The sequence below is a fragment of the Acinonyx jubatus genome, chromosome B2 (genome assembly GCF_027475565.1).
Source record: "Acinonyx jubatus isolate Ajub_Pintada_27869175 chromosome B2, VMU_Ajub_asm_v1.0, whole genome shotgun sequence".
NCBI lineage: Eukaryota > Metazoa > Chordata > Mammalia > Carnivora > Felidae > Acinonyx > Acinonyx jubatus.
Genome location: NC_069385.1, coordinates 107,990,683 through 108,113,244, shown reverse-complemented (window position 1 = coordinate 108,113,244; position 122,562 = coordinate 107,990,683). Strand labels below are relative to the sequence as shown.

At 52.9% G+C, this 122,562-nt stretch overlaps 8 protein-coding genes and 1 non-coding gene across 27 annotated transcripts; 4 read left to right on the top strand and 5 right to left on the bottom strand.

Annotated features, from left to right (window-relative positions):
• The first annotated feature begins 6,876 nt into the window (after positions 1–6,876).
• On the top strand, positions 6,877–9,176 carry MYMX (myomixer, myoblast fusion factor). Its single transcript, XM_027057652.2, has 2 exons — positions 6,877–7,793; positions 8,291–9,176. The coding sequence occupies exon 2, from the start codon at positions 8,305–8,307 to the stop codon at positions 8,557–8,559; it is 255 nt and encodes an 84-aa protein (XP_026913453.1). The 5' UTR covers positions 6,877–7,793; positions 8,291–8,304; the 3' UTR covers positions 8,560–9,176.
• Positions 9,177–12,914: 3,738 nt separating this feature from the next.
• On the top strand, positions 12,915–23,222 carry SLC29A1 (solute carrier family 29 member 1 (Augustine blood group)). 8 transcript variants are annotated; one of them, XM_053222742.1, is made up of 14 exons: positions 12,915–13,052; positions 15,457–15,566; positions 16,768–16,847; positions 18,836–18,917; positions 19,035–19,237; positions 19,350–19,489; positions 19,794–19,928; positions 20,023–20,120; positions 20,271–20,349; positions 20,797–20,894; positions 21,116–21,224; positions 21,472–21,557; positions 21,931–22,130; positions 22,490–23,222. In XM_053222742.1, the coding sequence occupies exons 3-14, from the start codon at positions 16,819–16,821 to the stop codon at positions 22,599–22,601; spliced, it is 1,371 nt and encodes a 456-aa protein (XP_053078717.1). In that variant the 5' UTR covers positions 12,915–13,052; positions 15,457–15,566; positions 16,768–16,818; the 3' UTR covers positions 22,602–23,222. The 8 variants fall into 8 exon arrangements, with proteins under 8 accessions (XP_053078717.1, XP_026913449.1, XP_026913447.1 ...); XM_027057648.2 differs by lacking the exon at positions 12,915–13,052 and adding an exon at positions 13,176–13,311; XM_027057646.2 differs by lacking the exon at positions 12,915–13,052 and adding an exon at positions 13,176–13,311 and having other exon boundaries at positions 16,765–16,847.
• Positions 23,223–34,420: 11,198 nt separating this feature from the next.
• HSP90AB1 (heat shock protein 90 alpha family class B member 1) lies at positions 34,421–40,478 on the top strand. Of its 3 annotated transcripts, none has more exons than XM_015071187.3 (12): positions 34,421–34,579; positions 36,024–36,170; positions 36,607–36,813; positions 36,908–37,067; positions 37,208–37,341; positions 37,450–37,758; positions 38,185–38,350; positions 38,528–38,718; positions 38,827–38,974; positions 39,098–39,366; positions 39,649–39,982; positions 40,103–40,478. In XM_015071187.3, the coding sequence occupies exons 2-12, from the start codon at positions 36,024–36,026 to the stop codon at positions 40,210–40,212; spliced, it is 2,175 nt and encodes a 724-aa protein (XP_014926673.1). In that variant the 5' UTR covers positions 34,421–34,579; the 3' UTR covers positions 40,213–40,478. The 3 variants fall into 3 exon arrangements, with proteins under 3 accessions (XP_014926673.1, XP_053078713.1, XP_053078714.1); XM_053222738.1 differs by lacking the exon at positions 34,421–34,579 and adding an exon at positions 34,950–35,123; XM_053222739.1 differs by lacking the exon at positions 34,421–34,579 and adding an exon at positions 35,443–35,619.
• Positions 40,479–40,720: 242 nt separating this feature from the next.
• SLC35B2 (solute carrier family 35 member B2) lies at positions 40,721–44,217 on the bottom strand. Of its 3 annotated transcripts, XM_027057645.2 has the most exons (4): positions 44,075–44,217; positions 43,352–43,545; positions 43,002–43,156; positions 40,721–42,281 (listed from the first exon to the last, which is right to left on the bottom strand). In XM_027057645.2, the coding sequence occupies exons 1-4, from the start codon at positions 44,083–44,085 to the stop codon at positions 41,343–41,345; spliced, it is 1,299 nt and encodes a 432-aa protein (XP_026913446.1). In that variant the 5' UTR covers positions 44,086–44,217; the 3' UTR covers positions 40,721–41,342. The 3 variants fall into 3 exon arrangements, with proteins under 3 accessions (XP_026913446.1, XP_053078715.1, XP_014926676.3); XM_053222740.1 differs by lacking the exon at positions 43,352–43,545 and having other exon boundaries at positions 44,075–44,202; XM_015071190.3 differs by lacking the exons at positions 43,002–43,156; positions 44,075–44,217 and having other exon boundaries at positions 43,352–43,432.
• A 1,087-nt stretch (positions 44,218–45,304) lies between these two features.
• Positions 45,305–52,417, bottom strand: NFKBIE (NFKB inhibitor epsilon). The gene is made up of 6 exons (XM_015071123.3): positions 51,789–52,417; positions 49,255–49,357; positions 48,360–48,582; positions 47,205–47,293; positions 46,798–47,037; positions 45,305–45,912 (listed from the first exon to the last, which is right to left on the bottom strand). Exons 1-6 carry the CDS (start codon positions 52,157–52,159, stop codon positions 45,847–45,849), a joined length of 1,092 nt encoding a protein of 363 aa, XP_014926609.3. The 5' UTR covers positions 52,160–52,417; the 3' UTR covers positions 45,305–45,846.
• Positions 52,418–57,406: 4,989 nt separating this feature from the next.
• Positions 57,407–64,069, top strand: TMEM151B (transmembrane protein 151B). 2 transcript variants are annotated; one of them, XM_027057641.2, is made up of 3 exons: positions 57,407–57,949; positions 60,136–60,576; positions 61,763–64,069. In XM_027057641.2, exons 1-3 carry the CDS (start codon positions 57,827–57,829, stop codon positions 62,888–62,890), a joined length of 1,692 nt encoding a protein of 563 aa, XP_026913442.2. In that variant the 5' UTR covers positions 57,407–57,826; the 3' UTR covers positions 62,891–64,069. The 2 variants fall into 2 exon arrangements, with proteins under 2 accessions (XP_026913442.2, XP_026913441.2); XM_027057640.2 differs by lacking the exon at positions 57,407–57,949 and having other exon boundaries at positions 59,107–60,576.
• A 1,041-nt stretch (positions 64,070–65,110) lies between these two features.
• On the bottom strand, positions 65,111–84,746 carry TCTE1 (t-complex-associated-testis-expressed 1). 4 transcript variants are annotated; one of them, XM_027057644.2, is made up of 6 exons: positions 83,286–84,746; positions 73,565–73,937; positions 72,025–72,593; positions 68,959–69,147; positions 68,698–68,757; positions 65,111–66,789 (listed from the first exon to the last, which is right to left on the bottom strand). In XM_027057644.2, the coding sequence occupies exons 2-6, from the start codon at positions 73,848–73,850 to the stop codon at positions 66,580–66,582; spliced, it is 1,314 nt and encodes a 437-aa protein (XP_026913445.1). In that variant the 5' UTR covers positions 73,851–73,937; positions 83,286–84,746; the 3' UTR covers positions 65,111–66,579. The 4 variants fall into 4 exon arrangements, with proteins under 4 accessions (XP_026913445.1, XP_014926671.1, XP_014926672.1 ...); XM_015071185.3 differs by having other exon boundaries at positions 68,698–69,147; XM_015071186.3 differs by having other exon boundaries at positions 68,698–69,147; positions 83,291–84,746.
• A 139-nt stretch (positions 84,747–84,885) lies between these two features.
• On the bottom strand, positions 84,886–97,498 carry AARS2 (alanyl-tRNA synthetase 2, mitochondrial). 4 transcript variants are annotated; one of them, XM_015071122.3, is made up of 22 exons: positions 97,225–97,498; positions 95,771–95,962; positions 95,090–95,235; positions 94,711–94,878; positions 94,010–94,154; positions 91,850–91,995; positions 91,553–91,661; positions 91,173–91,211; positions 90,957–91,068; positions 90,326–90,459; positions 89,748–89,892; positions 89,291–89,463; positions 89,008–89,121; positions 88,778–88,918; positions 88,026–88,163; positions 87,838–87,947; positions 87,576–87,684; positions 87,163–87,285; positions 86,832–86,942; positions 86,174–86,257; positions 85,963–86,073; positions 84,886–85,592 (listed from the first exon to the last, which is right to left on the bottom strand). In XM_015071122.3, exons 1-22 carry the CDS (start codon positions 97,465–97,467, stop codon positions 85,428–85,430), a joined length of 2,958 nt encoding a protein of 985 aa, XP_014926608.2. In that variant the 5' UTR covers positions 97,468–97,498; the 3' UTR covers positions 84,886–85,427. The 4 variants fall into 4 exon arrangements, with proteins under 4 accessions (XP_014926608.2, XP_053078711.1, XP_053078709.1 ...); XM_053222736.1 differs by lacking the exon at positions 97,225–97,498 and adding an exon at positions 96,935–97,163; XM_053222734.1 differs by lacking the exon at positions 85,963–86,073.
• Positions 97,499–103,799: 6,301 nt separating this feature from the next.
• On the bottom strand, positions 103,800–103,903 carry LOC113598948 (U6 spliceosomal RNA). The gene has a single exon (XR_003419714.1). It is a non-coding gene; the product is annotated as a U6 spliceosomal RNA (small nuclear RNA).
• Positions 103,904–122,562: the final 18,659 nt, after the last annotated feature.

Below are 122,562 nucleotides of genomic sequence, written 5' to 3'. Positions count from 1 at the left end.
GAGAGAGAAGGAGACACAGAATGTGAAGCAGACTCCAGGCTCTGAGCTGTCAGCTCAGAGCCGGACGCGGGGCTCGAACTCACGAACTGTGAGATCATGACCTGAGCCGAAGTCGGATGCTCAACCGACTGAGCCACCCAGGCGCCCCTGCTCCTATATTTTTACATAGGTATGTATCTACAAAAATATATACTAATGCTCATATATTTAAAATTTTTACATAGGGGTACCTGGGTGGCTCAGTCAGTTTATTTTGGCTCAGGTGATGATCTCACGGTTCATGGGATCGAGCCCCACATCAGGTTCTGCACTGACATCGTGGAGCCTGCTTGGGATTGTGTGTGTCTGTCCCTCTCTCTCTGCCCCCTCCCCTGCTCTATTTCTCTCTCTCAAAATACATAAACATTTAAAATAAAATAAAATACAATTTTTACATAAATTATATAATTTGGCTCATAACATTTTTCCACTTGGCTTTATCTTATTCAACATCATGTTTTGACACTTATCCCTGTTGACACATGAGAGTTAGTGCACTCATTGTCTCTGTTGTATGGTATTCCATTTTATGATGAAGGTGATTTTTCTTTTCTTTTTTTAAAAAAAAACAAAGATTTCGGGCACCTGCGTGGCTCAGTTGGTTAAGCGTTGGACTTCAGCTCAGGTCATGATCTCAAGGTTCATGGGTTCGAGCCCCTCGTCAGGCTCTGCGTTGACAACTCAGAGCCTGGAGCCTGCTTTGGATTCTGTGTCTCCCTCTCCCTCTGCCCTCCCCGACTCGCGCTCTGTCTCTGTCTCTCTCTCTCTTTCTCAAAAATAAACATTTAACAAAAATTTTTTAATAAAAAATAAATAAAATGAAATGTGCCTATTAGCTCTCTCTTCATCTACTTCTCAGAGATGCAGAACGGTAACCCTTTCAGATACCGTTTGCAATTCCCCCTATGCTGGTGTAGATAAGTAACTTTTCACGCGTATGGGTCACTTGTGTCTCCTTTCCAGGAAATGATCTGCTCATGACCTGTGTTCATTCTCCTTGTTGTTATTGCTGTTTCCTTGTTGTTGGTGCTGTTTTCTTATTGATTATAGAAGTATTTTGTTTATGATGGATACCAAATCGTTTCCAGGTATGTGGGTTGCAAATGTCTTCTCCCAGTCTGGGAGGGACAGTCTTGTCATTTTGTTGTGAGTGTCTTGTGTTAATTGAAAGTTTTTGAATTATTATTGAAGCTGGGTGACTGATACGTGCGAGTTCATCATACTATTATCTCTACTTTTGTATAATTGTGAAGACAACACAAAAAGTTTATAAAAATCTATGACACAAATAAGCGTCTACTATCCCAAATTCCTAAAGATCAGCTCCTATATTATATAGTTGTACTTTCCACATTCAGATCTCTGATGCTACTGGGATATATTTCTGTAGTTGGTACACCAACAGGTCAACACTTCTGTTTCCCTCACGGAGGGCCAACTGTCCCAGCCCCATTTCCGACCCTGGGCTCCAACCCTGTCCCTTCTCCTCTGAGCAGAAACTCCCCCTCTGCCCCATATACTCTGGGGTCTGTTTCTAAATTCTCTATTCTGTTCCTTAGCCACTGTGTCTATGTTTGCATTTTGCCACACCGTTTTAATTGCCATATTATTAGATTGGCCAGAGTAGTATCTGTAGGGCCAGATTGGTATCCTTTCTTCTTTTTCTCCTTGGTCCTTTTTTCTTCCACATGCATTTAAGAAAATTTTTTTTAACTTTTATTCATTTTTGAGAGACTGAGACAGAGTGCAAGCGGGGGAGGAGCAGCGAGAGGGGGAGACACAGAATCCGAAGCAGAATCCAGGCTCCGAGCTGTCAGCACAAAGCCCGACGTGGGGCTCAAGCCCATAAACTGTGAGATCATGACCTGCGCTGAAGTCAGATGCTTCAGAGACTGAGCCCCCCAGGCGCCCCTTCCATATACATTTTTTGATCAGCTTACTCAATTCCAGAAAGGGAAGCAACCAACACTGTTGGGATCTTAATTGGAATCACACTAAATTTCCAGATTAATTAGGGGGAGAACTAACATTTGTGTAACCTGATACTCTCCTGACCATTGTTACCGGGCACGTTAATCCGTATGTTCAGGTCTTCTTTTTTTGGTCCCTCTGTAAAAATGGTGCTTGCTTTCACCGTTAGGGTCTCACTCAGTCTTTGTTAGATTTATGCCTGGGGTTTGTGGGTTTTGCTGCTGTCCCTCCACCCATCAAATATGCCAGGCATGTCCTTCCCTACCTCCTACTCCTGCCTCTTGGTGCCCACCCCTCCTTCCTGCTGCCCAGGGAGCAGCTGTCCTGTGCCAACAGCTGACTTCCCTGTGAGGCGTTACCAGAGGGGTGCAGCTCACACCCCCCACCTTAGGTCCTGTCAGCTGAGTCTGGGGAGAGTGACAGTTGTTTCAGCGGGGACAATGGGCCGCATTCTGTACAGGCTCCTCTCTGGGCCGCCTTCCCCCTGGCCACAGCAACTGTTCTTGCGGATAGGGTAGGGTCCCACCTGTCAGCTCTACTCTTTCCGGCAACGCTCAACTCCCTGACCCATTTCTCCATGCCTGATAAGCATGTCTAGTATGTGTCCTCCTGCCTGGCTGCCTGGTCATGAGCCTATCCTGGCCTGGAACTGGTGGGCAGAAGAATGGACGGTGGTCATGGGTCATGGGTCATGGGACTGTCCCCTCCCAAGTGCATAATCTCTTACCTCAGTGGTGCTGCAAGTACCCGAAACTTTCTCCCAGGCCTCAGATCCTCATAACGGCCCCACTCAGACAGTTGAGTGACTATTGTCACAAGCCAAGAGGAGCTGTGCTAGGTAACAGGGCTGAACTCCCAGTGCCAGGCTGGTGCTCTGCCCTTCCCCCCCACCAACCCCGACACTCCCCGCCCCTGACTGGCCTCCACACCCGCTCTTCAGCACCTGCACCCTCAGCACCCCTGCCCTTGATGAGGCGCCCCTGGCTTCTCTTCAGAACACCTGTTTGGGGGTGGGCACTGCCTTCAACTTCCCACGAATGGGGAGGCTCCAGGCCAGTGCTGATCCCCCAGAGGGGCAACAGGACAGTGAAAGATGACAGAGCCAAGGGCCGGGGCCCGAAGGAGACTTGAAAACTCCATCGATTTTTCAAGCTTTAACTGAGGCCCAGCACCCACTCTCAGTGGCTGGTCATGAACATCAGGGTGCCCCCTAGCAGACCTTCGAGAAGCAGCCAGCTGCCCTGGCCTTAGACATAGGGTGTACTGGGAGGTAAAACCCAAATGATGAAAGGAAGGAAACTCTTGTTTACCGGACCATGAGAGCCAGTTCTGGACCATGTTCTCCCATGTCTCCATCCTGTCAGAGGCAGGAGTGGTGACAATTCCCGTGTTAGAGAAGGGGGCCACCACACAGCACAGCTCCAGACGGTGTTATCCCCATCCCCACTTGTGCAGTACACAGTCCGCTCAGGCGTCCCCGGAGGCCCTGACAGAGGGTCCCAGAGCCAGCATGTAAATCCATTCTTCACCTCTCTGTGCAGGCCGTGGCAGAGGAGGTCATGTAGTGGAGTGCTGTGGACCCCTGCATGGGGACAAGCGGAAAGGGGTGGGAAGAACGGAAGGCCCCGCAGTCCCTGGTCTCCCAAGAACCCATTAGCTATATGGGGTGCCTGGCTGGCTCAGTCGGTGAAGCGTGAAACTCTTGATCTCGGGGTTGTGAGTTCAAGCCCCATGTTGGGTGTAGAGATTACTTAAAAAAAAAAAAAAACCTAACTATATTGCAACTCTCACCACCCCCCCCACCCCCGCCCGGTCTACCCAGATGCTTGTCTCACACTATCTGCTGACTCTCCGTGGATCTGTCCCGTGTCCTCGGCGGCAACTGACACAGGCCTGGCACACGGTCACTGGCACTTCGGTGTTTGTGGTTGACACGAATGGCCCCAATTACCCAAAAGCATTCTAGAGACCCCTGAGGCTCTGGGAAGAAGACCAGGGAGGAGGACTCCAGGGGTCACAAACTTCACAAGTTGGCCCTCAGATCCTGTTTTGTTTTTTTAATTGACTTTAAGGAACAGGAGGTTTGGCCAGTTTCCTCAAAGTTTCTGGCCTCTTCCCAACAGCAGAGGGTGGGGGGCAGAGGTGAGGGTGGTGCAGGCAGGATCCATTACACAAGGCTAAATCAGGAACTGGGAGGAATTGCTCTGTGGTAGCTCCGTTGCCAGAGAGGATGGTTATCTTTCCAGGAAAGGCTGAGGAAATCCTTAGCAGTGCCCCTCCTTTTCTGCCTTGGAGAAAATGTCTGGGGCAGGCTGGTGGGCATAGGGAAGGATTAATCCAGGTGAAGGTGGGAAGGAGGTGGACAGGGGAGTTAATCCCAGGGGGTTAGGGAGTAGAGAATAAACTAAGACTAGACCCAGGTCCTGGCAGCTGCTGCCCCTCCCCCACCTCCCTTTTCACCGCCCCCCCCCCCCCCACCTCTGAGGTTCCCCATTGTTACCAGAGACAACATCCTGTTTCCCTTACTTGCCTCACTGGTCTAGGTCCAAGAGTCCCTCACTATGCTGGGGGGGGGGGGTGCGGAGAAGGGAGCGGGGAGATAGGGGAAGGGACGAGGACAAGGATGAGGGATGGGACAGGGATGGGACAGGCATCTGACTCCAGGTCCAAGGTCCAAGGATCTCACAGCTGTAGCAACTGAGGTTGGAGGGGAAGTGTGACTTACTTGAGGTCATCAATTTCTGCTTATGTGGGTCAGTGCTTGGTTGGGACTCATGGTTCCCTCAAAATTGCATACTTCGAAGGTTCCCAGAGGGAACCATCAGGTCTGACTCCTTTCCCTTGGGTTCATGTGATTGGTTCGCCTCTCTGAAAGGCTCTCTCCAGCTTCCATGGCAAACAGGGTCTCACATCCTAAGAGTGTATGCAGATCAAAGGAGCTCTGGGGCTCAGCAGCACAGGCTCTGGACAAGCAGGTCTGAGTTTGGGACCCATCACAGAACCTTCACTGATTCATTCTTTACATTGAAAGTTTATTGCCAAGCACTGGGGACCACCAGCAGACAAAACAGATGTAAGTCCCTACGTTCTCTGGGGTGGGGGTGGGGGGCAGCAGATAATCAGTAAGATAAGGAAGTAAAATAAAATATATAGCAGGTCAGAAAATGATTTGCTGTGGAGACAAGCAAAACAGAGATTTGGATAGAGAGGGGACAGAGGAGATGGGATGAAAGGGGTGTAATTTTAAACAGGATGGATAGGTGCCATATGGGCAAAAACTTGAAAGAAGTGAGCTAGAGCCCCATGTGGATACCTGGAGAAAGAGCCTTGTGGGAAGGAGAAGAGTGGGTGCAAAGGGCCTGAGGCAGAACCATATCTGGCACAGTTAAGGAGCAGCAAGGAGGCCAGTGTGGCTGGAGCAGAATGAGAGAAACAAGGATAGAAGTTGAGTCAGGAAGTTAGGTGAGGTCAGACCACCCAAGGCTTTGTAGGTTGCAATTAAAGCCTTTGGCTTTAACTCTGAGATGGGAGCCACTGGACTGTTTGTGCAGAAAGAAGACAGGATCTGATTTATGGGGGTTTTTTTGTTTCGTTTCAAGCACAAATGTACTTAAAACAGCGCAAAGCCCATGCAGGGCTTGAACCCATGACTCTGAGATCAAGACCTAAGCTGAGATCAAGAGTTGGATGCTTAACCAGCTGGGCCACCCACGCACCCCTGAGCCATATTTCATAAAAATCTTCCTGGTCACTGTGTGGAAAAGAGAAGCAGGAACCACCAGTTAGGAGGCGACTGCAGTTAATTCAGGTGAGAAATGATGAATGCTCAGATAAGGGTAGTCATGGTGACATCAGTGAGAGGTGGTGAGATTCTGGATATTTTGAAAGTAGAGGTGCCAGAATTTACTAATATGGGTAGTGAACTGTGACGGGAAGAGAGAAGTCAAGAGAACGTCCAAGATTTCGGCCAGAGGAACTAGAAAGTTGCATTTGTCACTTACAGGGATGGGCAAGCCTGAAGGAGGGGCAGGTTTGGGGGGAGATCAGGCCATTTATCTGTGGTAGGACTCTGGCTAAGTGAACCACTCTGAACCTCGGTTTCTTCATCTGTGCAATGGTTATAATAGCTCTCCTGCAGAGTGTGTGGTGCCTAAATGGGGTGTCTCTTGATCAGACGGAGGCCCCCAAATGTGGAGTGATGATTGGGTGGAAGCCGGTGGTGCAGGCAGTGAAATAACTCACCTGAGGCAGAACGAAGAGGAGAGAAGTTTAGTGAACACACCGCAAGGGAGCATCTGGCTGGACAGCAGAAGAGGGGCTATCTACAACAAGGCAGTGGGAGGGGGCCGCTTTTAAGGAGGGAAGGTGAGGAGGTATGGTGACAAGGAGTTTTCCCTTTTTTGGTACCTGTGCCTAGTTGTTATGGGTCAGTTAGGGCCTATGGATATTTCAGGGTGGGTGGCCTGATAGACCTGTCTGTATTCAGCCAAGTGGTCGCTGTGGCCCTTTGTTTTGTTTTAAGTTTATTTATTTATTTGGGGCAGGGAGGGGTGCAGAGAGAGAAGGAGAGAATCTCAAGCAGGCTCTGCACGCTCAGTGTGGAGCCCCACGTGGGGCTCGAGCTCACCAACTATGAGACCATGACTTGACCAGGAGTTGGATGCTTGACCGACTGAGCCACCCAGGTGCCCCTCACTGTGGCCCTTTTCTGCATGCCATTGCTCAAGCCTGTTTGTCTAAAAGCAGCCTCCAGATAATGGCAGTAAGAAGTGAGTGAGGTCATGAGCTCACAGGATTGGCACATGTGTCGGCCCATGGCCCAAGGATGACACATGACCAGCACATCTCCTCAGGCAGCAACTGGAAGGAGAGGAAGACTGAACCATAAATCTGAACTCGAGCTCCTCTCCCTGCTTCCTCCAGGCAGAAGTGGGAGGGCCTTTCTGACATTGAGGTTTTCTTTCTTCAAGGCCTTCGGTGGTTTTAGAGATGGTGATGATGCTAATGGAGGCTGGTGATGGAATGACGATAACTGTTCCCAAAGCTGTGAAGTTTACAAAATGCTTTCATGGCCATTATCTCTTCTGGGTCCAGAAAGGCAAAACGTGTACCCATTTTGTGAAGTAGGAGGATGTGGTATTCAAAAACAAAACAAACCCAGGTTGTCTCTGTATTTCGCTAGCTCATGAAACTTCATTTCATCTTGGGCAAAAGTGAGTGAAGAGGGTCCTAAAGTGGGTGGGAGTGTCACCGAGCTGTGTCCAACTGTCAGATGGACTGTGACCTCACTCCTCTACCCCCGGTGCTTGCCCACGTCCTGCCGTCCTGTTCTCCCTGTTTCGGTCACTCCCTGCTATAGCATGCCTGGCGTGTCTGGGCTGCAGCCTTCCCACTTCTGAGGTTTGGGCAAATGGGTCTCTTACATCGTTCCATTCCAGGTACTCCCAGTTACTGAGACAACAGTGGAGGGGACTAGAGACCAGAAAAATCAATGCGCCGACAGTCACACCCTTAGAAAGCACAGTCTGGGTTCCAACTCTGAAGTCTACACCCAGCAGGAAAAATTCCTGCATGTGCTCCTTCTACTTCTTCCGAGCCAGCTGCCCCCTGCCCTCGACATACCAGGTGCCAGAACACAGCTGTCTCTTCGTTAATCCCCCCACCCAGGCAAGCGGTCCTAGGGTGGGGCTGAACTGGGTGGGGCCGCCGTGTAGGGTCCAGGGAGGCTGTGCCCCTGCAGGCAAATTCAGCCAGAGACTGATTCTGAGCAACAGTTCTGACTGGTGAGAGCTGCTGCCCGGTGGGGTTGGGGGGGATTGGGAAGGTAGGAAGTGTCAGGTCTGGGTGGATCAAGGGGCCTCAGAGGAAAATTTCCAATTGCCTAGGGAAGAACTCCTGCAGGGTTGAGACTGAGGATATGCTTGAGGAGGGGTGGAACTGACTGGGGTGTGTGTGTGTGTGTGTGTGTGTGTGTGTGTGTGTGTGTGTCTAGGGAACTAGAGGAGCCCCTGGAGACTGGGAAAGGCAAATTGCGGGTCCTAGCCTCAGTTTTGCTCTTGCCTTGGTTCAATGGCTCCATCTGCACTGTGGTAAGAACCTTCCTGCCCCAGCTACCTTGCCAAGAGAAAGGGCTTCTGGGAAGCAAAAATGGCCCAGGAATTGAAGTGGGGGGAGCATGAGGGTATACACTGGAGTGGGGGGACACCTGCCCACCCCAGTTTTTGCCAGGTGAGGAGGGAGCAGGAAAGGGGCAAGCTTAGAGTCTGGATTGCTTTCGCAGTCGCTGACCCAGCCATGCCCGCTCCACTGCTCCCACTGCTGCTTCGAACCCTGATGTCCCGCTTGCTGCTGCCTGCCACCCGCCTGGCCCGCCGGCACCTCCTGCCCCTCCTGCGCCGACTGGCCCGCCGCCTGGGCTCGCAGGATGTTCGAGAAGCTTTGCTGGGCTGTCTGTTGTTCATCCTCAGCCAGAGCCGCCCGCCCGACGCTGAGGAGGTCTCCAGAGTGGCTGGCCAGGAGAGGAGGGAGAGGCTAGCTCCCCCAAAATGAGGCTGCGATCCCTGGTATTGGCTGTGTCATCAAAAGCCATTCTTTTGGAGCAAGACAGTCCTGGCACCACCACTGAGCACAGCCTACCCACTGTGCAGAAGACGCGGTGGGGGACTGAGCACAAAGAGGGGTCTGACCAGGAATGCCTCCCCACTCCCAACAGGAATGACTGGAAGGATACCCAGCATCTAGCAGAAAACTGATCTTACGCAACCCTGCACTCCTCCTTCCAAGACACCTTTCCTAATCGCATCTGGGCTGGGAAGGGAAGGGAGGGGGATGAGGGGAGTGACTCTGCTCCCCCACCCCCATCCCGGACAAATGGGAACCTGAGTTCCAGTGAGGGACAGTCCTCACCCATGGATAACTGACAACTTATCTGAGAGGGGAGATTTTGAGTCTGTCCTTCAGACTCAGGATTTTCCTTCAAATAATAGAACCTTGATTTGGTCAGTCTTGCCCCAAAGCCCAGCACGCAGCAGTTGCTCAATAAATATCTGCTCATTTGAATTCGTGGGATACCATTGAAAATTGTGTCACCCATGCTCCTACACTGAAAAACAGCCTAACGTGGCCAGGGGGTGGGAGGGGGAAACCCACTCCGGGCTCCCTTTTGCTTCCTATTCCATTGTCCTGCAGTCCTCATCTCCTGGAGATCGTTTCTCTTGCGTAACTTCAGTATGTCACCCCGTGACCCAGCAGTCCTGGGTCCGATTTAGAGGTCTGGCCGGCCAGCTCAAGGTAAGAAGGAAAACTTCCTCGGGCCAGGTCCGAGACTGCTCACCTAGCGGCGTGGGAAGAGGGAGATTTGTTTGCTAAGGGGCCCTGCCGGCAGCCACCCAGGGGAGCAGAGCAAAAATGCTTCCCCTGAGGGGCACTGTGCCTTTTAAGAGATCTGGGCGGTTGGGGGTGGAGGTGACCATGGGCATTCACCTCATTATTTCCTCCTCCCCAAAGAGCAGCCCCTAAGGGGTCAGATCAGGGGTGTCCGATTCATTTGCTTTCAGCCTCCGGGTAATTTGCTTATTGTTCCCAAGCAACAGTCCTCCCTCCCACCTCCCTCCCTCCGCGAGTCTTAGGCTCTAGGTTGGGGGGGGGGGGGGCGGATAGTGAGGGATGCGGGCCCCTCTCAGGATCCCCATACGGTCCCCACACCACTCTGAAGTTCGGCCCCTGGGAAGAAGTGACGCCAGAGCTGTGCGCCCCCACTCCAGCCCCGCGGGACCTTCCGCCAGACCCCCGCCTCCCCACCCCTTTCGGCACCATCTGCTTCCTCTTGGCGCCCTCAAAATCAGAGCACGTGCTCGCCCCTCTCGGGAAGGCGACCTGGGGGAAGGGGGCTTCAGCCCGTGGTCCCCTAACCTCGTTCCCCTCTGGGGTCACGGGCACCTTTTCTCTCGCCTGCTCCCGGCCTTCCCTGCGGCCGGCCTCGTTCGCGCCGGAGTGGCGGAGTGGCGCGGCGCGAGGAGGGACGGAGCAGGCCGCGGAGTGCGGGGCGGTAAGCCGCCGGGGTAGCCCGTTGCAGCCCGTCTCCCGCCCGGCGCGGGCCGCGAGCTACGGCCACGGCCCCAGCCCCGAAGTAAGGAGGCCACGAGGCGGACCCGGGCCGGGGGGTTTCTGTCCTCCCCCCGCCCCCCCTCCGGCTCCCAACCGGCAGGACTGCGGGGAGCGGAGGCGGGCCTCCAGCGCAGTGGGGCGGGGTCTGCGCGGTTCCCACGCGCCGCGCCGCCAGGGCAGGGACAGGTGCTGGTGCGGCCCTAGTTGGGGGATATCAACCGTGTCGGAATCTGCGGTTTCCGGTACAGGGGAGCCTTTAATCAGACTTGGAAGGCCACCCTCCCCCCCCCACCCACGACTCTTTCTCCCCACCCCTGCCGCCCTAACCGTATACAGATTCCCCCAAGGTCAGAGACCTACCCAGAGCAAAGGGTAGGGGGAGAGGCCCGAGAAATTAGTCTGAGACGACCAAACCCAGACCTAGTGAACCTCAAATCTTAAACCCTGACCCTCGTTCCCATCCTGGAGTACACACACCCACTAGGAAGGCGAGGGAAGTGAGAGGGCTGGATTCTGTATCTTAAATGTTTGTTTGTTTAAGTTTTTATTTATTTTTTGTGGGGGGTAGGGGCAGAGAGAGAGGGGTACAGAGGATCTGAAGAGGGCTCCCCCCCGGACAGCAGAGAGCCAGTGGTAGGGCTCAAACCCACCAACCAGGAGATCATGACCTGAGCTGAAGGTAGACGCTTAACCCACTGAGCCACCCAGGAGCTCCTGTATTTTAAATGTTGATGTTTGGTTCATCATAGATTTTTTTGCATTAACTTTGATTTTTTTTAAAGACTACAGTAAAATATTATTTATCTTGATTACTGAATTTTTTTGGAGTCAAGTCCCTTAAAATTTGCAGTCAAATGCCTCATTGGCCTCTCTCTAGTCCCAACCCTGCCACAAGGGCAGGGACAGAGAGTCACAAACAACAACTGAGAACGCACAGTCATGAGACAGGTGCTGGTGACAAATAGCCAAGCCAAGCAAACACACTTCCAGCAAACACAGATGGACACAGGGCTGGGGAAAAGAGGGCTGTGTGTGAGATGGTGGGGCAGGCTTGGGGCCTGGAATGGGAGGATAGAGTCTGGAGCTACGGACAGTCTCAACTAGAGTGGAGTATAGGGTGGGGGTGGGGGTGCAGCTGACTCAGCCCTTCCTACCCTACTTCTGTGCCAGTGACCTGAGGGAACTCAGGGAGGGAGAAAGCCCTAAGCCTGGGCAGAAGGAGACAGGACTGACTGGGCCTGACCAGAAAAACTCCCAGTACTGACCGGTGTGAGTTGGGGCCCTGAGGATGTCCAGCAGAGGGCCCTGGCACCCAGCAACCATCTCTGGCCAGGGAAGTAGCTCCGAAGGGGCGTGGATGCTGGCTGGGGGCCCAGGCAGGGTGATTGCCAGATGGGCTTCTCTCCAGCAATAACAGCCCTGGCTGTTGCCATCTAGTGAGCAGGCCAGGCCTCAGCGGGGGTGGGGAGAGGAAACAGCCTTCCACTGTCTGGCCTGGGACCCTCACCACTTCCCTCCAGTTTCTTTCCACTTCCAGCCCCCTCTGCACACAACTGCAGCCACTGGCTACCAGCCTGGCCATGCCTGGAGGATCTGTCTGACCACTAAGGCCTGACACCCCCACAGGCCCAAAGATGGGAAATGAAGGTGGGAGAGAGACAGGGGCCAAGGAAGAGGGGAGAGGAGGGCTGAGAGAGGAAGAGCGAGAGACTGGACAAACACAGGATGGGAATGGGGGTGGGTAGACCCAGACATGAAGCTGCCCTCAAGCCGTGGGGCAGTGCCTAAAAAAATACCACCCTACCCATCTTCCTGCCCTCTGTTTGGTTAAGGCTGGGGGATGATGGTGTGTTATGTCTCTGTGAGGCACAGAGCCAGGAGGCTGAGAACATTCCTTCTGGAGTAGCTTGGGGACAGGTCACTGATCCTAAGTAGAAAAGCTACCCCTCCTCTCAGGGCCCAGTCTGTTCCCTGGCAAGAAGGTGACTCTACCTTATTCTTATGATGGTAATATGCTAATTGTTAATTAATGTCCAAAGCTTCTTCAGGGGATGAGTCTCTTGGGTAGTTGAGGAGGGTGGGGTATGCTGGACTGGATTTTCTGTCTTCACACCTCTGGAGCCTTCAGATTGTCCTCCAGCACTGAGGGCAGCTATAGGGGCCGTAGTCTCCTTCCCCCAAATTTACTGACCAGCAAAATGGGAGAGAATCATTCCGCCTCCCTTGGAGGTACAAGAAGGACTGACCACCCAGCATGCCCACCCCCTTCCTCCGCCTCTCAGTATGGGGCCATAGGATTCACGCAGGATGTAAGGCTATTCTGGGCTTTTTCTCTTACCATCTCCAACTGTTCCTCAGCGTTTCCAAAGTTCTGGATTTAGAAAAAGTGAACCTCGAGGGGCCTACAGACCTATGCCACTACCCTTTCCCCCGCAACCCCCACAGAGACACACATCCCCCTCCTTATCACCACACAGTGGTATAGTGTTTGTGTGTGGGTGTTCGGGTCTGTGTGTTAGAGGTGGGAAAACCCACCATTCAGGTCACTGATTATACTGATTATGCAGAGGGATCCCTCTGGCGTGGGGGTTGGGGGAGCAAAGGAAAGGAAGAAAGTGGCACTGAGAAGGGAAGAGGCCCGCGCAGAAAAGGAAAAAAGTGCAGTGTAGGAGAAAGTGGCGTGGGAGGGGTTCGGGGAGTTATACCGGAACATCTGGGATGGAGTATGGACGTGAAGGCGTCCGGACGGGTCTGAGCCGAAGGTTTGCTGCAAGGAGCGTCCGGACGCGGGTTCTGTAGGAGTTTCTGGAGCGGCAGCGCGGAGGAGACTAGGGGTACCCAGCGTGGGGCTGTATTCTCCGGCCCCGGGTGCTTCATAAAGGGGCAGGGTTTGGTGTAGCAGGGCCCACAGGTCCCATCTTCAGAAATAGCTCGAGGTATGGGCCATGCAGCCCCGGCTGGGCGCAGCTGGGCGAGAAAGGGGGTGGGGGGCGAGGCTCACGTCGCGAGCTGCTGGGGTGGGGGAGCTGGGGCGGGGCCGCGGCGGCGAGGGCGGAGGGGGGGCGGGCTGCGGCTGCGGACGTGGGCCGGGGCGGGCCCAGCGGAGGGCGGGTTTCAATGTGCTGCCGCGGGCGCGGGAAGCTACTGAGAGGGCGCGCGGATCTCGGCGCGGTAGGACTCCTTCCTAGCTAGCAGGTGCTTCTCGGGCCGGGGGCCCGGGATAGGGGGGAGCGGGGCACCGCCGGGGCGGGAGGCGTCTCTTCCCGCCGCCACGCGGGCAGGGAGGCTGGGCCTGGCAGCTGCGCGGCGCGCAGAGGGGACGCCGGGTGGGGGCCCCGCTTCCCCGGCGTGGAGCGTGCGGAGCCGCGCTGCACGTGGCGCGCAAGGGCCAGGGCGCGTGGGGACTCTGAGGAGATCGCGACCCGAGCGGAGCGTGGGCCGCCTGGTTCCTGGGCCTGAAACCGGCTGTCGCCGAACTGACCTCCGCAAGGGGCGGGCGAGTAGATGGATAATCTCGATCAGTCTAGTTGGTACAGGAGAGGAGCCGCGCCGGTAACTGTGTTGGGAGGGGTGGGGGTGGGAATGGGGATGAGGGCAGGGCGCGTGCCTTGGAGGTGAAGGAGCTGTCTCTTTAACCTCTGCCTTTTATTGGCCGAATTCATGTTCCTGGCCTCCTCTTCCTGGGCACGTCCTTATTTACTCCCTGAGAGGACCCTTCCTTATCTTAGAAAGGACTGGGACACACACCGCGGGTTTCCGTCCGCGGGGGGGCAGAGCAGCCTGGGTGAGGGCTGATCCCAGCCCTTCAGCCTTCTTGGGGCGGCCCCTTTGCCCACTCCTCGCGGTAACCTCCCACTTGTCCTTCTGCCTGTTGAGCTCTCGGTGCCAGGATGTGTGTGTAATTGGAGGGGGGTTGCCTTACACCTGAGGCTCCTGTCAGGCTGGAGATGCCGCCCGCACCTACCCCCCCCTCCCCTCATGTCCCAATTTAAAGGGCTAGCTGAGAAGCAGCCTTTATACCTACCTCCCGGCCCCAGAAGGAGGCTAGGATGAGCTGCACATTGACTTTGAATTCCAGCTCACCTGTTCATTAGCTCTGTGACCTTAGGCAAGTGACTCAACCGCTCTGAACCTCAGCCTCCCCCATCTGTTCAATGGAGAGAGATTAGTGCTAGCTTAGGGGTGGTTGTGAGGGCAGGTAGTGGCTGGCCCCATATGCAACTCCATGGGAGTAGAGAATATGATGCTACTGCAAGGATGTGTCTGGAAGCTGGGGTGTATGAGAGGCACTGGGGGTCTGGAGGGGGGCGGAGATAGGTATAAAAGGAGGGGACGTGCTCAGTTCTGTGACTGCTTTCAGAACTCCATCCTGGCAGGCCAGGGTGTGGCTGGAGGGACACCAGATGCTGAGCTGGTGTCAAATCCCTGGTTGCTGCTGGGCAAAGGCAGGCAAGAACAAAACACCTGGGCTGGCCAGCTGACTGTTACGATGTGGGCAGGATGGGAGCACAGCTGGGGGGGGGAGAGGACAGAAATGAATACTTCTCTGAGCCTAAGGCAGATTTTACTAAGAAAGGGGAGATACTCTATTCTCTCCACCCCACCTCCCAGTTCTTTACTGCCAGGAATCTTACCTGTGGGGGTGGGGAGGTGGAGCATGGGGGTGTGCTGAGGTGTGAAGCTGGGGGTTCCCCTCCTTGCTACCTAATAGAAAATCTGAGTCCTGAGCCTTCTCTCCCCACCCTCCAGGGTGGAGCCCTCTTGCCCCCATCCCTCTTGGAAACATGAACAGTGTTGTTCACCGCTCTGTCCCCAGTGCCTAGAACAGTGCCTGGAGAGCATGCAGAGGTCCTCAGTAAATATTTGTTGAGAAAATGAATAAAAGAAGACCTCTGCCTCCCATCTGGGAGGTGTGTGGGTCTGCTCCTCCTGTCCCTGTTCTACAACACAGGGGTGCGGGCGCTAAGGAAGGCCTTGGGAGAGTCTGGAGTTCACCCACGGAGGGGTTGAGAGCAGTAACAGGAGGGATAGAAAAGCTGGTTGAAGATTTCAGGGTCCCTGGAAGTAACTATTTGTCGGTATCTGTCTGTCTCAGGCTGGGAACTGGCTGTACCTGGGATTTCTCCCCCCCGCCCCCCCACCCCCAGCTCCCCTACTTAGACTGCTGGGTTTCTTATCTCCCAAGCTAGCTACAGGAGCAGTTTTTATCTCCTGGTTTTGTGTGTGTGTGAGAGGCTTCTCAGAATGGAGCCCAGGGTACCAGAACTCCCATGGCAAGGCCTGGGGGGTTCTCTCCCCATATGCCCTGTGCCACTTTCTTCATTCTGGACCCTTACCCAGGGGGCGCCCATGGACAAGGCCTGCCGCCAGAGCCTGAGCTAGGACCACTTCCCCGGGACTGCCCAGGCCCCCTCTGCTCTGACCCTTCTGCTGGCAAGTCTGGGCATCCGGTGAGTGCTCGCCCTAGCCCAGGCCCGGGTCCTCACCCCAAACAGCAGACCTGGCTCCAGAGCTGGGCCTGCACGTGGGGGACGTGCCAGCACATGCCTGCCTGGCTTTCCTTGCCATCCAAAGGGAAAGCTGTCTGATCTGGTGCCAGGGCGCCTGCCCTGCACGAGCGGGAAGCGGGAGGGGGATCGTGAGGGGGTGGGCTAGGAGCTTTGGGACAATGTGGTCAGTCGGGCCTGTGTCCCTGCTCCCCCAGTCTTCCTTTCAAGTTTGCTCTCTGAAAGGGGAAGAGGATAGGGACCTGGGAGTGAGTCAAAGAGGAACCGAGGGGGGATGGGGTAACCCTGGGGACAGGACTGGGCATCGGGGAGGGGCCAGGGTGGTTGTGGGAAGGGCTGTGTCCCCACATGCATGGTGAAGTATTTTCCTAGAAAACTGGCCAGGAACTAGGAAGCCCCTGGGCAGTGACTGGAAAGGAAGGATCAAGGGCTGCCAGCAGAGAGGCTGGAGTCTGGGGTGCCTCCAGCAGGGCGCAGGCCCTCCAGAGCCCACTCCTGCTGTGAGCGCAGGGGCTCCCCCAGAGGGTGTGAAGGTCAGACCTGCAGAGAGGGGCCTGGTGTGGGGGAGGCATCTCTGGCCTGGCTTCTGTCCTCTTCCCTGTGGCTCTTGCTGCTGCTGCTGCTGCTGCTGCTGCTGCTGCTGCTGCTGCGTATCTGTTTGTTTTGTGCCCTCCCTCCTCCTCTTCCCTCCCCTCGCCCTCTTTGCTTTGACTCCTGCTTCCCTCCTCCTGTCGCTCTTTCCATTATCATTTGTTGTCTGTTGTCGTTGTCCCTGACTGCTCTCATCCTCTTCCTTGCCTTCTTTGCCAGTCTTTCCCTCCCTCTCCCTCATACTTCCTCCTCCTCCTCTCCTGCCCGCCACTCTCCCGTTTCCCAGCTTACAAACTGCTTCAGCTGCTGGATAAAAATAGCGGTGGCCAGGCGGGGAGCCAGGTAGAGCCTGAGCAGGCAGGGGGCCCGACAGGGCTGGTCAGAGGGGTCAGATTGAGCAGTCCTCAGGGGCAGGGCCAGGAGGGGGTCCTTGTGGACTCTCCGGCTTGTCTGCTCTGTGAACCCTGCCTGCCGCCTACCCCACAAGAGTCTAAAGAGGCCTATGGGGAAGCAGGGCCAAGACGTGGCCTCACACTGCTTCTGCCCCCAGCAGACGCCAGGAGGAGGGAGCTATCGGCCAGACAAAACTGAGAACGCCGTCACCATGACAACCGGTCACGAGCCTCAGGACAGGTACTGGGGGACCTGGGCCAGGGGATCCAGGGGAGTGGAAATGGGTCTCCAGGGGGCTGGGTGTGGTGTCCTTTGGAATTTGGGGTTTCCACTGCTGCCTGGTCTTCCAGCAAAGTAGCTATGAGTCAGGCCTGCGCGAGGGGTGGGGACCATGCATGTCTTAGCCGGGGGGCCTGTGGGGAGGGCCAGGATGGGTGGGCGGCAGCCCCTCCCTGGCCTCTCAGTGTTTCCACTGTTGCTCTCCAGCCAGCCAGCAGCTTCCAGCTCCTCCTCCCATCACTCTGGGGAAATCATTGGCGGCACCCCTAGTTCCGGAGCACATCTCGCAGAATTGCCCTCTCCCTCAGGCCTGGCCCTGCCTCAGATGACCCTGGCCCACCCTGGTCCTTGAACTGACCTTCCTCTCATTTCCCCGCCTCTGGAGCCTATACGCTCCTTTCAGTTAGACCCACAATGGTGATCATGCATACCTATTTGCGGGGGGGGGGGGGGGGGGGGGGGAGAGGCTGTAGCCCGGTTTAAGCCCTCCAAGGAGTCTAGGACCCAAGAGAGTCGATGAAGCCATGCCTGTGGTCCAAAACTCCTTCAGCCCAGGCCCCCCAACCTCATCCCCTCTCCGCTGCCAATCCGGTCTCCCTCGTGTGCCAGAGGCCACAGAAGTAGGCCACTTCTGGCTGTGGGACCTCAGGTACTTAGCTTAATCTCTCTGGGACTGTTCCCACCTGTAAAATTGAGGTAGGGTTTATTTGAATGGGAGGGAATTTAAAGAGACATAGTAAGTACAGGCCCCAGGTTGGTTCCGTCCCTGTCTCCTCCATTTCCAGGCTGCCTGTCCTATCAGAGTCTCACCATTGGTAGCAGTTCTGTGAACCCCTCTCCCATCTCCGTGTATTGGCACCCTCCCCTAGCCCCGCTCTGACAATGTATTCTGCACAACCACATCTGGGAGCTTCTCCCTTCATTCGGGACCTCTGAGTCGAGCCTTTTAGCTGTGTTCTTCAAGGTCCGGAGGATAAAAGGGAGTGGGGGCGGAGGGAGGCTGCATTTGCAGTGGCTCAGACCTCCCCACTTGGGGCACTCACCCAGGCCTTTCCTGTGTGAGGCTGGGCCCTGTACTCTAACTGGACCTGTTTCTTCCCTGCCTTGGACTTTGTCTCTGCCATCTCTGTGAAGAAAGCGGGCGTTAGCTGTGGGGAAGATATGACAGACACATCTGGAAACCACAGTAGGAGGGTTCGGGGCTCCCTGGGGAAGGCTGGCCATCCCAGACAGGCCCTGAAGTGTAGGGCTTGGGGCAATGCCCTGGCCGAAGCTAGGGCGGCACTTATTTACTATTTGGGGCCCAGATGACGTCCAGTGGCCTGATACCTCCTGGCCTACCCTATGTGGTGTGACCTACAAAGCTGGTTTTGTCTGGGCCAGGGAAAAAACAGCTCCCTCGCTTCCCAGCCACCCCAAGTCACCCCGCCCTCCTGTCCCACTAGGTCCAGAATGGTCTGGGAGTTTCTTGACCTCAGAATCCTCTTTGGGGAACCACACAGTCCCTACCCAGACAGCATAATCACTTCCAGCCTGCCCAGTGGGGGTGGGAGACACTTGCTGTTTGCTTTCTGCCTCACCCGCCTACCCCCAGCCTTCAGCAAGATTTCCAAAACCACCTCCGGATGTGTGGGTCACACTGTTTCCCAAGCCTGCAGGGTCCCCCGAGTCTTCGGGGCTGAGAACCAAGGTCCTGTTGGCCATGCCTTTCAGTCCTGTGTCCCTGACCCTACTCTCCCTGTGGACATATCTGTGCCCTTTTCCCTACCCTTGGACACTTCCCCTTCTACATAAACCCATAGGTGGACTTGTACACATGGGCACAGATGCCTGTGCCCTGGGACAGTTGGAGAGACCGAACGTTGGGGAGGGAGGAGCTCTTAAGTTTGATCTGCGAAGGAGGGTGGAGTAGTGGGTCACTAGGCCCCTCTTTCCTCTCCTGTCCTCAGGTACAAAGCCGTCTGGCTTATCTTCTTCATGCTGGGTCTGGGGACGCTGCTCCCGTGGAATTTTTTCATGACAGCCACTAGGGTGAGACTGGGGGGACTGGGCTCCAGGGGGACATGTCCACTGGGCATGTAGGGCATGGATCTGTTCTTGGGGGCCCCGGGAGAGAAGTCTCACCGCTTCTCTCTGCAACCCACACAGTATTTCACAAACCGCCTGGACGAGACCCAGAATATGTCCTTGGTCACTGCTGAAAACAGCAAGGACTTCCAGCCCTCAGCCACCCCCACAGTACCCTCCCCAGAGCGGAATTATCTCAGTGCCCTCTTCAACAATGTCATGACCTTATGTGCCATGTTGCCCTTGCTGTTTTTCACCTGCCTTAACTCTTTCCTGCATCAGAGGTGAGTGTCCAGGCCCCTGGCCTGACCAGCCCCCTCCACCCCCTGCTGCCTCTTGTTCTCTCTGTGCTGAGCCTGCGGCCTCACCTCTTGTCCCTCTGCTGCCTCGGCCTAGGATCCCCCAGTCTGTTCGGATCCTGGGCAGCCTGATAGCCATCCTGTTGGTGTTCTTGATCACTGCTGTCCTGGTAAAGGTGCATCTGGATGCCGTGTCCTTCTTCGTCATCACCATGATCAAGATCATGCTTATTAACTGTAAGCAGGGCTGGGAGCAGGCCTAGGGCAGAGATCTTCCTGGATCCCCCCACCCTTCTTTCAGAAGCACAGTCAGCCAGGAAGGAGCCCATTCCTCCCGCTGGAGGAAATGGATACCGTGGGTAGTCAATGATTCAAAAGGCCAGAGCTGACATGGACCAGGGCTGGGAGTAGGGGCAGAGAGGGTCATTTGGTGTTAAGACTCACTGGGACCTGTGTTCCTACGGGGCCCCAGCCACCTCCAGCGGAAGCAAGTCCCACCTTGCTCTCCCCTCCCCTGCTGATGCCCACCTTGTGCCCCCAGCATTCGGTGCCATCCTGCAGGGCAGCCTGTTTGGCCTGGCTGGCCTCCTGCCCACCAGCTACACTGCCCCCATCATGAGTGGCCAGGGCCTGGCAGGCTTCTTCGCCTCGGTGGCCATGATCTGCGCCATCGCCAGTAAGTCTTCCTACTATCTGCCCGTTGGCCTAGTTGCTGGGGGAAAGGGACAGGGGTCGGGCTGCTCTTTGATTTCTGCACGCCCTCCACCCAGGTGGCTCGGAGCTGTCAGAAAGTGCCTTTGGCTATTTTATCACGGCCTGTGGGGTTATCGTTTTGGCCATCATCTGTTACCTAGGCCTGCCCCGACTGGTAAGCGAATGGAGAAAGCCAGATTTGGGGTCTGGGGTGGGGGGTCCAGGGCTTCAGACCAATGGTGTTCTGAGACCCAGACCTGGGCGAGGCAGGAATTCTGGAGCTTCCACCACTGAATCCACCTCCACTGTCTCCCTCTCTTGGTAGGAATTCTACCGCTACTACCAGCAGCTCAAGCTTGAAGGGCCTGGAGAGCAGGAGACCAAGTTGGATCTCATTAGTAAAGGTCAGAATAGCCCACAGAAGCTGGGGTGGAGGGTGGCCTGCCCTGGAGGGAGCAGCATGGGCACAGAGGGCAAGAATGAGTATACTGTATTTGCTGGCAGTGACAAGCCAGAGGCCAGATGTCACCAGGGCTGGGATGAGGAAAACTACGGGAAATAAAAACTGGGAAAAATAAAGGCGGGGGGGGGGTGGGGGGTGGGGTGTGGATTCCGGATGACCTTGAATGTCTGAGAGCAATGGGAAGCGATTTCAGTTTCTTATAACATGACCTGAGTCTCCTGGGAGAGGTCAGGACCGCTGGACCCATGCTGTGGGATTTACAGGAGGTCTGGGCTAGGTGTTAGGGTGTGGCTGTGCACTGGTAAGGAGTGTCCGCCCCCTTTTGTGTCATCTCCTGTTGTCCTGTCCTACCTACAATTTGATGCTTCCACAACCTGTCACCCCCTAGGAGAGGACCTAAAAGCAAACAAAGAGGAGTCCAGAGTTCCAGCCCCCAACTCTGAGTCCACCAACCAAGGCCACTCTATCCGAGCCATCCTCAGAAACGTATGTGGGGCATGGGTGTTCTGCCCTCTGCCCTTTACCCTCATTCTCTCCTTTTGCCCCTCCCGACCTGCACACTGTCCATCCGCTCCCTTTCCCACCCGATACTGGCCACTCTCCTGGATTCTCCTGTGTGTGTGTGTGTGTATGTCAGGGGGTGGGGATTCTGGGTTCTTTGAATGCACAACGCCATGAAGACACGGGCCTGGGTCCCTTTCCTCTAGATCTTAGTCCCGGCTCTCTCCGTCTGCTTCATCTTCACGGTCACCATTGGGATGTTTCCCGCTGTGACTGCTGAGGTCCAATCCAGCATTGCGGGCAACAGTGCCTGGGGTGAGGACACCATGGGTTCCCAGGATGGGGACAGACAGGAGCTAGAGCAGGATTGGGGGTGAGGGAGTGGGGGATCCTAGGCTGTTGTCTCCCCGACTAGACTCTTCTTGGCCCATTTGCCCTTCCCTGGGCTGGAAGCATCTTCTCTGTTTTACAGCTGGGCAGCTGGGGAAACTGAGCCCCAGTGAGGCTAAATCTGTCTCTCTGGACCTAATAACCATCCCTGAATCTACTTTTCCTCTTCCAGGAGCCTACTTCATTCCTGTGTCTTGTTTCTTGACTTTCAATGTCTTCGACTGGCTGGGCCGGAGCCTCACAGCTATATTTACATGGGTAAGTGGTAGAAGGTGGCACCCAGCCCCTGTGAGAGGGAAGAATCCAGCCTGAGATGCAGAAAGGGAACCAAGATAGTGTGGTGGTAAGGGGAGCGTGCTTTTTTTTTTTAAACCAAGACATTATGTATAGTAAGTTGTACAGGTCTTAAGCGTACAGCTTAATGAATACACACACACGTAAACATGCATGCATCTCTGAATAATCACCACCCAGGTCAAATATAGAACATTGCCAGCACTCCAGAAAGCTCAACCATGCTCCCTCCCAATCACTATGCCCTAAGGGTAACCAGATTCAATCCAGATCCTAAGGGGCCCCCAGGGGAGGCTGTGGGCCAGCCCCGGCTGAGGTACCACCTGCTCCTCCGCAGCCTGGGAAGGACAGCCACTGGCTGCCAAGCCTGGTGCTGGCCCGGATATTGTTTGTGCCCCTGCTGCTGCTGTGCAATGTCCAGCCCCGCCGGTACCTGGCTGTGGTCTTCGAGCACGACGCCTGGTTCATCATCTTCATGGCTGCCTTCGCCTTCTCCAATGGCTACCTCGCCAGTCTCTGCATGTGCTTCGGGCCCAAGTGAGTGGGGACCTTGGTGGCATCAGGCAGGGTCTAGAGCTGCAGCAGTGGATGCTCAGTGAAGGGAGAGAGGGCAACAGAGACTCCCTGATCCTGGAGGGGCATGTAAGGCACGTAGGTGAAGGGGTAGTGGTGGGTGGTGGGCGGTGGGACACCTGGGGTACCTAGGTGGAGATGTGGATAGGTGGGAGACAGACCCCAGTACACATTCCCCCAAGAGGGAAAAGCCAGATTGGGGGCGGGAAAGTAAGATGCTTGGCAGCAGAATTCTGTGCTCAGGCAAGTCTCCCCACCCCAGAGGCTCTGGGTGGGGCTGGGGTAGGGGCCATTCTAAGGAAGCCTTGCCCTCCCGCCTTTAGGAAAGTGAAGCCGGCTGAGGCAGAGACAGCTGGAGCCATCATGGCCTTCTTTCTGTCTCTGGGCTTGGCACTGGGGGCTGTCTTCTCCTTCCTGTTCCGGTCAATTGTGTGACCATGGATGGATAGAAGGACTGCAGTGGCCACCTGCTCCTGCCCCCTTTCTTCTCCTTCAGGGACGGGCAGGAGTTTGGAGGTTTTCTCTTCTAGCTAGCCAGCTTCTTCTTTCTCACGGCCTGTTCTGGGCCCGGGTGTCCAGGCCCTGAGGAGGGAACCTCTGTGGATGGACAGTGGGGACATTGTGAGCCTGAGGGTCAGAATCAAGGGAAGGGATGCAGTCTCTACAGTCTCTGCATCTGCTCAAGGGCTGCCCCCCCCCCCCACCTTGGTTCTGACTGATCCTTGCTTGAGCAGGGGAAGCAGAGACTCCTGGGCTCAGAGTGTGTGTGTGTGTGTGTGTGTGTGTGTGTGTGCGCGCGCGTGTGTATTCATCTGTCTATACCAGGGGTGGCTAGGGGGCAGGACTGTCTGTTCTAAAGTCCAGTCTGACATTTCCATCCCCCTTCTCCCTATGTGCCTCCTCCCCTCACATCTCCGTGTCCCTCCCCTCCTCCCCCTGCCTTGTTGTTACCCATCATGCACCTTGTACAGTTGCCATTTTATGCCTTTTTTTATATTCAACAGAAACCAGGTGCCTTCAGAGGCTCTCTGATAAAATAAAACTTTTTTTTTTTTCTCCATGGCTCCCTGTGTCCTCCAGCCACAGCTTCATGCCCTAGAGAGGGCAGCAGGATGGCAGCCCAAATCTGGGGGATGAGCATGACCCAGCTGAGCCTTGCCAGCGCTGGGCTGGGCGTGGGTCCAAAGGTGGGGGGAAGCAGTTGGTCCTCTTAGCCTCAGAGAGGCTGCAGTGCCCCCTGGTGGGGCCACGGAGAAGCGACAAGTCTGGAGCTGGGATGTCCAGGCTGCCGGCTTAGACTGAGAAAGGCCATTTATCTTTGCTGCCCAGTTCCTTCTTTCATAGGACTGGGGACAGAGCCAGTGCTTCACCTTTTTTTTTTGGTCTTCACTGCCACCTTTTCCACCTGTCCTCACTACCCAGCCTCAGGAATGAACCTGCAAAACTGGTCAGCACTCCTCCCTTGACTAACATCCCCTCCCCTGGCTGCCCTCCCACACCTCCAGGCAAGAAGAGGCTGCAGCCCAAGTGTTCTCCTCTACCTGGCACTCTGCCCTGACATCAAAGCTAAGTCTTCTGGGGAACAAGGGGCCTATGTGTCCTTGCATTAAAACTGGGCCCTCCCCTTTTCTTAAACTCACCTAGGGGTGGGATGGTATGGGAGTCACTCCGTGGAGGGAGCCATACCACTGGGTCCCCCTTCTTAAAAATTACTCTTCTGGACTGGAAGTGGGGCCAGAGCTCTGGCTACTGTGGACACACGCACACACACACACACACACACCTACCGACCCTGGCTATAGCCCAGACTTCACTAATCCCTGACCAGCAGATAGTTACAAATTGGCACCTCTGTCAGGGCTTCTGTTTCTCAGTTTAATTTAATTGAAGGCTTCAGGCTTCATTAAGGGCTCTTAGCACATTTTTAAGACTATTTGATGAGCTTTGAAGTTCTAATAGGATAGTTAAGTATATCATTACATGGAGAGCTAGAGTCCATGTATTCCAGGGGTACATGCCAAACCAGTATTCCTTTCCTATCCGATTCAAAAGCAGGGGTTCCCTGAGTATTCTCCCATCTTTGCAATGCCCATTGGCAAAGAGGCTGAAATAAATCTGCACTCTTCCTCTTTTCTCCCTCAGTTCTTTTTTTTTTTTTTTTTAATTCAAGAGGGAGAAAAAGAATCCCAAGCAGGCTTCACGCTCAGCATAGAGCCTGATGTGGGACTCGATCCCATGACCCGGGATCATGACCTGAGCCAAAATCGAGAATTGGATACTCAACCAAGTGAGCCACCAAGGCACCCCATCTCTCAGTCCTTCTTGACCGCCCCATTGTACCCCAGACTGAGAGGCCTATTGCGCTCCTTCCCTGGCACCAACAGCCCCTCAAGAACCCTGCGTTTCTTCCCTGGGTCTCTTCACTACCTTCTGCCTGCTCTCTCCGGACTCCAGCCCAGGTGTCCTTCAGACCATCCCATGCATGGCCACAGAATGATCCCAAACCAGACTTAATGTTACGTTAGTCTCTCTCCCTGGAACATGCTGAGCATTTCCTGGTCCTCCACCGCCACCAGCAGTGACAGCCAGTTCATGCAGTTCCTTCCCCTTCTGTACCTCAGAGCTTTGGGAACTTTTGTGACTTGACTTCTGTCATGCTCTTACCTTACTTACTCCAGCTGCTAGACAGAATTCGTGTTTTTCACTTGATCTTAGCCAAAAGGCTGAGAAGCGATCGAATTCATGTTTTTCAAGTTAGGGTCACATTCTATTTATGTTTTCACTCTTCAAGCTACAAGTGCTTTCCCTGGCTCCCAGAGGTCCTCAAAAGCTGTTTCCTAAAAAAAAAAACAAAACAAAACAAAACAAAAAAAAAAAACTGTTTCCTTCACTGCATCTGCTTGTTCCTTGCCACACAGTCTTCACATGCCTGTCTTCAGCTGTGCGGTGGCACTCACTTCATTGCCTGTGCTCATGGGATAGAGATGGGCGTGAAGTGGTTTTCTCTCAACCCTGTCCATGATTTGAAGGAGGAAAAAAACGTTCAGATCATCTCACTTCCCTTCCTTCTGTACTCAGATTGATGTTGAAGCAAATCACTAGAGTATTTTTTTCAAAACATGTTTTCTAATGCAAATGCCAGGAATTTGCAGTCTCACTTGTTTCCGTTCTCCTGACCTCACCTGAAGACTGGAGAGGTGAGGGTTAGAAAATACAACTCCCAGGTCTCTCGCCTAGCCCTCTGCAGTGATGGCTCCTGACCGCAGTAGGCACTTTGAAGGCACCACCGCCTCAGAGAGGCAGGCCTCTGCTATGAGACTTCACCACTTTCCCTCTAGCACTTGCTTCCTGTGAGATGGGGAAGGGCTGACCATGAGAATCAGCCAGGTGTCCCTGGCTCTCCCAGGACTTGCTCATTACCATCTTCCTTCCATCTGCCCTTTCTGCCTCAAGTATCAGTCTGTATTTAGCTGCTGGCCACCCTGGGGTAGCTGCCACTGCAAAATCGGAATTCCCCTTTTGTTTAACCTGTGATGAATTGGGGCTCTAAACTTTGGAAAAGCGAAGAACCCCAGTAAAATCGGTGGCGATCCTTAAAAAATAGAAGTCAAGCCTCTGGTATAGCTGACAAACTAGAATATACCTGTGTATCTATTCTTTGAGGTTAATCTGGAAAGAGCGTGGTGAGGGAGTATCATGGGTGAGGGGTTGAAGGGAAAATTCCAGCTATTGGGAAGACAATCAGAATGTTAAATGACGCTTATGATTCAGAGTAGATATGAGCAGAGAAATGCAGAATCACTTCGAAGAGCCCTGTTCTCTGGGCAGCAGGCCCTGCCTGAAACCTGAGTCTCGACATGCAGGAAGAGTGTCAGCCTGAGGGAAGTCAGCCAGCCATTGTGGTCCCCCAGGGAGGCCAGGCTGGCAGTGAGGCCCATCTGGTTTCTAGGGCAAGTTGGCAGTGAGTGTAGAGATGGACACCTCACGTGAACACAACCCACGTCCCCCCTCTCCAACCCATAATGGTAGGTGTCCTAGCTGGGCTCCTCTAGCTAATCTCCGAATGACCAGGCTTCCTGCGCTGGTCCCCTCTGAGAGAGGAGGTGCTCGCCCAGAGCTCTCCATAGCCTTGGCAGTCGTGGTGCTCCGTCAATGAGCCGGTTGGCATTCTGGCCCCAGACTGCAGGGCAAATGCTAAATGAGTCACTAGGACCCCACAAAGGGCGGGGGGTGGCTTTCAGTGGGGTTGGTTCCGATTCAGAGCCTAGAATTCTTGGGCCTGCCAAAGAGGGCCTGCCTCTCCTGCGTGACCCAGGACAAATCACTCATCCCCCCGGGCCCAGATCTTCGTTCCTAAGACGGGGTGACATATATGTGTGTGTGTGTGTGTGTGTGTGTGTGTGTGTGTGTGTGTGTGTGTGTGTATGGACTCGCTAAGGTGATTTAGGGAGTCTGTGAGAGAACCTGGATGCAAGATATGAGGACCCTGGAGACACGTGGTGAGACACGTGGCACCAAGAAACATTAGGACGAGCCTCAGTATGGTGCGCTCCCAGCCCCCATCTAAGCGGCTCGATGTTCCTCGCCTCACCTTCAGCCCCCGGAGCCTTGTGAGCCGAACCTCACTTTCCCCCACACTAGGTATTCCCAGGGAGAAACGCCCCATGGGCCCCCGCCTAGCAAGGCCCAAGAACTGCTGGGCCGGGGCGGGACCGGGACCGGACGCAGGGGGCGGAACGCAGGAGCGGGAGTCAGCTCAGCCCCGCCCAGGGGCGGGGGAGGGGGGCGCGGTGATGTCACCCGTTCCGCGTGCTGCCTGGACCTGCGGCCCTTCACACATGCACCGTGGCGGGTGGGAGACCAGATTGGTCATCTTGAGGCCAGCTCCACTGACCGGTAAGCCCGGGTGACCTTGAGCCAGGCATTTTTCTTTGCGAAGCTGCTCGTCTGTGAAGCAAAGGTAGTCACACTTGGCATTGCCTCTCTCTGGGCCATTAAACTCGGAGATCGTAACAACTCTTGCTTTCACCCACTACTCCGTTCACGTCTTAGATGTGTAGTCACCTAACCATCTCCCAATAACCCCGTGTTCTGCCTACTGCTGTGCCCATTGTAGTCCAGAAACGCTGGAATGGTTTCCGAAGCTGAAATGGTTAAAGGGTGGAAAAATATTTTGTAAACCGCCAAAGCACTGGGTATACGCAAATCTCTGTCCACGTATCAGATATGCAGACAGAATGGAGAGACGGAAGAATTTCCAGACATTGAAGGAGGTGACATGCCAGGCCTCCAGTGATAGTGTGGCACTCAAATGCAGGCCTGGTATACCTTTCTCCCCTGCCTTCAAAAAAATTTTCCAGACAGTTCTCTTTTCACATCGCCAAGGATCCCAAGTCTCCTAGGATCTGGAACTCCCATGTAACCCTCCCCAGGTGAAAGCAGCAAAGTCCTGGTGTCTCATCTCAGTCTCTCCTGTTTATGAGTTCTTCATCACCCAGTCGCACTACCACAGCCCTGCCAATCCCTTACCTGGTGCAGGCACCAGGCCCAGAAATCCAGTCAGGTGAGAACTGCCTCTTGGACAGTGCCTTGTGCCTGGGGCAGGGCAGGTGGCAGGCAGAACAGTTAAGTAGGTCAGGGTTGTTTGTGGTGGACCCCGCCCCCTCACCTTCCCCCGCCTGAAATCTACTCTTGATTCAGGGTTAAGGCGTGCTTGAGCAGCGGGCAGGGGAGGGGAAGGCCAGGAGTGGCAGAGAGAGAGAGAGAGAGAGAGAAGCAGAGAATCCCAAGCAGGCTCTGCACTGTCAGCATGGAGCTGGACGAGGAGCTCGATCTTACAAACTGAGATGATTAACCGATGCTTAACCGACTAAGCCACCGAGGCACCCCAAGTCTTACCCTCTTATTCAAAGGGACCTGGGAACACTGAACAACACCCAAGACAAAAAGGGACACCTGGTGGGCATCAGGAGGACTACAGACAATTTGGGGTTAACAAAGATAGGCAGGACTCAGTCACACCCCTCAGGTCACCAATACAAGGCCCTCAGAGAGGCAAGACACACGCATATGTGTATTAATAGAGTAGGTTACCAAAAATGCCCTATTTACTATTTCAGACTGGCTTAGATCATAACTTCTGGCCTTTTTCACCACACTGCCCTGAGAAATTTTGTTCTTGTCCATGACTTCAACCATCAATCAGCCTCTGTCTCCTGGACATTCTCTCATTGGTGTCCCATACCATGCCTAAAACAGATTCTTGACCCCCTTCTGTCCAGAGTGGTCTTCCTCCTGGGCCTCCAGCCCCCATATTCCATCATTCTACCTTGGAAAAAGCGAACACCTTGTCTTTTCCCTACCCTTGTATGATCTCCCCACTTTTGACTTCTGCCTTTTCCAAACTATGTCCTGGGGAGTCTCCAAGTGTTTTTGTTTGTTTGTTTGCTTGCTTTGAGCAGCACAATTAACTGGCTTGACTTAATAGATTTAACATATTTAGACTTTTATCCAACAACTAGATAACATATATTTTTTTCAAGCGTACATGGGACTTTTACACATATTAACCACATTTCAAAAGAAATCTCAAATACAAAAGAGTATGTTAAATGCTTTTAAGCTGATCAATGAAGATACCATAAGGGGAGTCAGAAAATGCTTAAAACTGAATTATAATAAAAATACTATATACGGAAACATGGGATATAGCTAAAATGGTACTTGAAGATAAATCTGTAGCCTTAAATTCTTATGTCAAAAAAGGGGAAAGACTGTAATTTAATGTGCTAAATATTAAAGCTAATACAAAAAGAACAAAACCAAACCAAAGAAAGAAATAATAAAAAATTTAGTGGAAATTTAAGAAAGTAAAGAAACTGAAGAAGCAGAAAACAAATATATGAACATTAATATAAATACAATAGACAAATCTCTAGTGACACTCATCATGAGAAAAAAGGGATAAGACATGAGAAACAATTTTAGGGATAAAAAAGAAGACATACTTTAGATAGAATAGAGATTGAAAAGATCATCAAAGAAAAGAGTATGCCATAATAAAGCTTTCAAGAAACATCCAGAAAAATTGACTCAAAGAGAGGTAGAAAACCTGAATAGTCCTATATCATTTAAATTGAGGGGTGCCACTGGCTTAGTCAATGTAGCATATGACTCTTGATCTCGGGGTCGTGAGTTCCAGCCCCACATTGGGTGCAGGGATTACATCAAAATGAAATCTTAGAGAAACAATAATAAAGTAAAATCTTTTAAAAAAACGTTGAGTCCTTAGTTAAAAAGGTTCCATACAGGGGCACCAGGGTGGCTTAGTTGGTTAAGTGTCTGACTTCAGCTCAGGTCATGATCTTGTGGTTTGTGAGTTCCAGCCCCACATCGGACTTTGTGCTGACACCTCAGATTCTGTGTCTCCCTCTCTCTCTGCCCCACCCCTGCTCTTACTGTTTCTCTCTCTCTCAAAAATAAACATTAAAAAAATAGTTTGTCCATTACAAAAAAAAATGTTTCCATACAGAAAACAATAGACTCAGGCTATTTTATAGGTGAGTTCATCAAAATTTTAAATAAATAGACTAATTCTGTTTAATATTACTGAGTCTGTTAATTAATTAAACATGTAAATACAGGGAATTTTTAATTTTTTAAAAAATGTTTAAGTGTTTATTTATTTTGAGAGAGAGCAAGGGAATGCAAGCAAGGGGAAGGGCAGAGAAGAAGAGAGAATCCCAAGCAGGCTCCATACTGTCAGCACAGAGCCTGAGCGGGGCTCAGTCCCACAAACCCGTGAGATCATGACCTGATCCCATATCAAGAGTCAGACGCTTAACCGACTGAGACACCCAGGCACCACCCCATAGGGAATTTTTTTTAAGTTTATTTATTTATTTTGAGAGAGAGAGAGCAGGGGAGAGTCAGAGAGAGATTGGAACCCCAAGCAGAATCCACACTGCCGGCGTGTGTGCTCAGGGTGGGTCTTGAACCCACGAACTGCAAGACCATGAGCTAAGATCAAGAATCAGACACCCAACCAACTGAGCCATCCAGGCACCCCGTGCAAAGGGAATTTTTTAAAACAATAGTCTCAATAGATGCAGGAAAATAATTCAGATACTTGTTCCAATTAAAAGTTGTAACAACTTAGGAATAGAAAGAGTATTGTGCTCAATGGTGAAACATTAAAAGCATTCCTTTCCTGATCAGAAATGAGATAGGGATGCCCAGAATCACTGTTTCCACTCATCATTGTGTTGCAGGTTTTAGCTGGTGCAGTATAACAAGAAATAAGAGATACAAGGATTAGAAAGGGAGATTCCAAACTGTCATTGTTCTCATGATAGATAGGGTTGTACTTAAAAAACAAAAAACAGGGGCGCCTGGGTGGCTCAGTCGGTTAACATTCTGGCTCTTGGTTTCTGCTCAGGTCATGATCTCACGGATTGTGAGTTCAAGCCCCATGTCGGGTTCTGTGCTGACAGTGCAGAGCCTGCTTGGTGTTTTCTCTCTCTCTCTCTCTCTCTCTCTCTGTCCCTCCCCCCTCTCAAAATGAATAAATTAAAAAAAACCCAGACAAATTAAGAATTAATAAGGTAGTTTACCAAGTTGTAGGACCAATAAACAAAAGTCAATTGCTTTTCAAACTCTTCAGGAAACAAAATGAAGGAAATTTTCCATTGCCATTGCATCAAAAACAAAAAACAAAAAAAACCAAAAAGCATAGTACTAACAATCAAGTGGGTGAGAGTTGTGAGATTTCTCATGTCCCAACAGGATGTGGAAACTGAGGCAAAGAGGTGGGGCCCAGGCTGGTCATGCAGACTGGCTCAATTGTCCCACATCTCTAAACATCAGGTCCATTGGTCTGTGAGGATGTCAGTTTAGGGTATTCCCCACCCCCGCCGGAGTTCAGAGATTATAAGCGTCATGGAACTGGGAAGAACCAGAACTGACAGGACACATCTGGCAGCCACTGAGTTCGGGAAGCCAGTTTGTTCTGGGAGTTAAGGATCCAGAGCTACCCCTCACTCGTATACAACCTCTGATGTCCCGATGCCTTTGGTTGCTTGATTCATCTACTGCCTCTTAGCTCCCCTCACTGGCCTCCCTGATCCCCTTGAAAGGCCAGTGGCACAGCCTAATTGGGAGAATTCCTATTCTGAGCAGCAGCTAAGTCTCTGTGCATCCTCCAAGACCCCACTTCGCTTTAGCTAGATTAGGGGTCTGTAAGTCTCCGTAAAAGGTAAGAGAGTAAATATTTTAGACTTCGCATGCTCTATGGTCTCTGCCACACCATCAACTCTGCCACTGCGGCATAAATGCAGCCAAAGACAACATGCAAACAAGGGTGGCTATGTTTCAGTAAAACTTTATGAACACATCCGAATTTCACGTACTTTTCACAGGCCAAAACAGTATCTTTCTGTTGATTTTTTCCACAATTAAAAAAATGTAAAAACCATTCTCACCCATAAGCCATCTAAAAGCAAGCAACAAGCCCATCAGCTGCAGGCTACAGTTGGTCAACTCTTGCTTCACCTGGCTACCCTCCAACGACAGAAGGTTGGGCTGGGTCTTTGAGGCCTGGTCAGGAATAAAGGGTATCTTGGAAGCAATAGGCATTGCAAGTGCTCCTGGGAATAGGACTCCGGAGATCTAGAGGGTTTTAAGCTTTGACAGCCTCCATGGCTTCCTCCACTCTAAGTTAAGGTCAGAGCATCTTAACATGGCATTCGTGGCCCTCTGTGACCTGAACCCTGCCTGCAGGGCTACTTTTAGCTCTTCCGCCTCCTTCAGGGGCTCCTAGGCTATGGTTCTTCTGTCAGGGCTGTGCCTTTCCATGCTTTTCCCTCTTCCGGGAATAGACCTGTGTCATGGGCTGACTAGCCTTGGCCCTAAGCCTGCCCCTTCCCCAGGCTGAGGTGCCTGCCACAGCGCCCTGTGGACTGAAACCTCCGTCTTGTTTACGCATTTTTGCATCCCCAGGCACTCACTGTGGGAGCTTAAGTTAGTGTCAGTGAGTAGGAGAAGGCTTCCAGAAGAGAAGCCTTCCAGAAATTCTGTGCTAGTGCAAGATTTGAGATCTTCCCATTAGGAGACCCACGAGGAGTCTCTGGTCCTAATACTGATCAGCACGTGATTTCTGCTCTGCTTTGGACTTGGGTCCTGGGAGGGGAGACAGCATCCCCACTCCATTCCTGGAGCAGGGAGCAAGGGTTAGTGCAACAAAGGCTCTGAGCTCACTGTCCTCATTGAAGCCTTGCTTCCCCAGTTCATAGAATGTGGAGACTCGCTTTTACCTCTTCACAGGATGGTGAAATGGTGTGAATGCTTTTTGTCAACTAGGGAGATGTTTCATTAGCTAGAACCCTTCTGCCCAGAGGAAAAGAAGGTATATTGAGGGAGGACACTCTTGGTTTGAGATTTAGGTCAGGAACAGAGAATCCTGGGGCATTTCTGGGAGCAGCACCCACACCCCTTCCCAAACCCATTAGCTTCTCCCAGCCACCGGCTTCTCACACACCACAAGGAAGGAAAGAAGAGCGAGGAAAAATACAATTGGGGTGGTGCTAAGCCTGGGGCAAGGATGAGGAAAGCAAGGATCCTTTATTCTTCGGAATTCAACACATAAAGAAAATACAAAGGAAGGAAGATGGGGCACCAGGGCTGATGAGGGAGGGCTGTGGGGCTGGGGGTGGGGGTGGGGGTGAGGTAGGGGAGGAATCCCTCCCCAGCATTCCAGTGGCGGACACAGTGGGCCAAGAAAGCAGTTGATGGACACCTACAATGTCGCAGAGCAGGAAGTGGCCATTCTCTTCCGGAGGGGCTGTGGGCCCAACAGGATTCCAAGATGAGGCCTTGGATAGACAAGGACAGCTTTCCATCTGAAGGGCACACAAAAGGGGTAGAGCCAAGCGAAGTATGGCGTCCCACAGCTCCCTGGGCCGGCTAACGGCTTGGGAGCTCCCGCGTCACATCTGAAGAGGAACAATTTCTGGCAGCCTTCAACCGGCTGCTCTCTGGGAAGCGTCTTCAAGCGCCCTCCAGGAGCCCCTGCCACCCTGCAGGGGTCCCTGGAGACCCTCTGCTCCTCAGGTCTGGCAGCTGCAGGAGCGAAGAGGGCCAAAAACGAAACCAGATTGAGAAAACAGCTCGATATGCTCACGCTGGGGAGACGCATGTCTCTGTGTTCTACACACGTGGGCGACTGCAGGAGTTGGGGAGGGTCCCCCCGGTGGCCAAGTCGTCCCCAGTCTCCGCTCGCTGAAGGCGCGTCAGCACAGCCGCCCCAACAGCCCTGTGCTATGTGATTGATGGGGAAGGGATTGGGGGAAGGTCAAGCACTCCCTTTTTGCTCCATCCCACTCCCGAGGGAGTGCCGAGCTAGCTGGGCCTGGCAGGTGGATAATAGGGTCCCGCCAGAGGCTTTAGACGGTAAATAGGATTGGGACAGCCCACCCCCTGCTCCCCGGGGACCCCAGCCGATTCCTAGGGGGTAACACAAGCAGCTGCAGAGACAGGACCAGGCCGCAGAGGGCGGGGCGGAGCCTGGAGGAAAGGGGCGGGGTGGGGGCGGTACCGCCAAGGCAGGTCTGGAAACTGCTGGAAGTAATCGCAGTACCGCCGTCGTCGCTCCTTCCGCCGGGCGCGGGCAAAGAGTCCCACTGCTAGCCCGAGCCGGCGCCCTTCCCCCCCCACCAGGAGCCACGCCCCGCTGCAAAGCGCTGGCTCTTTCTCCTCCCCGAGGGAGGACGGGGCTCCCGGGGCTGCGTGAAATTAGATCTCGAATTCTGCACTGTCCCTAAGGAAAGCCCTTTTCCCTTATTGGGCTGTAGGCATGTGTAGGGCAGATTCTAGCAAGGAAGTGGAACCTGGGAGTCGAGGTCGGAGTGGTTGGCCTTTCTATCCACGTTTTTTGGTGTTCCTCTTGGCCAGGACACTTATGTGCGGAGGCGCCTGTATTAGAGGTTTATAGGGAGGTCAGTGGGATCCTTGCCACTAGATCCCTCGTTTATGTCATGTGAGCATTCTCAATCTCTAGTTCTTGGACGGTGGTCGAGCCTTGGCAGTGCGGAGATGCGGCCACGAAAAGCGGTACTTGCGCGTGCTCTCAGGGCGGAGACTCAGACCGGTTGCTTCCGCCCTTCCCCGCCCCCTCCCCTATTTTGGACCATGACGTCAAGGTGGGCGGGCAGCGGCAGGTGCCGGGCTGACCCGCATCCTCCTTTAAGGCGGAGGGATTCGGGGACGGGCAGCTGGTCTGTGCTTCGCCGTATATAGGGCCACTGGGGGCGAACAGCCGCTCTCTTGAGTCACCCCCGCGCAGCCTTGTTGCGGATTCTGAGCCGGACTTAGTCCCTGCTCACCGTGGTCTGTCGTGCTTACAGCTCTTCTCCTTGAAGGTAAGGTCATTGGTTTTTTTCAGGTGTTTCTGATTGGATTGACCTTACGTGTTGCTTTCGTCCATCGTTTCCTTTTCAAAGCCTAGATTTTGTCGTGTTGGAGCGGTCTTGGGATAGGTCAACTCAGAATTTTTGGGGGGTGTGGATGGGACAGGGCTCTCGAGAGTTGTGCTAGTTTTTTCGTCCGTGCTTTGGTGCGGGGTTTTCCTCAGACGGCAACTAGCCGTGGGGGGAGGTGGGCCGCGGCGTGGGCTTGGGGTAGTGGGCAGCTGCACGTGGTGTCCGCGCCGGCCCGGGACGCTGCCATGTTTGCCCCTCCACTTCCGGACGCGGCTACGGGGAGCCGGAGGGTCCCCAAGGGTGGTGGGTGTGCGCGCTGGACGTGACTCAGCACAGCCTGGTGCTGGCCTGGCTTTGCCATCTCTTCCGTGGGACGCATTTTTCCAGGGCTTTCTATTCCTTTATGTGAGGTTCTTCGGCAAGGAACGATTACGGCCGGTTCTGGCCTGCCGTTTTTTCTTTCCAGAGCTTTTCTGCAGTCCCGGTGAGGGGGAGGGGAGAGGAGGGGGCAGGCTCTGGAAGATTCATGGGCCCTTTCCTCCCCCGCCTCTCCCAGAGAGCTGAGATTGTTCTGGAAGCTTCTGGAGCCCAGCGCCCCGCCCTGGTGCCCGGATGCTGGGGCGAAGGGAGGCTGCGCGGTGGCGCCCCCTCCTCGCGTGGCCCTGGCCAACGCATGTCCGGCAGTGACGAGGGTCTGCCCAGCATTCTACGGCCACCATCTTAGTTGTGTTTGGTTTCGTTCTATATTGTAGCCACATGTGTTGAGGGGTGCTTTATCCGTTCTTTGTCTTAGCCTCTTGGGCGGGTATTCAGCGGTCTCTCGGGTTATCTTCTATCCTGTGAGGCAGCAATCCCACGTGAGCTTTTGATGTGGGAGATTCTCAATTGAAGAGAGCCAATTCCGGATTACTGGCCATTTAACATAAAACCGCTCATCTTGGGCTATTGGATTTTGTAACAAAAAAGGTGGTGGAAACGTAGTAGGTGGTTTTCTCCTTCACCTGAGTTTGGATTACCTGGAGTTGTTATTCCTATTCCTGGGTTGGGCCCAGTATCTGTATTTTGAACAGCCTACCAGGTGATGCTGAGGTTTTGGGTGCCACGGATCAGTTAAGAGCAGTTTGGTTTCAAAATACCCTTTCAAAAAGCTTGACCCTGTGTGTTGTGTTGAAGTAGCTTTTTATTTTTCTTTCTAAGTTGGATTCCCACTAAGAGAAGTCTTTATAGAAAAGGCGCTACGGTTTTTGAGGAATATGTTCATTACCTGGATTAAAACAGCTTGGACTAAGTCTCTTTGAGTCTTCAGCTGTGACCGGGGTGAACTTGAAGTGTTAAATGTGGAGCCATCCGGTTCTTTTCTAATTCTTGATTGTTCTCATTTTAGATGCCTGAGGAAGTGCACCATGGAGAGGAGGAGGTGGAGACATTTGCCTTCCAGGCAGAAATTGCCCAACTCATGTCCCTCATCATCAATACCTTTTATTCCAACAAGGAAATTTTCCTTCGGGAGTTGATCAGTAACGCTTCTGATGTGAGTGCTGTGGGCAGCTTCATTTGTGGTTTTTGTTTTCAGCACTCCGGAAAAGAGAGAAGGGCGGTTTGGTATTTTGTGGGGCTGCTATTCTAAAAACGTTGATGTGGATAGATGGGCTATTGTAACTGTAAATGATTCTTTTTGTGTTTTAAGTTTTATTTTGAGAGTGAGGGAGGGGCAGAGAGGGAGAATCCCGAGCAGGCTCTGAGCGGTCAGCATGGAGCCCAACACACGGGGCTTGAACCCACAAACTGAGATCATGACCTGAGCCAAAATCAAGAGTCACGTGCCCTAACTATGTGACTCTTACACGCCAAGTTTGGGAGTGGGTAATCAAAATTGATGCTATTTGGGAATAAAAAGTAGTTTTCTTTCGGACGAAGAGCTGGGCTTTTAGGAAGCAGAATTGTAAAAATGAGATTTGTATTTTCAGGCCTTGGACAAGATTCGGTATGAGAGCCTGACAGACCCTTCCAAGTTGGACAGTGGTAAAGAGCTCAAAATTGACATCATCCCCAACCCCCAGGAACGCACTCTGACTCTAGTGGACACAGGCATTGGCATGACCAAAGCCGATCTCATAAATAATTTGGGAACCATTGCCAAGTCGGGCACTAAAGCATTCATGGAGGCTCTCCAGGTATGTGGTATTTCAGCTAGGTGCACGCCATCCATTTTTGTGGATGTTTGGTTTGCTGTTTTGTTTTAAACTTGTTTGTAAAATTTTCTGGCAGGCTGGTGCAGACATCTCCATGATTGGACAGTTTGGTGTTGGCTTTTATTCTGCTTATCTGGTGGCAGAGAAAGTGGTTGTTATCACAAAGCACAACGATGATGAGCAGTATGCCTGGGAGTCTTCTGCTGGGGGCTCCTTCACTGTACGTGCAGACCATGGTAAGACGGCTTTCCTATTAGGTTGTCTGGGTTAGAATTCTGGGGAAACCTGTAATGGAGATCTTGAGGGTGTTACCTGTGGAGTCGTTGATGACAGGTCTGCATTTAGCTTCATTTTTTATACTCTGATTAACTCCTAGGTGAGCCCATTGGCCGGGGCACCAAAGTGATCCTCCATCTTAAAGAAGACCAGACAGAATATTTAGAGGAGAGACGTGTCAAAGAAGTGGTGAAGAAGCACTCACAGTTCATAGGCTATCCCATCACTCTTTATGTGAGTATGGACTAGTACTCCTCACGTGTATGTCTGCTCTTTCGGAGAGTTCCAAGGTCTCCGGTTTTGGTTTCTGAAGTCTGGAACTACTGTCTTTTGTACTTTCAGCTGGAGAAGGAACGGGAGAAAGAAATCAGTGATGATGAGGCAGAGGAGGAGAAAGGTGAGAAAGAAGAGGAAGATAAAGATGATGAGGAGAAGCCCAAGATTGAAGATGTAGGCTCAGATGAGGAGGATGATAGTGGGAAGGACAAGAAGAAGAAAACAAAGAAGATTAAGGAGAAGTACATTGATCAGGAAGAACTGAACAAGACCAAGCCCATTTGGACCAGAAACCCTGACGACATCACCCAGGAGGAATATGGAGAGTTTTACAAGAGCCTTACGAATGACTGGGAAGACCACCTGGCAGTCAAGGTGAGAAGCCTTGCATGTTGATTGAATAGGAAGAGCAGGCAGAACGGGGTTGCTGGTAGTAGACCATGGAACTTGCCCAACTGTTTGGTGGTGGGAACTGAATGCCATGGATCCATGTCCTTTCACTTGTTGATGACCCTTTTAGGGTAAAGAAAGGACATCTCCGTGACATCACTTTGTCTCTGTGGCAGGTTCCTGATAGGACTGTTAACTCATTAATCCCAGGATTATACATAGCAGCAGTACCATTGTGGATCAGTTTGGGGCATAGGAGTTTAATTTTTTCAAAAGAGGTCCTGTGATGTCTGTTCTGTCATCAGTGCTTAGGGAAGAACTCTGTTCCAGACAATTCAATGAATGATGTGATGTTGGGATTTAAAGGTGTATCTTGAAATACACTACTGGCTTGCTTTGAATTTCTTTCAGCACTTCTCTGTGGAAGGTCAGCTGGAATTCAGGGCATTGCTGTTCATCCCCCGTCGGGCTCCTTTTGACCTTTTTGAGAACAAGAAGAAAAAGAACAACATTAAGCTCTATGTCCGCCGTGTGTTTATCATGGACAGCTGTGATGAGTTGATACCGGAGTATCTCAGTGAGTGTCCTTTTGGCCGAATGTAGTTGGTTGGGTAAAGTCCTATAGTGCTCTCAGGAAACGGAAGTTTTGTCTTTTTTTTTTCTTTTTTTTGAAATCAGGTTCAGTGAGAAAGTGGATCCTGTTGAACTTAGATGACCCTGTCTACGTTAACTCCCATTTTCTCCCTGATTGCAGATTTCATCCGTGGTGTGGTGGACTCTGAGGACTTGCCCCTAAACATCTCCCGAGAAATGCTCCAGCAGAGCAAAATCTTGAAGGTCATTCGTAAAAACATCGTAAAGAAGTGCCTTGAGCTCTTCTCTGAACTGGCAGAAGACAAGGAGAACTATAAGAAATTCTATGAGGCGTTCTCTAAAAACCTGAAGGTACGGAAGCAGCAAATGCTTACTTAATTAAGATGGAGGGGTTTTTTCATTCACCTAGAGAGTAACAGATTATTTACAAGTAAGATTGTTTTCTTTCCACCTTTGAAGCTTGGAATCCATGAGGACTCCACTAATCGGCGCCGTCTTTCTGAGCTGCTGCGTTATCACACCTCCCAGTCTGGAGATGAGATGACCTCTCTTTCGGAGTATGTCTCTCGCATGAAGGAGACCCAGAAGTCCATCTATTATATCACTGGTATGTTGGAGCCTGGGTCTGATCAAAGCCTCCTGGGGGTATAAGGAAATAGGGAGGACATTTGGGAATACCTGGGAACTGGTAGGCGGCATTCTGATCCCTGAGTCTCTCTCAACCCTGCAGGCGAGAGCAAAGAGCAGGTTGCCAACTCCGCTTTTGTGGAGCGGGTGCGGAAGCGGGGCTTCGAGGTAGTGTATATGACTGAGCCTATCGATGAGTACTGCGTGCAGCAGCTCAAGGAGTTTGATGGGAAGAGTCTCGTCTCCGTTACCAAGGAGGGCCTGGAGCTACCTGAGGATGAAGAGGAGAAAAAGAAAATGGAAGAGAGCAAGGCCAAGTTTGAGAACCTCTGCAAACTTATGAAAGAAATACTGGATAAGAAGGTTGAGAAGGTAAGCAGTTCTGGGACTAGGATGTAGTTTGTAAATGCTTTAGAGCGGTTTCCCTTAGAATCTTGTGGTGCTACACAATTAGTAGTTTTAGGTCGCCTAATTTGTGCAGAGCTTCTTTCCCCTTTCGCTGCTTTTACCAGGCAGGTTTAAGGTTGGTATTTTTATAAATATTTAGGAACGATGAAGTGTTTGTTCTGAGAATAGAACTTAACATACCATCACCTTAGCTTGGAAATGGTAATCAGATTTAACGTAAACATAAGTTTTTGTCATTATCCACAGGTGACCATCTCAAACAGGCTAGTGTCTTCACCCTGCTGCATTGTGACGAGCACCTACGGCTGGACGGCCAACATGGAGCGGATCATGAAAGCCCAGGCACTTCGGGACAACTCTACAATGGGTTATATGATGGCCAAAAAGCACCTGGAGATTAATCCTGACCACCCCATTGTGGAGACACTACGACAGAAGGCAGAGGCTGACAAGAATGACAAGGCTGTCAAGGACCTGGTGGTGCTCCTGTTTGAAACTGCACTGCTCTCTTCTGGCTTCTCACTGGAGGATCCCCAGACCCACTCCAACCGAATTTACCGCATGATCAAGCTAGGCCTGGGTAAGTATCTTTGTTGCACCAGAGTGTGGCTAGGAGTTGGGTAAACTAGTCTCTGAGGGACAGATTTGACTTAATGGTATTCAGATTGACATTCACGTGGCGTTCTTTCCTACTTAACAGGTATTGACGAAGACGAAGTAACTGCAGAGGAACCCAGTGCTGCTGTTCCTGATGAGATCCCTCCCCTTGAGGGTGATGAGGATGCGTCCCGCATGGAAGAAGTAGATTAGTTTCTACCTGCAGACCTGTGTCCTCTGTATAGTGTCCCCATGGCTTCCCAGCAGCCCTGAGTGGCCTCAGTTCACCTGGTTCCTTCTGCTGATGTCTAGTGTTTTGTTTTTTTTTTCCCCTCCTGTCTTTGTCTGAGGCAGGATACAAGGGCCTCAGGCCTATCCCTTCCTATATTTGACGAGGGGTTTGGATGTGTACTGTGGTTTTTTGTTTATTTTGTTCTGAAGTTAAAGTATGCAAAATAAAGAAAATACAGTTTTATACAGTTCTGCTTTCCCTTGTAAAGTGGATCTGGTGCCTTTTGAGTTTCCTTTGCTTTCCTATTCCAAGTTGTACTTGCTTTCATCCTGGTAATCGGTTACTCTGGTACATTGAAAGCTAAAGTCACTTGTAACCATCTAGCAGTTCTGAAGTCCCCCAACATTGACTCTAAAGGGTAGCCACAAACCAGCATGTAATACTCTCCCCTTCGTAAAGCACATACTTCAGTCAACGAAAACACAGGACTCGAGACCATTGCAGCAATTTAATTTAATAAAATAAAATTAGAGCAAAAAGTTAACATTTCGAAAGTACCAAAACCTGCAATGGGCTCTTGGAGCAGAGCCTGGGGATCCAGGAGCAGAGGGTGGTGGTGCTGGGTAGGGCCCTCCTGTCCTCCCCCAGCACAGCACCGTCTTTCAGGGACTCCCGGGAAAGCAGCACTTGGAGCCTACAACACTTGTGCTTTTCTCACCAGAGTAAGTTCCATAGGTCTCTGGGAGGGAGTCTGCACGGGTGGGCCATTCAAGGCAGGGGACAAGCACAGGTGTGTTGGTGGCAGAACCCACAGGGCAAGACTTCAGGGAATTTTGAGAGGGGCCTTAGAAGGTGCTTCTGCCTTCTCGGCAAGCTCCTCCCACCCATTGAGGAAGGGCCTCTACCTTGGGGCTCAGAAGAATCCCTACTGGAGGACGGGTGACTTAAGGCAAAGGGGAAGGCTGACTCCTGGACTCAACCCCAACCTGCAGAGCTGGTTTGTGATACTACAAGCCTGCATTCTGACCTTGAGCCAGCGGCCTCAAAAATTACAGTAGGAGAGGAAAACTGGTATGGTGAGGTTCTTGTTGGACTTCATCTCTCAGGCCCCTCAAACTTTCTGCACAGGGGACTCGACAGGCACAGCCTTCTTACCCCGTTGCTTTAGTCGGCCCCGGGCATAGACTCTGAGGAGGAGGGCAGCAAAGACCACAGCCACCCCCAGACCACCCACCACAGTGACTGTGTGGCCGTAGAGGAGGCAGGAGAGGAGGATGGCGAAGGCCTGGCGGAGGGTCATGATGATGGTGAACACGGCGGCCCCGAACTGCCCAATGGTGTAGAAGATGAAGAGCTGGCCGCATGCAGAGCAGACTGAGAGCAGAAGGGCATGCGCAGCAAATTCACTGTGTCGCCCCATGAAGCGGGTCCCCTCCAGGAGGGCCCCCTGCTCTAGCAGGGAGCCCACCGTGAAGAGGCAGGAGAAGAAATTGACCCCAAACATCATCTGCACCGAAGACATCTTATAGGCAAACAGGGCATCCTGCCAGTTTGAGGTGAAGCTGTCAAAGGCGATGTAGCCTGCCAGCAGGATGAGGCCGGACAGGGTGGTGGCCGGGGAGCTGCGGGGCTCCGGTCCGCTGGACAGCAGGAACATGCTGACCCCGATGGAGATGAGGCCGGCCGTCAGGTATTCCCAGTGTTCGTAGCTGCGCCGAGACACCAACTTTCCCATCAGCATGACAGGGATCACCTTAGAGGCCTTGGCCAGCACCTGGGTGGGAAAGCTGACGAACTTGAGAGCTTCGTACTGACACCAGCTGCTGAGCACGTTTGACAGGCTGGCAAAGGAGTACCGGTACATGGGTGCCCCGTGCCGGGGCTGCTTGCAGAGGATGCAACAGAGGCCAGCCACCAGTAGGGCCAGCACCCGGTTCATCAGCACCAGGAACTGGGAGTCCGTGAAGCGCTCACCTGGCGAGGTGGCAGTAGCCCCATAGCTGCGGGTCATCACTCTCTCCTGCAGCACTCCCCAAGTCAGGTAGGACACCTGGAGGGAGAGGCGGGGAGGAATGAGGACCGAGAAGGTAGGAGGAGGAGAGGTGGCCCGAAAGATTTCGACCTCCCTCTTCCTCAGAAAAGGTCTAGATGATTCAAAGGACAGCATACGTATGTTGGTCCCTCTGTAATAACCAGAAGTTTCCTCTCCCCTCCAAAGCCTGGATTCACCTCGGAAGGATCGAGTGTGTGTGAAACGATGACAGAGGCTTTAGGCATGCCCAGACCCTGTCTGCCCCACAGGAGGGTACGTTAAAGCAGACTCCATCCCATGTATCCTCCTGTCTATCCTCCGTGGATTCGGGGAGTAAGACCGGACACCTGTGCGACACGTGTAGGACTAGTAGTGCCCGCTCCAAAGTGCCAAGAACTCCGTATCTTCGCTCCCTGTCACATGCAGTAGTGGGGGGAGGGCTGCGTGGCTTCCCCAAACTTTGATCAGTGGGTTAGCAGTATACGAGACATCACTGCAGGGGGAAGGGTAGTAATGGCACAGGAGAAATCACACAAGAGGGCAAGAGAAAGGGGGAAAGACAAGACAGTGGTTATCTCGACCACCTCTAAGATGGTGGTACTATGCGCCCCCTGGAAGAGGGGGCCATGTTCACACAGCCAGCAAACCGCGGGGGGCTGGCAGGGTGCAAACTTTGGTTTCGCATCGTACCTGTCCTGGGGCCCAACCCAGGAAGAGAGGCAGAGCCTGCCTACCTACCTGGAGCCCCGCGGCACAGAAGAGCAGCTTCAGGGCCTGCCAAGTGGGAGTGGTCTCTGCCGGCTCGGTCCGGGAAGCCAGAGGAACCTCGTCAGAGGCCTTGGGCTCATGGCCAAACACACAAGTTTTCACCAGGGGAAAGCAGAGACCCCTGCCTAAAAAACAGGCACACAAGGTCAAGAGCCAGTATTCTCCCCAGCACCTCCTCTTGCCCAGAGCAGCCAGCGGCCCTTCTGTCAGGCCTACGGGCATCCCTCCCTCCCTTCCCAAAGCCACATCCCAATCTGGACTGCTGGTCAGCACTCGTAACAGGGACCTGGCACGCTTCCCCACCCTTTCGGCACACACACCTGTCTCCAGGTAGTTCTTCCGCTTGAAGTACTGCACCAGCAGGTAGCCAGGTACCATAAAGCTGGCATAGCCAGCAGCATTCACCAAAAAGCGGAAAAACCACAGCTGCGTCCATGACTCTGGAGGGGCTTCGGGGGTCTCCCCACCTGCCCCCAGGGAGGGGAGCGCAGCCAGCACCACCACTGCCCACCACCTGCGGGGACAGCGGACGTAAGGATTAGGGTGCCGTTCCTCATCCACTCGGCCCTCCAGAGGGGACTACACTGGAGAAGGGCCCGGAGTCTCCCCGCCCCCCTCAGCTGCAGCCCAGCCCGGACAAAGAGCCTCTCTCTCGCCTGGGGGGGCCGGCGCGGGCCAGGCGGGGCTCCCTCCCTCCTCGGGGACGGACCCGCCCCTCTGGCCACACAGGTTCCCTCTGTTCCCTCCAGCGCTGGCCGGCCGTTCGGGCTACAGGCGGCGCCCCCTCCTCCCGCCCCGCCCTCCAGGATCCCGGAGCGCCAGGGTTCCCAACTCCTCCGCCCGACACTCCCGGACCCTCGCAAGGAGGACAAGTCCAGTCCACGCCGCGCCCCCCCCCCCCCTCCCCGCCGGCCCCGGGCTCCGCTATGCGGGCCTGCCGCCGGGCAGCTGGGACCCCACCCGGCCCCTCCGTGCCCAGCAGCGGCAGTCACGTGGCCCGGGGGCTCGGTCACGTGGGCCCGCCGCTCCCCTAGCCCCCCCACCTGGCGTCCATGGTCCGGGCCGCGTGGGGCGGAGGGGGGCCGGGGAATGCGGTCCCCGGGCCGCGCGCTCCCTCCGCTCCCGCTGCCGCCTCCAGGAGCGGCCGGCGAGCGAGCGGCTAGCGGAAGTGCCGCGCTCTTCCCGCCTCCCTCCCCGCGGCCGCCCCTCCGCCCCCAGCCGCGACCAGGCAGCGCCCCGGGCCGCCGGCGGGCCACAGCGCCCCCGCGCGGCCCGGAGGGAGACGCGGCCCAGTATCCGGGAGCTGGGCCGCCCAGGGCGGGGAGCCCCCAGGCCCTACACCCGCACCCCGCTTCGTCATCGCCCTAAGTCCACACAACCAACCCGGGAGGTAGTGGTGCCCCTGCCCTCTTGGGACAGGGACATTGATGTTGTGCGTCCCAAGCACTTCCTCTTGCGCCACCCCTTCCCCGTTTTCTGACGGGAAGATACCTCCTTCCTTTCCCCAATGGGCTGCAGTTCTGTCCCAACTCCCCAAGACCTTCAGGCTCGGCATGACCTGGCCCGTCTACCTCGCCCACTCACCCACCCTCTGCAGAGTCCCACTGGCCTGCTCTCCGTTCCTCTAATTCACCAAAGGCCTTCGCCTGAACGCTCTCCCCACATCCCTTACTCGTCCTCGTGTCCAGGTGGAGATGACAGGCCTCACAGACCTCCCCTGACCGCCCAAAGTGTGGCCCTCCACCAACTCGTGTTCTCCACCCCACTCTTTTTTTCCCCCTCACAGAATCCACTGCAGCTTGCACTTACATATTTATTGGGGCGTTTGTGATTTTAATGGCTGTCTCACTCACTAGACCGTAAGATCCAAGTGGCCAGAGATTGTGTCGTTGGTTTATCCCCCTGTATCCATATTGGCCATATTCACCTCACAGGGAATTCAAACGTGTGTGGAATGAAAGGAAAAACACACAAAGCCACCCTCTACAGGCTGGCCTTTCTCTCCAGGGTCCTCCAGATGGCCACCTCCAGGGCAGTGGTGATGCCTCCCACCTGGGGGGGGGGGTCTTCTCATTCAGGGCAAGGGTTTGTGCTGGACAGAGAGGCCTGAGGATGGTACCCCCTCCCTCCCCCCCCAACACGCACTCCCTACCTAGCAGAGTCCTACCCTGCTCAAGTGGCAATTTCCTTCTCTCTGTCTCTACCATAAGGTCACAAGGCAGGCCTATCTAAAAATCCCCAATGCACGCAGACATGCACATGCGCAAAACAACTGTAGGGGGGGATCTTTATAAAGGTCTCTGCTGTTTTAGTGTCATGTTATTGAAACTTCCCCTTCCCCGGAGGGTCAGTTCAGGGCCTTCTGTGTGAAGTCTTTAAACAACAGTGTTTTTAAGAGTCCTCAACAGCAGTGAGATGGAACCCCTCAGGGTCCTGCTTGCTGATTTCAGTTTCTCTCCTCACTCAGGAGAGTCCATGTCTTCCTACTGATTGGCAGTTTCAGGCTGACCCAACGTGGGTAGAAACAAGAGCCCCTGCCGTCTTCTAGAGGCAAACAGGCTTTGCCCAGGATACCTGGGGCTTTGGGAGTCTTCAAGAATCTCCATCCACCTGGGAAAGTCTTCCTTCCAGACTTGCCTTCTCTCACTTGTGATCCCTCCTCTCCGCTCAGGACCGTACTGGCCCCAGGCTGTGGCCTCAGCAGTCCCCAGGACACCAGAAGGCACATTGTCAGGGCCCAGACTTCAGCAGCTGTAGCTCCGGCTTCCGGATGTGAAGAGGTGGAGTCTCCGGGGCCCCAGACTCTGCCCTGGCTTCAGTCGGCACACAGCAGTGGCTTCCCAGAGATCTTCAGGTCATCAAAGGGCAAAAGAGCCAAGGGCTGAGAAAGAGAATGGAGAGAAGCAAAATCAGGGCCCATGGGGAAAAAGCGGCAGTGGAGGAAGGGAGCTGGGCAGACAGATTGGACCATTTCTCCTCCACCAAATGACAACTCAAGGACATTGGGGAACAAATCTTCCCACTAATCCCCAACATAGCAGCCCCTCTGGGCTAGGCAGAGCCCTGAAGCCTTAGGCAAGCCCTGACTCTCTAAGATATCAGAATATCAGAGCTCCCACCCTGGAGGTGATTTAGCCCATGTGTCTGGTTTTGGGTTTTTTTATTTTTTGGTGGGGGGTGGGGGGCAGGGGCGCGGGGGGTACTTAGAAAACATTTTGAATATTTTTTTAAGTAAGCTGTAGGCCCAGTGTGGGGCTTGAACCCACAACCCTGAGATCAAGAGTTGTATGCTCTACGGACTGAGCCAGCCAGGAGCCCCAGAGTATTTTTTACTCTGAACACTTTAAAATGGGAAAGACACTACAGGAAATCTAGGTTCCATCTTTCTTCAAAAAATTCCAAGACCTGGCAACACTGGGCCCACATTCTTCCTCAGCAACTATCTGCTGAAGCTGAGTAGAGTGACCCTTGGGCATTGACTCTGGTCTCTCACAGGCCCCATCACCTTGCCTTACACCTATCCTGTCTCATCCATCCACTGTAGCTGCAGGGCTCCTGTTAGAGTCCAAGTTTGGGCTCCCTGGTCTTGACCAACTAAAAAAACAGAGGGGCAGAGGCTTGCCCAAGGTCCCACAGCTGGTGAGTGGCAGAGTCGTGGATTACTCCCGGGGATCCTGACTCTTTGGCCCTTTCAGCCATGATGGTGCCTGTGTCTGCTCTAGGTGCAGGAGGTCCTGGAGAGCAGAGCTGAGCCTATGCCTCTTACATCCTCAGCCAGGTCCTGGGGAGTCTCGTCTTCCACGTTCCGCAGCAGGGAGTCGGCACCTGCCTCGCACAGAGTGGATGAGATGCTGCTGAGGCCCCGACCTGCCGCAAGGTGCAGGGGTGTGCACCCATTGAGCATGCGGGCGTCTACGCGTGCGCCAGCCTGGAGCAGGAACTGCACCAGACCCCGCTCCTGGGTCTCCACAGCCAGGTGCAGGGCTGTTTTCCCACTGGTGCCCTCCTGGAGGAGAAGAAGGATGTCAGCCAAGGCCCTCGAGAAGAATCGTGCTGGGCCTGGGCCCTGGATAAGGAGGTGAGTGCCACCACTGCTGACTGCTAGGCAGGGGACTTGGGGCTGGATCAGGCGGTGGGGCAGGCCCTGGGCCGGGCCCTGATTGGTCCTCTCACCTGTGTGTCAATGTCAGCTCCGTTCTGCAGCAGCAGTGCCATGAGTGGCCGGTTCCTCTGCAGGGTGGCGATGTGGAGACAGGCCAGACCTGGGATGGGGTGAGGGTGGGGGCTGCTAATCAGCATCCACCAACTCTCTCCCTCCCTCTCTTCAGGGACCTCCCTACCCCTCAGCCCCAAGGGACTCACTGCCCACTCAATGCCTCTGATCACAGGAGTGTTAAAACACAAACCCAAAAACCCCCTCAAAAGTCTGAGGGGAAAGGAACTCAAAGTTTCCACCTTTTCAGAGTCATGTTATTGAAACTTTCATGCTTCAGGGGTCAGGTTGCTGAGTGACACCCCACATAGGTGTGCCCTCCCCCAGCACACATTCCCCTCCCCCTTCCCCCTCTCCCCGCCCGCCCCCCCCCCATCTCTAACTCTACCTGCCTTGAAGCCCCATCCAAAAGTCACCTTCTTCAGAGCTCTCCAGGATCCTCAGGCCCCAGCCACCCCTCCCCCCCACCCGCCCCGGGGCGGGGGGGGGGGGGGGGGCCCTGTCCTGCCCTGTGCTTCCCTAGCCTTCTTGCTACCCGCTTTCTGGCGTGGAACCACTCCCCCCACCCCCACCCCCGCCTACAGAACTTGATTCAAAGTGACATCCCTCACCTCCAAGTCTCTGCTCAAAGGCTGCTGCTCCTTGAGGGTTTCCCTGGTCACTCTCTTTAAAAATCACACCCGCCCCATCCCTCACATTCTAGTTCTCACTCTGCTCTACTTTTCCCACAGCACTTACAGCTTGGTAACCTACTAGAGAACTCACTTCTTATATTTAGTGTCTGCCTCGATCGCTCTCCAGCTCCTGGAATAATGTCTGGCACACAGAAGGCCCCCAGTACATTTTTGTTGCATGAATTAACGAGTTCGTCTAATCTCTGTTAAACTAAATATCTTGAGGGCAAGGTTTAGCTCTCTGTTTAGCTCACAGTAGGCTCTCATTAAATTCTAAATCAAGTTCATTCATTCATTCGTTCCTTCAGCAAAAAGGTACTGAGTACCTGCTGACTTAAAACTGGAGGTGCATTGACAGACAAGCTATGAACCTCCTTTTCCTGACAGTGGGGTCCATCTCTTGTCCCCTCCTCATCCCACAGGCCCTGAGGCTGCCCATACCTTGCCAGTTTTGCAGCTGGAGGTCCAGGGAGTGAGGTGGTCCTCGGCCCGGCTCTGGCCGCCCCTCCAGCAGGCAGCGGGCACAGGCCAAGTGCTGGCGCTGGCAGGCCACATGCAGGGCCGTGTCACCGTGTCTATCCTGTAGCACCCGACTGGCCCCCTTCAGCACCAGGGCCCGAACTGCACCCGGCTGGTCCAGATGTACAGCCAGATGGAGTGCTGTCTGTAGGCACAAAGGGTCCAGGGCTACTGTAGCATGCTCCCACCTCTGGGGACGTGCTAGGGTGGACACAGGAATTACCAGCTGCCAGCACGTTTTTTGAGGGCAGCTTATAAAGGCTATGGCCCTGGTCTTCCAAGGAAACGCTACCAAACCCTTCCCTCTGTCACTGCCCACCACCCCAGTTCTGGAGGCAGGGTGAGGAAAGTGGGGCCCTGCTCTTCTTAGAGGTCCCCTCAGCCCCTGGAGAAAGGACAGTTGGGGGCAGGGAAGACCTCTGTTCTCCTTGGGGGCCAAGTGACAAGGACGGGCTGGAGGGAGGAAAGACAGAGGCACCAGGCAGGCAGTCTCAACCTGGCATACTCCTCTTTTAAGGCTCCATGCAGATGCCGGATGCCGCCTCCTGTATTAATGCTCCCCACAGACACTGGGTCCCACAGCAGCTGGGGTCACAACTCTGGTCACCATGCTATGAAATCAGGAGTCCCCTAGCCCGGGCTCCAGCACCTTGTGGGCAGAGGCGTGTCTTACTTGCGTGTAGCATCAGCTTCTGTCCCAGGGTCTGGGATATGGTTTCCTGAGTGCGCAGCCCAAGTACCCTCGTGTGGCTGCTGGGAATGGCTGTCAGGGCAGATATAGGTATCTGGGCATAGCCCAGCCTTTCCCCCCACCCACCTGGTAAAGGTTGTTCTGAATGTCCAGGACCTCCTGGGGCAGCAAAGCCAGGCAACAGAGCAGCACAGCTGGGGCCTCGTGAATCACCGCCAAGTGGACCAGCCTGGGAGAGGGAGACCAGGAACAGGGTTTAAGTGTTAGGGCTCAGGCCAGAGACAGTGAGCTAGGGTCCTGGGGTTAGAAGGAAGAACACATCAATCTCTAAGAAGACACACATAGGGTCGGTGTAGGAAGTGAGAGTTTGGGCCAGGAAGTGAGGGTTGGTGAGGGAAGCCAGGATCCGGCGGGTGGGAGTTCCAAGTTCCCATCTCTGGCCTTCAGGGGGGCCTTGGCTGAGTGGGAGCGTGGGCAGGGTGCTGATGGGACAAGGTCCTTCCTGTTCAGCCTGCCCACACCCCACTCCCCTCTGGCCCCAGGGCCCCACCGGGCCGGCTGCAGCTCAAAGCCAAACTGAAAGCTGCCGGGGTAGCACAGAGGTGGTTTCCGGGGCTGAGCTCCCCACGTCTGCCAACCCCAACAGGGAGGACTGAGAGGGCAGGAGCGGGGTCACCCCCACTCGGGGCAACTCAGTGGTACACATTCCAACGGAGAGAACACAGAAGCTCGTGGAAGAGGAGACAGTGCGGCATCCTGTCCTGCTGCCCTTTCACAGGGGGATCAAGAGGGTCACTCTTCAGGCAGCACAGACTGGGTGGGGCCTGACCAGAGGCCCTCCACTCCGAGGACACTTCCAAGGGGAGGTCTGTGCAGTGCAGAAAGTGTGTGTTTGTTGGGGGCCAAAGAGCCTTAATCTCTTGCTCAGGTGGGAGGGGGGCAGTTGGGAGGGGAAGTTCCAGTCCTGGGGTTTCCCCACATCAGGTGGGGAAAACGAAAGCCAGAGCTGGAAGGTCTAGGCCGTGACAGCTGCCTTGGGGCATGAAGTGCCTTGGGGGGGTAGTTTGGGTAAAGGCCTGTCTGGGCTGGGGAGGGGGCTGCTCAGGCAGAAGGGGGGCAGGCTCAGTGGCGGGGCGGCAGGAGAGGCCCAGGAGAGAGTGACTGAGGGAGGGAGGGAGGAACCGCTCTGGAAATCCCCTCGGCCAGGGCCTGTTCTCTAGGTCACATTCCTGCAGCCACCTCCCTCTCTCCCTGTCTCCCCTCCTCCCACTTCCTCTCCCCACTTCCATAAGTCCTATAAGCCAGACACCTCTGAGGGAAGACAGGGCCCCCTCCCCTCTAAGGACCTCCTGGGGAGTCCTGACACCGCTTCTCCACCGCCCCTAACCCCACAGTCTAGACAGGACACCTGTCTTTAACTAGAGCCGGGTAAAGGCTTCTGCTGAGAGGCTGACAAAGGACGGCAGTGCCAGAAGTCACCACTCCCTAGGTCAAAGGTCAGCCAGAGGTATTCCACATGGAACCCCCAAATTCTTGGTTCTGGGCCTGAGGGTTGGTGATCTGGGCGGGATACAAAAAGGCCTGAGGTCATTCCTCTCCCACTCCCTGGGTCCAAACGCTATCTTTGTCAAAGGCCACCCAGGATTAGGACCCTCCCATCTCCTCCAAAAAGCAGGTCAAGACAGACACCTGCTGCCTCCTCTACCCTCCCCACCCCCATTCATTCCAGCATCCCCAGTCTGGGACCCCAGCCCACTCCACTCTGTTCCTCATCCACAAATCCCAGCCACCCCCTCTCTTGACAGTGTTTCTTCTTCCTAAGGGACAAATCCTCAACTGGCCAGTCCCTCCCACCCAAACTACTTCTTACTTCAACTGCCTGCCCCCCCAGCCCAGTCCCCACCAAGCTCCACCTGGGCCTGGGGCAGGAAGGGTAAAGTAAAGGGGTCAGACAGGACAGTGAGGGGGACTTGGAGGGCTCAGGAGGTAGAGGGTGCCGGTAAAGCTGACTCCAGCCCTCACTTCCCCTTTCACAGCAGAGAAGGAAGTAAGCTGGGCAGCCAGCCGCCTGTCTGTCTGATGGGGCAAGAGTGCTCCAGCCTGGCTCACCCCCTCTTCCTCAGGGCTAGCCTCAGCTCTGCACCCTGCCAGCAACTCCATCCTTAGCTTCCTGACCCCTCCTGGCAACCTGTAACTGGCATCTTTTGTTCCCCGAGACGGGGCATTCTGAGGTCAGGGGCTGGGAATCCCAGATATTGAGCAAACAAGGATACCTACCCTCTTCCCCAGCAAGGAAAAAAAAAAACCCTAAAAATCTGGACTGGTCAGGGGAATTTTCTCTTCCAAGGGGTGGGTTATTGGTAGCTTTCCGAGCTGCTAGCTGGGTTCCAGGTGTCTGGTAAGGGCCCTACCAGCTCTGCCCACCTCCCAAAGGGAGTGCAGAGAAATGATGCTGGGGCCTCTGGTCTGGGTCCCTCCAGAGCTAAAAAGTGGGCTAAGAGTGAAGTCTGGAGTTTGGAAGAGTGGGGACGGCCCCTTCCAGCGCGGGTGTCTTGAGGGATCCTCACAGAGTGGGTTCCCGGCCTGTTGAGGCTCCTGGCAGGCCCAGAGTTGGCATCGATTGGAAGGGGTCCCTGTCTCAGCTTAGACCCCAGACTCACGTGTCTCCATCCTCCGAGATGTAAGTGAGTGCTTCCAGCTGCTGAGGGCTCAGCGCTCCCGCTGCGGGGAGCGGAGAGCGTGGGGCTGGGTCCTCCTCGGTCTCCGTGCCTCCCAACAAGGGCAGGGGCTCAGTGAGCGACGAGGAGCCATAGGTGGAGTCAGCTCGCTCCCCATCTGTATCTTCCTTCTCCTGTGGCTCCTTGGCTGTTCCCGGAGGATGGGTCCAAGGCTGGGGGCCGCCACTGTCCGAAGGTCCGGAGGCCGGGGCCGGGGTGGGCTCGGGCAGGGAGCGCAGAGAACGCAGAGACTCGATGCCCGAGTCGTACTGGCTCTCATCCGTCTCGTCCGGCCCCTTGCGCGCCTCCGACATGCCCGCGGTGCCGGCCCACGGGGGCCAGGTCCGAGCAGGATCCGGCTCCGGGCTCCGCCGCGCCGCCTTTCCGGGTTGCAGGTCCGCCTTGCGGAGCTGGCGCCCGGCCCGGAGTGGCGTTCTTCCCGGGCTGCGGGGGCCCGAGGGGTCGGCGAGAAGCGCGGGCGAGGCTCGGAGCGCTGGCGGGTTCCAAGGCAGCGGCTACTCCGAGCAGCTGGACTGCCCAGTCGGACGCGCTCTCTCGCCCCGCCCCTCCTGCCCCGCCCCCGACAGACGCTTCCGGACCGAGGCCCCGCCCTCCGGAATCCCCCTTACCCCGCCTTCTGCGTTGGCTCCGAGTCAGGGGTTACCCGGTCCTGAGTCACTCGTGCGTAAATTCACCCATTCATTCATTCATTCATTCACCCATCCATCCTGCCATCCATTCACATTTTCCCCCGTCCTTCTTTTTTTCATTCATTAATTCCATGCATTTTCTTTCCTTCCTTCCCTTCTTCCATTTCTTCATTCATTTTTCCATTCATTCATTCGTTTGTTTTTTAAAGGAATATTTATTAACCGTCTGCACAGGCTGAGCTGAGCGTCTTGCAGGGAAAGCACGCAGGTGATGGCACGGGGAGCCATTGCTTCCTATCTCCTGCCCATTTCTCTCAATTGCTCTGTTTTTCTCATCTATCAGTGCCCAGGAGTTTGGGTAGGGAAAGATAAGATCCCTATTGTCTGTAAAGAAGCAGTTTTCCCTTTGGGTCCTGGATAGAGGGTCTCCTGTGTCAAACTTCCAGATCACATAGAATTGGGCATGAGGACGGATTTTTAATTTTTGTTCTTTTTTGAAAGTAGGTTTTCCCAGGCAGGCCCTTGTCAAAAAAAAAAAAAAAAAAAAAAAAAAGGCAGAGTGGTCATGTTTTTTGTTTGTTGTCTAAAAAAGCAGAGTGGTCATTCTTCTCAGGGATGAAACACTGGCTCCGGGTACTTACAACATCTGGTTACCCCCAGCAGGCAGGGAAGTTTAGTTCCTCCTGGTGGGGCCAGGATGGGGAGGCCCCAGACATGCTGGGCCATGCTCTGCTGAGGTCCCCACCACAGCCACAGCCCTCATGCCAGCACATCTTTCCTCCTTCCCTGTCCCTGCTTTCCCTGGGTCTAAAGGGCCTAGGGAGGTTGTAGGCATACTCCACCCACACAGTGAGCCCCAAACTAGTGCCCCATGATTCATCCCCTACCCCAAGTGCCAAAACCTAGGGCAGCAGTGACTTTAGATCATCCCCAAGGGAACATCTCCCTATTCCATCTCTAGCATTGGTGGAAGGAAGCTGGAGTGAGTGTAGACAGCTACTAACCAGCTGTCCTACTGCCCTCCTCCGTGCAACAGCATTTTAACCGTCTATCTGACAGACATGTATGGGGCTTCTCCTATATGCCTGACACTGGTATTTCTTTTTTTTTTTTTTTAATTTAATTTTAAAGCTTATTTATTTATTTATTTAGAGAATGATCATGCCCTGAGCTGAAATCAAGAGTCAGATGCTTAACTGACTGAGCCATCCAGGCGCCCCTGACATTGGTTTTTCTGCTGGAAGCAAAAGCAAGTATCAATAGTAACAGTAATAACCAACAACCACTAACCCCACCTCACCCCAAAATGTCCCATGGCCCTAGCCTTCACAAATCTCCCTGACAATTACAATACAGACTGATTGTGCTAAGACAGGAGTGAGCACAGGGTGCTGTGGGGCCATGGAGTGGGGTCAACTACACAGTGGGGTGAGGGGAAGGGACGGTTTCATCTGACCTGGAAATGGGAAGGGAAGAGGGCTGGGGAGAAGAGAAGTGCCTAGTGTGTGTGCTTGGAGGGGGGGCAGTGAGTAAAGAGAAGAGAGTGGATGGACAGACAGGAGGAGATGACCCACTGCTCTTCCTCCCCGTGGAGGACCAGAGTGGAGAGGATGTGTTGAACATGAGGCAGTGAGACGCCATGAGGGGAAAGCCCAAGGAAATCGAGGCATCTCCTTCCCTTGAGGTCAGCGTGATTTCAGATGTTCTCAACTTCCTCCCCTGACATGTTCCTCTCTCCTCCTCAAAGGCTGGAGCAAAAAATACAGTCATAAACTCCAGACCCAGACGACTTGGGCTCAAAATCTGGCACGATCACATCCCCATCTTAAAGTTGGGAAGCTGAAACCCAGAGGGGTGAGTTGACCTGCCAAAAATCAGTCCGAAAAGGCAGAGCACGGTTCTCCTGCCCCTAATCCAAAACTTTGAAAACATTTTTCAGTGAAACTTTCTTTCTTTTATTATGAAGGTCTAAGGAATTGGGGCATCTGAACCTTCGGCAAGGACACAGAAACTCAGGAAGATGCAGTGACTGCTCCTTTCATTCATACGGAGGCTGAATTTAAGGAAAAACCTATCCCAATTCAGTCCCGGGTCTCGCTCTGAACCAGAACAGGTGTGTAGCTGCCCCTTTTCTAGCCACGTGGGGGCAGCATTGAGTCACGCACTGCTTCCAGCACCGAGCCTGCACTTTGACAGGAAGCCCTTAGGGGGACACTTCAGGAAAGGGGACAGGGACCATACAGTTTCATTTGGAAAGATGACATGAGGACTCTGACTCAGGCCTCAACGTGGTCAGGGCCCTGACTTTGCTTCCTCAGCCCCTCCAGTCCTCTTCCCTCTGCCGTTTTTTTCTGGTTCCCTTTGTAGTGCCCCACTCCCAGCCTCCACCCACCCCAGTCAAGCTCATCTTCAGAAAACAGGCCCAGTTGCCATGGTGACCAGCTGGTCAGCTGGCTCCTTCCACACCCCCTCCCTTCACCCCTCTTTCCCCCGAGCTTCCAAGGAAGGGTTATGTGTGTGAATGGAGAAGGGGAGTTGTTGGGGGGCTTTTATCTTGGGAGCTCTGGGGTTGGCCAAAAGGAGTTGGGCTAGCTCTCCTCCAAAGCCCCCTGAGGGGGAGAAGGGAAGGCAGTAGGGGTGGGGAACAGGAGGAAGATTATAACAACTAAGTGGAGAGTGTGAGGATCCCATCTGGGTTGGGAAAGGGCAGGGTTAGGAACTCTGCACTCTGTCTGCAGTGAGGACTGAACTAAATGGAATGGGCTGAGGTAAGATGAGGGGTTGGAGTTAGATGTGAGGCAGGAATTCCCACAAAACATGAGTGAGAGACCCTGGAGTAAGCCACCAAGTGAAAGGGCTCTTCAGGACCACACCCTTCCTCTGTTTGGGTAGGGAGGAAGGACTCACTGACTACTGGAGGATCGTGCAGGCTGGATAGTTCTGAAGCAAGAGGCAGACAGCTGACCATCCATCTTCACCTTGCCTGGAAAGAGAAGAGTAGGAAAATGGAGGCAGGACCAGGAGTGGGGGTGTATGTGGGGGTGGAGGCAGTGACTAACCTGCCTCAGATGAGGGGCAGGACCATCCCAGCAGATCAGTACGCTTGTCCCATATCCCCAAAGACCAGATTATCCCAAGCTTTGCCTTAAACTAACTTCCTACTCACAAACATCTGCATGGCCTTTGGAATGAGAAAGATCTGGATTCTAGGATTAGTTCTGTGAGTACCAGCAGGTGACCTTGAATAAGTCAGTTACCCTCCCTCTACCTTGGTTTCTTGTGGGTAAACGGGGGAACAGTTAATATATATATGTCAAAGACTCTAATGTAACACATAGCAAGCAGTAGGATTCCACAGTGACTGTGCACACACAGATTGAATATGCGTAGCCTTTATACTACTTTTTTGATGTTTATTCTTTTTGAGAGACAGTGAGTGGAGGGCGGGGAGGCAGAGAGAGAGAGAGAGAGAGAGAGAGAGAGAGAGAGAGGTAATCCCAAGCAGGCTCTGAGCTGTCAGCACAGAACCTGATGGGGTGCTTGAACCCACAAACAGGGAGATCATGACCTGAGCCCAAATCCAGAGTCAGACACTTAATCAACTGTGCCACTCAGGCACCCCTATTCTATTTTTTTTAAAGATTAAAAAAAAATTATTTTAGAGAGTGTGGGGAAGTAGGGGGGGGGGGAAGGAGCAGAGGGAGGAAGAGAGAGGATCTTTTTAAAAAAATGTTTGTTTATTTATTTATTTTGAGACAGCAGGGAAGGGGCAGAGAGAATTCCAAGCAGGCTCCACGCTGTCAGCACAGAACCTGATGTGGGGGGAAAACTCACCAACCATGAGATCATGACCTGAGCCGAAATCAAGAGTTGGATGCTCAACCAACTGAGCCACCCAGGGCCCCAGAGAGACAAAATCTTAACAGGCTCCATGCTCCGCATACAGCCTGATTTGGGGCTTAATCCCACAACACTAGGATCATGACCTGAGCTGAAATCAAGAGTCAGATGCTCAACTGACTGAGCCACCCAGGTGCCCCCCCCATCATACTATTTTATCATAATGATTGGTCCCCATCCCCAATTAGATTTTGTATTCTTTGAGGGTAGAATATTGTATGTTTCATTTCTGAACAGGGTACTCAGTAGAGACCTAATATCTGTTTATTGCATGGATGCATCCAGGAATGAATGAATGTCAGTTTTCTTTCTGCCTGTCCTAAGCAGTACAGAAGAGCAGTGTGGGTAGATGGCGGGAAAGGGTAGGTTACTCACAGCCCAGCTTGGGGTATGATTATGCCTCCTACACCCACAGAAGAAGGTCAAAGCCGTAGAGATCGTCCAGTTAACTTTTTCGATGCACAGATGAGGAAACTGTGGCTTGAAGAGCGGAAGGCACTTGCACAAGGTCACACAACCCCTCAATGGCAGAGCCAGGATTAAAAATTAGAACTCAGGTTTCCTGGTCTCCAGCCTAGGGTAATGTACACACTTCATTCTTCTTTGGGGCTGTTCTTCTAAGGAAGGAAAATAGCTTTGGGAAGGCTGGTTCCAATGTCCTCCCCTCTGCCCTCTGTTAGTCCTTTCTCATATCCAGCTTCAATTCTTACCCTATTCCATCTCTGTTCAGTTGGGTCAGGCGTCTGAAGGCTGGCTCCTGCCTTAACCCGTTACCACCCAACTGGGAGTAAGGATCTTCCCTAGGGTTCCAAGGCTCAATTTCCTCTCCCCACCCTCTGCCCCAGGAACTTGCGGGAACCAAGGATGGGGAGGGATGTTGGCTGAACCGCTGGCGCCCCCTCCACGATGAAGGGACAGAGAAGTGTTGCTGCACAGATCTTCCCAGGATGGGGCGGGAGGAGGGGGTGCGGTGAGCAGGGCTGGGAGTGGGGAAGGGGTGTAGGGAGCCCCTGTTGCTTCTCCTCTTTGGGGGGTGGTTATTAGGTAGGCTTGCGGAAGGCGGAGTTTGGGGGGCCGGGGGCGGGGCTCCTGCGCTGGGAGGAAGAGGGGGGGCGCGCTGGCTCCAGCTCGGCTCAGACAAAAGGCGGCGGCGGGAGCGGGCGGGAGGCGGAGCGGCGCCGCGAGGGCCTCAAGGTGACACCCGCCCCCGGCCCCGGCCCCCCCCGGCCCGGCCCCCCAGCCCGCCTCCCCACCCCCAGCCCCTAGACCCCTACCCTCCGGTGCCCTTTCCAGGCCCCCTCCCCCCGGCGGGGGGTGGGGAGCAGCGAGGGCCCCGCCCCCTCCCGCCCCCTCCCCAGGGCCCGCGCAGGATGCCCTCGGCCCCCGACAGCCCCCCGGGAAGCCCTGAGCTCGACGCACCCCCTCTACGCCATGTCCCCCCCTGGCTCGGCCGCGGGAGAGAGCGCCGGCGGCGGCGGCGGCGGTGGCGGCCCCGGGGTCCCGGAGGAGCCCACGGCGGCGGCGGCGGCGGACGAGGGCCCCGCCCGAGAGGAGGTGAGAACAGGCGGCGCCCCTTCCCCGGGCGCGGCCGTAGCCTGGTCCCCCATCCCCCGCCGCGCGCGGCCCCCGCCGGTTCCGCCGCAGCGCGGCCGGCGCCCCGCACCCCGAGCCGGCCGCCGCAGCCGCAGTCCCGCGCCGATGCCCCCACCGGTGGCCGGAGCTGTCCGCGGTGGCGGGGAAGGGGCTGCGCCGGGGGCGGGGCTCGGGGGTCCCGGGCAGGGGGAGGGGCCTAGGGGCGGAGCCTCGCGGACCCCGGGCGGAATGGGGTGGGGACGGTGGCAGGATTCCTGTTTCGCGAAGGGGATGCAATCTTGAATGCAAGGAAGGGCGACTTGTAGGGGCTACAGAGGCAGAAGAGGAAATGGTGGTGGTACCTGAGCTGTGGTCCTAAGAAGGTCAAATGTGTACAGAGGCGATTACCCCCGGGGTCACTGGGAGTGAGTGCACCTCTCTCCCAACGTCCCTGCAGCTCCCTCATTCCTGGGTGGGGGGAGGCCCTGAGTCCAGGAATCCTTCAGAGTGTTGGAAATCAGCATCTCCCTAGTTGGAGCCCTACTCTTCAGTCCTCTGAACCTGGAGACGAAGAGACTGAGGAAGGTACCAGTAGCACTGCTCCCCTCCCCCCCCCCCCCCAGGCACACTCGTGCACACACATATATATACACACTGCACTTGAGCAGAAGCACATGGGACGGGGCAGACCTGCAGGTAGAGACCCTTTCAGATGTGCGCTCAGTGGGATACACTCAGGTGGACACACAAAGGTGCACATATGTACACACCCCAAGGACAAGGCTCCCAGAAAGGTACCCCGTACCCTAATCTTGTTTGTATACGCTGTGTGCTATTTCCTAGCCCACCCTACCTATCTGCACTTCCAGATCTTTCCTCTCATTTCACACCAGGCCCAGGGACTGCTGCCTGTTACTGTGCCCTTCCTTTCCACCCTCTTCTCCCTTCCCGTGGCTAGCCTCCAGGTTAGGCCTGGGGAATTGGAGGAAGTCAGGATCTAGTATGAGGGTGTGGGGGGGGGAGGGGTTCCTAAAGCTAGACAGCAGGGAGGAGGAGTTGAAAGCACAGCCCACCACCAGAATTCCAACTCCATTCTCATCTATTAAGTGGCTGCTGCGTGCTGGGTGCCACGGTCGGCGTGCTGGGTGCCACGGTCGGCACCCAGGATGCAGAGACGGAGACCCTGCCCTCAGGAGCACTCAGTCTAGACACGTAAACAACTCATTGGGGCAACCATGGGACAGAGTGAGCCAAGTGCTTCAAGAGGCCCCCAGAGAGCCAGCCCCAAGAATCATTTTCTTTTGACAAATGGCTGGGCTGCAAACCTCTTCCTCCCTACTCCCCACCCAGTCCCACATCCCCTTTCCCCAGCCACTTGCCTCGGCCCTTCTGGATATCTCCTCCTGGACTGCCTTCTACTCAGAGATGCCAGTCCTCTCCCTCCCCTCTGAGAACAGGAAAAGGATGTGAGGGTCCAGGAAGGGGACTCACAGGGGGCCTAGGGTTCAGAACGTGGGGAAGGAGTCAGAACTGAGGGTTTCCTGCCCCCTCCCAAAGGAGGTATGAGACTAATTGTCTGTGAGGGACAGGGAAGTGGATGGGTCAAAGAGGACTGGCTCTTCCAGAACCTAGGACTCAAAGAACCTGGAAGAAGCGAGGGCCTCACCTGTTAAGCGGGAAAGTGATGTCAGTGGGTCCCTCCCCACTTTCCTGGAACACCTGGAAGGAGTCCTGGCTGGGGACCTGCCTTCCCTGATGCCTATCTGTCCTCCCTTGTCTTCCCCATCCACGCCTTCTCCTGTTTCACTGCCATCTTTATGTCTGTCTTTGGACTGTGTTTTTCTGGGCACCATCCTATCCATCTGTGTCTTCTCTGCCACCTGGGCCTCCTCCCTCCATCTCTGGCTGTGATCCCTCGCTGCCTTTTGGGGTGTCTCTCTCTACACTTCCCTGCATTGGCATTTTGTTCTCATTTCCTGTCCCCATGGCTCACTCTGGGTCATTTCTGCTTTTATCTTTGGTCCTTGGCTCCCATCTTGGTCTTACCTTTTCTTGCCACGTCCCTGTCATCTCTGATGCTGGCTTCCACCCCTCCATCCATCTCTGTGCTGGGTCCTGCCACTCTCACTCCCTGTTCACCTTGGACCTTCCCCTGCCCATCTGAGCAGCAGCGTCCCATCCAGCCCTCTTTCACCAAGTCCCTCTGCCGTGAGTCCCACTGGAAGTGCCTGCTGCTCTCGCTGCTCATGTACGGCTGTCTGGGGGCCGTGGCCTGGTGCCACGTAACCACGGTGACCCGCCTCACCTTCAGCAGCGCCTACCAGGGCAACAGCCTCATGTACCACGACAGCCCCTGCTCCAACGGCTATGTCTACATCCCCCTGGCCTTCCTGCTCATGCTGTACGCCGTCTACCTGGTGGAGTGTTGGCATTGCCAAGCCCGCCATGAGCTGCAGCACCGTGTTGATGTGAGCAGCGTGCGGGAGCGTGTGGGCCGCATGCAGCAGGCCACGCCCTGTATCTGGTGGAAGGCCATCAGCTACCACTATGTCCGCCGCACCCGCCAGGTCACCCGATACCGCAATGGAGACGCCTACACCACCACCCAGGTGAGGGGCTGGAGGGGAGCGCAGGCCAGTCCAGAGGGGAGGGGGGTGCTGGGACCCTGACTGACTGTTCCCAGGGGGAGGAGCACAGGCAGCAGTGAGCTGCAATAGCAACCATAATAATAACGGCAAACACTAGCAGCAAGGCTCTGCCCTACATATATTACAAATACCAGATTGATTTATTTAACCCTCCTAACAACCCTATGAGGTAGGTAACTACTATCCGCATTTTACAGATGAGGAGAGTGAGGCTTGGAGAGGTTAGTACCTTGCCAAAGTCAAACAGTATGTGGTGGAGCTGGGATCTGAACCCAGGCAGTCTGGCTCCAAGGTCTATACCGCTTAGTGCTTAATGGTTGGAGATGGCCTCACAGGCACTGTCCCGCGGCATTCTCTCACCCATTTAGTGAGGTGGCTGCTACCAGGGCCTCTTTCACAGGGAAGGAATCCTAAACTCAATGACTTGCCCAAGGTCTGCAGCTTCTTAGTGGTAGTGCTAGATTTAAGCCAGGGGCCCTTTGCCAAGTCCAAGGCTCCCAGAGGTGGGAGTCTGCTGGCAAAAAGGTGGAGGTCGAGGCATGGGAGGCCTCGTGGAGAGGTGGAGTGGGGGCCAATTAGCACTTACTGGACCCTCCAGGATTAGGCATTATTCCAGCCCTGGAGGAAGAGGTTTTCTCAGATAACGGTGACCCCCGTCTCAGTTTTGGGATGGGTAAACAGAAACCCGGGGCCTGTGAGAATCAGGAAGGGGGCTGGGTGACAGCTAAGGTGTGAACAGGGAGCCCCGAGACAAAGCCGGTTCCGGCCATTAGGGACCACATCTGTAAACAGGAAGGGCAGGCCATTTGGGGTCATGAGGGGGCAGCGGGGGACATGGGAGACGGCAAAAAGGTTAGGCAAGCCCGAGGGGCAGTTCGTGGCCAGCGCCTGACCCCGTGACGAAGCAGAGCTTAATTCAAACTAGAATACACCCGCAGGTCTGAGCTCCGGCCCGTCTTCCTCTCTAGTTGAGTACGTTGAGGGCTTGCGCTGCTCCATAAAGCAGATGATAAGCAGATCCTACCCGGCTCCAAGCGGGCTCGAAGGCAGGGCAGGCTTAGGGTTTGAGCAGGCAGCAAGAGCGGCGATGGGGCGGACGAGGGTGAGCCGACAGAGGCGACTCCCGCCGCCCTCCCCGGCGCCGCAGGTCTACCATGAGCGCGTCAACACGCACGTGGCGGAGGCCGAGTTCGACTACGCGCGCTGCGGCGTCCGCGACGTGTCCAAGGCGCTGGTGGGGCTGGAGGGCGCGCCGGCCACGCGCCTGCGCTTCACCAAGTGCTTCAGATTCGCCAGCGTGGAGGCCGAGAACGCGTACCTGTGCCAGCGCGCGCGCTTCTTCGCCGAGAACGAGGGCCTGGACGACTACATGGAGGCGCGCGAGGGCATGCACCTCAAGAACGTGGACTTCCGCGAGTTCATGGTGGCCTTCCCGGACCCGGCCCGGCCGCCGTGGTACGCCTGCTCGTCCGCCTTCTGGGCCGCGGCGCTGCTCACGTTGTCGTGGCCGCTGCGCGTGCTGGCCGAGTACCGCACGGCCTACGCACACTACCACGTGGAGAAGCTCTTCGGCCTGGAAGGTCCCGGCTCGGCGAGCAGCGCGGGCGGCGGCCTGAGCCCCAGCGACGAGCTGCTGCCGCCGCTCACGCACCGCCTGCCGCGGGTCAACACGGTGGACAGCACGGAGCTCGAGTGGCACATCCGCTCCAACCAGCAGCTGGTGCCCAGCTACTCGGAGGCGGTGCTCATGGACCTGGCGGCGCTGGGGGCGCGCTGCGCGGGGGCGGCGGGCGGCGGCTACGCGCCCACGTGCCGCTACGGCGGGGTGGGCGGCCCGGGCGCGGCGGGCGTGGCCCCGTACCGGCGCAGCTGCGAGCACTGCCAGCGCGCCGTCAGCAGCTCGTCCATCTTCTCGCGAAGCGCGCTCAGCATCTGCGCCAGCCCGCGGGCCGGGCCCGGGCCCGGAGGCGGGGCGGGCTGCGGGGGCAGCCGCTTCTCGCTCGGCCGCCTCTACGGCTCCCGGCGCAGCTGCCTGTGGCGCAGCCGGAGCGGGAGCGTCAACGAGGCGAGCTGCCCCACCGAGCAGACGCGGCTGTCGAGCCAGGCCAGCATGGGGGACGACGAGGACGACGACGAGGAGGAGGCCGGGCCGCCGCCGCCCTACCACGACGCCCTCTACTTCCCGGTCCTCATCGTGCACCGGCAGGAGGGGTGTCTGGGCCACAGCCACCGGCCGCTGCACCGCCACGGCTCCTGCGTAGAGACCTCACTGTGACCTCCGGCCCCGGGCAGCCCGTCGCCCTCCCTCCTGCCCCTCGCGGGACTGAGCTTCTTGCGTGTAGCAGGGGGGTCATGATGGTGACCGAGGCTGTGCTGGGCACGGCGCGGGGAGCGGGGAGGCGACGGTGCGCGGGACAGACCCCATGGGGTCCGGATCCCCCGCCTTCCCTGTACATAAAGAGACCGATGGGTGGGAGGGGATGGGCGGGGGGGGGCTCCGGAGAATCCCGGCACGGTGGGCTCTTCCAGCCCCGTCCCTGTCCTAGGGGGACACCTCCCCGCCCTACACGCACACTCGAGATTTCCCGTCCAGCCTTTCAACGGATCTTCTGACTGTTAGTGGAGGCCGTGCTGTGGCACCGCGTGGGGCCTGTCTCCAGTGTGAGGCCCCTCGCTGTGCAGCTGGGGAGGTTTAGAGGCGTGGGGAAGGGAAATTGGGGCTTTCCTTCCATCGCTGCCTGGCCCCACCAGGGCCTCTCTCTACTGAGGTCGCCGTGGTTTGGCGAACAGCGGGGCTGGCTTCCAACCAGCTAATGAATTCAGTGGGTCTGAAGCCGGGGCCAGATGTCAGCCCCGATGCTCCATCTCAAAACCGTGCAAATGTTGCTATCCTCTTCTTGGCGCTGGCCCCAACCATCGGGGTTTCCTTTCTGCCACTCCCTTCACTGCTGTTTATCTCGCTGGGCCCCTGGAGTGTGGGTCCTGGAGGGACTGTGCTCACACTGCACACGTCACTCCCCCTGCCCCCCTCCGGCTCTCTGGCCCTAAAGAGTACTTGCCCAGAGAGGAGGGAGGCATAATGTGGAGGGCATGTACCTCAGTCCTTTCTCTAAACTCTGCAGCCCCCTGGCAGCAGCAGCCTCCTCACCTGGGTTCTGAGAGGGCTCTCCCTTCAGTTGAGGGGGTTGGGGGGTGGGATACCCTCCCCCTAGGCGCGTTCATTAAAGCTGGCCAACGTGAGTGGGTGGGAAGAGTGGGAGACAGACCTGGGTGACAAACTCTAGAAGCAGGTGGGATTCAAAGAGGAGAGGGCAGTGGAGGGAGACTGAAAGGGGTGTCTGGGGCAACTTTTGCTTCCCCAGACTTGGGGGGGGGGGTGCAAAGGGTGGTTGTCCCCACACATTACCTCTGTAGGACTGAGGATGTCCTCACAAGCCCCAGCTGGAGAAATGAACTCAAATCCAGTGGCAGGGTCAGAGGCAGGAATTCTCTAAATCTTGCCCAACCCCTCTGTCCTCCCCTATCCCATGAGCTGAAGCCCTGCAGTGGGGCCCAGAGGGGCATCCTGCCACCACCCAAGGGCGCTGGCCCCACGTCCTGTTCCCCTAAAGCTGTGACACCTCCTCTCCGCCACCACTCCCTCCCTGATGTGCTTCTGTGTGCATGTCTGCGTACAACCCCCTGCCCTCCCAACTCTCCTGCCAAAGTTTTCCCAGCAGACTTAGTGCCCAGGGATTGAGGTCACATTTCAGGCTGGAGAGGATAACCCTTGGGCGGCCGCCATCGCTCACCCCTGATGCTCCTCGCTTTGCCCGAGCCATCAGAGCTCCTCCGTACCCTCCTTCAGCCTCTGCCATCTTCCTCCAGCCTAGCCAGGCCTACACCTGCCAAGGACATGGCCTCCACCTATGCAACATCTCCTCTGGCTCCCCCTGTCCCCTTCCCTGGGGGACTCGGGAGGTACAGATTGTGGGGACACCACGGCCCGTGGCCCACTGGGGTTGAGCTTTACTTTGCTGTAGCGATGGCTGAGTGGGAAGGCAGAGGAGGCAGGAGATGGGGAGGCTTGGGCAGGAGGGAACAGCTGTCCACTAGGTTTCCCTGGGCAGCAGGGGCCACCTGCCTGCCAGCACTGAATCTGCCTGGGCCCTGAGTCTGTGCTCCTCGGGGGCCTGGAGGTTGGAGCACCCCTCTTTGCTCTGAACAGACATCTGTGAGGTACAGGTGGTGGGAGCTGTGGCCGCAGGCCCCAGTTCTTGGCACCTGGATGTCATACCCTTGGGCGGCCTGGCCACTTCTCGGCTCCAAGGAGGAAGGAACTCAGCTCCTTCTCCCTCAGGCCTGTTCCTGAGACAGAGCCTGAGCTGGGGGGGGGGGGGGGTGCGGGGGGCACTATTATTATTTTTGCCTGTATTGACCATTTCTGCCTAGGTCTTCTTACGCAGACAGCCTCACCTCCCACACACGCACAGACTTAGAGAGAAGCCAATTCTTTGGTCTATTTTCTTGGTAGCTTTATTGATTGCCAGGGAAAACGAAAACCAGAAAATTAATTAATCTCTAAAATTACACTGAATGTTCTTGTTTCTCTAATTAGAACCTCTGCTAGCAGCTGTGGCTATGTACACACACACACACACACACACACACACACGCTCACACTCACACACACCCTCACATCTACACGTGTGCACTCCAGAACTGTCAGAGGGTGTCAGGCACGAACAGACTCTAGGTTGCCCAGACAGGCACACAAGTGCAGTCACTCCCAAGCCCCCTGTGGTGCTCGGCTTGGCGCCTGCTTGGTGGAAGGAGTCCCTGGAGCGCGCAGGCACCCCTAGGCTGTGGCTGCAGCCCATGGCCCACCCTTTGGAAAAGACCATGAGGCTGGAGGCTCTGGGCCCCTCGGCGGGAGGAGGATGGGAGATGGGGGCTCAGCCTGACTCTCTCAGGTTCTCTGGTGGCCCTGTGGGTCGACATGACTCCTGTGGGCAGCCATGGAGTGTCGCAGACTCATGGAGGTCACCCGGAAGGCTCCATACGTGCGCGGGGACAAGGGCTTGAGGGGTGGGCTGGGCCTGGCTAGGGAGAAGACGGGTCTCTGTCAATTGGGTGCATCACACTGTGGCCTTTCTGTCGTGGATTTCCAAGCGCAAAGATTGTACAAATCAAACTGGTGGATAATAAAGTTGCAGATGACTCACCGACATCCCTCCCCAGTGTGGCACCTCCAGCAGAAGCTCGCAGGGGAGGCAGGGAGTCTGAGCCCCTCCTGTCACCTCTGTTTCCCCCTTCCGAGGTGTGTGTGTGTGGGGGGGTAGTATTAGTGGATGGCATGGCCTGTAGAATGGGATCACTTTGGCAGGTCGAGTAATACGGAGGTGGCATCTGCAGGGGTGAGGGTGGAAGAGCCAGGCAAAGCTCTGTGGTAGCCAGGGGAGAGAGACCATATAATGTGTGTGTGTGTGTGTGTGTGTGTGTGTGTGTGAGAGAGAGAGAGAGAGAGAGAGAGACTGTGCACGTGCACACTTGGACATGTTTGAAGGTCAAGAAGTCAAGGATCTGTTCAATAGAGAAGAAAATGGTCGGGAGAAGGGTCGGGGAGATGGGCGACCTCCATGGGACAGGCTGGGCTGGCACAGGCCTTCAGAGTCCTCTCTGCCTTCCCTAATCCTGGAAGAAGTCGGTCATTTCGGGGTGTCTGGTAATATCCTGTCCCTGGGTATAGGAGATGGGTCCCACTTCATACCCCTTCGCTCCCCCTGTCCCAGACCCCTCCTCTTCCTCACATCTTTATCCAAATGACCCTCGATCACTCACCCTAAGGATATCCGTGCTCTCCCCCTTTCTCCTCCCTCTAGACCAGTGTGGCACTCTACAGCAGGCACGACAGAGGCATGAAATGAAGGATGGGACTGGGGCAGTGACCCAGCTCCAGCCACTGCCCCAGCCCTGTCCCCCATCTTATCCTGCAGGGTTCTCAGGGCCCTTGGCCGTGATTGGTGACAGGAAGCAGCTGGGATTCGGGGCCCGCTGGCGGGCTGCTTCCCGGTTGGCACAGAGAGCCTGGCCAATGAGGTACTCGCTCTCCTGGGCTACATCTGACAGGCGCAAGTCAAACTCCAGGAGGGTCCTGTTGTCTGACATGCCTTCCAGGAGCTGCTTCCCGCCATCCTGAGAGAGGAGTACAGGGAAAGGGTCATTTCATGTTACTACCCAGGATCACACACACGCACACACACCTACAAGCTCTATAAAAAGATGTGACGAGTGGTGCCTGGGTGGTGCAGTCGGGTAAGCGTCCGACTCTTGATCTCGGCCCAGGTCACGATCTCACAGTGCATGAGTTCGAGCCCCACATCAGGCTCTGTGCTGATGGTGCCGAGCCTGCTTGGGATTCTGTCTCTCCCTCTTGCTGCCCCTCCCCTGCTTGTGCTCTCTTTCTCTCAAAATAAATAAATAAACTAAAAAAAAAAATTAAAAAAACAAAAAAAGATGTGACTAGGATAAGAGTTTCACAAAACAATGGTTAACCTATTTGTGCACCACATTACTGTGTTCGGTCCTAGGTTATCCTACCCTATCCCATTCTCTGCCGTAAGAAAAAATGGTGCTCAAGACATAGTAAATTGATTTTTCAACCCTAATGGTTTGAAAAACATCGCTCTGTGGCAATGATGGTAATTCCACTCCTCTGGTCCAGCCATGGGTATGTGAGACAGATCTGGCTGATGACATGTGAGGAGGAAGTTTGGAGGGAGTGGCTTCTGGAAGGTTCTTCTCGCTCTGAAAAAGGAACAAGAGGGGTGCTCTCCCTTTTCCTGTCTCTGAGCATAACGCTTTGTGAGGTGCAGCAGCCATCCTGGGACCATGAGAGAAGCACCTGACAGGACATGGCCATGTGGCCAGGATGGGCAGAGCAGACAATGGCACTAAGCCATTGAATTTACCAACTCCAGAACCCCCTACCCTGGGGCTTCTGATTATGGGACATAAAGTTCCTCTTGTTTGTTTGTTTGTTTTTCAGTTTATTTATTTATTTTGAGAGAGAGGGCAAGCAGGGGAGGGGCAGAGAGAGAGGGAGGGAGGGAGAGAGAGAGAGAGAGAGAGAGAGAGAGAGAGAGGGAGAGAGAGTATCCCAAGCAGGCTCCACACTGTCAGCCCAGAGTCTGATGCAGGGCTTGAACTCACAAACCATGATATCATGACCTGAGCTGAAACCAAGAGCCAGAGGCTTAACCGACTGAGCCACCCAGGCGCCCCCAACAGTCCTCTTGTTTAAGCCATTTCCTGGTTCAGCTTTCTATTACTTGTAGCCAAAAGCACCCCATCTGGAAACAGTGCGTGTGTGAACAAGGCTTTTCTGGAGAGGTTTGGTAGAGGTCTTTTATGTGAAAGACTTCTATGGTTGTGACCCAGTAGTGTGTTGCAAAGTCAATTTAATGGGTTACGGACGCATTTTTAGAAAATGAGGCAGAATAGGGGCGCCTGGGTGGCTCAGTCGGTTAAGTGTCCGACTTCAACCCAGGTCATGATCTCACGGTTTTTGGGTTCGAGCCCCGGGTCAGGCTCAGTGCTGACAGCTCAGAGCCTGGAGCCTGCTTCGGATTCTGTGTCTCCCCCTCTCTCGGCCCCTCCCTCACTCATACTCCGTCTCTCAAAAATAAATAAACGTTAAAGAAAATTAAAAAAAAAAAAAAAAGGACACCGAAGGACATCAGTGCCTAGCATAGGATAAAACCCTGAGTAATAGTAACAGCTAGCGATGCTGATGTCCTAGCCAGGGCTTTGCAATGTTACCTGCTTTACAAGGATAACTCATTTACTCCTCCCAGCAACAACACTTCGTAGATACAATTATTATCCCGATTTTACAGATGAGGACACGGAGGCCCCAAAAGGTGAAGTAATTTAGCCCAGTGAATGGCAGAGCTGGGATTAGAACCAAGGAAAGTCTGTGGTCTTAGCAACTATCCCGGAAGCATCCCGAGGCAGTCGGAGGCCACACCCAGCCCCCCCCCCCCCCCCGCCAGGTCCCAGGGCCTCTCCTGGGCCTCGCCTGCCCCAGAAGGTGCAGCTTACCAGCCCGATGTGGTTGCAGGACAGGTTGATGCCGGTGAGCGTGGTGTTGACGGCGAGCACCTGGGAGAGGAGGGTGGCGGTGGGCTCAGACAGCTCATTGCCCCCAAGGTGCAGTGTTGTGAGGCACCTGTTGGTCTGCAAGGCGTGTGCGAGCGCCTGGCCGCCCTCATCCTCAATGCAGTTGAGGCGCAGGTTGAGGGAGATGAGGTTGGTGTTGTGTGCTAGGGCGTGAGCCAGCGACTGGGCACCAAGCGCGCGCACCTGGTTGTTGGCCAGGTTGAGCACTCGCAAACGGCTGTGGCTCAGCAGCTTGGCCGCGGCACGCGCGCCCCGGTCCCCAACGAGGTTGTGTGACAGGTCCAGCTCCTCGAGGGCCGGGTGATCCAGGAGGCTGCGAATGAGGACGCGTGCCTTGTCATCATCCACCTTGCTCCGGGTCAGCCTGAAGATCTGTGGGCAGGTAGAGGGCACGCAGCCGCTGGCAGTTAGGGATAATCTGCCTGCCTGCCTGCTTACCTACCTTCTGTGGGTAGAGGAGGGGGCTACAGGGAGGGCTGAAGTTCCGCCCACCTGATGTTGGCCCCCTGACTGGCTCTTGGGCAGGGCAGGCCTCCCCCGCATGGCAGACCAATGCAGAATGGGTGGCAGTCAGTAGCAAAAAAGCCGACCATTTATGGAGAAATCACCATGTGCTGTGCACGCTGGTAGAGCGTATCATGACCATCACCTCTAACCCTCAGCATCCCAGTCTGGTAGCATGAGTTCTTTCCACGTTACAGATAGAAAACGAAAGGGGCGCCTGGGTGGCTCCACTGATCAAGCGTCCGACTTCAGCTCAGGTCACGAGCTCACGGTTCGTGAGTTCGAGCCCCGCGTCGGGCTCTGTGCTGACAGCTCGGAGCCTTGAGCCTGCTTCGGATTCTGTGTCTCCCTCTCTCTCGGCCCCTCCCCCAGTCACACTGTGTCTCACTCTCTCTCTCTCTCAAAAATAAACATTTAAAAAAATAGTTAAAAAAAAAAAAAAGAAAAGAAAATGATAGCTTAGGGTGGATGCGTCATTTGCCCAGAACCACGCAGTGATCAAGCCCCAGAGGCAGGTTTGAATCCAGGTCTGTTTGATGTCCCAGCCCCTCGCCGTGCCCGCTTCAGCTGGCTAAGATCTACCATGGCAAGGAGAGGAACTCTTGGAAGGAGATGCCAGGGTAAGAACCGGGGTGAGAGACGGGAAATGGGGGAATGGAAGGAAAAGATGAAAGAAAGAGGTTGGACTAGCATGAGGAATACTGGAGATGGGGGCCCTAACCCCTCCCTTCTCACCAGTCCCTCCCGCCCCTCCCTCTTCCTTGAGGCCTCTTCACGCTCTCCCCATCCTTCAGTCCTCAGCGTTCCCTACATCCCTCTCAGCCAGCTTAGAGCCTCTCGCTCGTCTCGTCACTTCCTTGCACCTATCTGGCAAAGCTCCAACCGTGGAGCAACCCCACTCTCTAGTTTCTGCGTACCTGTGCCCGCAGCTGCCAAGATGGAAATGTCACATGACAGGACTGATTCGTAGCGCTGGAGCCACCAGTCGACCCTCCGTGCCGTGTGCCAATTCAGCCCTGTTTCTCCAGACAACACACTCTCTCGTACTCTGTAAAAACGCTGTCAACCTTCTCCAGCCTCCTCACCCTTCAGGGGGCCGCTCTACAGGTAAGTCTCCCCCTGCCTCCCCAGCCATTGAATGGGAACCCATTGCTTTCCTAATACCAAACACAAATCCACTGCTACCCACCATATCCACCCATATCCACTCTCTCCTCTGCCCAGAGCCAACCGTCCCACTCGGTCCTCGACTCCACTCGTCTTGCCTTCTCAGGAACCTTCCTTGGTCAATGAACCTGTGGCTTTCTCAACTGCTTTCTTGCTATTGGATGGAGCTTTACGTTGGAGTTACTTACTTACTTATTTATTTATTTATTTATTTATTTATTTATTTATTTTGAGACAACGAGTTGGGGAGGGGCAGAAAGAGAGAGAGAGAGAGAGAGAGAGAGAGAGAGAGAGAGAGAGAGAGTCTCCACTAGGCTCCACGCTAAGCACAGAAGCCGATGCGGGGCTCGATCTCACAAATGGTGAGATCATGACCTAAGCTGAAATCAACAGTCAGACACTTAACGGACTGGGCCACCCAGGTGCCCCCACATTGGTTTCATTTTATTTTATTTTATTTTATTTTATTTTATTTTAGAAATTTTTTGTTTTTTAATTTTTTAAAAATGTTTATTCATTATTTTTGAGAGAGAGAGAGAGAGAGAGAGAGAGCGCAGGGGAGGGGCAGAGAGAGAGGAAGATGCAGAATCCGAACGAAGCAGGCTCCAGGCTCTGAGCTGTCAGCACAGAGCCCGATGTGGGTGGGACTTGAACTCACGGAGTGTGAGATCATGACCTGAGCTGAAGTCAGACGCCCAACCGACTGAGCCACCCAGGCGCCCCCCCCCCCCCCCCCGCCACACACATTGGTTTTAAATGCAAACAAGTTTCTTTTTAGGAAAACTCAAACCTTTCATCTATTACCAATTTCCCCTTCACCCCCTTCACAGCCAAGTTCTTGAAAAAGCTGATCACAGCCATCCGGTTTCCTCACTTCCCACTCTCTCTGTAAGTCACTCCGATCTGGCCCCTGTTCCTAGCACTCCACTGACAGTTCCAGCTCTGTGACCTCCGAGTTTGCTAAATCTGGTCCTCATCGTCATCCCCGCCCCCCATTGCTGCCTGCCCCTTTTCTTGACACACACCCCTCCCTTGTCTCTGCGACTCAAGGCCACGTCCCCCTTTCCCTCTTTCTCTGACTTTTTGGCAGGCTTTCCCTCTTGCAACCAGAATATTTGGGACCTACTTTACTAAAAAATTATTCGCTGTGTATTTGAATTTCAAATTTAACTAGGTGTCCTGTATTTTTATTTGCTAAACCTAGCGATCCTCTCCTGGTTGTAATTGTATGTTTACGTGATTGCTGATTAGAGCCCTTTATCCCACCAGACTGTTAGCTCCAGAGGGCACAAATGCATAATTTTGCTCACTGTCGAATCTTTAGCACCTAGGACAGGGCCTGGGGTGCAGCTGTTCCCCGGATGAATAAATGGCCAGTGAGCTGGGAGGACTGTACCTTGCTCATCTCTGCATCCGCAGAACGCAGCTTGGTGCCGGTGCATAAAAGGACACTTGGTCGGCGAATGAGAAGGAAATGGGAGGGGGAAGATGGCGATGGGGGAGGAGGAGGAACACGGGGAGAGGAGAGGGAATCCAAGAGGCGCAGAGAATGGGAGGTGGGGGAAGGCCCGGAGGTACCTTGAGGGTGTGGCATGCCTTGATGGTGGCCGCCAGGGAGTGGCAGTCGCGATAGGTGAAGAGGAAGAGGTTCCACTCGAAGTTCATGCCGCAGTCCTTGACCCCGTACACCAGGTCCAGCTCCTCCAGATGGCTCAGGCCGGCCACCAGGTCTCCCAGTTGGTAGTGGTCAGGGGTGGGCTCCTCCACCTCTCCCTCGCTGCCGGAGTCGGACAGTTCCCCGCTCCGGGGTCGGGGCGGGAGCTTCATGGGCGGAAGGAACTGATCCACACGGAGCCTGCGCACCTCGTTCCTGCAGAGCGGCAGCAGGTCGAGGATCAGCGCGGGGTCCGTGGTGCTGGGGATGAAGTGCTTTAGCAGGTTCTCCAGGTGCCGCTCGAAGAACATGCGCTTCCAGCTGCCGCCGTGCTTGGCCACGTGGCACACGGGCCAGCGCTGCGTGCAGCAGCGGCGCCAGTAGCTCTCGTCGTCGATCAGGTTGGCGGTCACAGCCAGCGGCAGGTCGGGTGACAAGTGGTCCAGGACCTTCTGCTTGTGCTCCGGAAGCAGCTGCTGCAGGATAGGGTTGTCTTTGGGGACAGGAAGGAAAGCAGGAGTCACCGTGTGGGGGACGCCACCGCACGGTGCCCTGGGGCTGGGCCTACCTGGGGGCCCTGAAGAAACGGAAGACCCTCCCCGGCCCTCGGGGAGCCCCAGTCTGAGAAGGGAGACAGCCTTTACTGTCAGGGATGCCCAGTCTGAGGGAGGAGACACAGCCCTTGACTTTGGGGTGTTCCCTGCCTGAGCCTGGATGTCTTAGTATCTGGTTTCTGGGAGCCCCTAGTCTGAGCCAGAATCTCAGGACTGGCCCTCAGTGATCACCTAGTCTGACGGAGGAGATAATCCTGAGTTCAGAGACTCCAAAATGATTTGATTCGTTCATTTCAAAACAAAAAACTTTTTGAGCATGTCTTGTGCACCAGACGCTGTTCTAAGTGCTGAGGATACCAGAGTGAACAGAACAGGGGAAGCCACTCCCTCTTAGGAGAGGAGGCAGACAGTAAAAGAGTCCAGCGAAAATATTGTAGGTCGGGTGGCGATAGGTGCTGTAGATAGAATGACGGCCCTGTCCTCGGAGGGCTCCCCATCCAGTAGGGGAGGCTGGCAACTCATCTTTAAAAGGATGAACGTTTACAGAGCATCGAGTACAGAACAAACTAAGAACCTATACACGCTGTGGAAGGAGAGTGTGGAGGATAGTCAACCAGGGAGGGCTTTCTGGAGGAGGAGTTCAGTAGATATGGTTCGGGCTGGGTTTTGCTGGAGAGAGTGGGAAAGGTGAGGGGACGGCATAGACACGGAGGGCACGGTGCGGGTGGGAATCTGGCCGCTCTGGCCCTGGGAAGGAAGGGCAGTGTTGAGTGGGGGATGAGGACATGGTGTGGGAGGGCAGGGGCTGTCCCAGGCCCCAGCCGCTCAGGCCTCGCCTCCAGGAGGTCCCCACCCACCCCTCCCCGCTCGGAGCCTTTTCCTCCCCGCCCAACTGCAGGGACAGACTCACTCTGGAAGTTCTCGACAATGTGCTGAATGCAGAGCTCTGTGAGGAGGGGCACGATGGCCAGCGACCACTCAGGATCCTCAGCGATGATCCTGCGCATGCGACCTCCACTGGCCCCAGTACTCCAGCCCTTGGACTTGCTAGGGGGTGGGATGATGGAGGGCCTTGAGGGCTGTGGGCCTGTGCTGGAGGTCTGACCTGCAGTGGAGGACTTGTCCTGGGTGGAGGTAGAGAACCGGCTGAGGGCCGACGAGGTCGGTGTGCCTAGAGTCGCCTGCATGCTCTGCATTGGCAGCGTGGGCGCAGGTGGCCCCTTGGTGATGGCCTTGTGACGGGGAGGCTCTCAGACCGGCAGGCCCTCGATGCCCATGGGAACCTGGAGGGAGGGGAGGGGTAGAGGTGTTAACTCTGGAGGACCTCGGTGGGCATTTCGCAAAAGGGCAGCACAGAGTGGTTCTTAAGGGTCCATCTCTGGAGTAGAGCAGAACCAGGCACAAATCCCGCCGACTAGCTATGTGGCTCTGGGCGAGTGACTGAATCTCTTCTAGTCTCATGTGGCTCCTCTATGAAGTGAGGATAACGGTCACCGGGAAGAGGAGGGGGAGAAGTGAATAAATTAATGCATCCAAAGAGGCATAGTATCCTGTCTGCAGCAAGGAGCAGGCCCTCATTGTGGATAATAATACCTACACAACAATTGTAAGCAATTGATATATGTTGGACACTTTTTAAAAAAAGTTCTTTAGGCATCTTAACTCATTTGATCCTCACAAAAGCCTTTTGGGGATAGGCATTCATATTTTTCCTGTGTTTTCTGCTGTGAACCTGAAACAGAGAGGTTCATTGACTTGCCCCATGTCACACAGCTTATAAATAACAAGGGTGGATTTCAACTCAGTCTATCAAGTTCATACTTAAAAAAATTTTGTTTTAATTTATTTTTGAGAGAGTGCAAGCCGGGGGGGGGGGGTTGTGCAGAGAGAGGGAGACAGAGGATTGGAAGAGGGCTCTGCACTGAGAGCAGCAAGCCTGATGTGGGGCTTGAACTCACAAACCATGAAATCATGACCTGAACCAAAGTCAGAAGCTCAACTGACTGAGCCACCCAGGGGCCCCCATACCCTTTTTTTCCCCCTAAGATTTTATTTTAAGTAATCTCTACACCCAACGTGGGGCTCAAACTCATAACCCCGAGATCAAGAGTTGCATGTTCTACCAATGGAGCCAACCGAGCACCCCTCAAGTTCATACTCTTAACCCTACATTGTACTGTCCGTCTGAGGGTGAGGGGTGGGGGTGTGTATTGCCAAAAGACCAAGGTATAATAAAGAGCCATTTAGTTCAAAACAGCTCCGGGGCACCTGGGTGGCTCAGTCAGTTAAGCAACTGACTTCGGCTCAGGTCATGATCTCACGGTGCGTGGGTTCGAGCCCCGTGTCAGGCTTTGTGCTGACAGCTCAGAGCCTGGAGCCTGCTTCAGATTCTGTGTCTCCCTTTCTCTCTGTTCCTCCCCTGCTCGTTCTCTGTCTCTGTCTCTCAAAAATAAATAAACGTTAAGAAAAAAATTGAAAAAAAAACCCCACAGCTCCTGGGGTTAAGTATTTCACAGAAAAGCAACTGCCTGATCAGGGGGATGGGGTTGGGAACAGTACCGGCAGATAGAAATATAACGCAGGTCAAAATTCAAGTCATGTACACTATTTGCAATTTTCTAGCATCCTCGTTAAAAAAGTAAAGAGCGGCACCTGGGTGGCTCAGTCGGTTAAGCATCTGACTCTCGATTTCCACTCAGGTCATGATCTCATGGTCATGAGTTCGAGCCTGGAGTCAGGCTTCATTCTGGCAGTGCAGAGCCTGCTTGGGGTTCTCACTCTCCCTGTCTCTCTGCCCCTCTCTGTTCTCTCTCTCTCTCAAAAACAAATAAATAAACTTGTAAAAAAAAAAGAGAAATGGGTGAAATTAATTTTATGTTTAACCCAATATGTCCGAAATATTATCACTGAATATGAAATCAATATGACAATTATTAATGAGATATTTTATATACGTGTTTTTCATACTAAGCCTTCCAAATCTGATGGCTCAAGAGCCACACGTGGCTACTGGCTACTGTCTTGGATAGCGTAGGCTGAGAGGAAGGAAGGGGGAACCAGACCCGTGCTCCGTCCAGGGTGCCAGTACCTTCCCTGCTTCTTCTGCGAGGACTCTGGCTCCACACCCCACCCCCAACCTCCTGATCCAGTCTTCCTAGTTCTCCCAGCCTCCCGGCTTTCCAGACGGCAGCGGGGAAGGCGTGGGAGGCGAAAAGGCAGCTAAATCTGGGGCTGAAGACAGAAGACAGAGGATGGATCTGGGGCTGGGGACCCTCCTCCGCGTTTGTCCATTCCTGCCTCCTTGCTGCAGGTGGCCTCGCCCTGAGACTGCAGGCGGAAATGGGGCTGCTCACACCTAGCTCCTCCTCCGGGCTGTTTCCCTTCAGGTTTGCTCCCTGACTCGGGTGTACTGTGTCGTGGCCAGTGGGAAGGAACACTCTGAACCAGCAAAGGTGTCCTTGACAGATGGAGGGGACCAGATGGTACTCCCCAGTCCACCAGGCATCTCAAGGAGGAGGAAGAGCCTGGCTGTGTGTGTGTGTGTGTGTGTGTGTGTGTGTGAGAGAGAGAGAGAGAGAGAAAGAGAAAGACAGAGAGAGACAGAGAGAAACAGAGACAGAGAAGGAGGCAAGGGGCAGCATAGGAAAGGTATCTTTGTATTTGTGAAATCCTTATGCAAATCAAATGCAAGTTCACAAACAGATTGTGTCCAGATCTGTGGAATAACCAGCTGGTGCATTTGACTAATAGCCCCTCAGAGGGTGTGGCTGGGAGGGGATGCTGCTTAGAGGTGCCAGAGGACTTTGCATTTCTGGCTTTGCCAGTGACTTGCTGTGTGACCTTGGCCAACATACTTAACCTGAGTTTCCGTTTCCTTATCTGTAAAACAGGATAATGATATTTTCCTTATGCAGGCGGTTGTGGAGATTCCTCTGAGATAATATTTGAAAAGAGTACTTGGGGGGGTTGGCGTGTGGAGGATGAAGACACTACGGAGGGGGAGGGTCTTAGGCAGGGGACTCCGACCTGAGACGGTATCCTTGGATAAGGTCCTTCCCTATCTCCAGGGGAGAGGCGGAGGGCAAGGTGGCAGTGGTGGTGTTTGGGGCTGGAAAGGATGGAGGGAGGGGCCTGGCAGACAAGGAGAAAAGAGACAACAGGCCAGCCCTGCTCCTGTCAGCTCCACGTCTGGGCTCCTGGGGCTCCCTCCAAAAGTTCCCTCCGGAGTTCTGGCCTAAAACATTCCGTATTCCCTTTGGTCCCAGATGCAATCCCAAGACACCCTGCGGGTCAGGCCCAAGAAAGCAGGATCCAGCTGGGCAGGGGGAGCCCGGGTTTCTGGCCGGTGTTGCCCCGGAGCCAACTCTCTAGGCATTTCTCACGACACTGCCGGCCTCACCACCCAGGTAGGCTGTTCCCTCTCCTTCCTCCTGGGAGGCCACATGTGGGGAAACCCCACCTGGGGCCGGGCTGGCGCTGGTTTCACTGCCTGGTGCCTCACTGTCTGAGGCCCTGACATTTCTTCCTGAGTCTGGTCCTCATCTTTCTTGCTGCAGTTTGGAGCCTGCAGCCACCTCTGGGCGTGACACTGTAGGACCCACCCCAGGGTGGGTTCCAGCGCCCTGAGCCACCTCTTCAGAAGTGTGGGGGGCCGGGCCCCGGCGCCAGGCTGAGACCGGGTCGAGCAACGTTCCCTGTTGACTCAAGCCAACCCGGTGGTTCCCCCTCCCATTCCCCCACTTTCAAGGGCATACGAAAGAGCCTTGTCAAGGCTGAGAAAGTTAATTCCTGAAGACTGTGGTCTGCAGGTGTTGGCAGTAATGCTACCTCCCTTTTTCTACCCCGAGTCAGATAGAAACAAACATGGGAATTGTGTTTTGCTAGCAATCTTATCAACAAGGTCTTGTGACCCATCTAGAAAATGCACAAGAAACACAGAACTAAATGTTTTGGTGGGCAGCAATTATGTGAAACCTGTTTATTCTTAGAATGACCTAACCCATAAGAGTCTGGTTATAAAAGATTGTGTACAGCAACAATAAAGTCGTCACTTGGGCCATCAGCCCAGGGGACCCTCCTGTTCCCAAACTTTCTCTTCTCTCTTTTTTTCTTGCATTCCCCTACCCTCAGGACCCTGACCTCGGTGTTTGTCGCGCCGGCCGCGACACAGAAGGAAGAGGCAAAGCATCCTTCCATGTGCCCCAGCTACAGGGCTGGTATCAAAAAGACCCCCTTTTGTCCTGTGATGTTTCATAGAAACCTCCAAACCACCAGGGCTGGTGTCATTTGTAAGGCAAATGTTGAAGCCATTAACCTCATACAATAAGGTAGGAGTTGATCGTATTCACTTAATTGATTTTTGAAAAAGTAGATATTACAAAAATATTTGGGGGAAGCAAATGATGACTAGACACAGAGGATTCTTTCTTCTTCTTCTTTTTTTTTTTTTAGAGAGAGGAAGTGCACAAGCGGGGGAGAGGGGGAGGGGGAGAGAGAGAGAGAGAGAGAGAGAGAGAGAGAGAGAGAGAGAGAGAGAGAATCTTGAGCTCCATGCTTAGCATGAGGCTCAATCCTACGACCCTGGGATCATGACCTGAGCCAAAGTAAGAGTCAGATGCTCTACTCACTGAGCCACCCAGGCGCCCCTTTTCTTGTTGAAGAAGTTTTCGTTTCAATTCCGGTTAATTAACACACAGTGTAATATTAGCTTCAGGTACCCGCTGTGGCGATGGGACACTTCCATACCACACCCTGTGCTCATCACAGCCAGTGCACGCCTGGCTCCCCATCGCCTGTGTAAACCATCCACCTCCCCTCTGGTAACCATCCTATATTAGCGAATTGGAATTTAGATACAAACTTAAAAAAAAAAAAAAAAAGATGATAGAAAGCAGGGATCCTCCCTGGCAGGCGGTACACCTGACCCCTGCCTGCCCTTCTGCCCCCCTGTGAGGCCGCCACTCTCTCGGCTCCCCTCCCGCCTCTCCCATCATTCTCGAGGTCTCCATTGCAGATTCCCCTCACTCTTACCCACCTCCCTGCGACCCTGCATGGCTCCTATAGATGGTTGCAACTCTTACCTTTCCTCTGAGTTCCAGACTCAGGCCTACCAGCTGCCTCTCACCTCCCTCCAACTGAGTCTGCACCCAGAGAACTCAGAGCCTCCCCCAAGCCTCTCCTTCCCCTGGCTCCCTGCCTGGCCAGGGGCACCGCCCCTCCGTGTCTGGTTACTGTTGGCGCCCTCCAGTTCTACCTCCCACCCCGGCGGCCCTCCCCTCCCTGAATGCTGTTGCTTTAGCTCGGGGCCTCCCTGCCGGCCTGGATCCCGGTGGTAACTGCCCAGCACCTGGGGATGGCAGCCAGCGCGGTCCTCACCACTAGCCTTCCCACAGCTGCCACCGCCACTCGCTGGCCACTGCCCACTGGCCGCAGCCCGGCTTCCTCAGCTCAGTGGAGAAGGCCCTCCGTGACCAGATATGTTGTTGGAAATAAGCTCGCTTTGCATCTGGAGCTCTGCGGGCTAGTTCACGCTGCCCAGCCTTTGCTCCAGCGCTTCTCTGCCTGGAACGCCTTTCCCACTGTCTCAGCCTGGGGAACGGAGCGTCCTTGATCTTCCAAGCCTGAGTTTCCCTACCACTTCCTTTCTGAAGCCTTCCATCCTTTCTGGTCCCCACCCCCCAAGTACCCTCTCCCTCTATCAGACCTTGTGCTGGTGTCACTTCAGTGGCCTGATTGATCACCCTCTCCCCACACCCACGCTAGACTGTGAGCTCCTTGAGGTGCAGGGACTGTTCTGGACTCCTTTTTCTCCCTAATCCCTGGCCCGTGGTGGGTCTGCTCTACAGGAGGTAGCTGGTGTTCTGAGCTGCCCCACCCCCTTCTGAGAACAGATCCTGGCCAATAGGAGTGCCCCATATTGGCCAGGGTGATTGGCTCAGGGGTGGCCACCTGATGCAAGCCAATCAGAGTCCTTCTTGGGATTTGTTGGAGCAGCGGAGGGAGACCAAGGACGCATGTCCTTGAAGGCTACTGATCCCCCGCTGCTGGAGGCTATTCGCCTTCGCGTGGAAACCTGCCTGCTGCAGGAGGGGATGAAGCCTGGGAGAGACCAGCAGGAATGAGAGGTGGACAGAGCACCCGGTACCTTCAGTCCCCAGTCTGAGACCCCGAGGCCCCCAGAACTGCACTTCCTCTGGTTCTGAGACCTCTTTGGCAGCCTTTCTAACAGGTCCCTTTTGCTAAAGCTGAGTTCGGTTTCTGCCCCTTTGTGACCAAAGGGTCCCAACCATTTGGGTCGGCTCACAATTTGGTGAATGAAATGGAAAGAAATCCTAAGTCAGGAGATGAAATGGTTCGATGGGGTGTCTGAGAATCAGGGTCAGAGGCCCCGGGTTTATTATACACAGGGCTCGGCATCTAACTCCTGGGGCCTCTCCCTATCCTGACCACCCCTGGCCTCCAGCCTCACCTCTCATCTCTCCAGGCATCAGCAACTTGACCTACTTATCAATCCCCCACATCTTAGTGTGAACGAGTTTCAGATCCAAAATGCCAAGTTAGGAAGGTGGGCAAGGAGGGCACACCACTGAGTGGGGGGAAGGTGGGGAGGGGCCCACAGGAGAGTAAGTCAGGGGACCTGAGGCAAGTCTACCTACCTCCCTCGGTGACCTTAGTCTGGCCTAGGCATCACCAGTCTGCAGCTGCGGGTATCTTTCCTGGAAGCCCGGGGGGTGGATAGACACCCATTAGCTAGGGGCCCAGGGGTATCCTGACAGCTCCCAAGAGCCCAAGAAGGGCAGCCCCAGAAGTGGCAGTCACTTTCCTTTCTGGAGCTTTGTCCCCCTCGGGAACCTTCGGGGCAAACAGAGAATCCCAGAGTTTGAAGACTGGAAGCAGGTTTAAGAGTCTGATCCTTCTCCGGGGCAAGAATCTTTTCTGACATTCCAGAGAGAAGGTTGGGGCGAGGGGGTGATCACCTCTTGTGCCACCACCTGGTGTCCCTATCTAAGGCACACCTTATGCTCGACTGGGGAAAGTGGGAACATGTCCAGTGAGCTTTCATCTCCTGGCACCTGTCTTACAGGCCTGTTGGGCTGTTTTGCCAGCATCACCCTAACCCAACACAGAACCACAGTCCCTGCAGAAAGGCCAATCCTCTTCCAACCACGTCCCCACCCTGCGTCCTTACTATCAGGGTCCAGGGTCCTGAAATCCCATTCAGGCCAGAATCAGAGGGTTAGGTGTTAGGGTCCACCCTCTATGCGCCCAAGCACAAGCAACATAAAGGGACAACATGCTCCAGCTTGGCCAGCTTATCCTCATTTTCGATGGCTTGCGCCTGGTGGTCAATGTTCTGGGAACTATATCCTTGCCTACACACAGCTATGATTTATTGAGTTTGGGCCTCTCAAAGCTCTCCCAGCAGGAAGCAGCTGGCTAAGGACTCGGGCATTACGTTACCTTAGGGCCAATCTCCACTCTGCCCTCCAGCATCTGTGAGACCTTGGGCAAGTCATTTCACCCCACTAAGCCCCCTATTTCTTTATCTGTGAAATGGGGATGGTAATTAATGGGATCCACTTCCCAGGATTATCCAGAAGATTAAAGGAGCTGATGTGGGTGAGACATTTCATGTCATGCTGGGCCCAGAGCCAGCATTCAAAATATGTGTTAGATATTGTGATGAAGATGTTACATGCCTTGCCTACATATGTTTATTAGGTCTTTAAATTTAAAGGTCTTTAAACCACCTGGGTGGTTCAGTTGGTTAAACGTTCGACTTTTGGTTTAGGCTCAGGTCATGATCTCACGGTTCGTGAGACAGAGCCCCACATCGGGCTCTGTGCCGACAGTGCAGCCCCGATTATCTCTCTCTCCCTCTCTCTCTGCCCCTCCCTTGCTCATGCTCTCTCTCTCTCAAAATAAATGAAAATAAAAAGCAAATCTTCAAATTTACTATTGAGGATTATTATTGTTATTACGACACTATTATCTCCTTGCACAAATGAGGACACAGGCTTGGAAAGTGTAAGTAACCTGCAAAGCGTCACGCAGCTAGTAAGTGGAGACGCTAAGGTTTGAGCTGCTCTCCATCCAAAGCTGTCTGTCACTTCCAGGCACAAAAGCACAGACCAACAATGGTCCTTCCTAAGGACTTAGGTTCCTTCCTAAGTCGCCCAGACTCGGTTGTTCACAGCGCTTTTCCAGCGGGCCTCCCGCTTTCTCCAGCTCATGATCTCTTGTCATGTCACCAGTGTGAAGCCCGGGGTCACCCTTTGGATGCTGGCCTAAACAGCCCAGGCTCCCTCACCTCCTAAATCACTGCCAGACACGGGGCCCTTCCACAGACCTGGGCCATCGCCTGTGGCCTTCAGCACGAGGCCTTCTGGGGACCCCAGAAGATCCCGCGGAGCTCTGCTCTCCTGCCCCATGGCTCGTGCAGGGCCCTTGTCACAGACCTAAGTAGGATTCAGAGTCTGAGCCTCCGGCATGTTTCCTCCTCAGAGGTCCCAGACCTTCTCCATTCTTCTCAAGTCCCCAGTTAAATATAATCACCGTGGGCAGAGGCTTCTTCCCGTTGCCCAAATGGGAAAGTTGAAGAGGTTGGGGGGGAGCTCTCACCCCTTCCTGCTCATCACATCCCCGGTCCTTGTTCTCACCTACTTTCCTCTTGACTGAGGCGCCAAGCACCTCTATGCCCAGGGACACAACCCTCTGGGCTGGCTTGGCCTGATGGGCTACACCCCGCCCCCTCCAGCCGCCTCCCCCACCTTGCTTCTACCTTCTTGGCTAGCTTCTCCTTCACCTTAGGATCCCCAGGGAGAACCCTCCCCTGGCACCTATCCTCAGGCCCTGAATGGGCCCTTTGTCTTACTCCCCCTGATGTCTTTGTCCCCCTGTTTGATCACTCCCAAATTCCTACTTGGGAATTCCCAGTCTGTGAAACCACGAAAGAGGGACAACAGTCTCTCTGACAGAGCCCAGCCCAGCATGCTTGATGTTGGCCCCAGTGAGACAGCACACTGTTCACATCCCTGGGCCTGGCCCTCCTCCCAACTCCTGACCACTTGGTCTGTGGTCTTAAAAAGGACTCCAGAGTATTCGCTCCCCACCCCTCACTCCTGCCTGGGGCTCAGACACCCCAGCAGGGAAGCTTAGCTCCAAAGGCCAGCGAGTCCCTCCCCCAACCTGCCTGGGGTGCAGAGGCCCTGGTAGCTCCTTGGTAACCAAGGGAAACCAACCATTGCTGTGGGAGGGAGGGAGGGAGGTGCCGAAGTTTCTGGACCTGCAGGAGGGACTGCAATCAGCAGGAGCTGGGATGGGGGTCAACCTTCCTGATACGACTGCGGCCTGGAGCTCAGGACTGCTCTCCTCCACCGCCTGCCCGATGCCCCACTTTCACCTTCCTCCTTCTCGCGGTGCCTCACCCCCACCCCTGCACCCCCTTACTCGCAGGCCGTGACTGTAGCGGAGAGGGCAAGGGTCAGGCTTCAAATGGGTGGGGAGCTTCCTGCGGGTACAGACCCGCCCGGCGTCAAGCCAACCTCAGCTGGGTGGGAGTGGGGGTTGGCTTGACAGTTCAGCCCCATAAGGGAGACCCGGGGTTGACCGTCCTCTCTTCTGGGGCTCACCTCACCCACTCTCGGTGCCCGGGTGCTCGCTTCCCTGCAGGCCCCCCGCGCGGCCGGCGCCGGTCGTTAGGGACGCCCCGCGTCGCCAGGGGGCGGTCCCGAGGGCTGGTGCGCATGTGCCCGAGAACACCCGCCCGCGCGCCGAGTCTCGGCGGTGCACAGTGGGTAGTGGGCGCTCTGACAGTGGGGCGTGCTCTGTGCGTCTGGGGGACATGTTTAGGAATAGGTGGGCTTTTCTTGGGGGTAAGATGAGGCGTGGGGGCCGGGGCAGGGCTCCTGAACCGTAGTGCTGTTCCTTCTTGGTACCTTTTATGTGAAAATAGGGGCGCGGGGTGGCGAGTGGAAAGACAGTTCGGGAAACGCATCAGCAGTCTCTTCTGGAAGATGTGGAGGTGGAAGGGCGCCAGCAGGGGTTACTGGAGGGCACCAGACAGTAAGGTTCCAGGTCTCCACAGCGCTCCTTCACGCAGTCCTAAACTTTATATCGCCACCCCGCCCCCTCAGCCCTGGGTGACAGGATGTGGTGCTTCTGATGGGCAGGAATGACCAACTTCAGGGTACTGGCTAGTAAGAAAAACTCCTTCAGGAGGGGAAAGGCAACCAGGATGGTGGGAAGTTTCACACGGAGGTGGCTTAGCTTTGACTTTCAGGTGTCACGATTCCTAGTGTGTTACCATGGGGAAGTTAACATCTTAGAAGCTCAGTTAATCCACCATAAAACCGTGCCATGACTCCCTCACCCTGATGTGCACGCGTAGACAGCCGGGCCTTCAGTGAGCACCGCAGAAGGGTGGCTACGAGAGGCGGAGGTAAAGCTTTGCCACTCCGCAGTGCTGAAAGCGGTCAGAGCTCAGCGGAATCCCGGAATCCTGGGCAGGAACCGGTCCTTTGCAAGCCCTCTCACCAGGGCCGCAATTAGAATGAGAGATTATGCAGGAAGCAGCGCTCTGCGCTAATAATTTTAACTAAATGGCCCTAGAACTCAGTCACCAGGGAGCCTTTGACTTGAAGATGGGCCCCCTGAGGTCCTTTCCTTCATCCAGCAGCAGAGATTTGGGAACAGAGGTAGAACTCTGGCTTGGCCCTGAGTGGATTCATTGTTAGGGAAGCAGGGCTTCCTCCTGCTCTGAGTGGCCAGCCGGTTCTCAGCTTCAGCTGAGGCTCAGGGGCAGGTGCTCTGGCCCCTGCTCTCTACAGACCCCATCGCCTGCCACTCTCCCAGCTCATGGTGCCTGCTCAGCTCCCCCTCAGGGCCCCTGAACTGGCTGAAGTCCTCAGCCTGGAGCGCTCTTCCCTCAGAGACCCTCGTGGCTCATACCCTCCCCTCAGATGCCACCTCCGGGGGAAACAGCAGTCACCCCCACCCTCCTGATCCCTGTCCCTCTTTCTCTGCAGACCTCATCACTGCCTTACATCCTCTTCCTTCTCTTTATCGCGTATCTCGCTACTAGACAGAAGCTCCGCAAGTGCAGGAAGTTGTCCCTTTGGCTCTCACCACATTCTCAGCAACCGACCAGGGCCTGCTGCGCATTTTCTCAACAAATCACCAGGGCCTTCGCTAAAATGTGAAGTCACTGTTAATGACACAAGTGACACCAGAGAGGGTGTGCCCTGCTGTAATGACTTTCATAAGACAGTTCTGGATCTTGGTGGCCAGCGAGGCCTTTGTGGGTGCCCAGGCTGGCACGGAAAACCTGTTAAACACCCGTGGCGAGGAGGATGGTTCTGATTTGGATGATGGGTGACTGTTCGATCCAGTGTGAGGGATCAGCCGGGTGACAGAGCACCCTTACCAGGTTGCTGGGAGGGGAAAGCTGTTCTTTTTTAAGCAGAAGAACTTCTGGAACTTCCTGGCTGCAGTGAAATACTTGTTGATGAGCACTCACAGCCAAGACAGTCCATGGCTTCACATTCATCCAGTGGGGGTGTGTCTCTGGGCCCACTTCTGCCTTCCAGAACCCCAACTCCTCGTGTCCTCACGGGGCCTGGCCCAAGGCAGCCCCCTAGGGCTCAGCTGCTTGGCCTCCAGTCTTTAGTCCTTTGCTTCAGCCTCCGGGGAGGTTCTGCTGGCTCCTTCAAGGGTTCCTGGCACTGGCCTGTCGGCAGTCTGTCCAGTCTATGTGAGTCCCTGGCGAGCCCGGCTCAGAGCTGGTTGAGGGCGTAGGCTCGGGCTGTCCTGAGGGCAGCTTCCAGGTCAGCCGTCGTTCCGGTGCCCTGAGCCACCACTTGAGAGCCCCAGGCCTTGCCCCCCATGTGGCTGCATACCGCCAGTGCCCAGGCCTCTGCTGTGAAGGCTGGTGTGGTACCCTGGGAACCAAGAGAGAACGGGCAGTGATGCAGAGCAGCCCTCCCCACCAGTGCTCACTCCATCTACCCTTTGAGAGTGGCATCACAGTGATTTGTCAGGAGACAGGAGAGCATGGGGCTGGGAAAGTGTGTGGAGGTTACTGAATGTCTGCTACTTGTTTGCAAGGGATGTGTGGCCTGGATGGTCATAATTAGGGACCACCACGGTGCCTTCTCTGGTGGGGGGCTGTGGTTAGGGAGGAGACGGCCCTGTCCCTGTCCTGGGGTGTCCTCCTAGATCACCTCTACCCAGCCTTGGAGGAATCAAAGGTGTGCAACTGGAGAGCTGGACCAGGATGGGTGGGTGGGGCTGCTCTCCTCCTTCCCTCACCTGGGCCACCTGACAGGCACACAACACGTGCCCCAGCGGCTGGGGGCTGAGCAGTAGCACAGACGTGCGAGGCGCCCGCTCACACAGCTGCCGTACCACCTTCACCAGCACCTGGGCAGGGAAGGGGAGACAGTGAGCCCACAGCTCTCTGGACTCCCAGCTACCTCCCAGCCAGGACCTTCCCCTCCCCAGACCGTGGGGCCACACTCACGGAGAGGGACTCAGTGGAGACTGTGTCCACAATCAGGGGCCCCTCTGAATGCCGGCGCAGCAGCTCCTGGGTTTTCTGTGCAGCCTGCGGGGCAGGAAGGACGGCACAGGGATAAGGGTGGAAGGCAGCCGGGCCCCACTTCTGAATCGAGCCCCCGTCCAGAAATCCCCTCCGCCAGCAAAGGTCTTTGGCTTGGAGGAGAGGTGCCAGGGGCTCTGCCTCAAATGGCCTGTGTCCTTCCTCTCGTCCCTCACCTCGTCCCTTTCACCACAGCTCCAGGCCCCTACAAATAGGCCACTGAAGGTGAAGGACTAAGGCTGGAGCACAGATGGATGAAAGGGGGTGGGAGGAAGGCAGATCCACGGTCAAGTGGCACTGGGGGCTGAAAGGCGTAATCAAGTCAGTCAGCTTCCTAGAGGGCGAGTCTGAGCCAGACTTGGGAGTTGAAGGACAGACACGGTTTGGCAGAGAAAGAAGTGGGGGAAATGGCCTGGTGATGGCACCCAGCTGGCAGGAGAGACAGGAGCTGCACCCCACCCCCTGCGTCAGGCCCCGTGCCAGGTCGCGAAGCTTCTCCGTGTGCATGCTGGAGTGCCTCTGCCCCTCGCCAAGTGTGCTGGGTACCTGCCCCCGTGGGTACAGCCGAACCTCCTCTCACCTGCCCCGTTTCTAGCTTCCGGATGGCAGTGTTGGCACGTCGCTGCAGCACCTTCAGCGTGGCCTGCAGCTCCCGCCGCTGCCACTGGGGCATCACCGCAGTGTCCACAGCCTAAGGCCACAAACAGTACATCAGCCGCGCCCCTCCCAGTCTCGGAGCCAGGAGCCAGCAGAGCAAGGGAAGAGATCACACCCACCACATCCCACCCTGCAGACAAACAACAAATATCTAGGCCAGCAGGAGTCCCAGAGGAATTGGGGGAGAGACCGAGGCATGGGGAAGAGGGCCAGGAGAGAGTGGGGAACAGCTCCGCGGCAGCAGTGACCCTCACATCAGTGAGTCGTCCCATGTCCTTGGATAGTCGCTGAGCCTCCACCACATCCTGGCTGCCCCGACTCAGCCGTTCTGCCGCGGCTCCTACCTCCTGGGCCAGAGCCTGGCCCACCTCTCGGGCCTGCCAGGAGGGAACGGGATGCTCAGGGCTGCTCGGCTTGCTGTCACCTCCCCAGGACAGGGGGGCTCTCAACCCACTGCTAGTCAGGGCCAAGACAGAAATACTGAACAATGAGGCCCAGTCAAGGCACCAAATAATCACAACAGATGCCAGCTGTTGGCAGCGCACATGTACCAACACTGGTTCTGTTGCTGGGCATTCCCCGGCCTGAGAGTTTCGGCCATGTGTGCTCCCTCCACCCCCCCCTCCCCCAAATCCGGTGGCCTCCTGGACCCTGCCGGTGTGCCAACCTGCTGGGCCTGCTCCCCGGTGACGGCCAGCAGGCGGGTGGTGCCCCTGGAGAGCTGGCGCTCCCCAACGATGACCAGGTCCCCTACAGCCCCTGTGCGCAGCAGGTGCCTATAGGCAGAGGGAGGGAGAAGGAAGTCAAGGGGCATGGTGGGACGGAAAGGAGCAACCTAAGCTCCAACCCGGGGGCTGGTGGCTCCAAAGACCAAAGAAGGGTGAGGATCTCAGGCCCCGGGCTGGGGCAGGCCGAAAGGAGTGACTCACGTCCCACAGCACAGCTCCACAGAGGTCTGCAGCGCAGCCTGGGAGGCGAGGTCCAGCGCCTCGGCCACGGGCACCCCCACTGACACCACCCGCACAGGGTCTGGGTATACCTGAGGAGGAGAGGGGACCAGTCTGTTCACCAGCCCGTGAGGGGCAGGCAGTCTCACCAAGGGGCCTCCCCAACTCACCTCATCCAGAAAGCGCAGGCCAGGGACGTGGGCAGTGCGTGCCAGGGCCACCTCCTCCATGTACACGGCCTCATCCTGCCCCACGGCCTCCTGCACCGTGCCCTCCACTGCCCGGAGCTGCTCTGGGGTCAGTGGAGCCTGGTGGGGTAGGGGGAAATGGATAGACCGACAGGCAGTTAGCTGCGTGCCTGTAACCAAAGCAGTAAGAAGCAGTCCGTGTTCACTGACTCTCCTCAGGTTCTCAAACAGTGGCTAGCACCGAGCAGGTGCTCAATCAACCTTTGTGGAGTAGACAGTTCTTTTCCTTAGAAAGCTGTTGGGAATTGCAGGCCTCTCATCAGGCACTAAAAATTGATGTAACAGAAAATGCTGTTCTGTACCGAGGGAGCTCACCACAAGGGCCAGCCTAATGGAAGAGAAACACAGGATGGGGTAGATGCAGGTGCAAGGACAGAGCTAGATGTGCGAGGAAGGAAGGGTGACAGAGAAGGGAGGGCAGCTCTGCTTGAGCAAGAATGTCTTGGGTGACAGCGGCAACAAGGAAGCTGGGTGGCCGGAGGCTTCAGAGGCTATCTAACCTGACCCCTCGCTGGTGCAGGATGCCGAGATGAAGACGTCCCTCACGGCCTCACAGTGACTGAGCGACAGGGAGCCTAGGTCCTTGGACTGGCCAAACTCCCCCTCCCACCGCCCCCCCCCCCCCCCCCCAAGCCACCAAACTACCTCTTTTTAAGCCTTTCTGTCTTCCTCACCTGGGTGGCCACATCGAAGCGCAGCCGCTCGGGGTTGAGATGGGAACCTCGCTGCTCCGTGCCGGGGCCCAGGGTCTGCCGGAGTGCCCAGTTCAACAGGTGGGTGGCCGTGTGCTTCTCCATGCAGCCTAGACGCCAGGCCTGAAACACTTTTGTCACCCAGAATCCTGGGGCGTAGGGAGAGTCAAGAGGCTGCAGGATATTCTAAATATCAGGGCTTGGGGCCTTACCTCATCTACATGTAGCTGCACCTGGTCCCCAACCTTCAGGCCCTCAGGGGCCACAGCCTCGTGCAGGATGAAGCCTCCACAGACCTGGGCCCGGGGCACTGGGAACAGTACATCCTGGGGAAGGGCAGGGGCCAAGGCACTGGAGCAACTGCTTGTAGCTTTTCCCTCCCCTTGGCTCCCTTCCCAGGTCGGGTCTGCCTTCTGCAGAAATTAACTTGTCTGTGTGTGTGTGTGTGTGTGTGTGTGTGTGTGTGTGCGCGCGCGCGCGCGCATGGGGGCTCACCTCCTGCCCCACCCGCACCAGGTAGCCTCGGTCTGAAGCCTGACCCCCCTGTTCAGCGTAGAAGTTGGTTTTGTCCAAGAGAAGGCCACAACGCTGGCCTTTCCCCACAGAGGCCACAGCTGTCCCGTCCTCTGTATATAGCTGGAGCACCTGCGCCTCGCAGGTGCCAAACTCTGCCAGAAAGAAGAATGGTTATCAGTGCTGGGCAGGGGTGTGGGCCCTGGGCCGTTGGTGTGTACCTTACTTGAAGCCAATGGGCATGTAGCTGGTAGAGGGGCACTTTCAGGGGCCACAGCGACCCCTGGTGGCTATAACCCCCTCGCCGCCCTCCCCACCCCCCCACCCCCGCCCCCCATGAAATGTATAGGGCTGGTAGCAACCCTCACAGATGTCCCTCTGTCCCTCCCAGAAACCGCCAGGGACGCTTGTGGCCACCAGCCTCAGTCCAGCCTCTCACCATAACCCCCGCTGGGTCGAAGAGAGTAGTTGTACTTGGGACTGTCGTCAGTTGGGGGCACCCCTCGGCGCTGCAGCTCCCCCAGTGCGTGGACATTGAGCTGCAGTCCCCGCTCCTGAGCTGGCTCGGCCTGCCGTAACCGGTGCTGCAGGATGGGCGCATGCATAGGGAAGGGGTACACGGACAGTGCAGTGGGACCTGAGCCTCCACAGAGCCCTGCCCCTGTCACACAGCTGTGTGGACTCTGCAGCCCCTCTGGAATAAGCCCTCGGGGCTTGGCTGGCTGCTAGAGACCCTGGGCTGGCTGGTGAACCACCCATCATGCAGGGTCTCAGGATGAGGCCCCCTTCACCCACCGCTCCCCTCTCTAGGATGCTGTGCTGGCCTCTCCCCATTCCTGGTTCTGTTCAGTCCACTGTATTAGAGTTCTCCTCTACAGGCTGTGGGTGGGGCCTGAGGTGAGGGGACAGACCCTGTCTCCTGTTTCCCTCAATAGCTGCAGCTCCTCCCCCAGGAACTCAGGGCTGGGGAAGGGACTGTCCCAACAGAAGCCTGGGCAGGGGTGCCCCAGCGTGTACCTGGGCCTCCTCCTGGGCCAGCCGCGCCAGCCCAGCAGAGTCCAGCCGCACCCCCTTCTCCTCCAGCATCAGCTCTACCAGGTCCAGGGGGAGCCCCAGGTTCCCAGACAGCGATAAGGACCAAGCCACTTCAGCTTTGAAGAAGGAAGACAAAGGGTGTTCAGAGGGGAGGGCAGGATAGACTGAGGGGGAAGAAGTGAGGGAGAAATAAGGGCCAGGGCTTTTCCAACCACACAGCAGCCACCAGGTACCAAGCACAAGTGTCCTCTTCCTACACCCGGTAGGTCCAGGAGAGGGGTCAGTCTTTAGGCTCAAAGGCCAGAGCGGAGGGTAGCCCAGGAGACTCCCTTGTCATCTGTCATCTCAGAGGAGAAGGGAGGCTCATTCTCGGGATGAAGCCGGCCTTGGGAAGCAGAGACTGGTGGCAGGGCCAGCTGGACAGAGGGGAAGTGGGGAGAAGGAGGGTGGTGTCCCGCCACAGAGAGATGTAGGTGTTGGAGACAGTGCAGGGAGAGGGACATGGGGAGGAGGGTCTGCATGCTAGGCACACGCCTGCCTCAGAGCTCTGTCCTCTTCCTGCCTTGGTTCACCTGAGTGAGCCCCTCACACCCTGGCCAGGCTGCTCACTCACCAGGGAACAAATCAGAAGGCCCCAGGCGCCTCAGGGTCTGATCGATGATGTGCCGACCCCGCTGCAGGGAGGCCAGGAAGGCTGCCTCGTCCTCTGACACCAGGTTGACTATCTGAACAGGGGGGCAGGGTGGGACTGGAGCTGGGCCTCCTGGAAGGGAGAGCCGCTCTCTACCCCTCTCTTTTTGGCCCCTCCCTCCCCATCCAAAGCCAGTACCTGGGCTGAGTGCTTCCGCAGTTCTGGATAAGCATCTCCCTGGGGGAGGCAGAGGGCTGAGAAGGTGTGAAAGGCAACCTCCCCACCCTGGACCTCCCTGAGGACGCCTGCCTTGGAAGCTCAGCTCCGGCTGATGGATGGCAGACTCAAACAGGGAATACGGACAGAAGGGGGTCCCAAACTCAAGAGGCTCAGAAGCCAGGACAGGGAGGCCTCCTGAGGGCTCCCTGCTTTTTGGATTCAGTCTTGGCTTTCTCAGCCTGACAAGACCTGGGGCTGGCCATTTAGGGTGGGGAGCCTAGGCTGAGGGCACCGTCTAGGCTCAGTGGCAAGCTTCCTGAGCACCTGGGGAAGCCCAGAAGAATAAGTTCTGCTCTCACCAGGGTCTCCACCACTACAGGCACCAGGCTGCCTAGGAAGCCAGGTGGTGCCCGCAACACCTCTGTAGAGAACCGCACAGCTCGACGAAGGATCCGACGAAGCACCAACCTAGAGGGGTTCAGAAGCCAGATAAGAACCGCCTGCAACCCTCGGTCAGCAGTATGGAGAGTGGGGAGGACGAGGTTCAGAGTGGGTGCTCTCATCTCAGAGCCCTCTCCCTTCCCCCACTCCTCCTGACCCACCTCTCCCCTGCAACACCCCCCACCCCCCGCCCTCGCAGCCCCTGCCAGACTCACGGGGCACCCGACATTCCGGGGCAGACACCGTCGGCGATGCAGACGCTGAGTGTGCGGATGTGATCAGCCACCACGCGGTATGCCATGTCTGTGCGCCCCTCGTCTGCTGCTCCTACCCGACCCAAGTAAGGGGGCACCCCGCAACCCTGGAGAGCGAGAGACAAGGAGACATGGCTGCTGGTCCTGCCTGATGTGGTCTGGGTGGGGTGCCCTTCATCATCTCTAGAGCCCTCACCCCTAAAGCTGATCACATCTGGAATGACCTGGTTGGAGAAGCTTCAAACATAAAAGGGAGTCAGTCCCTGCCCTCCCAGGGCCACAGTCAGCACTCACAACAATCACAGCTGTGATAATTTACTGAATTTCTACCATCAGAACGGGGAGGGTGCTTGAAGGAAGCGTTGCCTAGTATCCAAAACATCCTGCTCTGGGAGGTATTACTAGTCTCGCTTTAAAGAGGAAACCGAGGCTCTGAGGAGCTAAGTGGCACGAGGCCACACAACGCATCAGGAGCAGATCTGAGATGTGCACCGGCCTGACTCCACTGCCCACGCCCACTTCTCCAGCCTTTGTGGGGGGCAGGGAGGGAGGTGTAAGCTGTGCCTATGTGTAAGTGCTCCAAAGCAGATGGCTGATGCATCCAGCTCTAAACCTGTCTCTTTCCTGAGCTTCCTCCTCTCAATTAACAGTCCTGCCATTCACCACACTGCTCAAGTCAAAAACTAGAGAGCGAGCCTTGATTTTTATTTCCCTTCCTCATCCAGTCTGTCACTGGGGACTTTTGCTCCTGTCCTGCCTTTGTGAGATCTTTCAAATCAATTACTTTTCTCCACTTCCACAGCTACCAGCCTCAACCATGCCCTCCTGTCTCCTCCCTTTACTACAAAACAGCCTCCCAATTGGCTTCTTAGCTTCTTCTAGGTCTCCCTCCAGCTCATCCTTCACGCGGCAACAAGAGGGGCCTTTAAAAGTGTCAATCAGATCATGCCCCCCCCCCCCCCCACGCAGAACCCTTTTCACTACACTTAGCATAATAGGAGCCCCACTTTGGACTTCAAGGGCCCAGAAGGTTGGACTTCTGCCTTCCTTTCTATGGTAGATTGTTTGCAAAAATGGCCACAATCCTTCCCTCTTCAGTGTGCTTGCCGCTTTACAACGAGACCACAGCTGCTTCCCATCCAAGGATAGAATCTATTTCTCTATCCCTTGAACCTAGGCTAGCCTTGCGACTTGCTTTGGCCAACAGAATGAGGTGGAAAGGACACTGTCCTGAGCCTAAGCCTCAAGAGACCTGGTGTGCTTCTGTTCTCCTTCTTGGAACTTGCTGCCTTGGGATGGGAACAACCCCAAGCTAGCCTGCTGCTTGACAGACACACAGCCAGGTCACCCCCGTTGCCCCAAACAGCCAGCCAGTCCTCGAACTACAGCTGCCTAGCAGCTATCTATAGGTGTTATGAATGAACTCACAGAAGACCAAAAGGTTGACCCAACAGAGCCCAGCCAGCATTGCTAGCTCACAGACTCATATGCTAAATGAATGGTTGTTATTTTAAACTACAAAGTATTAGGTGCTTTGTTACACAACAAAAGCGCAGTCACACAGTCTCCAGCTACATCCCAGGTGATTCTACTCTGGCTAGCTCTAGGCCACCTTTGTGTTCCTTTCCTGCCTCAGGGCCTTGGTACCTGCCATCCCCTCCGCCTGGAATGAGCTTCTTGTGGCTGGCTCTCCTCTTTCAGGTTCCAGCTCAGAGATCACCTCCTTGGTGAGCCTTCCCCAAACACTTCATCGAAGATTCCTCTCCACCGACCCCCCTACCCCCACCACAGTTACTATCATCCATTTTACTACCTGGTCACAATCTGCAATCTGGTTCAAATCTGCCGTCTTGTTCTTTAATACACTTACTTATTTATCTCTTAGGCTACAATGTAATCTCTTCTACTAAGCACAAGGGACTACACACAAAGTAGGCACTAAACACCTATTTTTTGAAGATGCGAAGGAAGGAAGGATTTGGGAGCAGTATCAGGTAATAAATACAAATCCCAGCCTCATGTTTGACCCTGCTATCCTTGGCTGGGCAAGGTTTCCACATGCAGGAGTATTCAGAGTTCTCAACAAAGCGCCAGCTTCTGGAAGGGAAGAGGCCGGCTCACCTGCTGAATGGCGTCAAGCAGCGGGGAGAAGAGATCAGTGTCGTAAGTGGAGCGCGTGCCTTGCAGCACGGCCACCAGCCTTTCCAGGCCCATTCCCGTGTCCACGTGCCGCTGGGGCAGGGGCTGCAGGTTTCCATCTGCCTCTCTGGCCAGGGAAGGTGTGCAAGGTGAGGCCCCACATGGGATTACTGGGGTGAGGCAGATGCCCAAGTGCAGCGGAGGAACGAGGAGGGGCTGACAGTGGGAGGAAACAGAAGGCGGTATCCACCCCTCTCCCACAAAGGCAGACAGTGATGGCCTTGGGTCCTGTACTTTCTCATAAAGGGTGATCTCCACCCTCACCCCTGCTTGGGCCCTTGCCTGGACCCACACATCCCCTTTCTGGGACAGAATTCTTTGCCCTGAGAAAGAGACATGTCAAGGCTGGGAGAAAATCTTAGAGACCACCAGGCTCTGTGCCATCCAGTGATGAGAGAACAGAAGCCGGCGGACAGCAGTGACTAGTTGAAAGTGTCACGAGCAAAGACTAGGGTTAAATCAGTTATTACCTGAAAAGTGTTTAGAAATGTACCTGGCACACAGTAAACACCATTTAGGTGTTTTTGTTTTTTTTTTTTTATAAGAAATGGATCAAAGTCTCCTGAATGCCACCTTGCCCACTTCTGGCCAGGGATTTTCCTTCTACTTCAGCACCCCATTACCTGTTGTGTTGAATGAAGACCAGATTCCACAGCTCCACCAGCTGGGGGGCTCCCCCTCTCCCAGCCAGGTCATAGTGGATCTCTGTGCAGGGCCCACAGGGGCCAGTGTTCCCCATTTCCCAGAAGTTCTCTTGTGGTCCAAAGGAAAGCACATGACTGGCACACACCCTGACAAGAAAGCCAGGCGGGTGGTAGGGAGACAGACAAACCTGGAAGCCAAAACCCTCTCTGCCATGAGAGCCAGCAAGAGGAGAAACAGGGCTGACCCCAATCTGTTCTGGGAGCAGATGCTAAGACTCTGATGACTGATGCTGGTACTCTCCATTTGCCAGTCCTCTTGCCCTCTGGAAGTGGACACAAGGGGCAGAGGCAGACTTACCCTAAGCTGAGCCAGATGTCCCTGCTCTCCAGGTCTGGGTCCAGCCCTGCCTTGGGGTCACCACCAAAGTAGGAGACCCAGAGCCTGTCTTCAGGGATCCCGTAGACCTGAGTCAGCAGTTCCCAGGCCATGCGGCAAGCCTCCTCCTGCAGGGGAAACCCACATGGGATGGGAGGAGGAAAATGGTGAGAAGAGGGCCCCGCTGAAGCACCAATCAAGCCACATGAGTTCAGCCCTCAGCTTAACACAAAATTCCACTGCCCTCCTTGTTTCCAGAACAAACCATGACCATTTCTGCTTGAGTTTTTTTCCTGTCCAGAAAACTTCACCCCTCCTTTAGATCCTTTCCTTCAAGTCCCACTCTCTCCATGAAGTTGTCTTTCCACCCTAACCTGGGATGATTTCTAACTCCTGCATTTTAGTATTTGTCTGACCATTTATTCATTCAACAATTACCAACCAGCCATTAGGCAGGAGGCACAGTCCTGGCCCTCACACTTACAATCCAATTAGGGAAGTGAGACACAGTCTCATCATACTTGTTCATCTAGCACTTTGCCTTCCTGTGTAGTATGAGCCCTGTCCAAGCAGGGCTTAGGAGTGGAGACAGGACTCCTCTTGAGCCCCTTCTTGGTTGACCAATGACCTTTTTTCTAACTCTAGGGCTTCCTGGAGACTCACCTTAAAATATTCACCCCCAAAAGCCCAATTGCCAAGCATCTCAAAGAAGGTGTGATGGGAAAGGTCTCGGCCCACATCCTCCAGGTCGTTGTGGCGTCCTCCAGCCCTCACACATTTCTGGCTGTTGGCCACACGTCGGAAGCCTGCCATTTCGCTTCGTGGATCCACGGTGCCCAGGAAGATTGGCTTGAACTGGAAACACACGAAGGTCCCAGTTCTCACTCCCTCCGTAGACGGGAGAAGTGGGGAGTGGGGTGTTCAGAGTGAAGGCTGACTGTGCCCCCGAGAGTGCGGTGTGGTCTTGGCTAAGGGGCAATCTGGAAGCCTGGAGGCACCCATCTCTGATGTGTGTGGAGCAGACAAGAGGTAAATAAATCAGGAAACAGAGATACTCTGCTAGTAAATTAGGCAACATAAAAGAAGGAGGACTATGTTGGTGGCGGGAAACAGGGCACTGAATGGCTTCATCCTTCATGTCAGCTTCTTTAAACCACACCCAATAACTTCAGTATAAAACCAAGACCACAGGGCACTGGGCATGCCTCACAAACTCAGCATTTAATAGCCTCTACGTTTGGGGTGCTTGGGTGGCTCAGTCGGCTGAGCTTCTAACTCTTGATTTTAGCTCAGGTCATGATCTCACGGTTTGTGAGTTCAAGCCCTGCATCAGCCTCTGCGCTGACAGCATGGAGCCTGCTTGGGATTCTTTTTTTTTTTTTTTTTTAATTTTTTTTTTAATGTTTATTTATTTTTGAGACAGAGAGACACAGCATGAGCAGGGAAGGGGCAGAGAGAGAAGGAGACACAGAATGTGAAGCAGGCTCCGGGCTCTGAGCTGTCAGCACAGAGCCCGACGCGGGGCTGCGAGATCATGACCTGAGCCGAAGTCGGCCACTTAACCCACTGAGCCACCCAGGCGCCCCAAGCCTGCTTGGGATTCTGTCTCCCTCTCTCTCTGCCCCTCCCCACTTGCTCTCTCTCTCTCAAAATAAAAATAAACTTAAAAAAAAAGTCTCTACGGTTAACCGATTCCCCCCTCCCTGCTCATTTTACAGGTGAAGACAAATCTAGAGAGGGTAAGTGGTGCTCAAAGTCAAAAGCTTAGAGAATACAGTCTAGCACATAAAATGTGCTCAACAAACGTTTATTTAACGAATTAGTTACCTTTATTTACAGCATGAATAAATTAAGCCAGACTGCCCCCACCAGTCTGCCCCCAGAGAACTCCACACACTCCATTCTCGGACCTAAAACTAAATCCCAACCCAAGCTCCGAGGTCGGGCCCTCCCCAAGCCCTAACTTGTGCCCCCAACGACTCAGCCTAACAACAAACGGCCCTTTCCTCCAAAGCCAAGAGCTCCGCCCCTCCCTTCTTTTGCCCAATCCCGCAGCGCCTTTCTCCCCGGAAAAAAATCACAAACTCCGCCCCCGCTCAGGGTGGCTCAGCCCCCACCTGGTTCATGCCCGCATTGACGAAAAGCAAACTGGGGTCGCCGCGGGGCCGCACGGAGGCGGACGGCACCAGTCGGTGGCCGTGGCGGTCCCGAAAGAAGCTCAGGAAGGCGTCCCGAACGGCCGTGGCCGAGGCTGGAGGGGGCTCGGATGAGAACGGCCGACGGCTGAGGCCCCCCCACAGAGGCGACCTTCGAAAGGCCCGCCGCAGTCGCCGAGCTGCAGCTGCCATCGACGCCGCCATCTTAACTCGGGGCAGTAACTTCACGGGGTCAAGGGGCACCGCGGGGATAGAAGGTGGCGTGGAAAGGAAGCCGCCCTCTTTGTACAGCGGCCCCTGGCGGTAGGAGGACTCAAGGCAGCCTCTGCCGCTCGGGTAGAAGTGATTGGGAAGGGGACGTCAGCAGTAGGCCTAGCTAGCACAGCTGCCGGGCACATAGTAGGCCCTTAATTCATTCGTCATTACACAAATATTCATTTAGAAGCTACTAGTGCCAGGCATTGTTTTAGGCTCTTAAGGTATATTAGTCACAGCAAAATCCTTTAATAAAAATCCGTGCTCTCCAGAAATCTATATCATAGTAGTAATTGTCATGTTTATTAATTAATTTTGCAAGGTTACAACTGGAGTTGCAGTGAACAGGCTTGGATTCAACGTCGTGTGTGTGCGCGCGCACACGTGTGTGTGTGTGTGTGTGTGTGTGTGTGTTTCCAGGCTGAGGGAAGAAGGCAGAGTGCCAAGGGAGGTAATATTAGCATCCATTCAAGAAGCATTCAATAAACATATTGAATATTAACTATGTGCCAGGCACTGTTCTAGGCACTTGCCAATGCCCTTTGCCCTTGGCATTGGAAATGACTGTTTTGTTCTTAGGGATTGAAGCAGGCCCCTTGGAACAGGAGCAAATAGCATCTGTTTCCTTATTAATTGCTAAATAACATTTGGTCTTTTAATTTGCCTGGGGATTAGAGGGAATCCAGGTTGTCAGGGCAGGATGAAGCTGTTGACCAATAGCTGCAGAGATTTCTCTCTCTCTAGGTTTCCCAAAGCCCTAGGGTTTTGTGTGCTTTGCATTAGGGTAAGAGAGGTACCTGTTCCACCCCCCGCTTCTGTCTTTTTCTCCGTGGTGACAGCTGTGACCATGATGCCAACACAGGCCCTTGTGGGTACAGCCAGGGCCCTCATTGGGCTTCTCATGATAACCTCTGCTCTTGGCCTGGGAAATTAAACAGGTGAAGAAGAGAACTCATGAAGGTTAAAGCGGAGCAGCAGAGCTGAAATCAGTGTGGCCACCTACTAGGCCTCAGCCATCCACATGGGCTCTTTTGGTCATTCTTTATGAGTTATGTTATTTAGGGACTTTTGAAAAATGGTTTCCTTGGGAAACGTGTAGTCTTTTTGGACTCGAGTTTCCATAGCAATGGTGAATTCTCAACTTTGTATTCTGACAGAGCATAGCATCTATCCCATGATCCTCTGTTTCTCCTCTTGCCCACGTAAATTAAAAGTGTTGTTTTGAAAGTGTGTTTTGCCTGTTTTGGTTTTTCCAGCGTTTTTGGAACAGGAACCCAAAGCCAGATGGGGATTTCTGTGAGATTGATGATCTTGAGACAAGACTGTGAAATTCTTCCCCAAACTGAGATGGGAGTGTTTTGCTAGAGAAATCTAGCTGGGGCCTCTAACCACTACTGACGTCAACAACTTTCTTTCATTTTCAGATTTTTCTCAGAAAGTTTTTGTATTATAGTAGGAACTCCATGTTTTTAGACTCATGTGGATCTAGTGTGGAGCCATGGATTATGTTTTTCAAACAGCTTTATTGAAATATAATTCATATACCCTACAGTTCACCCATTTAAAGTGTACAAGTCAGTGGCTTTCAGTACATTCACAGAATCATCGTCTGTGAATCATAATTACTTTCAGAACATTTTCATCACCTCCAAAAGAAACCTCATGCCCTTTAGTTATTAACCACCCCCATCAGCGGTAGGCAACTACTAATCTGTTTTGTCTGTAGATTTGCCGATTCTGAACATTTCATGTAAATGGAATCACACAATACATGATCTTTTGTAACTTCACTTAGCATAATGTTGACAAGGTTCATCTATGTTATAGCATGTATCATGGAGTTTTAGAAATGCATTTTTTTGAGTTGTTTTCTGTTGGAGGAAGGGTTTTTCCTCTATCTTGCTGTTTTGTCCCTGCCATTAAAAAATGGTCATTTTCTTTTGTTTAAGTGTGGTATTCTCTGGTAAATCTGTCCCCCCCCCTCCGTGAAGCAAAGTGGTTCTTTTAGGATTGTGATGTGTCTGTTCTGATTTGCCACTGTCCTCTGATGAGGAAGTGAAACTTAAGGTCTGCAGTTTCCCAAGACAGATATATCTGGGGAGAACTCACCAGACTGAGAAGTTACTGACCTGGGAACTTCTCTCAGGAGTACTCATCATCCATCTTAGTATTTGTAAGAATTTCATTTTGGGGTTTAAAATGCAAACTGAGGGGCGCCTGGGTGGCTCAGTCGATTAAGTGTATGACTTTGGTTCAAGTCATGATCTCACAGCTCGTGGGTTCGAACCCGCATCAGGCTCTGTGCTGACAGTTCAGAGCCTGGAGCCTGCTTTGGATTCTGTGTCTCCCTCCCTCTCTGCCCTTACCCGGCTCACGCTCTGTCTCTAAACATTAACAAGTTTAACAATAAATAAGTCAATAAATAAAAAATAAAATGTAAACTGAGTCTGTTTACTAGGAGCTGTTCAGCTGGGTTTGGGTGCTGCCTTCCCTGGGTTTGGGATTGCCCTTGTGTTGTTTGACTTACTTATCTTGGCAGGCCCAAGGCACCCATTCTTTGAGCGTTCTCTTTTCACCTTGTTTATGAGAAGCAACGCCTGCCCTTACTCTGGGAATGGAAATTGTTCCTCCTGATTTCCCCCTTGGCTTTGAGAGCAGGAACCTGAGGTCAGTGATGCATTCTGTCCTGGACTGATGGTCAGAGGAGACACAAGGGAATTTTTACCCTTACTGAGCATAGGGAAGTCAGCTTTGGGAACTTCCTCATCATAAAAGCCATCTTTTAGTGTCGAGGTTAAAAGTTCAACCTGTAAGAGGTATTCCCAGTTTGATGTATTTGTTTACGGCTTTGCCCTGTCTGGATTGTGAAAGCAACGCTTGTCAAATGTCTATATGCATAGGGATTTACCGGGATCTTGTTAAAACTGCAGACACGGACTTAGTAGGTCTGGGTAAGCTCGCAATTCTGTCTTTCTAGCAGGCTCCTAGGTGATGCTGTTGCTGCCCCTTGCCTACCAGACCATACTTTGAGCGACAAGAGTGTGGGAGAGGACTTGTGGGAAGAGTTGGGACACAGACTTTTGCTTGGGGCGGGGTCCTAGGGCTTGGGTGCTTCTAGGCTCTCCCCTTTCTCCCGGAGCAGCTTGGTGGAGCCCGGAGCTCCCCCTGCGCATGCGTGCTCGCTCCCATGCTCTTCAGCCTGCGTCCATCTGAGTGACTGCTGCGTCTGCCTGTTGCTAAGAGACGCGGAGGTTGAGGGGACCAGCGGTGGGGGGATGGGAGGGGGGCGGCGCCCACGGGAGCCGGGAAAGGGCATGGGGACGCAGGTCCTGGGACTCCAGGGATGGGAGCCTCCTGGGATCCAGAATTCTGCGATTTAGTGGACCCTCAGTGTTGTAATGCCTGGGTTTGTCTTTAGGCTTTTTTTTTTTTTTTAATTGTCCCATTTTAAATGGTTATAAGTACGAACGTAATATTCTCGAGTTGCCTCTTGGCCAGGAAAATCTGAAATACTTTCTATCTGGCCCTTTGGGAAAAAAAAAATGGCCAACTCCTGTGTAAGAGGTTTGTTTTGTTTTTAATCTTTTTTTTTTTCTTTCTAAATCACATAATAAAACACAGACTTAGAAAAGTCAACCAAACCAAATGAATAGCTTAATTATTATTAGAAGGCAGACATCTTTGTATCCACCACCCTGATTGCAAAATAGAACTTTGCCTCGATCCCAGGCACTCTACCTGGACCTACCCAGCCATCTTCCTCCTTCCAAAGCTGGCCACTACCCTGACTTTAATAGTTATCACAATTTTGGGTGTCTTTATAGTTTTATCACCCAAATATACGTCCTTAGATGTATTTTATCGAGACAGAGAGAGAGAGAGACAGAGAGCGAGGGAGCTGGGGAGAGGGGGAGAGAGACAGAATCCCTTGTCAGTGCACTGTCAGTGCAGAGCCCTTGAGCTCAGGAACCATGGGATCATGACTGAGATCATGAACTGAAGCGAAAACAAGAGTCGTAGGCTTAGCCAACTGAGCCATCCAGGTGTCCTTTTAGATGTATTCTAAAAACCTTACTGAAAATGCATTTTAAGTCTTTTTATCTGTGGATTCCCTCTTAATTTCCTTCTTTTCCTTACAGTGTGTGGACTTTTTCACAGTCTGTTTTTGCTGACTTCATATTCAATGTTCAACTCACATTCAACACGTTCTTCTGCCCTCTCTTATTTCAATCAAATTAGCACCTGGATCTAGAAACTTAATCAGATACAGGTTCGAATCCCTTTGGCGAGAGTCTACATGGTAGAGGGTGCTCTTTCACCAGAGGGCATGCTGATGTCTGGTTATCTTTCTATGATCTTAGCAGCCACATATACATACTGTCTCTACCTGTTAATTCATTGGAGAGTGCAACATGGTGACATTCACATTCTATCATCTCTTTTTCATTTCTTCTCTATAAAAGGCTATCTTTTTTCCTCAATTTATTTAAAAAACATCTGTCTAAAGCAAAATAATTTTGTAATTGTATCATTCTGTTTATTGCTCCTTTCCTTTTTTTTTTTTTAATGTTTTCTAATGTTTATTTATTCTTGAGACAGAGACAGAGCGTGAACAGGGGAGGGGCAGAGAGAGAGGGAGACACAGAATCTGAAACAGGCTCCAGGCTCTGAGCTGTCAGCACAGAGCCCGACGTGGGGCTCAAACCCACGAACTGTGAGATTGTGACCTGAGCCGAAGTCGGACGCTCAACCGACTGAGCCACCCAGGCGCCCCTCCTTTTTTTTTTTTTTTAATGTGTATTTCTTTTTGAGAGGGAGACAGAACGCAAGTGGGGGAGGGGCAGAGAGAGAGAGAGAGAGAGAGAGAGAGAGGGAGACACAGAATCTGAAGCAGGCTTCAGGCCCCGAGCTGTCAGCACAGAGCCCGACACGGGACTCGAACCCACAAACCCGTGAGATCATGACCTGAGCCAAAGTCAGATGTTTAACCAATAGAACTACCCAAGTGCCCCTTGCTCCTGTCCTTTTTGTTGTGTATGTATGTCACACATATGGTTATAACGTAAAGGAGGGGGCGTGGTAGTGGACCTATATGGTTGTAAAGTTTTTATGAAGTAGAATAATATTCACTCTAGGTGGACTCTGAAAGTTAAGGATATATATTGAAATCCTTAGAGCAGCAGTCCTTAAAGTGGGTGATGGAAAGACTTTGGGGGGATCCCCAAAACCATTCAGGAGGCCTGCGAGGTCCTCGTTTTTCCAACAACGTATGTCAGTAAGGTTGCATTTTCTTCATATATGCCAACCCAAACAGCCTATCACAACAGATTGAATGTCAAAGTCAGTATGAGTATCCATCTGTCTTTTATTAAGACAGGCATTAAAGAGATTTGCAAAAACAGAAAACAATGCCTCTCTTCTCACTGATTTTTTAAAATATATTTTTCATAAAAACATGTTGTTTATGTTAACATAAAAATACTTAAATCTTTAAAAATTTTTCAGTTTAATTTCATAAATCTGCATACTTCGATATCTCCTCCATAAAAACTCTTTGGGGATCTCCAATACTTTTTAGGGATGTAAAGGGACCCTGAAACCAAAATGCTTGTTAATTGCTGTTGTAGAGCAAACACTCAAGAATAATGGGACAGGCAACACTATTCACAAGAGCCAAAAGGTGAAAACAATGCAAATTGCTCATCAGTGGAAAGATGGAAAGTGTGGGATATACATACAATGGAATATGACTGCCTTAAAAGGAAGTACAGATACATTCTACCATGTGGATTATCCTGGAAAACATTATGCTAATTGAAAGAAGCCAAGCACAAAAGGCCACGTATTGTATGATTCTGTTTATATGCAATGTTCGCAGCAGGCAAATCCATACAGCCAGCTAGATTGAAGGCAACCAGGCAAAGAGAAAGGGGAGAATACGGACTTACTACTTTATGCATATGGAGTTTTATTTTGGGACAATAGAAATGTTTTATTTTTTACTTTTTTTTAAACATTTATTTTTTATTTTTATTTAAAAACATTTTTTTAGCACTTATTTATTTTTTGAGAGACAGAGTGGAAGCAGGAGAGGGGCAGAGAGAGAGAGAGAGAGGGAGGCACAGAATCCAAAGCAGGCTCCAGGCTCTGAGCTGTCAGCACAGAGCCCGACGTGGGGCTTGGATTCGTGAACTGTGAGATCATGACCTGAGCCGAAGTTGGACACTTAACTGACTGAGCCACCCAGGTGCCCCAGTATGTAATAATAATAATAAAAAAAAAAACCTAGGGAACACTTCTCAAATTTGCATGTGATCCTTGTGCAGAGGCCATGCTATTCTCTGTATTGTTTTAGTTTTAGTACATATGCTATTGAAGTGAGCACACAGTGTATGATTAAAAAACACAACACTGAGCATGCAAGAAAAGTTGAACTATTTTTGATAACAAGAGTAAAGAGGGTGGAAAGTGCTTTTTAAAACAGCTAAACAAATAGAGTGTAGTTGATCATAAGCACGCAAGTGTTGAGGAATGGAGTGTCCTGCTATTTGCAACTTACTCTGAATTGCACCCAAAATAGAATGGATTCATTGATGGAGGGGATAGATGTGTGATAAGGGGATAGGGCAAATACAGACAAATGTTAACAATTGTAGAATCTAAGTGGTGAGTATATGAGTGCTTATTGTATAATTCATTCAATTGTTCTTTGTATTTGAAATTTTCACCATCTTTTTTGGGGGGAAGTTTTTATTTGTATTGTGCAAGGTATGCTGGGAAGGAGTGAGAGTCCTTTAGCGTATGGGGACCTGAAAGGCTGAGGGGACCCCTCCAGCAATTTAGAGGCCTCAGGGGGAAACTGCGGAGGACTAACCGGCCTGGAATTAGGACGCTGGAGGCACATTTGTGCTGGGGTGGGACAGGAAAGAGTAAAAGGGTCAGAGGGACCAGGTATGACTTTCCCTGATGAACATGGATGCAAAAATTCTCAACAAGATACTCGCAAATCAAATCCAACAATACATTAAAATAATTATTCACCATGATCAAGTGGGACTTATTCCTGGGCTGCAGGGGTGGTCCAATATCTGCAAATCGATCAACATGATACATCACATTAATAAAAGAAAGGATAAGAACCACATGACCCTCTTAATAGATGCAGAAAAGCATTTGACAAAATACAGCATCCTTTCTTGATAAAAACCCTTAAGAAAATAGCGATAGAAAGAACATACCTCAAGATCATAAAAGCCATATATGAAAGACCCACAGCTATTATCATTCTCAATGAGGAAAAACTGAGAGCTTCCCCTTATGGTCAGGAACACGACAAGGATGTCCACTCTTGCCACCATTAGCCTCAGCAATCAGATAACAAAAAGAAATAAAAGGCATCTAAATCGTCAAGGAAGAAGTCAAACTTTCACTCTTCGCAGATGGCATCATACTTGACGTGGAAAACCTGAAAGGCTCCACCAAAAACTGCTAGGACTGATACATGAATTCAGCAAAGTCGCAGGATATAAAATCAACGTACAGAAATCAGTTGCATTTCTATGTACCAATAAAGAAGCAACAGAAAGAGAAATCAAGGAATTGATACCACTTACAATTGCACCAAAAAACCATAGAATACCTAGGAATAAACCTAACCAAAGAGGTAAAATATCTGTACGCTGAAAACTATAGAACGCTTGTGAAAGAAATTGAAGAAGATACAAAGAAATGGAAAAACATCCCATGCTCATAGATTGGAAGAACAAATCTTTTTAAAAGGTCTATACTACCCAAAGCAATTTATACGTTCAATTCAATCCCTATCAAAACAACACTAGCATTCTTCACAGAGCTAGAACAAACAATTCTAAAATGTGTATGGAACCAGAAAAGGCCCTGAATAGCCAAAGTAATGTAGAAGGAGAAAACCAAAGGTGGAGGCATCACAATGCCAGACTTCAAGCTGTGTTGCAAAGTTGTAAATAATAAGACAGTATGGTACTGTCATGAAAACAGACACATAGATCAGTGGAACAGAACAGAGAACCCAGAAATGACCCACAAACGTATGGCCAACTAATCTTCGACAAAGCAGGAAAGGATATCCAATGGAATAAAGAGAGTCTCTTCAGCAAATGGTGTTGGGAAAACTGGACAGCGACAAGCAGAAAAATGAACCTGGACCACTTTCTTACACTGTACGCAAATATAAACCCAAATGGATGAAAGACCTAAATGTCAGACAGAAAACCATCAAAATCCTAGAGGAGAAAACAGGCAATGACTTCTTTTATCTTGGCCACAGTAATGTCTTACTAGACATGTCTCTGGAGGCAAGGGAAACAAAAGCAAAAATGAACTATTGGGACCTCATCAAGATAAGAAGCTTCTGCACTGCAAAGGAAACAATCAGCAAAATTAAAAGGCAACCGACAGAATGGGAGAAGACATTTACAAATGACATATTGGATAAAGGGTTAGCATCCAAAATCTATAAAGAACTTACCAAACTCAACACTCATAAAACAAATAATCCAGTGAAGAAATGGGCAAAAGACATGAACATTTTTCCAAAGAAGACATCCAGATGGCTAACAGATACATGAAAAGATCTCAACATCACTCATCATCAGGGAAATACAAATCAAAACCACAGGGAGACACCACCTCATACCTGTCAGAATGATTAAAATTAACAACTCAGGAAACAAGATATGTTGGCGAGGATGCGGAGAAAGAGGAGCCCTGTTTCATTGTTGGTGGGAATGCAAACTGGTGCAGCCACTCTGGAGAAAAGTATGGAGGTTCTTCAAAAAATTAAAAATAAAACTAGCTTATGACCCAGCAATTGCACTACTAGGTTTTTATCCAAAGGATACAAAAATGTTGATTTGAAGGGGCACATGCACCTTATGTTTATAGCAGCACTATCAACAATAGCCAAATTATGGAAAGAGTCAAATGTTCATTGACTGATGAATGGATAAAGAAGATATGGTGTATATATACAATGGAATAGTACTTGGCAATCAAAAAGAATGAAATCTTACCATTTGCAACAATGTGGATGGAACTAGAATGTATTATGCTAAGCATAGAAGTCCATCAGAGAAAGACATATATATGATTTCACTCCTGTGTGGAATTTAAGAAACAAAACAGATGGACATAGGGGAAGGGAAGGAAAAATAAGGTAAAAACAGGAAGGCAAACCGTAAGAAAACCTTAAATACAGAAAACAAACTGAAGGTTGCTGGATCAGTGTTGGGTGGGGGGATGGGCTAAATGGGTGATGGGCCTGCAGGAGGGCACTTGTTGGGATGAGCCCTGGGTGTCATATGTAAGCCATGAATCACTAAATTCTACTCCTGAGACCATTATTACTACTGTATGTTAACTAACTTGGATTTCAACAAAAATTAAAAATTAAAGAAAAGGGGGACCAGGTATGGAGAGTGGGAAAGAAGGAGGGTGATTACAATCCACCTTTGAATTTCCTTAGGTAAAGAGATTACATATATCGCTTACTGGTTTTCCTGTTGTCTTTGGCACTTAAAGGGAGAGAGAGCCAAGATAGCAATGTGAGCCCGTGAAACGCAGCCGGCCACTTGTGCAAGATTTCCAAATGGCATGATAGTACCAGGGCTCAGAGTTTGGCTCTCAGAATTGCAAATCCAGAGATTAAAACATCTGAGGGTCTCATGTGTGCCCAGATCCTGCTAGCCCACTGCTAGATTACTAACAAACCAGGAGCGCGAGACCTGGAACTGCCAAGCGGATCAGACGCTTGGGGCAGATGGTCACTGCATTTTCTCTCCCGTGGGCTTGAGCAACAAATATCTTCAGAAGCCTCCTTAAAGGGCAGAGCAACATGGCAAGGGGAATTAGTGGGACGGCGGCTTAGTGGCTGACGTTACTCAGCGTGGTTAGATGCAGGCCTGCAAATCCAACTGAAATGTTTGCCTTGGTTGGAGTTAGCACACTCTCCCCTGGACAGGGCTGGAGACCCACATGTACGTTTTCTTGACCCTTGGTCTTCTCCCTTCCAGACACTACATTTCTTCTGTTAACAGATTTTTTCCTCACGTGACCCGATGGATTAGGTGTGGCATCTTAAGCCAATTATCCCATGGGTATTTTCCATGACTTCTCCTCCTCCTCCTCCTCCTCCTCCTCCTGTTTTAAGAGTTTATTTATTTTTTGAGAAAGAGAGACAGAGTGTGAATGGGGAAGGAGTGGAGACACAGAGGGAGACACAGAATCTGGAGCAGCCTCCAGGCCTGAACTGTCAGCACAGAGCCTGACACGGGGCTGGAACTTGGGAACGTTGAGATCATGACCTAGGTCGAAGTCAGATACTTAGCTAACTGAGTCACCCAGGCGCCCCATCCATGACTTCCTATCCACACCTTTGCATGCCACCTGTAGGAAGAGTCAGAGGTACAGGAAGTAACCCATGGTTGAGTGACTGGAGGTGCTAAGAAAGAAGAAAAGGTGATCATAGAGATAGATAGCCAGTAGAGTACCCAGACTATTTAATTCAGACCCTTTTCAGAGTTTATGGTCTCTACGAATTCTGTTTGGATTTTAATCCTGTGAGTTTTTCATGCCTCTCACCTGCCCTGGTCCCAGCTGGTACACGGAACCATTTTTGATGCTTTGGAAAGTGGCATTTTCCTGTGTATTCTATTCCTTCAACGCATCTTTGGTTTGAGCAAAATCAAGTATCCACTTGTCACTAATGTTGAGTCTGATGGGATTTTCTCTTGCCATCTCAGCTGCAGCCCCTGACAAAGCAGACTTTACCTGACTGGCAGATAGAAAATTGTACATCACGATCTTGGCTAACCGAGGAGGTATCATAGGTGTTTGTCAAGACTCGTGTCAAAACATTTCACTGTGTATAATTAAAACACACACACACACACACACACACACACACACACACAAAACCACACTACACCAATGTTGAGTCTAGTTGATGCAGGCTGAACTGTTTAGGGGTAAAGTCTTCTGATGTTTGTAACATACTGTGAAATGCATCAGAAATAGGATGAATTTAGAGATCTTTGTTTTAGACAGCATAGAAACAGACGCAAAGCGTGTAAGCCACGTGTTAATAGGGCATCATCACTTACTGATTAGTAAAAAGTAGTATTTATTAAATTTTTTCTAACTTCAGAAGAGGAGCATGTGTATTGTAAAACAGCTGAAGATTGAGTAGCTTCATTTAAGTGTGGTTGTGAATGATGAGGTTGTGTTGTGTGGGAAGCTACCTTTCAGTCGTGGGCCTGAGATACTCGGGTACTGTGAGGGGCTTGTGGGACCCAAGGAATTTAATGAAAATCCCCTACCCCCTGGACAAGCAGAGCAAGACTGACTCCATTTTGTGCTACACCCACCATCTCATGTATAACCCCCACCCTAGTCAAGCCGCTGAGCACACCCTTCTTGGAAACTGGCTCATATAGGAATATGGAATCCCTAACCGCCATGGAATGTATACCCTGCCTTTTGCCCGCCAAACTTGCACGCCAATTCTTAAACCCTGCCTTTTGCCCGCCAAACTTGCGCGCCAATTCTGACCGGAGTGATAGGCTAGTTCAAACAGTTACTATAGGGTAAATTGTAATTCAATTGGCTACCTGCGGGTGGACTGACATGACTATGCAACTTTCTGTGTGTGTTACAATCTCATTGGCCACTGGCCCCTATAAAACTGCTATGCCTCTTAACCTAGGGGTCCAAGTCCCTGCTCTGCTGTTACGGGTACACTTGGGCCCAAGCTAGAGCTTGCAAATAAACCCTCGTGCGTTTATCGGCTCCTTGGTGGTCTCTTGGATTTGAAATTGGGGGCATTACAGGCTGGAAGAAGGGGTAAGATTTTTTTTTTAATGTTTATTCTTTTTTTTTTTTTGGTTGTTTATTTATTTTTGAGAGAGAGAAAGAGAGAGAGAGAGAGATAGTGTGAGTGGGGGAAGGGGCAGAGAGAGAGAGAGAGAGAGAGAGAGACAGAATCTGAAACAGGCCCCAGGCTCCAAGATGTCAGCAAAGGGCCCAACGTGGGGTTTGAACTCACGAACCATGAGATCATGACCTGAGCCGAAGTTGGACGCTTAACCGACTGAGCCACTCAGGCACCCCATGTTTAGTCATTTTTGAAAGACAGAATGAGTAGGGAGGGGCAGAGAGAGAGAGAGAGAGGGAGACAGAGAATCCTAAGCAGGCTCCCAGCTATCAGTGTAAAGCCTGGGGCTCGAACTCATGAACTGTGAGATCATGACCTGAGCCAAGTTGGATGATCAACTGACTGGGCCACCCAGGTGCCCCAAGATGTTGTTGAATAACAAAAATTCAACTGAGTAAATTCTAAAGATCTAATCGGCTTGATTAATTGATTCATGAATTGATTCATCTAGCAAGTAGAGGGGAGCTCCAAAGGACTACAGAAAAGGAAATGTTTTTAAAGGTAGACCGGGAGCAGAATAAAGGAAGAATCCATTGTTTTAGGCAAGGTTGCCCTTCTAAAGGGAAGAGAAGGGGTGTCTCAGTGAATTTCCTACTGCTGCCCCAGAAATTCCTGTGTTGACTGGTTAAAGGTCACATCTCTGGGGGGGTTGAAATTGCAGTTAAGGTAGTTAAGTCTTGGTTTACTGACTTGGGGCCTTAACCTAAGCGACACCATTTTGGGTTTGTGGTTTTCATGTTAACAATACACAGAGAGCATGTTGATGAGCCCCGCTTTGTTGCTCAGCTGTGGGTTTGACTTGCCCATATGTCTCTGATCAAGTCCGCATATACCTTCTCCAAAGATTTTATGTTGAGGGTGGTTAGAATAATTTTAATTCGGTGAATCACCACCCTTGGTCCCATGGCTATCTTCCCGGTGTCCTTAAAACCCATGACTGCAGGTGCGGCTTCCTGACCAACTTGTTCCTCGGTGAGAGCAAACAGCGGTGAGTCAGGAGCAGAAGCAGGGCCTCCAAAGCTCCGTTGTAGCTGTGACCGTGTCTTCCCCAAAAAGGAATGTCCCGCTCTTGATTTCAGCTCAGGTTATGATCCCACGGCCCTGGGGTCGAGCCCTGTGTCGGGGTCTGTGCTGAGCACAGAGCCTGCTTAAGATTCTCTCCCTCTCTCCCTCTGCCCCTCTTCTCTGCTAGTGCTCTCTCTCATAAATAAATAAATAAATAAATAAATAAATAAATATGAGTTAATTAAAAAAAAAAAGAATCTATTCTCTTATCAGTGTTGACCAAGGCCGGGGTGCTGTGTAGTGTGTTTTATTTCCTTGAGAGAACCTGGAAGACAGAAATTCTGGAGGCTCCTGGCTAGCTCAGTTGGTAGAGCATGGGGCTCTTGATCCTGGGGTTGTGAGCTCAAGCCTTATGTTGGGGTTAAAATTTACTTTAAAAAAAATGGTATAGGGGCGCCTGGGTGGCTCAGTCGGTTAAGCGTCCGACTTCAGCCCAGGTCACGATCTCGCGGTCCCTGAGTTCGAGCCCCGCGTCGGGCTCTGGGCTGATGGCTCAGAGCCTGGAGCCTGCTGATTCTGTGTCTCCCTCTCTCTCTGCCCCTCCCCCGTTCATGCTCTGTCTCTCTGTCTCAAAAATAAATAAACGTTAAAAAAAATTATTAAAAAAAAATGGTATAGAAGTGCTTTCTGTAATGCTGTGAAAATATCTCCGAGAGTGAAAAGAACCGAGTGAGTGTATGCTGTTACCGTGCACAAAGGGATGGAGAGAAAACACACACATATTTGCTTGTACAGTTCTGGAAGGGGATACACAGGACGTAAGAGTGGCTTCTGTTGGGATGGAGTGGAGGTAGGACCTGACTGGATGGGGAAGCAGTGGGAGCGAGTCTTTCCTTGTACGCCTTTTTATAGTTTTGTTTTGTTTTGTTTGTTTATTTTTGAGACAGAGCGCGCGCGCGCGTGCGCGCGCGCGCGCGCGCGCACACACACACACACACACACACACACACACACACACATGCTAGTGGGGGAGGGGCAGAGAGAGAGGGAGACCGAGGATCTGAAGTGGTCTCTGCTCTGACAGCAGAGAGCTGATGCGGGGCTCGAACTCCCAAGGCCATGAGATCATGGCCGGGGCTGAAGTCGGTCGCTTAAGTGACTGAGCCACCCAGGCACCCCACCTTTTATAGTTTTCGATTTTGCAACCTATGTACGTGAATAAATTAAATAAATAAAGTGTAAAAAGAGAGAATGTAGAATGACATGAGACAGTGCTCTCCAGTTCCCTGGAACGCATGAAAATGGAAGACTTTTAAGACTTTGGTATTTCCCGACTAATCATAATTTCAGTCACAGAGGCTGGCACTGCACCGTAACAGACCGACCCTGTGTCTTAACAAATGGCATGCATGTGGCTCTGCTGTTATTTTGACACTGATTTTATTTCGCTTTTTTTTTAAATTTTGTTTGTTTATTCTACAGGTATGTTTGTCATCACATCCTTCTCCTTTCACAAAGATATTTGGGCAGGCCCCGGCCTTCATGGAGTTTGGGGGATGCAAAATAGTGTCTTTCAGAGCACACGCTACAGAAGCAGACATTATGTGATGTTTATGGTTCCTGGGAATCAAATCTGCCCACTTGTCAAGGGTATCTTATTTCCCTGTGGCTCCCTTCTTGTCGTTTGAGCTTTTAGGAATGGAGAGAGAGTCACTCTGGCTTTGGTCTAGAGACTTCTGATGAGAGGCCCTTCCGCAAAAAGTATTGAATAGATTAGAACACAGACTTCCATTATCCCTTCTGGAAATGGGGCCTCTGTCTGTAAGGATGTCTGGAGAATGGAAAGCTAAACACAGAATTAGGAATCCTAACATTAATGCAATTTTCATTTGCTATCAGCTTACTCCGTTGTCTTTGAGATGCTATTAAAAATGCATCAGGATGCGAGTGAGATAAAACATATCAAAATTCAAATTGATTCCTGTCTCCATTGACACGCCACTTCTCTGGCTTCTAGCAGCTTTAACTGTCTGGGACACAGCCCAGAGTGTGGGAGTGAGGAAAATGGTCCCCTGAGCAGTGACAAGTCCTGCCATAAAGCTCAAAAACTCAGTTCAAGGGAGGGTCTTTCCCACCCTCACTCAGAGCCTGTGGAATCTAACTTATTTATGTTAATAATAATTGCTTTCCTGGGGCGCCTGGGTGGCTCAGTCGGTTGAGCATCCGACCTTCAGCTCAGGTTGTGATATTGCAGCTTGTGGGTTTGAGCCCCACATCGGGCTCTGTGCTGACAGCTCAGAGCCTGGAGCCTGCTTCAGATTCTGTGTCTCCCTCTCTCTCTGTCCTTCTCCCACTCACACTGTCTCTCTGTGTCTCGAAAAAGGAATAAATGTTAAAAAAATTTTTTTAATTAAAAAAATAAATAAACATGAAAAATTGGGCGCTTACAATGTACCAGGGAACATGCTTTATATGTAATAACTTAGTTAATCCTTCCAACCCAATGAGATAAATTGCTATTATTATTCCCATTTTACGGATGAAGAAACTGAGAGAGGTTAAGTAACTTGCTCACGGATATACAGGACAGTGCGTGACGGAGAGGGAATTTGAACCTAGGCCGCCTGGTTGCCGAACCTATCTTGTTAACCACTTCTCCTGACTTCCTGTCTGAGCGTGTGTTTGCATGCCCGCTTGCGTGCGTTTAAAATGTGTCATCCTAAAAAGCTTCGGAAGTTGGTTTTCCGGCGTTGGGCACCTTAGGAAGAGGGGCCGCTAGAAGCGAGCATATTCCTAACATCAAGAGATGGCCTCGCGGTGATGGAGGAGAAGAACCCACAAACCTGAGCGGTCTGGGCCCTTGCTGGGAGTCAGTCCTGCACATTTCAGCTGTCCTTGCGGGAACCACCAAAGCACAGGATAGTTCCTGGGATATATCCACAGGATAGTCCCAGGGATAGTTCCTGGGTCCTTGCGGGAACCACCAAAGCACAGGATAGTTACAGAGTCTGTGGCAGACGCTGTAAGCTCTCCCCAGCGTTCAAGTTCCCATTTTCTCTCTCTTGGTAATAGGACCCCCCAAATTTTCCACGGACTGCAGCTGCTGAGTCTCTCTTACCGCTAAGCATGGTCGAGTGGTCCCTGGACTCAGAGAAGTGAGATGTGCCTGGTCACACAAGCTCTGCCCTCTGCCTTTTCCTGTCCACCGGCTGGGATGCAGTCTTCGGGGCAAGGGAAACCCCCAGGGATAACAGCAAGGGATGAAAACGGAGTCGACATGGGCGCCCTGTGCTAGTCGTTCCCGTGTTGTTCCAGGCAAGAGAACCAACTTTTCCGTTTAATCCATTTTTTAAGTTTATTTATTTATCTATTTATTTATTCATCTATTTATTTATAGAGAGAGGGAGAGAAAGAGAGAGAGAGAGAGAGAGAGAATGAGCGGGGTAGGAGCAGAGAGGGAGGGAGAGAGACAGAAACCCAAGCAGACTTCCACACTGTCAGCACAGAGCCCGATGTGGGGCTTCAACTCTCGAACCGCGAGATCATGACCTGAGCCGAAATCAGCCACTTAACCGACTGAGCCACCCAGGCGCCCCTGTTTAAGCCATTTTAAATCTCACTCTTAGAGCAGCCAAACTCACAAGCCAGCGCATACACCCAGGACATCAAGGAAAGGTTACAGTACATTTGCTGTATTTTGGTAACAAATCAAGAAAATATCCAAAGCATTTTAGAGAGAGTTCAATGACAAGGTTTAAGGCCCAACAGGGGCAACTTTACTTATTTGGAAGCATCCCCAGGAATTTTCAAAACGCTGACAGAAAAAGGAGTTGTACTCCACTTGGTTGATGTAATATGGAGAGGATATAAATTCAGTTCAGTCCCACAAATATTTATGGCATGGCTACTAGGTGCCCTCAGGGACCCAATAGTGGGGTAGGGGGTGTGTGGGGACATCCCAGCCAAGTCCCAAGGCTGAGCAGAATCATGCTGGCCATGTTCTAGCTCCTGGCAGTGTTAAGTTCCCCTTAAAAAGCGGGGTATTTGTGTCTTATGAAAGCCCGAGCTGAAAAGCCCGTTCAGAGGCTTTCCTGCCTTGAGAAATATAACTGATGAAATGAACATTTCGAATTTCTGTCTTCTCCTTTCTTTCTTATTCCAAGATCTTCCCATGCATGAGACAGAATCCAGCAAACTTTAGGGTGAGCGATGTACCCTCTTGGGATGTGGGTAAGCAGACATTACCTGGGATATATCATCCAGGAATCAGAAGGGTCTTTAGCAAATAGCATCTGTGCTTTCATTGTTAAGCAGTGGGAAAAGCTGAAGGAGTGGCCGGGAGCCTCTGAAATTGAATCTGTGCTCACAAAAGCACGAGTTGGCTCATTGTCTCGTCCTCGACGACAGGCTGATAGATAACGGGTAAATTATTTAATTCTGGTTGTCAGTTCTGTGGATGATGATGTTACCCTTACTGCAGCAAGGGACTACAGGGAATGATCAATCGAGGGTATTAGATGGCACTTGGCAGACTGAGAAGGAACAGTAATTAATTACTTTGGAGCAGACTTGCAGAAATATCGATGCCTGAAAGACACTTGACATTTTCTTTTCCCCAGACAGTTTTAACTCAGGGGAAGCATCCAGACTGTGGGAGTTGGGGTAGAGGGCTGAGCTGCAGAGCACAGAGGAGAAGCTAGGAAAGGTAGAGAAGAGCAGTCAAGAGCTGTCTTTCCCTGAACTGAGGTTCGAGGCTGGCTTCCTTGGGGTCTCACCCCAAATTTTTGCTTACCTCTTTAGTTCCCAAAGTTAAGACCTGGGTCTGATTTTAGCTGGGCCTTAAGTCAAAGCCAAAATTAAAAAAAAAAAAAAAAGTTAAAAAAATTGCTTAGGGGTGCCTGGGTGGCTCAGTTGGTTAAGCCTCTGACTTGGGCTCAGGTCATGATCGCACGGTTCGTGGGTTCGAGCCCCGCATCGAGCTCTGGGCTGACAGCTCAGAGCCTGGAGCTTGCTTTGGATTCTGCGTCTCTGGCTCTTTCTGCCCCTACCCCACTCGCTCTTTCTCTCTCTCTCTCTCTCTCTCAAAAATAAATAAACATTAAAAAAGTTTTTGTAAATAAAAAAATTTGTAAAAATTGCTTAAATTTGATTTTAAGGTAAATTGTCCCCCCTATATGTGTGCACACATATACATGTGTATATACATGTACACACCTACATATATACATATGTATATGTATATATACACATATAAATGTTTTTCTTTGACTTCTAACAAAGACTTACCACGTTTGTTTTTCATGCAAAACTGTGGCTGGATGAAAAAGATCCTAAAAATAAAATAAATAAAATAGGCGGATAAAAGCCCTTGAATTTTGCTGAAATGATAAATTTCAATTATAAATGAGAAGGCTTCTATTTGCTCTGAATGAACATTGTCCTCTTTTATATAATAGATAAATGTATTGAGCAGTAACTCTTTGGCACATTGCACAAAGCACTTGAATTTTAATCTCATCTCTCCCCGCAAAACAAAACAAACCCAAACCAAGAAAGTATAAGATTGCTTCCTGATGTTCTTAGGGGAGAGCGTGACATCTATAAGCTCGTTGGCAAGAGCTGGGTCCCAAGCCCTGCCTCTCTGTCCCCTACCTGGCTTCACTTTCTTCACAGTACTTATCTGTGTCCTTGTCCTCACATTTATTTCTCCACCATTTGAAATCTTGTCATTGGGGGGCACCTGGGTGGCTCAGTCGGTTAAGCGTCCGACGTCAGCTCGGGTCACGATCTCATGGTTTGTGGGTTCGATCCCCACGTTGGGCTCTGTGCTGATAGCTCGGAGCCTGGAGCTTGCTTCGGATTCTGTGTCTCCCTTTCTCTCTGTCCTTTTGTCTCTCTCAAAAATAAATACATTAAAAAAGTTAGAAAAAATTACTTTACAAAAAAGAAACCTTGTCATTGAACTATAGGGGCCAAAAAGTGCATTTAGGTGGATGGCTGGATGGATTTTCCAATAGTCATGGGCTTTAAAAATTCATTAAAAAAATTTTTTTTTAATGTTTATTTAGTTTTGAGAACGAGAGAGACAGAGGGCGAGCACGGGAGGAGCAGAGATAGAGGGAGACGTAGAATCCGAAGCAGGTTCCAGGCTCTGAGCCGTCAGCACGGAGCCCTACGCAGGGCTCGAACCCACAGACTGCGAAATCATGACCCCAGCTGACGTCGGACGCTTAACCGACTGAGCCACCCAGGCGCCCCCCCCCCCCAATTCATTTTTATTGTAGGGGCACCTGGGTGGCTCAGTCGGTTGAGCGTCTGACTTTGGCGCTCACAGTTCGCGAGTTTGAGCCCCTCGTCAGGCTCTGTGCTGACAGATCAGGGCGTGGAGCCTGCTTTGGATTCCGTGTCTCCTTCTCTCTCTCTCTCTGTCTCTGCCCGTCTCCTGCTTGCTCTGTGTCTCTTTCTCTCGAAAATAAACAAAAACATTAAAACATTTTTTTCTTAATTTATTTTTACCGTAAAAAAGATACGATGTACTTACCGTTTCAACTGTTTTTGGCATACGATTCAGCGGCATTCAGTCAGTATAGCTGCGGTGGTGTGCAACCGTCTGTGACATTTCCGTCACTCTCCACTGAAACTCTGTCCCCACTGAACACCAACTCCGCTTTTCTCCTCCCCCCAGTTCCTGGTAACCACCATTCTATTTTCAGTCTCTATGCATTGGATTCCTCTGGGGACCACCTACATGGCCATGGACTGTTTTTTTTAGTTCTTTTTTTAACGTTTATTTTTGAGAGAGAGAGAGAGAGAGAGAGCAGGGGAGGGGCAGAGAGAGAGGGGGACAGAGGATCCCAAACAACCCGATGTGGGACTTGAACGCAAGAGATCACGACCTGAGCCAAAGCCAGATGCTCAACCAACTGAGCCACCCAAGTGCCCAGGCCATGGGTTTTTGATGTAAAGTGGACTGGCCGAGACTCTGAGATCAGACACAATGTGCCTCTCATTTCTTTCTACTTGGTGTGAATTTATTAATGTCCAGCTGTGTGATGACAGTCCCCAACCAGACAGGATGCCCTGAAGACGGTTCTTGTAGACTTTTCTCCCATTGCTGTCATCACCAGGCGAAACTGCTCTGTGGCTATTGTTTCAGGGGCAGACCACGGTCTCCAGTGTGAGTTACAGGAGCCGCCAGCTTCCCAGTTAACTTCTCTTGCCCAGCACAGTAATAAGTGGATTCCTTCCTCCTTAAGTGGATTCGGTTAAGTGCTCGGTGGTGGTTTGAATGCCATCTCTTAGAATAAATCGAAGCCATTTCTGAATTTTGATTTCTGAATTTCTGATTTCTGAATTTCTCTTCTTCCTCTGCTCTGAAACGCTTCCTAACTACGAAGGGTTTGTATTCAAGAGTCTCTGCTTAGAAGAAAAATGTGTCGAGTATGCAGTTCTGCTTCTTTCCTGCCCTGATTCCTTTCCTAAATCTGAATCCCGTGTAGCTGAGCAAGGAACATCTGGAACTTTTAGAGGCCTGTTTCATCTGAGAGGAAGGCACATCCGGTTTGGAGTGTTTCTGGAAAATGAAAAAGGAGAATAGAAATTTGAAAAAGATCGATGTGTGTTGGGAGGACGTGTCCATACCTTATTCCAAAGCATGAGAATCGTGAGGACGGTTGGTTTGGAGGAAATGGGTAGTCCTGCAGGTGAGGCCTTACTCTGTTCAAAGGCCCATAGAGCAAACCCAGTGAGCAGTCCAGGCGTCAGAAAAGTAGATCATGATTTTGTCATAGGAGTTGGAGAAGACAGAAGAGAAGGTGTTTCCCTCCACTGTATTTTTTTTCAAAAAAATTTTTTAATGTTTTTATTTGTTTTTGAGAGAAAGAGACACAGAACAAGCGGGGGAGGGGAAGAGACAGAGAGGGAGACACAGAATCCAAAGCAGGCTCCAGGCCCTGAGCTGTCAGCACAGAGCCTGACACGGGGCTCGAACTCACGAACTATGAGACCATGACCTGAGCTGAAGCCGGACGCTTAAATGACTGAGCCTCCTTCCACTTTATTTATTTATTTATTAAAAAAATTTTTTTTAACATTTATTTATTTTTGAGACAGAGAGAGACAGAGTATGAATGGGGGAGGGTCAGAGAGAGAGGGGGAGACACAGAATCTGAAACAGGCTCGAGGCTCTGAGCTGTTAGCACAGAGCCGTATGTGGGGCTTGAACTCACAGACTGCGAGATCATGACCTGAGCCCGACTGAGCCACCCAGGTGCCCCATCCTTCCACTTTAAAATAACAAGGACTAGGACACCTGGGAGGCTCAGTTGGTGAAGTGTCCAACTCTTGATTTTGGCTCAGGTCATGATCTTACGGTTTGTGAGACAGAACCCCGAGTCGGGCTTTGTGCTTGGGATCTTGTCTCCCTCTCTCTCTGCCTCTTCCCCTGCTCACGCTTGCTCCCCCTCTCTCAAAATATATAAATAAACTTAAAAAAAGAGTACACAGCCATGCCCTGTGCCATGTGACTTTGTGTTATTCCCCCACCGGTGTGGATGGAGTTTATGTCCTCCCTTCAGAGTTCTTAGGCTTTCCTGTGTAACTTGCTTTGGCCCACAGAATATGGGAGGAAGTGACAATGTGCCATTTCATTCAACCCTCTTGTGCTCATGCCATTTGACACGAGATGAACATGCATGACGGAGCTTCTGAACCCAGGAGAATGAGACAAATCTCGGGGAGCAAACCTGACCTACACCCTGGAGCCAGGCTGATCTGCAGCTTAAAGTATATTGACCTGGTTGGCTTCTAAACTCATGAGTTATTAAATATATGATGGTCGTAGGCCGCAACATTTTGGGGAAGTTTGTTACAGAGCATTATTATGGCAATAGATGACTAATACAAAGACCACAATGCAGAAGCAGGGAGTAAAAGAGTAAGTGAAGTAGACGGCTGACAGACGCATAAGGGAGGAAGGAAGGAAGTGATGGTGGCTCTGAACAAAGAGCAAGTGGAAAAGGGGCCCCCAAGAAGAATAAGGAGAAGATGAGAGGCAAGGAGTACTATGGTGGCAGCTCCTTTAGGTGTTGGGATGGGCAGGAGCCGCATGTGCACACAAGCACACACGCACACGCACACAGTCCCTCTGTGCCTTTGGTGAGCCCTGGACCTTTCTGGTGTCATTGTTCAATGTTGTCTGAGAGGTTTCCAGGGAGTAGAAGTTTGATTCCTAGGAAGGTTTAGACTTCCAATTTTAGGGTCTATCTGGGCTCATGGTTGCAATAATGGGAAGGCGGGGCATGTGAGATCTGAGGACTCCCCTGAAGGGAGTATTAGCACCACTAGCTGGGATGCGCCCTAACTTTAAGCAGGGAACCGGCCCTCCAAAGCGCAAGTGCCTGGTGTGAGCTGGGGTCTGTAAGGTCTTGTGACCTTGGGGAGGTGATTTGATCTCTCCAGACTGACTATTTAGAGATGATGGAAATAGTAATGACCTACCTGAAGGCTTGTCTTGAGCTGTGAGAGAGAGTGACACGGTACCTGGGGCAGAGTGAGGCCCTCCACAGACGAATATCAATGCTATCTTGTAAAAAGAACTGATATCCAGTGTTCAGTAAGGCATTGACGTGTCTTGTTTTTCTGAGCCTAGATGTTGGATAAAGACAGGAGTCCCACCCAGTGGTCCATGACACCTGACCAAGTCCGGAACTCTCGCTGGCGATACTCTGAGCAGAAAGCTGTTCTCCCACCATTTATTATTCTTCAGCCCACATCAGTCGATCCGCTGGCTTTTGTTCTCCCGTTTCTCTTTTTCTCAGGGAAATCTATTTTTCTTAAGCTTGTAGGGGGAAAAAAGGTGGAGATAGACCTGAAGAAGCAGATGGCAGAGGTCAGTAGGATGCCCCATCTTACCTCCGGCGTGGGCTGTGGGCAGCATCATTTTCTAGTTGGCTCTTCCACCGAGAGCTGGGTGACCCCTCTGTCGCACCTCTGGTTTATAAAAAGGTTCCGATGACCTTTATCACAACTTCAGCGGGGGGATTTTTGGCTAGACTGTTCTCTAAACACGAACTTGCGTTTCTTTTCCTAATCTGCTGCCTATGATTGCTCTAGATCTGTCTTGTATGCTCCTTTTTCAGGGAAGAATTTCCCAGATCAGCGGGCTCCTTGCCCAGCCAGTGTTACATGTTTCTTAGAGTTTGAGCAGAGGAGCCCATCTGCCCCAGAAGGCATTTGCTTCCCACAGTCTATCCTTCTGGAAGCTCTTTGTCCTTGGTCCTGTTCAATACCTGAGCAGGGACACACGGGGATTTAGCAGCCCTCTTCATGGAGCTTAGGGTGAGCAGAGTAAGGGGGATGACCTTTCTCTCTCCCCAAAGGCCTCTAACTTTTCAACAACCTGCAACAATGAAAATCGCTTCTATTGTTTTCTCTCCTCTCTCCTTCCCCAGGAGAACAGGCCAAATGCTGTTCAGTTCCTCTTGCATCGGATTTGAGTTTGTATTTCATTATAGAAATCAGTCATAGAAGGAAAGGCTCTTTACAAAAGTGCCCGCTTATTGGCTTCTTACCAAGTGCATGGCTTTGGTAAGTGCTAAGCTAAGTGCTTTACATGTATTTATTCATGAATCCTCTCAATTACCTTTTGGACTGGGCACTATTGTTATCCCCCTTTACAGATGAGGAAACGGAGTCTCACAAAGGATGAGTAGCTTGCCCAGAGGTGCACAGCTCCCTCCCACCCTCCCTCTGTCCCTCTTTTTCCTTTGGTCCATTGCCTCCTGAGGGAGCTGGGGAATTCTTTCCATACAGATCAGCCTCTGGAAGCAGAGCAGGGTGGAGAGTTGACCTGAAGGGGCCCAGGGAGAATATGAGGATACACTGCGTCTGCCTCCTTCTTCCACAGAGGGATCTGCAGGGATCATTCCATGTTGGGTCAAACCTGGTATTCAAGGAATTCCCCCAACAGCCCCATCAAATCCAGCCTTCTTCCTTCTGAATCTATAGAGAACAGACCTTGCACTCCATTTGCCGGTGTCCTTATTCTGTGCGTCTGTTTCATACATTGTAAATGTTATATATATTTTAAAATCTTACTCATTTAGTTATCTTACTCTGATATCCAGGCCAAGGGGATTTTTGTGCTTCTGGGGACAAGCATCACCCCGGACCTCTCCCAGGCAGTTTGGCAGCCTACGATGGGAATGGCGATAGCCTGGCTGGCTAATTGGACTAGTAGTTCACCCCCTTGAGTCTGTCTTTCCTCAACTGTAAGATGGGGATGGCTTTTATGGCACTTCATTATCGTAGGGATTAAATGAGATAATGAATGCAAAGGGATTGGCATATCATAGGCACTCACCTGGGGAAGGGGCTGGGTTTTACTCACCTTTGAACCCCCTGCCCCTGGCACAGTGCCTGACACATAGAAGGTGCTTGGAGTTGTTTCCTGACCTGAACTGATGGTGAGGCTCTTTGAAGATTTGGGTGCTGGTAGTGTTAGAAGGTTCTGAGGCAGTTAATGCGCGTTCTCTCTCTCTCTCTCTCTCTCTCTCTCTCTCTCTCATCTTTGCCAGGCCCCCTTGCCTACCACTGAAGGTTTTGGAAGGCGACTGTGTGTCACTAATCCACTCAGCCCCCATTCTCTCAGCGCCCTCTTTGTCTGAGGCCCTGGAACGCCTCAGCCTGAAGGCAGCAGTCAAGATTCTCTGGCGCTTTGTATTTTCCATGGCCTGGTTTACACTGCCCTCTGCTGTGTGCTTACGGGATAAGCATGTTCAATGAGGGTTTGTGGTGACGTTTTCTTGACATTGGGAGAGGCTCTCCTCTATGGGCTGCTTGCAATCCTGTTGGGGGGAGAGGTAGTGTTTAAGACCTCCTCCCCAATTTAGCTTGCAACTCCTGAGGCTTACCAAACACAAGAGGCTTTTTACCAATGTCCCTCACCGCTCAGCCATCAGATAATGCCATCTTTCTAGGATTAGATTTCTTAGGCATTTTTCGTTTGGCCTTGGCCAAAAGGGACAGGGTAGAATTTATTTGATACTATTCCCAGTCTGCCGTCTAGTTTT

Excerpts from the sequence above, each read along its gene's own strand:
- MYMX (XM_027057652.2), top strand. The coding sequence starts at position 8,305 with ATGCCCGCTCCACTGCTCCCACTGCTGCTTCGAACCCTGATGTCCCGC.
- SLC29A1 (XM_053222742.1), top strand. The coding sequence starts at position 16,819 with ATGACAACCGGTCACGAGCCTCAGGACAG. Across the intron at positions 16,848-18,835 it reads GGTCACGAGCCTCAGGACAG|GTACAAAGCCGTCTGGCTTA; the intron begins GTACTGGGGGAC and ends TCCTGTCCTCAG. Across the intron at positions 19,929-20,022 it reads CATGATCTGCGCCATCGCCA|GTGGCTCGGAGCTGTCAGAA; the intron begins GTAAGTCTTCCT and ends CCCTCCACCCAG.
- HSP90AB1 (XM_015071187.3), top strand. The coding sequence starts at position 36,024 with ATGCCTGAGGAAGTGCACCATGGAGAGGAGGAGGTGGAGACATTTGCC. Across the intron at positions 36,814-36,907 it reads CATTCATGGAGGCTCTCCAG|GCTGGTGCAGACATCTCCAT; the intron begins GTATGTGGTATT and ends ATTTTCTGGCAG. Across the intron at positions 38,719-38,826 it reads CGTTCTCTAAAAACCTGAAG|CTTGGAATCCATGAGGACTC; the intron begins GTACGGAAGCAG and ends CCACCTTTGAAG.
- SLC35B2 (XM_027057645.2), bottom strand. Across the intron at positions 43,157-43,351 it reads GAAGAACTACCTGGAGACAG|GCAGGGGTCTCTGCTTTCCC; the intron begins GTGTGTGTGCCG and ends CCTGTTTTTTAG. Across the intron at positions 42,282-43,001 it reads TCTGTGCCGCGGGGCTCCAG|GTGTCCTACCTGACTTGGGG; the intron begins GTAGGTAGGCAG and ends CTCTCCCTCCAG.
- NFKBIE (XM_015071123.3), bottom strand. The coding sequence starts at position 52,159 with ATGTCGGAGGCGCGCAAGGGGCCGGACGAGACGGATGAGAGCCAGTAC. Across the intron at positions 47,038-47,204 it reads GAGCTGACATTGACACACAG|GAGGGCACCAGTGGGAAAAC; the intron begins GTGAGAGGACCA and ends CTTCTCCTCCAG. Across the intron at positions 45,913-46,797 it reads CCCAGGACCTGGCTGAGGAT|CCCTTGGCTCTTTTGCCCTT; the intron begins GTAAGAGGCATA and ends TCTCTTTCTCAG.
- TMEM151B (XM_027057640.2), top strand. The coding sequence starts at position 59,785 with ATGTCTGTCTTTGGACTGTGTTTTTCTGGGCACCATCCTATCCATCTG. Across the intron at positions 60,577-61,762 it reads ACGCCTACACCACCACCCAG|GTCTACCATGAGCGCGTCAA; the intron begins GTGAGGGGCTGG and ends CCGGCGCCGCAG.
- TCTE1 (XM_015071185.3), bottom strand. The coding sequence starts at position 73,850 with ATGCAGAGCATGCAGGCGACTCTAGGCACACCGACCTCGTCGGCCCTC. Across the intron at positions 72,594-73,564 it reads CATTGTCGAGAACTTCCAGA|ACAACCCTATCCTGCAGCAG; the intron begins GTGAGTCTGTCC and ends CTGTCCCCAAAG. Across the intron at positions 69,148-72,024 it reads AGGCATGCCACACCCTCAAG|ATCTTCAGGCTGACCCGGAG; the intron begins GTACCTCCGGGC and ends ACCTGCCCACAG.
- AARS2 (XM_015071122.3), bottom strand. The coding sequence starts at position 97,467 with ATGGCGGCGTCGATGGCAGCTGCAGCTCGGCGACTGCGGCGGGCCTTT. Across the intron at positions 91,996-94,009 it reads TGCTTGACGCCATTCAGCAG|GGTTGCGGGGTGCCCCCTTA; the intron begins GTGAGCCGGCCT and ends CTCGCTCTCCAG. Across the intron at positions 87,948-88,025 it reads GCCTGCGCTTTCTGGATGAG|GTATACCCAGACCCTGTGCG; the intron begins GTGAGTTGGGGA and ends TCTCCTCCTCAG.